The 144,179-nt window shown below is 43.8% G+C and overlaps 1 protein-coding gene and 2 long non-coding RNA genes across 3 annotated transcripts in view; 1 reads left to right on the forward strand and 2 right to left on the reverse strand.

The window, feature by feature from the left end:
- Positions 1-7,722: 7,722 nt before the first annotated feature.
- LOC115470177 lies at positions 7,723-28,731 on the forward strand. Its single transcript, XR_003942137.1, has 3 exons — positions 7,723-7,807; positions 26,039-26,048; positions 28,719-28,731. It is a non-coding gene; the product is annotated as an uncharacterized LOC115470177 (long non-coding RNA).
- ARHGDIB (Rho GDP dissociation inhibitor beta) lies at positions 14,523-96,996 on the reverse strand. The gene is made up of 6 exons (XM_030203124.1): positions 96,885-96,996; positions 44,804-44,987; positions 43,528-43,611; positions 33,257-33,333; positions 30,254-30,317; positions 14,523-15,086 (listed from the first exon to the last, which is right to left on the reverse strand). The coding sequence occupies exons 2-6, from the start codon at positions 44,979-44,981 to the stop codon at positions 14,887-14,889; spliced, it is 603 nt and encodes a 200-aa protein (XP_030058984.1). The 5' UTR covers positions 44,982-44,987; positions 96,885-96,996; the 3' UTR covers positions 14,523-14,886.
- Positions 96,997-134,167: 37,171 nt separating this feature from the next.
- Positions 134,168-144,179, reverse strand: part of LOC115470188 — a 10,467-nt gene continuing 455 nt past the window's right edge. Inside the window, exon 2 of the long non-coding RNA XR_003942139.1 lies at positions 134,168-134,350. This is a non-coding gene — a long non-coding RNA (uncharacterized LOC115470188). The remainder of the gene's footprint in view (positions 134,351-144,179) is intronic.

A 144,179-nucleotide genomic window follows, 5' to 3' on the forward strand; every position in this document is an offset into this window, starting at 1 on the left:
CCATATATCGGAAAGACAATTTCAAAAGTTGTTCCTATCTAATCAAAGATGAAAGTCACTAATAATAAAACTCTATTTATAACTTCTGAATTTTCCAAAATGTCAGTTAAACACATCTCTTTTCTCTGAAAGAAGATTTTAAAGGAAATATAATTTTAGTCACCAAAAGATGGCTATCAGAAGGTATTAGCAAAGTATCAGAGAAATATTTCTTCAAGAATTCAGTAGCTAATATATAGGATATTATAGGTAAATTTATCATTCTCAAGTTATTTTCCCTTAATTGGTTCTCCAGAAATTCCAGTTTATACAAGAAAAATAACTATTCTTCATTACCAAATTATCTAATTTTCATAGAGAAGCCATTTCCGTAATCAAAGTCTCTTTTTATATCTTGGACTTCCACTTTGTTAGATAAGTATTAATATAAATTCTTTAACTCACATAGTGAAAAATTTTAAACATCTGAAGAAGACAGTTATTCACATTCTGCTGCAGTTCCTATAGTATGTCCTTTATGACATTATTGGCTTCACCAAGTCCAATTTCTCCACAGAAACCGCTCCAGATATCTTCGGGGGGAAGAGCTCACTCTCCAATCCCCCAGTTGGTTTATTATCCGGAGTCGATGCTGCGCCAGGACCTCCTCAGGTCACATGAAAATCCTAACCCACTTTGGGCGTTTCCATTATTGACCTCCATAGCGAAGCATTACTATTTCCGGGTCTTGGAGGGGTCATGCCAACAGGGGGACTCAAAGTCACTCCCTCTACTGAGATTCGGCAATAAAGCCTTGCTGTTCCCCGAAGCAAGAACCGATATCCCCGACGTTGTGACCCCGAATCTCTCCAAAATAGACTGAGAAGTGGTGGGAACCCCAGCCGTGTTCGAGGAGGACAACACCACGGCTTTGCCTTTTCTCTTCCCCATTCTCTGGGGAGCGCGCCTTCTTCTTCAGGCATTCTGGTGTAAAACGGGAACTCAACTAGTGTACGTCCTCCCTCAACGCCATCTTGGATCCTCCAGGTTGGGACACTCTTTGTCTGGTTTCTCCTCAGAGGCCTGTCTGATATGGGTAACCCTACAGCATAGCCCTCTGAGTCATTGAAACACGGAAGCCCCTCCACCACTTGCAAGGTGGTGTCCCTTCGGAGGGGTAAAGCAGAGGCTTCCTAATGTTTTCATTTTTCTTTCTTTTCAACCTAATTGTTATCCTTGAAAGTCTGCCCATTCAGTATTTTACTGTACCTAATCAGGACCTGCCATGTGATAGTAGCAGTATTGGGGGAGGGGGGCATGAGGTAGGCGAAGGGGGAGTGTGACACTTACCATGATATAGTCGAACCCTAGTTTCACTCCCATGTAGCCTCACTTTCACACAAAGAGAGGTGTAGCCTGATGGTGAGAGCAACAGCTGTACTACTACTACTACTTAACATTTCTATATCACTACTAGACTAGACGTACACTGTAGAACCAGGGAAGTTGGAGTTCAAATCCCATTGATACTTCTAGGTTTTCATGTATCCCTTAATTACTTCTCATACAAAATTACCCATTGCTAACAGCTATGAGTGTTTTTTAAAATGCTCACCGCTGCCAGTGTAACCCAAGTCTCACATGGGTTGACTCTGGATCTGCAGCATACAAGAACACTTTCATGTACACCCAATTTTCTCTCTCTCAGATGAACAGGACTGGGCACCAGTCTGGACAGTAGCTGGGGTCTTTATGGTAGACACTGCTTACAGTCCGATTCCCTGAAGCTCCTCAGTCCAGGAACCACATAACACTCCAGGAGGTTTAAGGATAACTGGAACTTTATTTGAAACTGTATCAAATAGCATCTCTGTATCAATAATCTTTCTTTAGCACAGTCAGCAAAAAAAAAAGAGCTCAAGTAACTCAAAATCAACCTCAGTCATCAATGAGCACTTATTCTTTGCACCCAGTGGGAGTCTTTGTAAACAGCGATTTCCCTTACAAGGCCATCCACTCAGGCACAACCCTGCGATGCCTATCCTGCAGCCAGATGGAACACCAGGGCTAATTCCTCTTCCCTACAAACTCCTTATAATCGCCGGGTTGGGACCCCTTATGTGGCTATCTTCATCCATGGGTATTGCCATATGGTTAACATCTGGCTGTGGGCAGAGAGGGTCATGCCCTGAGCCCCGGTACAGACTGGACTCCCCAATCCGCCCAAGGTTTGGCTCCTGTACCAGCTTCTACGAACTTGCTCGCCACTGTTCCCCTCTTGAATCAGCTTAACTGGAGTTGGCAATTCAGGATCCCCCCTTAATCTTCTGAGGGGTTACTTGGCAGGGGGCTTGCAACAGTTCAGAATCTAAGCAACCAAGGATAATTTTCCACATTTACTCTATTACTTACCAAACTCCTCCCCACTCTATGACTCGGCAAATCAGGGCACTCCCTTATTGAAATGATTTCATAACCCTCCCTGGGCTGGGTTCCTTCCCACCCAGGGCCTCTGCTAAAGATTCCAATTCTAACCAAGGTTTACACCAGCTAAGTTAGACCTAGATATCCAATGCTGGCCCATGTCCGTGCAACTGGTATTGAATATCTAAGACAGCTACAATACCCAGACATTATGTGGGTACAGCTGATATGAGGTAGCCTCATAGAGGAACCAGTTTTGCTTGGCCAGGGAGCTATGTGGGTACTGATATTGAATTTTGATGGTGCTTGTATAACTTCCAAGAACCCCCCCCCCCCCCACTTCGACTGCCCTGGTACTACCTACACAGTGCTGCAACAGTCAGAGAGGATAGTCAGTGGCTCCAATTAAGTGCACCAAATTCCCCTCCTAAGCTGGTCAGCATGATGTAACCGGGCAGGAGCCTCTCCTGCCTGGTTAAATCATTTTGAATCTTGGGCCCTTAGGACAGCAAAGTAGCTACTGTACCTGAGTGTAACTTGCCTTGAATTGCTACTGAAAAGGCCTGAGGTTAATCCAAAATAATTATCAAACTGCATGCTACGGTTTCTATTTTTCAGTGAGTGTTCCCTCCCCTTATGCATTTGGAATGCTTCAACCAAAGCTGATCTAGGGAGAGGTTATTGTTTTAATTTTCAGTGTTGTGAGAGAAGGCACAGAAGGGGGTGTGGGGGGGGGGGGGGGGCAACATTGCAATACTTGCCATAAGGGAAAATTGTGGGACCAGAATTAGTGATAAATAGAATGATGTTCCTACTCGTTTCACTGAAAGATCACTTGGCAAGCATAAGTTTACACAAGAAGAGATGCAGTGCCTTCTAAAGTTTTCATATTCTGCTGTCTAAAAAATAATGGGCCCAATATTGAGCCAGCACAACAACTATATTAATTAAATGCATGAATTAAACTCTGGCACTGGTGCTTGAATGAATACATATATTAAGCATCGCTACGGCACTCATTTTCAATCAGATGGACATCTCAAAATGGCCAAAAAAGTCCTTTGGTCAAAAACATCCAAATTGTGATTTTTGAAAAGGCAGAATTTGGCTGTTTTTTTCACTGAGTTCATCCAAATAGCAAGAATGCGTGTTGGAGGCATGTTTTGGGTGGGACTAGGGCGGGCCCAAAATTAGGATGTCTTTCAGCGATAATGGATTAGGAAGACTTTTTTTTCCTAGACCTATTTCAATGACATCCAGGTACAAAATGGTGCCCTGATTTGGACAGTTGACCACTTGAGAGATGAAGGCACGGCCCCGCCTTAAATCTCCCAGTGGCCACTGAACCTCTCCCACCCTCCTAAGAAGTGACAGTGACAGTGGATGTCAGGCTGTATGACAGCTTCAGGTATTTATGTCCATTCCTAATAGAGGGGGTCTTTTACAAAGGCACGTTAGCATTTTTAGCCGCAGTCCAGCCCGCCCGCCCTCCGTCTCTCCCTGGCATTGAACTTAAGCGCCTCACCTTCGAAAGCGCAGCAAGCAGTGGCAGACCACTCCTTCCTTCCGTGTCCCGCCCTTGCCTGACGTAACTTCCGCGAGGTTGGGTCACGGAAGGAAGGAGTGGTCTGCCGCTGCTTGTTGCTGTGCTTTTGAAGGTGAGGCGCTTAAGGTCAGTGCAGAGGGCCCGGGGGTGGAGAGAGGGCCTGGTGGCGGGTGGAGGGGGGCCCGGCGGCCTTGTCCCGGGCCTGGCCCAGTCTCTCAGCGGCCCTGACTGGGTCAGACTGAAGGTCCATCAAGCCCAGTATTCTGTTTCCAACAGTGGCCATTCCAGGCTTTTTAACATATTTATAAATGATCAACAGGATCAAGGTGTAACTCACACTTATTTCTGTAGAAATAAGTGAGTCCTCCTAGAACACCGAAATACCTATGGTACCTGAATTTATAAGACACCCGCAAGTGTAATAGCTATTGTAGTAGTTAGGTACAGTAGGTTTTCTTTCCTGTGCCCAGAGGGCTCACAATAATATAGGAGTTAAGATAGGATTTCTTCCTGGGTGCCATTTGTTAAAGTCCACTGCACTGACCACTATGCTGTCCCCTCTGCAGGGACCTCTGTGTAGCTATTTCTGTACAAATGATGCCAGACAGATGTTTTTGTGCCTGCTTTTTTTGGCGTTCATATTTTGTATGTTTCAGTTTGTAAAATAGCTGTTCTTTTTGGATGTTTTTAACGCAAGAACGCCCTTCTCACATATTTTCAAACAGAAAATCCCCATGTTTTTCCTGTTTGAAAAATAGCTGTGAGATGGATGCTTTTTTTTTGGGGGGGGGGGGGGGCGTAATGAAAGGGCTGTCTCATTTCTGACTTGGACGTTTTTTCAAAAATGCCCCACCCAGGGAGGAGAGCTGTGGATCAGGATAGAAACCCCTGATTTGTTTAGTCTTTTTGGGAACAGGCCTCTCAATATGCACCAGGGTTCTGCACCAGATTGGCAACCCCTGTGCTTTTGAGCATGTGCCAGCTGCCCATCCTCATTCTGCCCACCCACTTCCTCCCCAGTTTTGTTTCTTCCACCCTGCCTAATGGATGGAAAATTGTCCTTTCTCTCCATGACCAACATGACAAAACCTGGATTCAAAAAATGTCTTCGGTGCTGTAAAAAGATGTATCTTCACAGACTCTCGTCAGCAAGGCCCAGGCTGCTTCCAGTTGTGCCTGTGCAATGACAGCCTCTCCTGCGACCCAAGGTGTGCCCAGCCTGGGCTCTAACCACATACCTGCTCCAGGGGCGTATCTGCGTGGGGCCTCAGGGGCCTGGGCCCCCGCAGATTTTGCCCTGGACCCCCCTACCGCCATCAACCCTCCCCCGCTGCCATTGCTTACCTTTGCTGGCGGGGGGCCCCAACCCCCGCCAGCCGAGGTCCGCTTCCACCTGCCGCTGCCTTAAAAACTACTTCTTCAGCCGGCGGGGGACCCCAAACCCCCACCAGCCGCCCCGAGGTGTTTAAAGTTCATCTTCGGCCTCCGTGGCCGTGCTGCTGTTGATAGGAGCTGTTGAATCCCCTTCGGAGTCTGACGTCGCAGCACGTACAACGACGTCAGACTCCGAAGTGGATTCAACAGCTCCTATCAACAGCAGCACGGCCACGGAGGCCGAAGATGAACTTTAAACACCTCGGGGCGGCTGGCGGGGGTTTGGGGTTCCCCGCCGGCTGAAGAAGTAGTTTTTAAGGCAGCGGCAGGTGGAAGCGGACCTCGGCTGGCGGGGGTTGGGGCCCCCCGCCAGCAAAGGTAAGCAACGACAGAGGGGGAGGGTTGGCGGCGGGAGGGGGGTGGAGAGAGTCATTGGTGGCGGTGGGGGCTCTGACAATGGCGGGGGGGGGGGGCTAAAATGTGCCCCCTCCCTCTGGCTCTGGCCCCCCCTACTGCCGGAGTCCAGATACACCCCTGAGTCCTGCTCTCAATACCAACTGCACTGGCTCCCTCATGTCGGCTTTCCATGGCACAGTCTCAGACTTTCTGGCTCCTCTCCTGGTCTTGACTTGACATCTCTATGAAGGACATCTGCAAGGCTGCAATATGGTCCTCTATACACACTTTCACTAAACACTATTACCTCAACCAACAGACTCTTGCTGACAGTGCCTTTGGGTAGTTTTGTAGTGTAGTTTCCATCCTTGATCCTCTGGCAGCCTACCATGGGCACCACTCCGAACGTTAGCCTTCTGGCACAAACACTTTGTTCATTTGTTCCAAGTTTAAATTACTTCCTCCTTTTCTCATTCACCTACATGATTTATTCACTTATTCTCATTCAATTGGCTGGGCCACTATATTCTATGCTCCCTCATTTGAGAAATGACCATCTCTGTCTGTTGGTTCTGAAATAAAGTTCTGTCATCCTATTGGGACCCTGGAAATGCTATCTCCTTGTGGTCTCTTCCTTCTCTGCCTTATGTGGGCCCATCCTATCACTGTACTTGGTACAGGCTGTGAAAGGTGAATGCACAAACTCTTCCACACATCTGCTTGGGAGTCACCTTTGTGCAGATGACTCATTTTTCTTGTCCAGGGAGAAACTGAGGTTACTTACCTGTGGACAGAAGGATAAATCAGCCTCACAAACCCACCCAGCTCCCATTTAGTATGAACCTGCTTACAACTCTGGGAAATAGTAAGTGGGTGGGCTGGGTGAGGAGAAGCTGCTGGTGCATGCTCAGAATGGCTGTCTTCAAAGCTTTTTTGAGCTTTAGTAGAGCTATTCCATCTGTGGTGCCTTTGAATGACATCACCAATATGTGGCTGACATATCCTGTTGTCCACAGGGAATCTTCTTTACAAATAAGTAACCTCATTTTCATACTACAGGAGGAGTGGCCTAGTGGTTAGGGTGGTGGACTTTGGTCCTGAGGAACTGAGTTCAGTTCCCACTTCAGGCACAAGCAAGTCACATTGCCCCATGTAAGCCACATTGAGCCTGCCATGAGTGGGAAAGTGCAGGGTACAAATATAATAAAAATAAAGCCATTTCTCATTGAATGGAAATAAATAGAAATACAGCAAAACATATAAAATGGTACATTTTTTATTGGACTAACTTAATATAATTTTGATTAGCTTTCAAAGATAACCCTTCTTCCTTTTTTTTTTCTTTTTCCTTTTTTCTTTGACTGAAAAAAATGGGTTTCTTGGGGCAAGGATTAAGCCCTGTGGTGCTCTTTATCTGTCTCTCTTTTGGTGGATGGCAATAGGTTTTCTGTGCTCTTAACCCTTTTGTGAGGCTCTCTTTACTGTTTTCTGAGTCCTGAAAACTTTGAACCCTTAAGAATAAGTTCCTTGGCAGGTATATTATCCCCTGCAACTAAAAGTGATAGGTACTCACCAGCAGAACTGTCTCCAGCTTCAAGTCCCTTCCCTGTTTGGGACTCTCAGAAGTCAATAGCTTCAGTCTGCGATAGTAATGTGGAGGGGAATTTTTGAAAGGACGTTCAAGTCAGAATGCCCCAAATGGATGTCCATCTCACATGCATTTTCGAGTAGGATACAACCCGTTAGAAAATATGTGAGATGGACGCCCATGTGCTGGTAACGTCCAGCATGAGCATCCATTTTACAACCTGAAATGTCCAAATTTTGAACAGGGGAAAAGAAGGGACATAGACATCTGTATAGCAGCAGTCTTAGAAAATGGCCCTATAGACATTCATGCATAGCAGAGGGTTAGCCCAGTGGTTAGTGCACTGAACTGTAATCCAAGGGACCCAGGTTCACTTCTCACCTTAAGTCTTTGTTTTTGTAATTGTGAGCCCTTCAGGAACATTAAAATACCTATTGTACCTGAATATATACCACTTTGATAGCCTTCAAGCATGCAGGTGTATTATATATTTAGGTACAGTAGGTATTTTTCTGTTTCTGGAGGTTTACAATTAAAAAAAAAAGTGAAGAAGGCTTTGAACCCAGGCCCCTTGGTTTACAGTCCACTGTATTAACCACTAGGCTACTCTTCAGACCTGTGTAACTACTCTATTAAGAATGATCATAATACCTAAAACTGTCATAGAGCCCTGTATCCCCTTCTGGTTCTCCTTTCGAGGAGAGGAGGGGGACAGCAACCACTGGGGGATTAAGGAGGTGTTATGCCTTAATCCCTCCAGTGGATAGCTGCTCAATCAGAGCACCTTTCTGTAACCTGGACGCTCCTGAAACAGATCTAAAGAAGGACATCCTTCTTTTTAGACGTGAACGTTTCTTCCCTTTCTGCAATTGCTGTTGGACATCCAGATTTCAGGCCCTCCCTAGTCCTGCCCAAAATGTGCCCAGAACACACCCTCTTGCTATTTGAATTCCATTATTGTTTTCATTTTCACCATCTCCCACAGGAGGGCATTCCAGGCATTCACCAGCCTCTCATGAAAAAGTACTTCTAACATTACTCCTAAGTAAACTCCTCTGTAATCTCAGTTCATGTCCTCTAGTTCTACCACTTATTCTCTGGAAAAGGTCAGTTTGCATATTAATACTTTTCAAATATTTAAACATCTGTATCATATCACCCCTATTCCTCCTTTCCTCTAGTGTACACACATTCAGGCCCTCAGCTCTGTTCTCTGTAGATCTTGTGATGCAAAGACATTACCATTTTTGGCTGATTAATGATTTGAGTCCAGCTTCCCTGTGTCTAGACATTTTGCCTCAGGGCACACTGTGCCTCAGAGTAGGCTGATCTCTCTGATCAGTTCACTTAATATGGGAAACACTCTGCTCTGATTCTGCCTCCAGAGGACATCAGATTAGGAGGCTGACAGGCCATGTGCTTTTTATGTCTTGTTTTTTTTTATCCCAAGGCCAGGGAGCTATTAGGCTGTTGGGTGGGGTTCCCTAAAAACTGTTGTTCTACATAGTTCCTGGTTGGCCATCTTTGGGAAGAAGACTCTCTTAGCTGGACCCCTTCAGGAGGAAGAAGTGGTCAGATTCCTTCCCTGATCACAGGATTTATTCTTCCCTCCAAAAGCTCAACATCTGTTTATTGGGCTATATTTTTTTTCAGAATAGTTCATCTATATTATACTCTGATTGTCACTTCTTCTGGAGCAGGGATCCAGAATGTTCTTCCTGCAACTGCAATTAGAAGGGACATTTGGCATCTTTCTACACCTGCATTAGGAGTAAAAACATGTAAAGATTATATAAAGTGTCAAATCCATAAAAATATCAACTAATGAACACTGTGCCCTTTAACAAGCTGTGTCAAAATTGTGATATATTGCATTCAATTGGTAGGTTTAGAATTTATACTGTCATCAACAATTGCTTAGCACTGAAAAGCATACACCATCTTAAAGGAACAAGATGGTGGCACTTCAGATATATCTACAGCCTTACTCACCTGTGCCTTTTATTACTCACCCACTATTATAAGCCATCCTGGTGTTGCCACTATTTACTTTTAGAGATTTGCTTTGGAATAAACTTCACTCTGATGTACAAGAGGGGCGGACTGACCATTCGGGCAACCAGACAGTGCCCAAGGGCCCAGAGACTCTAGGGGGCCCAGAGGCTTTGCCCAGTTGCCCGCCACCATACAATACAGCCTCCCCACTGTGTTTATAAAATGGCTGCTGAGACTGGAAATCTCAGCAGCCATTTTATAAACATGGCGCCGCACCAGGCAGAGTAAAGGCAGCAGGTGGGCAGGAAAGAGGGGATTTATTTCCTGTCTCCAAAGAAGCCACAGCCATTAGACCACCAGGGCCCTTCAAAGTAGGGGGGGGACAACGGCAACATGGTGGGAGAGAGGCAACATGGCAGGGTGGGGCACTGGTAACGGCAGCAGCATGGTGGGGGCAGCAGCATCAGCATGGAGGGAGGGGGAACGGGGGCAGCAGCATGGCTGGGGGTGGACCCAGAGTAGTCTCATTGCCCAGGGGCCTACAGTACTCTCAGTCCGCCCCCACAAGACACTGTCCCCATTTCACTCTAAACTAAAAACTTATCTATCATGGTTTATCTTCTACTTCTTAAGTATACCCATCTCCTCTCTGTCTCTCCTCAATTCCTATCACTCATTATACCATTCATTGTAATTATTTGCCATATAAACAGAGGAAAAAGAAAAATTGCCTTATCTATGGTGTGCTGTGTACAGCTGCATGGAAAGTCCCCAGCTCAATTCATGAGTCGGGTCTTCTGCACCCTGGATCAACAGGGGCTAAGGATACTGTGCAGCCAATAGTCACAACCTCTAGTTGGGGGGATGGGACTGGAACTTCCAGTCTGGAAGGGAGTCATGACCATTGCTTAAGGGTGACACCTGGTGGCCTTATTCAAAGCCCATGAATGCAGAGTTCTGGAAGAATTACAGGTGCATGGCCCCCAGCTCAGGACTCTTAGTGCAATGACCATGGAGAGGGGAGATACATAACAGAGGAAACATCTCCAGATGGTTGCAAATGAAGACTCAGCGTCAGATTCTAGCCCTGTCTCCAATTTAGTTGGAAGTTCAAAGGAGCAGGAGAAAATTAATACAGGACAGCTTCATGTTATCAGGATATAAACAGTTAACACTAGGCAGAGGTTATAGATTAGCTATTAAAATTAACAGACATCATTCTAACACCACTATAATGAAGTCTGTTAGCAAGGTATCAGAGCTGCCACGTTGCCCAGTTCCACAAAGGACATTTCTTACAATTCCATCATGATGTATTATGCTAGAATCAGGGACCACAAATACCATGCTGCTTTGGGATACAAGTTCAAAACCAGAACTGCCCAAATGCCTCCTTCCTGGAACTGGGCAACATAAAAGCTTTGAGAAGTCTGTAAGAGATTTGGAATGAAGGCCAGGGTTGACTCCATGTTTTCAGGAGACGCACATCCAGTCCTGTTTTTACAATACTGCATGTAGTGCTGCTTTTCCCTGAGGAAGGAACAAGGCCCAGCGGCATAGCCAGAACCAAGGAAGTTTTATGACAGGAGACTGCATGACATCAAAAAGTTGAAACCATCTCTCTCTCATAGTAACCATAATTGTATGACCCCAAACATTTGCAAATGCTATTGAAAACAATAGCAAACGTGAGGTTTATGACTGCCTATCAGGCTTATTTTCGAAAGTGATTGCCGGCGATCTTCCAACATAAATCAGGAGATGGCCGACGATCTCTCAAAAGCGGCAAAATCGGTATAATCGAAAGCTGCTTTTTTGACACCATGGCCGCTTTCCCGTCGCTGAGCCGGCAAAAGTTCAAGGGGGCGTGTGGGCGGTGTAGCTAAGGCGGGACATGGGCGGGCATGGGCGTGGCTACCAGATGGCCTGCTTTCGCGGATAATGGAAAAAAAAAAGCGGCGTTAATGAGTATTTCGCCAGGTTTACTTGGTCCTTTTATTTTCACGACCAAGCCTCAAAAAGGTGCCCCAACCGGGCAGTGACCAAGGCCCAGGGCAGTGGGGGGGCCCAGTAGTTCCCTCCCAAATGCCCAATATCCCTCTTTCCTCTCCATCCCCAGGTTCGGGATACCCCCTCTCTCTTCCCCTCCTGCGCTCCATCTCCAACCTCCCCTAGCCCCCACCTGGAGTGAGAAAAGAGCTTCCAATCTAAGCAATAAGAAGAAGCCGAGTCCACCCTTACTATCCTGAGGCCTGGTCCTCTGATGCTGGAACTTCTTTCTGCCACGGTCCACCCCTTCTGATGCAACTTCCTTCTTTCACAGGGGTGTGCTACAGCGGAGGGAAGTTCCAGCATCAGCGGACCAGGCATCAGGATAGTAAGTGCGGACTCAGCTTCTTCTTCACCTTTCTTCTTAGCACTTGGATTGGAAGCTCTTTGTTTTTTGCTCTAGGTGGGGTTACCTGTACTGTTCTGCATTAAATAATGATTTATAGGTGGATGGCAGTGAGCAGAAAGGGGCAGAAAAAGCACAAGTGATCTGAGTGGGATGAGATGGCATGGGATGTATGAGGGGGCAGGGGGCCCACTGATCCTTATTGTCTGTGAGCCCACAGCACTGTTAGTCCACCCCTGCAGGTCAGTGTTGGGAATCAGTGTGCTAGACGCTTCAAGAAGTTTGGTTCCATCATGAGTTTCTCCCTTAATGTGTTGTGATTGAGCATAAAATCATCTCCTTTAGCTTTGCTAAAACTGCTTTGTGTGTCCCTTTAAGTGGTTATGATGCACAGTTTCTGCTGTTCCCCCAATTTATCTCAAATGGAGGAAAGTGGTGTGAGAGCAGCACACATCTCCCTCCAGAGCCTTTCCCAGTGGTGCTGAAAAAGCAGCCCCTAGGCATGTTCCTCTTGGGGATGTTAGCACTATTTCAGCAGCGCCTCCAGCCCGTGGCGTCATCCTCATGTGGATCAGGGCAGAACCGCAGCACCTGCTGCTGCTGCCACAAGGATCAGGGTTAGAAATACAGAGATGCATCTCATGTGTATGAGTTTGAGCAAGTTCAGACATGGAAGATTCTAGTAAAAATTTGGATATTGTGGTCTATAACATAACACCAAGCGCGTAGAAACAAGACACTCAGATCTCCAAAAGAATATTTTATTTATTTATTTAATACATTTATATCCCACATTTTCCCACCAGTTGCAGGCTCAATGTGGCTTACACATATCTGTAGAAAAGGGACTAGTCTCAGTGGGCTAGTCCTATGTACAGCAGGTTTAGCAAGATAATGGAGAAAGCCGGGACACCAGGTATCTCTGATAAAGACATGCAGACTCTATGAGCAATAGCAACCTTTGACCTTTCTAGATGTTTCTGAATTCCAAAATAAAAGAATTTAGACTTTTAAAATCGTTCTTTATCAATTATTTAACTTCAAGCTGAAATTCTATTGCTGCCTTTGTTTTCCTGTTCTTTTCTAGAGTCACCAATGGTATATATACAATATAATTTTAACTTAAATTGAAGTGCACAGTTCAATTTAAGTTTTCCAACTTTTTTGCTCGTTCTAGTGGATGTCAACAGTATAATAAAGCAGAAAAAGTGTTTTTGATCCACTAAACGTTATTTTTTGGGGGAGGTTTTTCTGGCCTGTGATTATAGATGGACCAAACACATTTATAGAATGCTTGAATTCGAGTCAGCAAAGAGTGTGGATTTGGGTCATTATGAAGTCTTTTTCTCCCCATTTTTGGTAAATTGTAATTTTGAAATCATACTTGGTTCCTGCAATTGTGTAACAAGATTATATTGTATATTTACCATTGGTGAGTCTAGATTTCTACTGAATTTATGGTATTTTTCATCCTGAAGATTGCTGTTCCTGTTCTTTTCACCATATTTTCACTTTGGGTAGAATATGAAAATGCATATTTAGTACAGGCTTGCCTCAAATGGAAAGGTAACAAAGCATTCCCATTTAAACCCTCCTCTCTCTGCCCAGCGTCGATGGCGAGTACCGATGTGGATCAACGCCCTACCGGAAGTGTATCGGGTGAGATCCACGGTGAGGGTCGGGAAGTTCCACAGAAGACGCTGGGAGCAGAGGTCGTAGGAACCTCAAAGAGAACGCAGGAGGTAAATCTTGAAATGATTTGGGTAAAGCTGAACAGGATGGATATGACATTACAACAAACATCGGGAGAAGTTAGTAACTTTAATAAGAGATTTGGTGAGTTAAATGCAAAGGTAGACCTGATAAAAGAAGAAATAGCTGAAAAAATGACTGTTATTCAAAAGAATGTAGATTCTTTACAAGAATTTAAAATAAATGTGGTGAAAGATAATGTTGAACTTCGGAGACGAATGGAACAAGTTGAAAACTTCAATAGAAGGTTAAATTTACGTTTATTGAACTTTCCCAAACTCCTAGGGATTACTCCCCTAGATCTATTCAAGAGTTATTTGAATGAGGTGTTGAAAATGCCTCTGGAAGCTATGCCGCCTGTTAATAAGGTATATTATATTCCTATTCCTAAAGGAGAGATTGGGAAAAATCAAGAAGCTCAACCTACGAATATAGACCCTGGAAATATTTCAGCTATACTTGAACAAACACTTGACGAGACAACAGAAAGGTCTACATTGATAGTGTCCTTAATATTTGAACAGGACTTAAACAACATAATGAAACAGTACTTTAAGAATTTAAAAACCTGTTTTGGGGGTATTAAAGTACAGATTTTTCCTGATGTTACAAAATCGACTCAGCAGAGAAGGAAAGCCTTTTTGGCATTGAAATCAAGAACTATTGAGATAGGAGGGATGTTTTTCCTGGCCTATCCATGCAAGTGCCTTGTAAGACTGGGTCAGGTTAAATATTCATTTTTTTCACCTGATGCCCTTAAATCTTTTCTGGATTCTAAACAATTGTAATATTAAGGGAATATTACGCCACCTTATTATTTTTGTGAATTATTGTTATATGTTCCCCATAACTCTTTTCGTCTCCTCCAATAATGAGGTCTAAGGAAGCAAAAATTACTATATTAATTAAGAATTCAGAATATTTTTTTTTTTTTGAAGTAGGTTTTACTTTTGTAAGATGTTTTCTTTAAGGAATGTTATTATTTCTGTATAAATTGTACTATGGCTGTATTTCAATAACAAGTATATTCTTGTTAAATGTTTAAAAATTTAATAAACAAATTGAAAGTAAACCCTCCTCTCTCAAATCTTTCTGAGATATCCATAGATTGCACAGAAGACATCATATGGTGAAGGGTTAAGGCCTGATGTCTGATTGGACCTTACAGAGATATGCATAGGAGGAGACTATTAAGGTTTGCCCTGATATTGGGATAAAGGAACCAGGGAGGAGGGAGGATGGAGTTGGGTTGGGTTGTGTCACTCTGCCTTCAGGAACTCCTGGCAACGCCTGAAATTACCCCTATTGGAAGTATATTTTTCACATCAGGAGGCACATGTAAAGGGAGGGACATTCAAGGATGCTGAAGACCTTGAAAGTGTACAAGAGGGAAGGAAGGAAGGATGTAAGATTTGTCTTGATAACGAAGATGAGCATTTACTCTGTCCATTCCTTGCGGATAGCGAGGTTCCACTCCCAGGACAGGTGGTCATGCTTGTCATCGTCGGTAAAGATGGATTTGATGTGATAGGTGCCACGTGCCAGGATGCCCTTGGGTGCTTCCTCTGCAGGTGTCAGGAAATCATACTCCTCTGCTCGTGGCCCATAGCTGCCAACCATGAACTCTGCTTTATCCACTGTGGGGAAGAATCAGAGAGAAGCAGGGTATCAGCAATAGGACCAGAAGCAGTCAGGCACTGGACACAAACCGCCCGATATTCAGCGCTATTTAACTGGCCAGGAATGGCTCTTGGCTGCTTAAATAGCGCTCAACCGGCTATCCTCAAATATTCGACTGTTTTTCAACCCGTTGAATATTCGTGGGCAGCGCTGAGCAGTTAACCGGTTATATTGCGTGATATAACCGGCTATCTGCTAATATTCAGCGCATTGCCGGCTAACTTTGGCAGCTAAATTGGGCCGCCCCTGTGTACATTGAGTATTATTTGTTTTGTTTTAAGTTTATTTGTGGGCTATAATTTTCCTACATAAACTGTTAAGAATCACCTGGATCACATTTCCAGATTGGTGAGAGATAAATATAGCTAAGTAAATACTACATACTCTATTGTTAGTCATTTTGGGTCAGATTCTAAATTTGGTGCCTAAAAAATCTGTGTGGATTTAAGCATATTCTATAAGATTTAGGCGTGGTGTATAGAATATGCTTAGTCGATTCTGTAGTGCGTAAATCTACACGTGCCCATTTACACCAATAAAAACCTGGTGTAAATCCATGCATATATATTTAGGGGCACTGACCTGTATTCTGTAATTATGTGCGGACATTTTGCTATGACCACGAAATGACCATAAACATGCTCCTTTTAAACTATGCACATTTATTTTGAACTGTGTGCTTTTCAATTTAGGCCAGTGGCGTAGCCAGACCTGACATTTTGGGTGGGCCCAGAGCTAGTATGGGTGGGCACTATGTATATAGGTGCAGGGCCGGTCTTAGGGTGAGGCGACCGAGGCGGCCGCATAGCCCGCGCTCAAGGAGGCCCCGCGCGGCGCGCCTGGGGTCGCCCTGCCCACCGCTCCCCCCCCCCGACGATCAATGTTAAATAGTAGTAGTAGTAGTAGAAGCGCCGAGTAGCAGGCAGCGCCTCGCGTCTGCCTTGCTAGTAAAAATCTCCTGCACGTCGTCAGGCTGGCCTTCCCGCATTAAGTCCCGCCCTCCTCCGAGGTAATAGGCTCTTCCCGCATTAAGTCCTGCCCTCCTGTGAGGTAATAGGCTATTACCTCAGAGGAGGGTGGGACTTAATGCGGGAAGAGCCTATTACCTCAGAGGAGGGCGGGACTTAATGCGAGAAGGCCGGCCCGATGACGTGCAGGAGATTTTTACTAGCAGGGCAGACGCGAGGCGCTGCCTGCTGCTCAGCAATTTTCAATTTTTTTTTTTTAAGTTAGTGGGTGCAGCAGGAGTTGGTAGGTAGGTGGGTCGGGTCGGGTCGGGGGGGGGACTCAGATGGGAGAAGGGTGTGGGATGGGGGTTCTCAGTTGGGGGGAGGGGGTAAGGGGGACTCAGATGGGAGAAGGGTGTGGGATGGGGGTTCTCAGTTGGGGGAAGGGGGTAAGGGGGACTCAGATGGGAGAAGGGTGTGGGATGGGGGTTCTCAGTTGGGGGGAGGGGGTAAGGGGGACTCGGGAGAAGGTTGCAGGGTGGGGGTTCTCAGATGTGGGGAGGGGTAAGGGGGACTCAGATGGGAGAAGGGTGTGGGATGGGGGTTCTCAGATGGGAGAAGGGGGCTGGAACTGGGGTTTGAGAAGGGGCCATATGGGAAATGGGGGCCATGCATGGGGCTGGTGGGAAAATAGGGCATGCGTGGGTCAGGTGGGAGAATGGTTCTGGGGATGAAAAGGGGGGCTCTAATACAAGGCATGTGGATGAAGGGGGCTGGAACTGGGGGTTGAAAAGGAGGGTAGGTGGGATAAGGGGGCTAGTACTGGGACTGGAGGCTGAAAAGGGGCAGGGGCTGAAACTGTGGGTACTGGGGGCTGAAAAGGAGATAGGGAGAAGTGGCTGGGGCTGAAGCTTGGGACTGGTGAGAGTAAAGGGCTGGGGACTGGGGTTGAAACTGGGGGCTGAAAAGGGGACAGGGAGGAGTGGCTGGGGGCTGAAGCTCGGGACTGGTGGGAGAAAAGGGCTGGGGCTGAAACGGGGGACTGGTGGGATAGTGGGGTTGGAACTGGGGGCTGAAAAAAAGGGGCAGAGAGAGGGGCAGAACCTGGATGGAAGGGGGAGCGAGAGGGAGGGCAGACCCGGATGGATGGGAGAGGGAGGGCAAATGGTGGATTGAAGGGGCAGAGAGAAAGGGCAGACAGTGGATGGAAGGGATAGAAAGGGCAGACAGTGAATGGAAGGGGCAGAGATAGAGGGCAGATGTGCACGAAAGGGGCAGGGAGAGAGGGCAGACATTGGATGGAGGGGACAGCAGAGAGGGCAGACACTGGATGGCAGAGAGAAAGAGCGAAGACAGATGCTGGATGGAAAGAAGACAGTGAAAAGAAGATGAGGAAAGCAGAAACCAGAGACGACAAACTGTAAATAAAATATATATTTTTATTTTTTTGCTTTAGGATATAGTATTGTAGCTGTGTTAATAAATGTTTATAATAGAACATGTAAATAAGGTAATCTTTTTATTGGACTAATTTTAATACATTTTGACAAACTTTCGGAGAACAAAGCCCCCTTCCTCAGGTCAGGATAGGATACTGTAACAGCTCTATACTGTATTGACCTGAGGACGGAGGTTTGGCCTCTGAAAGCTAAATGTATTAGTCCAATAAATGGTATTATTTTATTTTCTATATTTGTTTTATTTCTATTTGTTAATTTGTAAAGTGGTGATTGGTATTTGTTAGTTTTTTTTCAAATTTACATCTGTTGTCTTTATATTTTGCACAGTACTAGGGGACATTTTCTGTTTCTGTGGTGTTGTATTGTATGCAGAGTCTGGCATCTTGGGGGTTCAGTTTAATTTTTGTCTAAATAGAAAGTTTAAATATTACTACTTATTCTATAGTGGATTAGGGTGTATCTGTGTTTGTGAAAAAAGACATGGTTTTCAGTTGGCATTGACTGTGCAGGATCGACAAGCCCTGGAGCTGGGGGCCTTGGAGCTCGGAGGGAGGGGTGGCCGGCTCTGGAGCTAGGGTGGGGGCAGAGCTAGAGTGGGGTGGAGAGGGTGGGGCGGGGCTAGGGTGGGCGGGGCTAGGGTGGGGCCCCGTCAAATTGGTCCGCATAGGGCCCCGCACTTGCTAAGACCGGCTCTGTATAGGTGTGAGTAGTATTTCTTGGGATACTCCTAAATAATGCCTTAGAGTGCACTTGATGAAGGATTTCTAATGAACAGTCTGCCCAACAAGTGTCTTGCATCAACATAAACCACATAAATACTTGGAGCCTATGTTGCAAACCTTAACACCACCAATTCTGAACACACAAATATCAATAACAGCAGCTTGAAAAAGGCAGCGGTGAATATACACAACAGCAATACGTGTCCCATTGGAAAAGCCAAACAAGTCAGACTGATATAGATCCCCTCACAAGCCACATGCCAGAAGAATCTTTCACCTCGGTCACATGCAGAACACAGACCAACCCTCATCAATTACAGAATAAAGGACCAAAACTTTTAAATTGTCCTGTAACTCAGGTAACAGACAGAACAACTAAAGGGTAAGGGGAATTAAAGAGGAGGGGATAAACATCTCAAAAAAGATATAGTGGAATTAGAATATATCTGCCTGCAAAACATAAATACAAACTTTTCAAGGCATGCAAAGTTCTATATGCCACATCTGACAATTGAATTTTAAGTATAGCAAGGACAACCCTATTTAAACACACAGCACTCATCCTTTTAGGATTGTCCCTGGAAAAAGTAGTTTACCTTTAAAAAAAAAAATGGGAAAACCCCCCCCAGCAATACCATCTCTGCACAATATTATGTAAAACTGTAGGGAAGAGTTATACAAACTGAAGCAGCTTAGTTTCATGGGATTTTCGGAAGCACTTGCTGGAAAAAGTCATATAATCTACAGGTGTAGATTATATGACTTTTTCCAGCAAGTGCTTCCGAAAATCCCATGAAACTAAGCTGCTTCAGTTTGTATAACTAAGAAACTGACTCTCTTCCAAAGAGGTTTAAGGCTTAAAGCAAGTTTTAGCTTTAAACTATAGAGTTTTTATCATATTTTAATTAAATCTGCAGGCGCTTGATGAGAATAGCAACTATTTAAGATGACATTTATGCTTACATCTGTTAATTAAACAAGAATCATTAATAGAATCTCATCACTTGTGTAGACTTTTTGTACAGAATAGTGTTAAATCAAATTTGTATTACTGAGTAACACTGTTCGAATGCCTGAAGTTTTGACACTTTGGTAACCTGCAACTACAGTTCTAGAAAAGCCAGGTAAAAATTAAGCAGGCTTTCAAAACAAATTAGGGTGTGTAATGGGGGGGAGAAGGTGTATGTGTGTGTGTGTGTGTGTACACATACACACACACCAATTTACTGTTGTGTATTTTGAGAATTCAGGTTGGAAACCTCAATAAAAGATTAAGAATTAAAAGTTTCAGGTACTCCGGCTGTTCTACCCATATTTCACGATAATACACAGTCAATTAAACAAAAAAAAAAACAAAGGATTCATTGATAAATGATTTTTCCTACTAGCATAAAACAGGAGAAAGCCCCCAAATAGGGCCCAAAGGTAATGAGCCATTAACAGGATGATGTTAGCAAATTCCTAAGGTTTTACAATTGGAGAATGCATTCTGATTCAATTAGTGCAGCTACAGTGGAAACCACAGCCTGCAAATTCACTTCTCAGGCTGTGTTTATAGCAGAGGAACTGCCTGTTGTAAACTTAATTACCGCTCCAGTTCTTTTTGTTCCCTTGCTTACCTTGAGCTCGATCTGCTCGGGACCTCGGGTCGATTTAGCAGGTTTAGGATCGGTCAGTGAGTCGCTCCACAAATTTGTCCATAGGTTCAGCAAGCTTTGTTGAGAGAAATCCGTGCTCAAGACAAAATGCTGATAAATATGAAGGGGAGCCCAGGAGCTGGGCAGGCACATGTCCTCCCACTAATATAACTACTACTGACACGTGCGAGGGGTGGAGCAGGAAGAAACGAGGGGGAAGCCTGTCCAGGAGCTGAGGGCAGGAAGAGCTGCCTACAGCGTTGCTCCAGCCATGCGTTTGGGGGGGGAGGCAATGCCCCCCTCGCCCCTCCAAACTATGCCAGAGCTTCCGGAGGACTAAAATCTGGTGAGCTGCTGTTTTTTTCTGACAGCTTTAGACATTGCTGCTGTAGCTGCTCAGATGGGGCAGAAGACTGTTCACTCTCTCTCCCGCTGCAGCCTAATCGGCGCCTAGAGGACCGGCACCGATTGGTGGAGCAGGACAAACTGGGTGGGCCTGAGCTGAGATTGGGTGGGCCTGGGTCCACCCAGGCCCACCCGTAGCTACGCCCCTGATTTAGGCGCATTTCTTTATAGAATACACGTAGCGATTTCCACGCATAAATTCTGACAATTGCCAATTAGTGCTCATTATTGCTTTTGAAGTGCTGTTACAAAACACTGATTGGCTTATTACACCAATTAAGTTATGCTTCTATTTCCTCATGGAAATCTAGGCACCAAAATATAGAATCTGGCCCTTTTTGTGCAGTGATTCAGCATACAATAACCTCTTGAGCACCTTTATTTGCTGCCTTGGTTTCTACTTTATTTTATGTTTGAACATGCTTTGGAGGATTAGTGACACGAAATGAACACCACACTCTAAATATTCCTCTCACAGTGTAAGGATGACACTCATGCTCTTTGCTTGCACTCCCTGTTCAGTATATGTCAACATTTAACCATGTTTGCTTCCTGCAGCTTGGCTGACCTTTTCAATGCTTCTCTAGAGTCAGGAGTGGTCCTGGAGGACTAGAGAAGAGCAGGTGTAGTTTCTCTCCACAAAAGCAGAAGTAAGGAAGTACCATTATTATCATGACCTTCAAAAAGATATAAACAGTAATTCAGAAGGCAGCTACTAAAATAGTTATGGTCTTCGTCATAAAGCATATAGGGATAGACTTAAAGATCTCAAAATATATACTTTGGAAGAAAGGCAGGAGAAGGGAGATAGAGACATTTAAATACCTACATGGCATAAATGCACAGAGGTGAGTCTCTTTCAATTGGAAGGAAGCTCTGGAGCGAGGGGGCATAGGATGAAGATGAAAGGGGATAGGCTCGGAAATAACCTGAGGAAATACTTCTTCATGGAAATGGTGGTGAATTTGTGGAATGGCCACCTGGTGAAGTGGTTGAGTTGAAAACAGTATCTGAATTCAAGAGTGCTTGGGACAAGTGCATAGGATCTCTAAGGGAATGACAAGGAGAGTAGATGGCATGGATGGGCAGACTGGATATGGTCTTTATCTGCCTACATTTGTCTCTGTTTCTATGTTGATCCCAGTTTATCATCAACTAATCTGCTGAGGATATTTTCCTGGTCAATGTAGTCAACATTTTCCCTCTTTAAAGCACATAACATTGGTGCCTCTCATTTTTTTTTTTGGACTAAAACGATGCGCCCTACAAAATCTGCAGCTATTTCCCAATCATCCTTTTTATCATGCATCAAGCTTACTGGACTCCTACACGTCTGGCAAAAATCACCAAGAAACCCTCTTCTTCAAACTGTTGGTCATGTCATGATAATAATGGTACTTTATCTCATATGATTTTTTACTGTAAAAATGTGAAAGCATATTGGAATCTAATATGGTCTCATATGCTTCTAATTTTTCACCTTCCTGTAAATCAAAGCATCACCTTTAAACTTATAATTTTAAGCTCCTCTCATCCGGACATCATCCTCTCACCTTCTGATCAGAAATTATTTGATACGATGTTAGCAGTTGCCACCCATCTTATAATTTCTAATTGGAAAAATAATTCTAAATTATGCTTTAATGAATGGTGGAGCTATATATGTGTCATTAGGAAATATGAAACTCTCCTGGCCTATAAACAGCTTACCACTAACATAGTTTCCAAGATATGGGCTTGTCTATATTCCTTTTGTCTTAGTACACAAACATAATAATACTTTGCCCTTACCCTGTGTAATTGCTTGTCCATGGTAATGTACATTTATATTTATAATTTATTTGCTTACCAACTGAAGCCATTGTTAACTTGTTGCACCTTTTGTTTGTTTTTGTTTTTACATAATCTGTAAAATCTTCAATAAAAATATTTTTAAAAAGAAATAATTCCTTCTGTTATTCCTCAGTTTACCCCTGCACAGCCTCAAATGTCACACTTTTGTGTTTTAGAACTTGCCTCTCATTTTATCCTTAGAGTATCTGCATATCTCTATAATTTCTTTTCTCTTTTCACACTTCAGGGCATGTTTACTAAGGACTGCTAAGCTGTTAGCGTGGGCTTTAGCATGCCCTAATCATTAGTGCTAGCATGTGCTAACAGCTAGCGCACGCTAAAACAGCCAGGGGCCCATTTACTGAGCCACGGCAAAATGTGGCCTGCGGTAACGTGAGCGTGACTTTTGGGCATGCACCGGGCCAGTTTTTACTGCGTCCTGGAAAAAGGGAATTTTTTTAAAAGGGATCGGAAATGGACATGCAGCAAAACAAAAACCAGTGCGTGTCCATATTTGGCCTGAGAACTTACCGCCACCCATTGACTTAGTCGTAAGGTCTTATGTGCTACCTGGGCAGTAGGCATGCAGTGCACGCCCACTGCCGTTTACCGCTGGGTAAGCGCCACACGGTACAAGATAGAAAATATTTTCTACTGCGTATTTTCGGCGCATGCCAAATTCAGAATTACAGCCTGGGGCACGCGGTTATGATGATTTGGCGCATGCTGGACACACATAGGCCCTTACACACCTTTATAAAAAGGCCCCCCCCCAGTAAGCTAAAAGTCTGGCTTAGTGCGAGATGGGGTGAGGACTGGGCAGAGATTGGGTATGTTCAGCACATTGCAGTCAGTGCACAGTGGGTAGAATGCGCCGACACATATTTACTTAACGCTGGTTCATTTGTCACCACCTCAAGGCATTAGGTCCATCCGGGTTCATATCACCTGAAAGTAAGGCGCATTAGGGAGCATGTCCTTGAGAAAACTGCGGGAGGAATGCTTATCCTTCAGCTGCTTCTACAACTTTATCTAATTACTATTTTTATCTGATATGTTTTACTCTGGGCACTGCATTTGAAAACTGTAAAAATTCTGATAAGAGCTTTTTAATTTGTTAAGGTGTTTTAGAATTCCTCTTCCCTCCCCCCACCCGGTTTCTTATAGATAGGTGTGGCTATAACCTCCAGTAATAAGGAAGTTCAGGGCCAGCACATGGTCTGTTGAATTCTGCCTTTGTGGTGAAACCTCACAGAGATAAGACATGTTTTGGAATTCCCTCTCCTCATGCCTGGCTAATCTTTTTTTACCTCTGAGCTGTGTTTTTGAGTACTCCCTTCCTTTAATCTTTATCTGTTCGCCCAAACAACTGTGTAGTTAAGTGGTTTTCTTCAGCTTTGGAGATAGGTTTCACAGCTAACATATTCTCATCTTCCCTGTTGAGGGTAAAGGCTGAATGAGAGATGCTCGCATCCTGGAGGTAAATGTCTGGCTGTGTGGATGGTGCCTGATGGTGTCCATCTATCAAGGAAGGGATGAAGTGTCTTCAGCAACAGACTGGCTATAGTACTAAAGAGGATTTCAAACTAAACTTGCTGGGGATGGGTAAAAATGGCCCCAAAGCCATAAATAACCCTCAGGAAGGTAGGTCATCGAATGCCCCTATAGAAGAGGGAAAAAAGAGTAACATCTGGAGAGCTTTGTATACCAATGCCCGCAGTATGGGAAACAAACTTCTAGATCTAGAGTATACAATGATAGAAGGTGACTTGGATTTAGTGGCGGTCACGGAGACGTGGTTCACAGAGAACCATGACTGGGATATAGCTATAATCTACTCAGGAAGGACAAGGTAGGAAAAAAGGGTGTAGGAGTGGTATTATATTCTAAGAATAATATTAAAGTGACAGAACTGCAGGACACGTGGGGTACAGAAGAAGCACTGTGGGTTAAACTGGAAAGAGGGAAAGGAAAATGTATTTACATTGGAGTATTATACAGGTCACCTTCACAGTCAGAAGAAGTGGACAGACTTAATTGAAGACATCCACAAAGTAACTAAGAAAGGGGAAGTACTACTGATAGGTGATTTGAATATGCCAGTTGTTGATTGGGGCGTCCCTGCTGCGGGGTTGTCCAGAACCAAAGGGATCTTGGATTCCCTACAGGGAGAGTTGTTTCAGCAGTGGGTAATGGAACCGACGCGAGATGGAGCTATTCTGGACCTGGTACTTACAAATGGAGAGAATGTTTCTGATGTAACGGTGGGAGACCATTTGGCATCTAGTGATTACCGAATGGTGTGGTTCAAAATTAAGGCAGAGGAGAGGGTTTATTCTAGAAAAGGTCCTGGATTTCAAAAGAACTAACTTTGCTGAGATGGGGGAATTTCTAAATAAAGAGTTAGTAGGATGGGAACAGCTGAAGGAAGTAGAATGACAGTGGACAAGACTGAAAAGGAGCTATTTATAAAGGCACTTAATCTTTATGTTAATAAATTACATAAAAAGAAAGAGGAAAAGAAGGCTTCTCTGCATAGGCGTAGACTGGGGGGGGCGAGGGGGGGCAATGTCCCCCCAAACTACGACGAGGCGCCGCCGCGCCATTAGTTTAAAAAGCAAAACAAAACACATGCAGGCACGCGCTCCTCTCCATCCGCTTGGCTTCCCTGCCCTCTCTGTCTGCGTCCCGCCTTCCTCTGACATCAGAGGAAGGCGGGACGCAGACAGAGAGGGCAGGGAAGCCAAGCGGACAGAGAGGAGCGTGTCCGTCTACCCCTCTCTCTTCCTCCCTCCCTCCGGCGCAGGCAGCAGTCTTTTCCAGCGTTCCTGGCAGCGGTAGCGATGTACACGCTGCCTTCGGCTCTGCCCCAAAGCCTTCTCTTCAAGTTCCTGTTCCCGCATAGGTGGGAACAGGAACTTGAAGAGAAGGCTTCAGGGGCAGACCGAAGGCAGCGTGTACATCGCTACCGCTGCCAGGAACGCTGAAAAAGCTGAAGACTGTTGCCTGCGCCGGAGGGAGGGAGGAAGAGAGGGGGTAAATGGAGTCACGATCTTGGACCTCGCGGTGGGGGCAGTAGAAGGAAGATGGATGGTACTGGGAGGGGTGGGGAGCAGAGGGAAGGAGCAAGAGATGGATGGGACTGGGAGAGGTCAGGCACAGCAGAGGGAAGGAGCAGAAGATGGATGGGACGGAGGGATGGTGAGCAGAGGAAAGGAACAGAAGATGGATGGGACTGGTAGGGGTGGGGAGCAGAGGGAAGGAGCAAGAGATGGTTGGGACTGGGAGGGGTGGGGAGCAGAGGGAAGGAGCAAGAGATGGTTGGGACTGGGAGGGTGGGGAGCAGAGGGAAGGACCAGGAGAAGGATGGGACTGGGAGCGTTGGGAGCAGAGGGAAGGACCAGGAGATGGATGGGATTGGTAGAGGTCAGGCACAGCAGAGGGAAGGAGCAGAAGATGAATGGGATGGAGGGATGGTGAGCAGAGGGATGGAACAGAAGATGGATGGGACTGGGAGGGGTGGGGAGCAGAGGGAAGGAGCAAGAGATGGATGGGACTGGGATGGTGGGGAGCAGAGGGAAGCCTACTTGAAAGAAGACACTGCATAAAACAAGACACTGGGACCAAAGCGAATAGAAAAACTAAATGATCAGACAACAAAGGTAGATAAAAGTATTTTATTCAGAATTTATTAATTGAAATGTGTCAGCTTTTTGAAATGTGCATCTGTGATATTTTGCCTGTAAATTTCAATTCCTTCCTCCATATTAGCATATTCATTTGCATATGTATATATGCAAATGATATACTAATATGCTCCGCCCATTCTTTGCCCCCCCCAAATGAAACAGTCAAACTACGCCTATGCTTCTCTGGTTCTCGAATGTAGTAGCTGAAAAGGTAAGGGAAAAAGAGGTTAGCCTTCATATGTTATAAGACGACTCAGAAAGAAGAGGTCAGGCGAGAATACCTGGATAGCTAAGAGAAGCTGGAAAAGCTGTCAGGAAAGCGAAGAGGCAAATGGAAGAAAAGATAGCTAATATGGTAAAATTGGGTGATAAGACATTTTTGAGATATGTAAGCAACAGGAGGAAGAGCCATAATAGCATTGTGAGGTTCAAAGCTGAGGGAGAGGAATATGTGGAAGCTGATAAGGATAAAGCTGAACTGCTTAATAACTGTTTCTGTTCTGTCTTCATGGACGAAAGGCCAGGGGTAGGACTGCAGAAAACAAATGCAAATGGGAATGGATGTATCACAAACCAAGATCCATTCTCAGATGACTGTGTTCATGAGGAGCTGGCAAAAATAAAAGTAGACAAAGCGATGGGGCCTGATGGGATACATCCAAAGGTGCTCAAGGAACTCGGAGAAGTTCCGGCGGCTCCGCTGACGAACCTCTTCAATGCTTCCTTAGAGTCTGGAGTGGTTCCAGAGGACTGGAGAAGGACGGATGTGGTCCCTTTGCATAAGAGTGGAAGTAAGGAGGAGATTGGGAAGTACAGTTTGACCTCGGTGGTGAGTAAACTAATGGAAATGCTTTTAAAGCAGAGGATTGTGAGGTTTCTGGAACTGAATGGAATGCAGGATCTGAGGCAGCATGGCTTCACTAGAGGCAGGTCATGTCAGATGAATCTGACTGATTTCCTCGACTGGGTGACCAAACGGTTGGACGTGGGAGGGGTGCTAGATGTGGTGTACTTAGAATTCAGCAAAGCTTTTGACATGGTTCCACACAGGCGACTCATAAATAAACTGAGTACCTTTGGTATGGGACCTAGACTAACTGACTGGAGTAAAAATTGGTTGAATGGAAGAAGATAGAGGGTAGTGGTAAATGGAGCTTGCTCTGAAGATAGGGATGTTATCTGTGGAGTACCGCAGGGATCGGTCCATGGGCCGGCTCTTTTTAACATCTTTGTGAGTGACATTGCAGAAGGACTGTCTGGTAAGGTTTGTCTCTTTGCAGATGATACCAAACTCTGTAATAGGGTGGACACCCCGGTGGGTGTGAATAACATGAGGAAGGATCTAGTGAAGCTTGAAGAATGATTCAATAATTGGCAACTAAGATGCTAAAAAATGCAGTCATGCACTTGTGTTACAAAAATCTAAGGGAACAGGACAGTATAGGGGGTGAAGTACTTCTTTATATGAAAGAAGAGCGGGACTTGGGATAGATTGTATCTGATGATCTTAAGGTGGCCAAACAGAAGATGGCTGCCGCACCAGACGGTCTTTGAGCAGAAATGATTATTCATCATTAGAAAATGCCACATACAAAGCGTAAGGGAGTGTTGAGAGTAGTGCCTCCACCTACCTCAACCTCCTCACCTGCCCAAGCGTCATTGGAGCGTTTCTTTCCAGGTGTATCCAGGCTCCCACGGGGGGAGGAACCCATTGCGGAGGGGCCCGGAGGAGCGGACTCCCCGCCGGGAGAGGAAGTCTCCCTATTTCCACCATCCACTTCGTTGATTCCTCCCAGCCCGACGTCGAGAACGCCCCTGGTGGGAAACCCCATCGACACGGATGATGCGTCGAAGGGGAAGACTGGTGAGGACCCAGGTATGCAATCGACGACTCGGGGCACTGCAGGAAGTTTGTCCTCTGCAGCGCAGACCTCGGAGGTGACCCTACAAACTCTAAAGGTGATGCTAGACCGGATTACAACTACACTAATGCAGACGTCAGGTGATGTGCTCAATTTAAATACTAAGTTTGAAGAGTTGAAAAATATTGTAGACTCTGTTAAAACTGATTTAACAACTCAAGTTCAAGCTATACAAAAAGAGGTGGCAACTTTAAATACCTTTAAAAATGTGGCTATTAAAGATTCTAAAGACATCAGATGCAAAATAGAGCAAATTGAGAACTATAACCGGCACCTAAACCTCCGTTTTTTGAACTTTCCAATAATAGTGGGGGTAATATATGGCTGAAATACTGAAAATTCCTGCAGAGGCAGTGCCCCCGCTAAATAAGATTTATCATATTCCTAAAGTTAGAACTGGAGTGCAAGGTCCGGAAAAAGATTCTTTGGATTTACAGAATATTTCTGATATTTTGGAACAATCCTCTGATACTATATTGAACAGAACTACAATGATCGTATCAATGGTATTTGAGCAAGATTACAACAATATTTTAAGACTTTACTTTAAAAATTCTAAAGCTCTATTCTATGGTTCCAAGGTTTGGATATAGCCAGACGTCACAAAATCAACTCAACAAAAAAGGAAGTTATTTCTTGCCTTAAAACAAAATACAATAGATATAGGAGCTTCCTTTTTCTTAGCATATCCATGCAAGTGTGTAGTTAAACACGGTCTAACTAAACATACATTCTTTTCACCGGAACATCCAAAGGAGTTTATAGAATTGAAACGAGTGAAATGAAATGTAACCTGGATAAGACAGCCTATTCCCCTTGATTGAATATTGTTGATAACTTCTCTAACTCTTTTTCTCTCTCTCCTAATTTGGGGTCTAAGGAAGGTATCATGATTATTATAGCAATGTCAAAACATTAAGTGTAGAATTCCTTTATATAGTGCTTACACTGTTATAAGTGGATGTTTTGAAGAGTATTATTATTATTATAATTTGTATCTACCTGTATTTCTGTACAAAGATTAACCTTGAGTATTGTATTTAAAATGCATAAATAAATAAATAAATTTTAAAAAAGGTGGCCAAACAGGTTGGAAAGGCAACAGTTAAAGCCAGAAGGATGCACGGATGCAAAGGGAGAGGAATGGCCATCAGGAATAAAGAGGTGATACTGCCTTTGTATAATTCTGGAGACCGCACCTACAGAAGGATATAAACAGGATGGAGTCGATCCAGAGGGCGGCCACGAAATTGGTAAGTGGTCTTGTACATAAAACATATAGGGACAGGCTTATGAACTTCAACATGTATACGCTGGAAGAGAGGAAGAACACAGGAGATATGGTAGAGATGTTTAAATATCTCAGGGGCATTAATGTACAAGAAGTGAGCCTTTTTCAAGTGAAGGAAAACTCTGGAATGAGGAGGTGTACGATGAAGCTAAGAGGAAATAGGCATAGGAGGCTAATAGGAGGAAGGTATTCATACAAGGAAAGGGTGGTGGAAGCGTGGAATGGCCTCCCGGTTGAGGTCGTGGAGATGAGGACTGTGTCAGAATTTAAGAATGCGTGGGACAGACATGTGGGATCCCTTAGGAAAAGAAATAGTTAGTGGTTACAGAGGATGGGCAGACTGGATGGGCCATTTGGCCTTTATCTGCTGTCATGTTTCTCTGTTTCTATGTAAATGTTACCACAGAGCCACTGAACTTATGGTGAGTTTATTATAGCTGTTACCCTGCCTTAAGGGAAAAACTTATCGTTGTCTGGTAAACATGCCCTTAGATCCTTCAAAGGATTTATGGCACATTGCATCTAATGCAGATTATTAAAACTTGCTCATCTTTATGTGTTTAATATTCCCCCAAATATGTTCAAAGTTGTTTTCAATGAATGTTATGGGTTATTTATTACCTTTCAAGCAAAGCATCTCACAGGCGAGGATGTAGCAGAACTGGAGAGGGTTCAAAGGGGGGTGACCATGGTGATGGGGAAAGATGGAGCTCCTTCCTTGTGGGGAGAGGCTAGAGAGGTTTGGGCTCTTCAGCTTGGAAAAGGGATGGCTGGATATGATTGAGGTCTATAAAATTCTGAGCGGTGTAGAACGGGTAAAAGTGAATTGATTTTTCACTCTTTCAAAAAGTACAAAGACCAGGGGGCACTCAATGAAATTACATGGACATACTTTTAAAGCATTTTAAAGCTCAGCAGGGTTTAAAAAAGGTTTGGATAACTTCCTAAAAGAAAAGTCCATAAGGCATTATTAAGATGGACTTGGGGAAAATCCACTGCTTATTTCTAGGATAAGCAGCATAAAATGTATTGTACTGTTTTGGGATCTTGCCAGGTACTTTTGACCTGGATTGGCCACTAATGGAAATGGGATACTGAGCTTGATGGACCTTCGATCTGTCCCTGTAAGGCAACAATTCTTATGGAGGATGCAATGGGAACGCCAAAAGTTGAGTCAGTAGGTTTTACTCAAGTTCTTTGTGATTGCTTTATACTCACCTTTCAGTGCAGTCCGGTATGTGTGTTGAATATACTTTAGCCCAGAAACAATCTCCTTATTGACCTATAATAAGAGAAGAGCAGGCAGTTACTGTTAAGATGTGAATTCACTTTTCAGCAGAAATGGAAGGAGGCAAATTCGCAATTCTTGAACCCACAAATTCTCCTAAACCCCCCACTGACTAATGTCAGTTCCCTCTTTGACCTGCAATTATGGTTACTGGATGATGGAGGCAATTTTATTATTAAAAGACTGTTTTACATACAGAAAAAAGGCTTTTATAATAGAATGCAACCATAGATGGGCATATTTTATTCAAGCTGTCCAGTGGGCATAATTGGGGCACAGCAGGTGTGGATTTGCAATATATACACACACTAGTAAAAAGGGCCCGTTTCTGAAAGAAATGAAACAGGCGCTAGCAAGGTTTTCCTCGGAGTGTGTATGTTTGAGAGAGTGTGTGTGAGAGTGACTGTGTTAGAGAGAGAGAGTGAATGTGTAAGTGTGTGTGTGTGACAGAGAGAGAGTGAGACTGGGTGCGAGTGTGTCTGTGAGAGAGAGTGTGTGCGTGTGAGATTGAGAGTGTGTGCCAGAGGTCCCCCTCCCTCCGTGTTCCAGGGTCGTCGTCCCCCCTCCCTCCCTCCGAGTTCCAGGGTCATCCCCCCTCCCTCCCTCCGAATTCCAGGGTCCCCCCTCCCTCTGAGTTTCAGGTATGTAGCAGAACTCCTGTAAAATGCTAATGGACAGCGGTTGTCCGTTGGCGTTTTACAGGAGTTCTGCTAGATACTTTGGCTGTCTTTACAGACCGGTGGCATTTTACAGAAGTCTCTTTTATATATATATTTCTCCAGTGAGGAATTGTGTATTTTGATACTAGACCTAGACTCCTGAGGCAGGCATTATTGGCGCCGAAACATGGCCCATGTCGGGTCTGATTTCAATAAAGGACTCCTGTTGTCTCAGTCTTGAAGGTCCAGTTGTGCTTTTGTTCTTTGCATGCTTTCTGTGTATACTGTCTAGCTTGTTTTCAAAAGGGAAGGACACCCATCTTCCGACACAAATCGGGAGATGGGCATCCTTCTCTCGAGGTCGCCCAAATCGGCATAATCGAAAGCAAATTTTTTGCGTCCTCAACTGCTTTCCGTCGCGGGGATGACCAAAGTTCACGGGGGCGTGTCGGCAGTGTACCGAAGGCAGGACGGGGGCGTGGTTAAGAGATGGGCGTCCTTGGCCGATAATGGAAAAGGGAAAGGTAAAATGACTGGTTAGCGCTTACAGTGAAACCGACTATTTTGGGGGCAGAGTCAGCACTTGTTCAGTTAAGGGCCAATATTCAGCTCTTAACTGGCCAAAGTCATCCTAGAAACAGGACTGCATAAAGATCAGTCCTACCTGTACGGTGCCCCATAGCCGTTTAAGGGGCCCTTTTACTAAACCGCGCAAGCATCTACGCATGCCCGAATGGAGTTACCGCCCGGTTACTGCGTGGCTCTTGCAGTAATTTCATTTTTGGTGCGCATCCGATATGGGTGGCTGAAAAATCATTTTTATTTTTTAAATGCGCGTATCGGACGTGCGCCAAGTGGCATTTGACGCGCGTAGGTCATTACTGCCCGGTTACTGCATGAGACTTTACCGCTAGGTGAATGGCTGGCGGTAAGGTCTCAGACCCAAAATGGATGCGCGGCAATTTTGATTTTGCCACATGTCCATTTTTGGCAAAAATTTAAAAAAGGCCTTTTTTATAGGCTCGCTGAAAAATGGATCGGCGTATGCCCTAAACCCTTGCCTACACTGCCGCAAGTCATTTTTCAGCGAACCTTAGTAAAAGGACCCCTAAGTGTTGAATATCGTAACTTAACTGGCTAGGATGTAGCTGGCTCTGAAAACCTAGAAGTTCAATGCTGAAGCCTGGATATGGCCTGGTATTGAATTTCCAGGGAAAACGCCGGTGGTGGTCAGCAAAACACTGGCTGAATATCAACTCCATAGATTTTTGACCCATCCAGGCCAGAACCTAACCATACCCCCTTGCAATTTCTACGTATAGGGCTAGATTCTATGTATAGCGACTAAAAAATTGGGCTGAAAAAAAATGCGCTTAGTGCTATTCTATAAACCTTGTCTAACTTTAGGTGTGGTTTATGGAAAACATGTAGCGGCCATCCTGCAAATAAAGTTTAGGTGCATGCATTTATGCCAACTAAAACCTTGTGTAAATGCCCATGTCTTATTTAGGCGCAGATCGGGCATATTCTGTAACAGTGCGTGTAAATTTTCAGAATGCCCACGACCTGACCATAGCAATGCCCCCTTTTGAGATCCGCACGGTCCAATTTATGCGCCTCACTTTATAGAATACGCTTAGCGAGTTAGTCACAATTAGTGCTGATAATTGCTTGTAAATATCCAACTATCGGTACGGATTGGCTTGTTAACCAATTAAGTGCTGCGTGCAAATCAGCTACACGTGCTGATTTGCGTGGGGAGCTTTAGTTGTCATGTACAGAATCTGGGCAATTAAGGGCCTCCACATGAAAATTAAGCCCTATTTATGATATTTATGTGTGTAAATACTATAATTTGCATGTATACACTGTGAATAAGGCTTCTAAATTAGTGGCCTTTATCTTGATGGATTTCTTCACCTTCCCTCTAATCTCATAAGCTTTCACCTCCTCCTTTCATAGGATTTTTCTGGACGTCCCACATCATTGAAATTTGTTTTTCTCAATGAAATGTTAACCCCCCCCCCCCCATGTTTACTTAGCTGCACTAGTGGCTGCCATGCGTTAATGCTGACACAGCCCCGCATTGCTGCACGACAGCCACTAGCGTGGCTTAATAAACAGAGGGGGGGGGGGGGGGGGGGAGGAATTGTTGTTACTTTAATTGTTGTTACTTTAATTCTTGCCAAATGCTCAGTAGAAGAGAGGGAGAGACAGAGAGAGAGAGAGAGAGAGAGAGAGAGAGAGAGAGAGACAGAGAGAGAGAAAACTTACCCTGAAGTGTATTTTGACCCTGTAAGTGACAGCTTCCTTCAGCACAAAAGTCTCCTTCTTCAGGGCTTCCAGGTCCCCTAGCAGAAAAGATTGATTGATTTATTTATTTAAAAGTTGTAAAGCCTGCCTTTACAGAACAAAAAAATAAAATTCTAAATCATAGAAACACAGAAACATGACAGCCCATCCAGTCGGCCCATCCTCAGTAACCACTAGCTCTTCCTTTCCTAAGGGATCCTATGTGCCTGTCTCACGCTTTCTCAAATTCTGACACAGTCCTCGTCTCCATGACCTCCACCAGGAGACCATTCCAAGCTCCCACCACTCTTTCCGTGAAAGAGTATTTTCTTAGATTCCTACAAGCCAATTTCCATTTAACTTCATCCTATGCCCTCTCATTCTAGAGGTTTCCTTCATTTCATACGTGAACATGCTGCTGGTGGACCGGCTCTCTGCCTTTGCTCCCAGATCAGTGAAACTGTGTAATGACTGGGACAGGCATGTTTTTAAGGGAGATTAAAATACATGTTCTATTCTATTCTATTCTATTCTATTCTATCAAGATCTTCTATACTGCTAAAATCCAATTGAATTCAAAGTGTAGTACTACAAAAATAATGAAGGAAAAAACAAATATAAAAACAATTATTAAAACAATTCAAATCACTGTTCAAACAGGTAAGTTATTAACATTTTCCTAAAATGGAGATAGGAAGGTGCTTGCCTTATATTATGAGGAAACTTATTCCATAATCTGACTCCTGAAAAAGGAAAAGAGTCTTCTAAGAGAGATTTAAGCCAAACATTTCACAAAGAGCCAAAACCTAGGCTCCAAGTCCTAAGAAAACCTAAGATCCTACCCATCGAAGGGAAAAATCAATAACTCAGTTAGACCCTCAGGATTTAAACCAAATAATGATTAAAAAATTGAAACAAAGAGCCTTAAAGTTAATCAGATTATTCACTGTCAACCAATGAAAAGCACGATCTATGTTAGTAACACTATTGAATTGTCCAGCCCTACTAATCAGCTTGATAGCTGTATTTTACTTCAACGTCAGCTATCTCAATTGTTTTACCGAAATACACATATCTAGTGAGTTACATGTAAATAATTTGTGTCCCTCCTTCAAGCAGGTGCATTAAATCTTAATAATGTCCTATCTATGTTTGTTTTTCTTTTGCAAAGGAAGTAAATGCTAGATTTTCAAAAACCATGTTAGCCTAAACCATTTTCCCAGTCCTTTGTGCATCTAGGTAAATCGGGAAAGTGATCCAGCACAGACATCTTTGCTTCTGTCACCCTCATACAGTATGTGGAAATGCTATAAATGGCTGCCAGAAAAGATTGGCGCTAAGCATTATTCTATAAAGGGCAGTTAAGAAACTGCTTTTGATAGTAAAATGGGTTATGAAAAAAGTTTTCTATATAAAAAAAGTGATTGGAGCGACGACGAATGAACTGAGATTACAGAAAAAGATGATGGTGTATCACGTACGCCAAGTTTTCTGAGGGTCCACATAAAAAAATGTTGGGGGCCGATATTCAGACCGCGGGAGTTAGACCAGTTAACTCTAGCGGTTGGCTTTGAGCCCGATATTCAATGCCAGGCTGTTTCCGGTGACCGGCATTGAATATCTGGTTTATTTTTGGCCAGTTGAAAGATAACCGGCTAAGGGGTCCTTTTACTAAGGTGCGCTGAAAAAAGGTCTGCATTAGCGTAGGCACGGGTTTAGGGTGCACGCAGATCCATTTTTCAGCGCACCTGCAAAAAAAATGCCTTTTTTTAAAATTTTGGCCGAAAATGGACATGCGGCACAATAAAAATTGAAATGCATCCATTGTGGGTCTGAGATATTACCACCAGCCATTGACTTAGCGGTAAGGTCTCGCGTTAACCGTGTGTCAAGTCGGAGTTACCACCTGATTTTCGCCACGTGCCATAAAATAAAAAAGGTTTTCCGGTTCATGTAGCAGACAAACTTAAAAAATGAAATTACCGCACGGGCCATAAGGTAACTCCAAATTAGCGCATGTTGGGAGCACATAGGCACTTACGCGGCTTAGTAAAAGGGCCCCTAAGTCAATATTCAGACTTAAGACAGTTATATTTAAACCGGCCAATGATATCCCACATTTTGACGTGGCCAAATATGACCACTAAACTGCCTTAAAACATTGGTGGATAGCTGGTTATATCAGGTGATGTAACTAGCTATCTGCTAGCTGCTAACTGGGGATTCCTACACTCATTTTCGTAAAGCTTTAAAAACGTATCTTTTTTGAGAGTCAATTGAAACAAATGTTTAGAATATAAAATAATAATAAAAAAGGGCATATATATATAGATGTATGTTTTTTTTTTAGTTACATTTGTACCCCATGCTTTCCCACTCATGGCAGGCTCAATGCAGCTTAGATATTGTACTTATTTGTACCTGGGGAAATGGAGGGTTAAGTGACTTGGCCAGAGTCACAAGGAGCTACCTGTGCCTGAAGTGGGAATGGAACTCAGCTCCTCAGGACCAAAGTCCACCACCCTAACCACTAGGCCACTCCTCCATAATAGCTATAGTAGTAATCAATTTTTTTAGCTTTATGTTTTATTAATGTTTTATAGCTATTGCCGCAAAATCTGTATGTACTTTTGCAGTGCTTTCCTATCACAAATGGATTTCAGTGTGTTGTTCATTCTCTATTTTAATGTGATTTTATATTGTAAACCGTTCTGATTTACTTCTGTAATAAGCGACAGTCTAGTAAATGAATAAATGATAAACGATATTCCAGGGGTGATAGCCGGTTATCCTCCGCTGAACATCAGCGGATAGCCGGTTAAGCACTATTTAACCGGTCAGCAGCCATTCTGGCTGGTTAAATAGCGCTGAATATTGGGAGGATGGGGGAGGGGGTTATGTTTATGCAGTGACATATTTAGAAATATTTCAACTACATAAAGTGCTGGGAGTGCTTTTTGATTGTCAATTCCAATTTATGCACCCTTTCTAAAATGCCGCCTGACAAGTGAACACTTTTCTACTTTTTCTATTTGCTTTACAAGGTCTATCTCTGTCATTTTGGCCACAAAGCTAGCTTCATCTACTCATTTCCCACTCATCTGCAACAGGATCAGGTAGGACTCAGTGAATGTGGCATGAAACCAGCTTTGCTGGTGTGAGAGAGAATACTAGACAACGAGGGCAGAAGGGAGATGGAAACCAGCAGACAGAAATGGAAGGAGTTACTTATACTGAAGGAGTTTAAAATAGGAGAGGAAGAACAGTAACCTATCACCCGTGGATTTCTAGGGTGGCAATTCATCCTGTATTTGGAGCAAAAGTCCCTCATTTTAATATTTATATTATTATGCATTAATCTGAAAAAAAAATCCAGTAGTCCAACGCATTTCCATGGGTCTTTATAATATAGCCCCCATCTTCCAATGTCCCTCAAAATATAAAGCTTGGCCACCTTTTAGTGCTGTGCCTGGATGAACCATTGTAAGTATTCTGAAAACCTGCACAAGGGCACACAGGATGCACTCACATGCCTATCACGTGCCGAAAGATAATGAACTTCAGACATGATTCTGAATTCAGAACTAATAGCTAGGATTGGAGATACTGTAGGCAATGTGGTTGTGCCAAACCCCAAACCACAAAGTCAGTGATTCCCAAACCTGGTCCTGGAGGCACCCCAGCCAGTCAGATTTTCAGGATATCCACAATGAATATTCATGAGAGATTTGCATGCACTGCCTCCACTGCATGTTCATAGTGGATATCATGAAAACCTGACTGGCTGGGGTGCCTCCAGATTGAGAACCACTGCACTAAAAGTGAAGTTTACTCCATCCCTCTCACATGAATCATTGGTTGCATTAGCTGCAGAGCTAGACTTAAGATGCTACACCTAGAGGCAGGACAGGGAGTCGGGGCCGGCCTTAGTAATTGTGGGTCCTGGGCGGATCAGTTTGGTGGCCCCCCTTCCCCCCAGGACATGTGTGAGACGGTGAAGGCGAAAAGGCAATATAATGGTGCTACCCTCTGAGAAGCGTGGCCAGGGGGAGTTAGAAGGAGGAGCTGTAAGAGCTGGCTGGTGGTGAAGTGGGAGGAGTATAGAGCATCAGTACTGAAATCAGGATTACCAAGGGGAAGGGGAGAGAAGGAGACAGAGAGGGAGATGGATATGGAAAGGGAAAAGAAGTTTTAACTTTAGGTCAGCTGCCAGTTGCAAAGCTGACTTAGTTAAGCACAGGGCCCCTAGGAGGCTGCCCCTGCCGCCTCTGCCTAAGGCCGGCCCTGCAGAGAGTGGTGGGGAGGTTTCTCCCCAGAGATCGTAGTCTTAAAATAAGCACGTATTTGGTGCTTTTAAAATCTGACATCCTAGGAGTTGTCTATGCTTTGTCAAAATACAGTCCTGATTAGCTACAGTAAGCATAACTATTTGCTCTGGTTACACACATGATATATAGCTAGGGTTACGATATGTCCTCTTTTAAGAGGACATGTCCTCTTTTTGGACATCTTCAGATATGTCCTACAGGATTTTTAATTTTTAGGGAAATGTCCTCTTTTTCTTTTATGTGCCTATGATCAACACACCTACCCACATAATGAGAGAAACCATCTCTATCTTATTAGTCAGTCTGGACACATGGGGATGCTAAAGACAGAAAAAGGCATTGCTGATCCCCTCTCTGCACCCCTGCTGGTTGAATCTATCAAAGGAATTTTGTTCATGGGGCACCGATTTTAAGCATTTGTCATGTAAAGACTTTCACACGTACTACAGAAGCCAGACAAAGGGATATGTGCTCTTATGATAAGTATGCTTAGGCTCAAACTCAGTCGAACTGAAATCCAGAAGTTCTTGAAATGTAGAATGTCTTAAGGCAGAATTGTGGTCTAACTAATTGTATAGCTTGCTCTTTGTCTTATTGAAAGTATTGTAAGTTTAATGTTATAATTACCTTTGTTTTTGAACAAGCTGTGCAGTGTATTACATATTGCATGTTCCGCATGTAAAAACTTTAAATGATAAATAAATAAAAAAAAAATAAAAAAAAGAAATGTAGAATGTCTACTGCTGTACTGCAAGTCACTTTCTACTTTCTTTAGCAAAGGTAGCAACCGTTTTTATTTTTTCTGTCCTCTTTTGTGTCTCTGCAAATATAGTAACCCTATAAATAGAGAGTGCACCAGTCAGGAAAAGAGAGTAAAGGAGGGACAGAAAAAGCTTAGGCAGTCAATGCCAAGGGGAAGCAGTGAGCATGCTGTTTAAGAAAACCTTTTTCAAGCTCATTTGGAAGATGTGCACATGACAGGTTTCCCCACTGAGGTGGTTGCAAGAAATCGAAGCTTGTGTGTTTGGCAGTCCTCTCAGATTGCTAGGAAGTGGTGAACAGAAAACAGGAAATGTTCTCTCTTCTGAACCAGCTCTGCTTTTCTCCTAGCCAGAGGCAGCACCATATAAGGTTAAAATGTAAAGTGACTCAGTCTCTCACAACCCAAACTGCACTGGCACCCCTGGAATCGAAATGCAACAGCATTTGCCAAAGTCAGACTCAGTTTCTTAAAGAATTTTGGAGAAGTCAGGGCAAGGACCCGCTCCTAGTAATCTGGCCGTAGACTTCACTGTCACCTTGGCTTGGTATCACTGGAATTTGGGTGAGATCCAACCAGAACAACAGAAACAGTGCACAAAACCAGTCACAAAGCTGCAGATAAACTGGCCCTTTGACACTGGACTAATATTTAACCTTCAGGCATCTTCATAGAGATTGATCTAGCCTGTTCAATGTGTACTAGAGAGTTGCACGGGGACAGAAATCCTACCCATCCCCGCCCGTCCCTGCTGGAATCTTACCCATCCCCACCCATCCCCGCTGGAATCTTACCCGTCCCCACCCATCCCCGCAAAAATTAAAACCATCCCAACCCGTCCCCACCCGTCCCCGCAAGAATTTAACCCATCCCCACCCATCCCCGTAAGAATTTAATAGTACATAAAAGAAAGTTCCAGTCAGCTCCCTTTCTGGATTTGAGCCACAGCACTGTAGGCAAGGAAGGAATGGAACTTGGAACTTGGAACACTCTGGTGCGCACATGTAAGATTTGTCTCTGATTCACTGGCAGTGTGTGCTGAGAGGCCGCCACATGCACGCGCCAGTAGGTCAGGTGACATCTGATTCTCGTGCCTGTGTCAGAGCTGAGGTCTGTGCACCAGCCTGGGAGCAAAGAGGATTAACAGTAACATAGTAAGTGACAGCAAATAGACCTGAACGGTCCATCCACTCTGCCCAATAGTCACACTCATGATCAATTCATCATTAAATCAACGAGTGTGATATTATATACTTGATTATGGTCTTTCTTTCGTGTTTCTGGAACAAAGACCACAGGAGTCTATCTGGCCCCATCCTTATGTTCCAACTGCTGGAGTTGCCATCGAAGCCCACTCCAGCCTATTCATGTTCTCATTTGTGGGACACAGACCGTAAAAGTCTGTCCAGCACTGTCCTTATGTTCCAGCCACTGAAGTTGCTGTCTAAGCCCTTTCCAGCCCATCCTACACCAGATTGCCATGTATGAGACACAGACCATACAAGTCTGCCAGGTATCAGCTCTAGTTCATCACAGCCAGAGTCGCCATCTAAGTGTCACTTGACATATCCACACACATGCAGCCATTTAAGGTTAGTTTTTATATAACTTCCATTTTCTAATTAGAGATCCTCTGTGTTCATCCCATGCCTTTTTGAATTCCGTCATCATTTGTGACTCTACCACCTCCTTAATGGAAGACTTTCTACATTTATGCTGTTAAAGCAAGGAAGAAGAGGAGGAAGAGACAGCACTCAAATAAATTGGTATTCGGTAGATGAGAGGCTGGTGCAGGTGCAGCTTACACTTCCACGGGAAGCCCACAGAACTGGTTCCATCCCCGCGGGAACCCCTGCAGGAACTGCCTCCGTCCCCACGGGAACCCCGCAGAACTGCTTCCATCCCCGCGGGAACCCCGCAGGAACTGCCTCCGTCCCCGCGGGAATCCCGCGGGTTCCGCGGGATTCCCGCGGGGACGGAAGCCGTGCAGCTCTCTAATGTGTACTTAGCCAAGAAGATTACATTGGGTGAAAACTGTGTGACTAAAATCACACACAGATCAAAAAGAAACATTTCCTAGGTGCAGGTGTTTAGGTCTGGGAAGTAAACAGACTATGTAAATTTGCATTTTCAAAACTATCTGCACTATTCTATAGCAGGAGCAATGCACGCAGCTACTTTATATAGGTTCACACTTGCAATTGGTTTTCTAAAGAAAACTGTCTCACAGGCTGATGGAAATGCTGCGGTAAAGCCAACAGCGCAGAACCCATACTGCTGGAACAGCACAGAAAACTAGCTCGGCAATGCTCAGACGAACTGGTATTCAAATTATATGCGTGCTGTAAAAGGGAAAGCAAGGGAGGAACGTGCTTGGCGCATGCGCAGAAGAGTTTTGCACTAAGCTCATTTCTTGTGCACGTGCGCCAGGCAAACCTGAAAGTGAAGCACACCTTAGCGACTGTTGTCTGCGCATTTACATATAAGCTTTTCAATTTTTTCTTATTTGGAAGGCTTATATTTAAGTGCAGGAAACAGGCTTGCATGGGCTTCCTTCCACTTCTCAAAAAAATCAAAACCGGCAGACTTTAAAGAAAGAATCGTGATAAATCCTCTCTTCAAACATCCCAACGCCTGCCTCGAGCTGGCATTAGGTTATCAGTGGTAAGAGTGGCTTTTTTTGTGTGAGGGAATAGGAAATGACCTCATTAACATCCATTTGACATTTGCATACTATTTGGCGTGCACATTGGTCTCCTGTGCTACGTCCCTCTGAGCATTCTGCATTCTCTAATACCGGCACTAGTCTGACGCTAATTGAGTCTAGCGCCGGCATTACGTTTTGAGCATCAGCCTATTGGTGAGGTAGCTTCCCTAGGAAAATAGGCGGCAAGGTATATGGATTCTAAAGCATGTGTGTATGTTGCAGTTATGAGATTCTGGAACATTGTGGGCCTGATAGTTAAAGGCTTTATGCTCCTGACTTTGAGGCTTTTTACTAAGCTGCATTAGGTGCTAATGTGCGTCTAATGCAGCTTAAAAGTGTATGGCTGCTGAGACTTCAATTGGTGCCCTGAAGGGGCCACTAGAGCACCAGGGTGCACTACAGTAGGCTGGGGGGGGGGGGGGGGGGAGGGAGAAGGCAAGAACATCCACCTGCACGCCAACCAAACCACCAGCCAGTCAGCACATCAGCCCAGAAACCAGGACAAGCAGGCTGGCTTTAAAAAAAAAAGTCAGGCCTCCTGACAGTCCCCTGAAAAGGAGGACATGTCCAGGGAAATCCGGACACATGTCCTCCTTTTCAGGGGACTGTCGGGAGGCCTGGCTTTTTTTTTTTTTAAAGCCAGCCTGTTACCATGTGTCTGGGGAAATCTGGACACATGCCATTGTAACCCTACTATCAACAGGACTTGAGACTCAGACATTCCTATTAAGAGAGAGAATCTGTATACATAGGGCTAGTTGACTGGTTATCTTGTCTTTAATATGCACACAATGTCATATCTGGCTTGGCATGCATATTCACTGTGGTAGAAAATACGGAAGGAAAGACAAATTATGTGTTTACTATTTGACTAAACTTCATCTGGCCTAAATTGGGCACGGCGTATATATACTAGCACCGTGCAAGTTAGGATTGAGGTCAGGAGGCCTTGAGCTCAAACTTGTGCTCAAGGCCCTGCACCAGCTGCACAGACTGCTTCAGGACCGGGCATGGTGCTGACAGTTACAGCAACGGTGAGAGGCAGAGGGATGGAAGGGGGAAGAAGCTGGACATGGGGGGTGGAAGGAGGGTAAGGGGAGACCAGATACTCTGGGAGGGAGGGAAGATCTGATACTGGCCACCATGGGGGGCGGGGTGGCAGGCAGTGGAAAGGAAGATGCTAGACACCATTTGTGGGGGCAGGGAAGGGATCAGGAGAAGCTGGATATGGGAGGGGTGTAGGGAAGAGGAGATGCTGGACATGGGAAAGGGTGCACATCTAAAGGTTTGCCTAGGGTGTTGGATACTTTTGGACCAGCCCTGACCGAGATGCATTGGCAGAGCTGTTTGTGTGGGGTCTCGGTACTGGAATAGTGGGTGGTGCTGAAGGGCAAGATTGAGTGGCAGAGCTGTGTGGAGGAGGGGGAGGGGTATCCTAGTACTGAAATAGTTGGGGCTATACAGAGAAGGACTGTATGAATAAGATTCAAGGTTTGGCATTTTATAATAAGTTGAAGCTTAATTCTAACAAAACAAAGGTTTTATGGTTTTTAAAAATCCAAGTGTTACTACTCCTCTTTTCGTCCGCTTGTCTGAGGATACAGTTTTGCCTGTAGAATCAGAATCCAGAGTATAGGGCATGGTTCTTGATTAATTTTTGACATATGGTTCTCAAATTAATCAGCTATGGCGCAAAACATTTTTTTAGACTGAAACAATTGTGTCTAATAAGATCTTATTTTGATTAGAATGCATTTTTCCTTATTGGTTCAAATGTCAATTCTTCCACATTTGGACTATTGTAATGCTCTTTATCTTCACTTATTTTTCCAGTATTTAATGAAGTTACTTCAGCCAGATTGATTTTTCGTCTTACTATGTTCAGTAATATATATCTTTATATATAGCCAAACTTCATTGGCTCCCAATACACAAATGAATCCTCTTTAAGTTATCTTCTTTGTTTTTTCAAATTCTGAATGGTTACACCTCGGAATTATTGATAAATACAGTATCCGTTTCTTTGTTTAGTCTTTCACCTCATCTACCTAACTAATTGATACTTCATCCTCGTTTTTTCGGAAATGTACATTTTCTAAAGTGGCTAGTACTATTATTTCAGTTAAGGGGGTGTCCTTGTGGAATTCTCTTCCTTTTCCTGTCAGAATTGAGCAAACCTATATGATAGTTATGATATGTGTGGGTAGCAGATAATTTTTAAGCCTATTTTATAATATTTTGTTTTCTTAGAAGACATTTTTCTAATTTGTTGCTTATTCTTGCTGTCATTTTTTATTTATTTTATTATAATTTTCAGTTGGATTTCCTGCACCATTGTACACCACACTGAACCCTATTTAGGGGAAACTAGTGGTTAATAAGAGTCATATTGACATTGACTTAAAATATAATCAAATGAGGGCATTGTTGTTTCTAAATGAGAGAAGTTGCTATTTACCAGTAAGGTCCATGGTGATTGGTCCAGGAGCAGAGTCACAAACCAGGGTCAGCCGGGTGACTACCACATTTGGCCCTGTTGGATCTGATGGAAAGAATGATAATAGAGCAATTGTAAAAGTCAATATCAAGGCTTATTTTCAAAAGAGAAGGGTGCCCATTTTTCTACACAAATCGGGAGATGGGCATCCTTCTCCCAGGGTCACCCAAATTGGCATAATCGAAAGCCGATTTTGGGCGTCCCCAACTGCTTTCCATCGCGAGGACGACCAAGTTCCTGGGGCGTGTCGGAAGCATAGCGAAGGCGGAACTGGGGTGTGCTTAACACATGGGCGTTCTCGGCCGATAATGGAAAAAAGAAGGGCGACCCTGACGAGCATTTGGCCGACTTTACTTGGTCCATTTTTTCTTGCGACCAAGCCTCAAAAAGGTGACCGATCTGACCAGATGACCACTGGAGGGAATCGGAGATGACCTCCCCTTACTCCCCCAGTGGTCACTAACCCCTCCCACACTAAAAAAAAACTTTAAAAATATTTTGTGCCAGCCTCTATGCCAGCCTCAAATGTCATACCCAGCTCCATCACAGCACTATGCAGGTCCCTGGAGCAGTTTTAGTAGGTGCAGTGCACTTCAGGCAGGCAGACCCAGGCCCATCCCCCCTACCTGTTACACTTGTGGTGGTAAATGTGAGCCCTTCAAAACCCACCAGAAACCCACTGTACCCACATGTAGGTGCCCCCCTTCATCCCTTAGGGCTATGGTAGTGGTGTGCAGTTGTGGGGAGTGGGTTTTGGGGGGCTCAGCACACAAGGTAAGGGAGCTATGCACCTGGGAGCAATTTCTGAAGTCCACTGCAGTGCCCCCTAGGGTGCCTGGTTGGTGTCCTGGCATGTCAGGGGGACCAATGCACTACGAATGCTGGCTCCTCCCACGACCAAAGGGCTTGCGTTTGGTCATTTTTGAGATGGGCATCCTCGGTTTCCATTATCGCCGAAAACCGGGGGTGACCATCTCTAAGGACGACCATCTCTAGGGTCGACCTAAATGTTAAGATTTGGGCATCCCCTACTGTATTATCGAAATGAAAGATGGCTGCCCATCTTGTTTCGATAATACAGGTTTCCCCGCCCCTTCACTGGGACGTCCTGTGAGGACGTCCTCAGGAAAACTTGGGCACCCCGTTCGATTATGCCCCTCCACGTATCCCAAAATCAAAGAGATGATTAGGGAAAGGGTTGGGGATAAGGGCATGCTGATACCTCCTTTCCGTATACCTTGTGCTATGGTTAGATCTCCAAGGAGGGACTTCTTGTACTTGGCCAAACTCTCATCATCTTTGTCCAGTTCTTGGATTTCTTGCAGGGATTTCTGGGGTGGGGGCTTGTAGTTCAGTTTGCTGTCCAAATCATCATCTTCCTCCACAGCATGGGCTTCTGGTTCATTCTCTGACATACTGACCTGTACCAGGGAGAGAGAGATGATGGATGGACTTAAAGAGCTTTTGCCAAAATCATGATTTGATCAAACAAAAAATGGAGGGAAAGAAAATTAAGGAGGGAAGAAAGAGAGGAATGGATAGAATGAGAGAAAAGGAAGAAAACCAAGGAGAGGAAGAAAGATGGAAGTGGACAAAGGACAAAAGGGAGTAAATGGAGAGCATAGAAGGAGGGCTCTCAGTACTAGCCCTAGAAATTGTGGGTGAGTGCTGTCAGATAGGATAGGAAAATAGAATAATTCCTTAAACAATAGGCATCCTTATATGCAATTTAACATAAAGGGACAGTTATTACTTAAAATGATGTTTTATAGTATATGATATTCCTGCTACCAAACTTCTCTGAAAAAACACTTGTCTTTTTTATTCTTTTCAACCTAACAGAATGTTGTAAATAAATTATACTAAAGGGGTCAAAAATATCTGCCATCTGTTAGGGAGGCAAATAAACTCTCAGAATAGGACCAAATTTGTCTTGGAAGAAAAGACACACTGAGCTCAAAAATTGGCCAGATCATGTTAGGAATTTCAATTTCTCTCCCTCCCTCCCCCAGCAGCAACAATATAAAAACATGTCATACATAGAATATACTATCACAGTAATAATTAGGCATACATACAATTTAGATAGTGAAGGAAGGGAGTTATCAATCAATCAATCAATCAATCAATCAATCTCACTATACTCAGCTTCACATGAAACACTTCCTTGTTATATCACGACGGTCTAGATAATCAAAGCGCTTTAATAGGATCATCAGATCAGCGTACTTGCCTGTATAGTGGCTAGTGATTATTATGAGCCAAGCATATTTAAAGAGGCAGTACCGCAATCCTCATCAATCCAAATTTTTAGATTTTTACTTATTTTTTCTTTATAATGTTCAGTTTCTTTATAATATTCAGTTACATCATTTATCTTAGTTTTTCCACATTTGTAAGCTCTTTTGAGCAGGGACTGTCTCTCTTCATGTTTGACTGTAAAGCACTGTGTAAGTCTGGTAGCGCTTTAGAAATGTTTAGTAGTAGTAAACTCCAAATTAATACTTAGCTTTTCAGCCACAGTAAACAATGCATAATGGAGACCCAATGTCACCGACATAGATCCATGTTTCGCTAAATTGCTGTTTCAAGGCAGTCTAAATGACCAGACAAAGGTAAAGAATTATATTTTTAATTTAGGGTGAAGTAGTGTTGTAATAGTTATTCCATTTTAAAGATTAATAAATTAAAATAAAACAAAATTAGAAAATAAGGTGATGCTTTTTCATTGGATTAATTCAATGCATTCTTGACTAGCTTTCAGAGGCCAAAATGTGACCTGAAGAAGATATCACCTTATTTTCCAAGTTTTAATTTTTGTTTGCTAATTTGTAATGTAGTGATTTGAATGTGTCAGTTTTGAAAAGTTATATATATATATATATATATTTTTTTTTTTTAAATTGGAATTTATGAACTGCCTTTATGATGAGATTCACCCAAGCTGGTGTTCAGTAGGTACAGTTTAACATAAAACACAATTATGTTAACTGCATAACAAAAGTAAAATAACCAAGAATAAGCATAAATACAATAAATGAGGTAAACTTGAAAACAGTAAATTAAAACCTAATAATAGAACTATTGTGAAACAGTATCAAAAATATACACATTTAACAGTACTGGAATTTAAATAACAGAGATATAATACAATGTTAGCATAATAATAATGAGACACCTAATAAGCATGAATTAGAACATTCAACTAACATAGATATGATGCTAAAGATTTTCTACAATATGGCTTACACTACAGCTGAGGGACCAAAAGCAGCTGTATGATGGGATTCAGATGTGTGGTACAGAGTCACTTAGGATAATTCGATGGTTAACTAAATTCAAGGCATGTTCTTTGTATAGTTAAGCAAGAGATAAGGACCTGATTTGACAGTGGAGTGGAGGAGTTGCCTAACGGTTAGCGTGGTGGACTTTGGTCCTAGGGAACTGGGTTCAATTACCACTGCAGGCACAGGCAGCTCCTTATAACTCTGGGCAAGTCACTTAACCCTCCAATGCACCAGGTACAAATAAGTACCTGTATATAATATGTAAGCCACATTGAACCTGCTATGAGTGGGAAAGCACAGGGTACAAATGTAACAATAAAATAAATAGTCAGTCACCCTATGTGTTAAAGGTTTGGGAGAAGAGCTTTATGTTATCTTTATATTTTGCACAGTACAGGGGGACATGCATCATTGCTTCTATTTTTCTGGTGTTGCATTGCATGCAGAGCCTGGCTTCCTGGGGGGGGGGGGGGTTCAGTTTAATTTTATTTATTTATTTATTTATTTTATTGCATTTGTATCCCACATTTTCCCACCTATTTGCGGGCTCAGTGTGGCTTACAATACATTGTATTAATGGCAGTACAATTTGTTACAACTCGATTGTGGTTACATTGTTAGGCATTGAGTTTAAAACAGATTCTACGTATCGTTAAGAGAATAGTACAATGGAACAAAACAATGGAACAAAGGAAGAACAACGGATACTGATAGGACTATAGAACAATAGCGCGAACAACGTTCGGGTATTGCATTTTACCTGTAGATTAAGGTTTAAGTTTGTTAAAATGAGAGTACAGATGAGAATGTATTGATGTATTACTAATTTTCATTTTGGCGTTACTTGTTTTATATTTGGTGAGGGTCTATCTTTATTCTGTCTATGTGAAACAGGCTTTGAATGATCTGTACTAATCCAGTTTATTTAGTTTTCCCAGTAAGTGTATTGATATTCTGCTGTCCACTGCAATGTTTACAGTGCTGCCTTTCTCCTACGGTAGGCAGACCTTGTGTGACTCCTGGAAATTAGTATTATATGGTATGGTGGAGTTGCCTTATAGGTCTCGAGTGTCTTTTGTAGGGTTTTGTATTGATTCACGTTATGCCTGGTAGTGGGGTTTGGATTTATCTTATGCCTTTCTCAGTAGTAGGTCGAGTTACATTCAGGTACAATAGAAATTTTCTTGTCCCTGAAGATCTTACAGTCTAAGTTTGTACCTGAGGCAATGGAAAGTTAAATGACTTGTCCAAGTGGCAGTAGAATTTGAGCCCTGGTTTCCCTTGTTCTCACTCTGCTTTTCTAACCATTAGTTAAAGCTAATACATAAAGCTAATGCATATTCTAAACATGTTTGGTAACTTAATAAACTAAATGCCAGCAGATCTGAAGCCTGCTGCTCATTTGGGGGTGCGTTTACTAAGCCGTGGCAAAAAAATGGCCTGTGATAGTGTAGGCATGTGTTTTTGGTGAGCGCCGGGCCAGTTTTTACCGTGTCTGGGAAAAAGGGCTTTTTTTTCAGTGGGCCGGGAAAAGGGCCTTCAGTAAAATTGAAACCAGCGAGTGCCTATTTACGGCCTGAGCCTTTAATGCCACCCATTGATCTAGCAGTAAGGTCTCATGTGCTACACACGCGGTGACTGGTTGGCACGCGGCAACTGCTGATTAATGGTGGAAACGCCGCGCACGGTAGGAAATAAAAAAATTATTTATCCAGGCAGTATGGGCGCACATCAAATCTGAAATTACTGCCACAGGGCGTGCTAGTCTGGTGGTAGTCTTGTTTTGAAAAGTGCTGTATGCGCATAAAGCCTACTGCGCCTTTGTAAAATGGCCCCTTGGTAACCTACCAAAAACACTGATAGGCAACATTCTTTTAATGGTTGCCAGTAACTACAGGATTTCTGTTACACTGCTGCTAGGGCTGGCTGGGAGCTAAGTGTTACTGTACCTATACATAATACTGCAAATACTATTTTGTTTAATAAGATGTATTATGTTGATGCATTTTGAATATTATTACTATCAATAACAGAGGAACTGTGGTGGGGGCAGCTGGTGTAGCTGCACCACAGTGACACAGTGGAAGGATCCTTCCCTGCTGGGCTTATTCATTTATTGGGATTTATTAACCACCTTTAAGAAGAGATTCACCCAAGGCAATGCACAGCTTAAAAGTGAACTGCTGTGGATTCACCCTCCCTCCTCAAGGATTTTAAAAAGCCCCACCCCATATCCCCCTAGCTCCGCCCCAGCTCCTCCCCTCTTTAGTTTCTCCAAACATCTGAGTCATCAACCACCTATGCATAGCAGTTAGAGAATTTGCTCATTTCCCCCTTCTCTTTTCTTCAAGTCAGTGACACTCAAACAGCCAATGCACAAACACACATACAGATATGTGCAAATAGATAAATACACACACACACACACACACACACACACACACACACACACACACACACACACAGACAAACAAACATATAGACAAATTCTGACAGACTCCCTTCTCTCACTCTCTCTCTCTCTCTCTCACACACACACACACACACACACACACACACACATACAGACTCATATGTTCACACATACACAGATACATACACATATGTAGAGGAGCTGGAAATTACTCCATAAGGCATGGTCTGCAGTTTCCCCACCATGCACTCCCCTGCTGCCACACTCCTTTCCCTGATAGGCTGGCTGTTAGTAATTCTGATGCAAATTTGATTTTCTTTATTGCTAACGCTACTAAAAAACCTTTGTGACTGAATTGTAAAGCTTTAATGATTGCTTTATATGGTGACATCTATTTATAGAACCATATAGTATGCCCCTGGTTACTATCCAGCTTATAATCAAAAGAGAAAAACACCTACATTGCGACCCAAATCGGGAGATGGGCGTCTTTCTCCGGTGGGCGCCCAAATCGGTATAATCGAAAGCCGATTTTTGGCGTTTCCAACTGCAATCTGTCGCGGAAACGGGTAAAGTTGATGGGGGCGTGTTGGAGGCGTGGTGAAGGCGGAACTGGGGCGTGGTTATTGGCCGAGGAGAGATGGGCGTCTTTAGCTGATAATCGAAAAAAAAGGCGTTTTTACTGCGATTTTGGGTCACTTTTTTTGGAACCTTTTTTTTCACGAACAGGTCCCAAAAAAGTGCCCCAACTGACCAGATGACCACTGGAGGGAATCAGGGATGACCTCCCTGGACTCCCCCAGTGGTCACTAACCCCCTCCCACCAAAAAAACCCCACTTTACAAACTTTTTTCCAGCCTCTATGCCAGCCTCAAATGCCGTACCCACCTCTATGACAGCAGAATGTGTTCTATCCTGTGACAGCCTTTCCCTGGTTCTGATGTGGCTCTCGGGTGAGTGTGACACCTTTTCTGTTATGCGCACTGCAGAGTCACATCAGCAATGCATTGTGGTGGGTGTAGGGTATTGGGCTCCGTGATTCCACTAGCTTGTGGCAAATGCTCTCGATGTTGGTAGTTGGTAGGCTCTACTCCCATGGTGCTTTTCCCCCTGCTTACTGGGTCAGAGTGTGCCCTGTTTTGTTTCCGGTAGTCCATGAGATAGTGGCCATTTTTGTAAGCCAGTTTTAGATCCCTTTCACGTGTTAGCCACGTTACAGAACTTAGTTCTTCCCTTGAATGTGGCTGAAAGAGGGCATTGTACAGCATTCTGCCAGCTCTGACCTACTGCTCATCTCAGTACCAGGGAGACTCGTTGCCAGTGGGGCACAACCTCTGATCTGCAGTTAACTGTGACTCACAGAGCGTGCTTATTCCAATGAAGGACGTTTTCAGAGAGATTAGTCTTCAGGTGTCAACTGGTGTGCCAATGTTATATAGCAGCAACCAGTCCTAGAGGCCTGCATGTATGCAGGTCCCTGGAGCACTTTTAGTGGGTACCGCAGTGCACTTCAGTCAGGTGGACCCAGGCTCATCCCCCCCCCACCTGTAACACTTGTGCTGGTAATTGGGAGGTCTCCAAAACCCACTGTACCCACATGTAGGTGCCCCCTTCACCCCTAAGAGCTATGGTAGTGTTGTACATTTGTGGGTAGTGGGTTTTGGGGGAGGGGGGTTGGGTGCTCAGCACCCGTGGTAAGGGAGCTATGCATGTGGAAGCGTTGTCTGAAGTCCACCGCACTGACCTCTAGGGTGCCCATTTGGTGTCCTGGCATGTCAGGGGGGGCGAGTGTACTACGAATTGTGGCCCCTCCCATGACCAAATGGCTCAGATTAGGACGTTTTTGAGCTGGGCATTTTTAGTTTCCATTATTGCTAAAAAAAACAAACGCCCAGCTGAAAAACGTCCATTTTTTTCGAAAATACAGTTTGTCCCGCCTCTTCACGTACCCGTTTTCGGACATAGACGCCCATGGAGATAGACGCTCGCGTTTGATTATGCCCCTCCACGTGTACTGCCACCTAGTGGTGAAGAAGTATGGTACAGTAGCATACTATGATTAAATTTTAAAATCAATCCTTTGAAGCCTATTAACAGTGACCTATAATGGGTAATATATTATTACACCTGTTTTTATTTTATTATTCTTTCCACAGTAATGGACTGTTTTTGCACTGCCCTGTTCAAAGTACCTTTTCCCCTTCCTCTCTAGATGGGAGACGTGGAGCGACAGCACAGATACATAAACAAACATACATAGAGAAATAAACATACACAGACACACACAGACCCTGAAAAAATTCCATGAGTCATCCATTTCATGCTTTTTCAGTAATAGGTTTGGTAACAAGGTTGGTGCTGTACAAATGTTCACAGGCTACACTGGTCATTTGTGGGGCTCTTGAAAGACTGCTAACAGAAAAAAATGCCATAAGTTGCCTTTTGTTTGTTTTCTTGCTGGGTGTCACCACAGGACAGAATAAGGGATATGTGATGCCTGTCACAAACAAAAAAAACAAACAAACAAAAAAAAAAACACACTGTTGTCCTCGTCATTAAAATATCTTCTGGCAAAGCACAGGAACCAAATCTTTTATTTTCTTGGCTTTGATGTCGAAATTTTCATGGTCGTAATCCAAAAGTGCTCTCCTGTGTAACTATTTAATTATGAGGCTTAAAGTCACAATGCAAACAATATATTTTGAAATTTATACTAGTTGAGTAATTGTTTACTCAGGAGTTCCTTGCAATAAATAATTTTCTATTTTACCCTCTATTTTTAAATGTATTTGGGAACCTATTAAAGGCTTGTTCTCTTTAGCCCAGTGCCCATAAGTAACTCAAAGCTTATTTTGAGAGACTGAAGTGTACTGTATAGCACAGGGAGAAACGTTTTTCCACTTTGTCAAGGACAAAGTCACAGAGTAGCATAAGGGAGGACACTGTTCATGTCATGGGAAGAACAGTGTACTGCCTTTTCTCAATACTTGAAAGGGAGATGATAAAACAGGAATGCATGGTAATTAGTTGAAGCCCATAAAAACCTTATTGTGTAAAACTGCTATAAAACTGAACTCCATTCCTTTATCTAACCAGATTCCAGCAGAACCGCTGAGAGGGAGGAGGGGCAGGGGGGCAAGATTCCCCGGGCCCAGCCTCCAAGGGGGGGCCCGGTGCCAGAAGGTTTTGCTCCCTCAGTCTGTCTCTCTCCTGCTCCTGTGTGTCAGGACCCAGGTGATTCTGTTAACGTGATAACCCAGGTCCTGGCACACAAGAGTAGGAGAGTGACAGACTAAGAGGTCCTTTTACAAAAGGCGTGCTGAAAAATGACTTGCAGTAGTGTAGGCACGGGTTTTGGGCGCGCGCAGAATCATTTTTCAGCACACCTGTAAAAAAAGGCCTCTTTTTTCCCCCCCTGAAAATGGACGTGTGGCAAACTCAAAATTGCCGCGCGTCCATTTTGGGTCTTAGACCTTACCCCCATTCATAGACCTAGTGGTAAAGAATTTGGGCGGTAATGACCTGCACGCATCCACTATCAGGCTTATTTTCAAAAGAGAAGGGCGCCCATCTTTCGACACAAAACGGGAGATGGGCGTCCTTCTCCCAGAGTCGCTCAAATCGGCATAATCGAAAGCCGATTTTGGGCGTCCTCAACTGCTTTCCATCGTGGGGATGACCAAAGTTCCCAGGGGCGTGTCAGAAGCATAGCGAAGGCGGGACTAGGGCATGCTTAACACATGGGCGTCCTCAGTCGATAATGGAAAAAGAAGGGCGTCCTTGATGAAAACTTGGCCGACTTTACTTGGTCCTTTGTTTTTATGACCAAGCCACAAAAATGTGCCCTAATGACCAGATGACCACCGGAGGGAATCGGGGATGACCTCCCCATACTCCCCCAGTGGTCACTAACCCCCTCCCACCCTAAAAAAAATGTTTAATATTTTTTTCCAGCCTCTATGCCAGCCTCAAATATCATATCCAGCTCCATGACAGCAGTATGCAGATCCCTGGAGCAGTTTTAGTGGGTACTGCAGTGCACTTCAGGCAGGTGGACCCAGGCCCATCCCCCCCACCTGTTAAACTTGTGGTGGTAAATGTGAGCCCTCCAAAACCCATCACAAACCTACTGTACCCACATCTAGGTGCAAGTCGGTTCGAGTTCCAACCTGACTAAGCTGAGAAAGTTGAGTTATATTTGGCATTTTTAAAGGTATGTGGTTTTTTGATAAATTTATTGAATAAGCATGATTAGATAGTAAGCAGACTGTTATCTGAGGATCATTCACAATGTCTCTCTTGGTTATAGTCATCGCCCCTGAAGATGCTTAGAGCGAATCACAATTGTGTTGAATTGGAACTTGTATTACACATGCGTGGCATCTTAGAAGGGTTCAAGCGCCATGATGAGGCAAGTCGGTTCGAGTTCCAACCTGACTAAGCTGAGAAAGTTGAGTTGTATTTGGTATTTTTAAAGTCATCGCCCCTGAAGACGCTTAGAGCGAAACACAATTGTGTTGGGCTTTGATACAGCCGGAAAGGAATGGCATAAGGTGCACAGTGTAATTGGTGGACATATTGGTGAAAAAAGGTGTAGGAGGAAAAGATTGTACAGTTCAGCGAAGACAAGATTGTGAAGGAGAGGTGAGAGTAGCGGCAGCTCTCCAGAGAACACTAGAAGGAAGTATTTGCAGCAATCGTAGCACTCCAGAGGTTGTAAGTGGTGCAAAATGACCGAGCAAGTGGCCTTACAACTGACTCTCCCATCATTATTATATGGGATACACGTTGAAGATACTGTACATGTTGTATGAACTCCTCAGTCTTAAAAACAGCATTATTCTTCTGCTTTTGTTTTAAGAATGTTTGTTCAGACAACTTCACTGTGGTGTGGGGTAGAAGGCATGAGTAGAGTATGAGTGGAGGTGAGAGGATAGGATAGTGTTAGATTAATAAATTGTTTATTGAACCCAAGTATGCACATATAAATAAAAACAGTGCTATACGTAGTAAAAGTGTACGATAAGTTACTGGGGAAATTAATGAATATGCATGAGATTGATTGTTTATTGTTTACAACTTGCTTGATATACTGCCTTATGAGGGCATGCTCAAAGCAGTTTACAGTCTAATGGAGTGGAAAGGAACACCATTGATCTGCATGGATATTACCTCCACTGTATTCAGATCAATCTCATGCATATTCATTAGAAGTATCCTGAAAATCTAGCCTATTTGCAGCATTCAAGGCCTGAACTCCTGCATCCCTGATCTATATAATATTTTTTTTAATTGTATGAATTGCCAAGGAGTTAGTTTTGCCTACAGCAGAACAATTTAACTGCAGTTCTGCTCTCCATACTTACACAACAGAAGGAGGCATGTCAGTCAAGTACACTGTTCTCTCTAAGCTGAGCAGGAGTCTGCCAACTGCATTACTGCCAGTAGGGGCAGTGCTTCAATACTGGGTTTTCAGTTAATAGGGACAGGCAGGTTCCCTGGAGTCCTTCAGAGTTTGCCTGTTCCTCACTAGTGAAAATGTGATAGTGAAACAGCACCACCCACTGGGAGGACTGTACGTAGAGGACTTCTGCTCAGCTTAGAGGAACAGTGATCAAGTATAGAATCCAGTTTTGCTGAGAAGTTGTTGGTGATCTATAATAGTAAGAAGAAAACCAATAAAATAGTTGGGTAGTGATGATCCCTTTATACAACAAACCCAAGGTCCCTTCCCGAGATCTGAATATATAAAAGGGTAATGAATCTTACTAGGCAGTGAAAACTATTACTGGCCCAACAGAATAATATTTTATTTAATTATTTGGATTTAGCTAACACTTTTTTCAATAGTAGTTCAAAGTGAAATACATTCTGGTATAAAATGTGCTTCTTAGAATTTAGCGCGTGTTAAATCTATTAGCGCACCTCAGTAAAAGGACCCTACATTTGTAACTGAGGCAATGGAAGGTATGAGGGCTATTTATTAAAAATGTCACAAAGATCAACTAAAACATTTTTTTTATAGATCCCTATGGATTGTATGGGTTTTTTAGTTGATCTTTGTGACATTTTTAATAAATATCCCTTGGTTGGCCCTTTTTTAGTATTTCCTCTTTTCGTTTTGCTTATCCTCATTTGGCCCAATTATATGTACCACAACCTGCAAATACTTCATTCTTCTCAAGGATTGGTAGTCATAGAACCACGGATCTGGGCACAATATGACTCGATCATATTTATATTTTACACTAGCACATGGAGCCACATAAAATTGTTGGATTTGTGACTGCATGCTCGTTCTTAGACTCACGCTATTTCAACCAGTGTATGCACTGCAGTATGCTAATATGTCTGAGTATTTACTTTCTGTGCAAGAGCAGAGGCAGGCTGATAATCTGTGGCCCAGATAACAAGCAGATCAAATATCTAATCTCCCTTTGAAGGCCCATTCTGTGAAACAGGGTGCAATTCAGTGTATGGAAAATCTTTAGCAAACATGACTGTGATGCTGGGCAGGTCATGGGGTTTGTGCCCATGTATATTGTATGCCGGGAAGTGCAGATCTGTGCTGAAATGTTTCTTAACAGTGAGATGTAGTCAGAAGAACCTCCCACAGGAAGCAGCAGGGCAGCTCAGCTGTGTTCAGTTTATCAGTGAAAACAGGCTAGTTTCTCTAATTTCTATGCCTTCTATGCTTTCCTCTCAATCCTTATCTTCTCTTCTGTTTTCTAATCTAATTTAATTTTAATCTTTACATTTATAACTTGCATACTACCAACACGGTGCAGGGTGGATTACCAAGTAAAGAAAACTAGAACAAATATTACTGGGAGAATATATTACTACTACTTAACATTTCTAAAGCGCTACTAGGGTTACGCAGCGCTGTACAATTTAACATGGAAGGACAGTCCCTGCTCAAGGAGCTTACAATCTAAAAGACAGGTGTACAATCTAAAGACAATCTAAACAATCTAAAGACAAGTGTAGAGTCCGTCTGATAGGGCATACTGTATTTCACCAAAGGTTAGGTGCTGAAAGCAGCATTGAAGAGGTGAGTTTTAAGCAGAGATTTGAAGATGGGTAGGGAGGGGGCTTGGCTTAGGGGTTGAGGAAGATTGTTCCAAGCATAGGGTGAGGCAAGGCAGAATGAGCGGAGCCTGGAGTTGGCAGTGGTGGAGAAGGGAACTGAAAGGAGGGATTTGTCCTGTGAGCGAAGGTTGCGGGCGGGAACATAGGGGGAGATGAGGGTAGAGAGGTAGTGAGGAGCCGCAGACCGGGTGCATTTGTAGGTAAGGAGGAGAATCTTGAATTGTATGCGGTATCTGATTGGAAGCCAGTGAAGTGACTTGAGGAGAGGGGTGATATGAGTATATCGGTTCTAGCGGAATATAAGACGTGCGGCAGAGTTCTGAACGGATTGAAGGGGGGATAGATGGCTAAGTGGGAGGCCGGTGAGGAGTAAGTTGCAGTAGTCAAGGCGAGAGGTAATGAGAGCGTGGACGAGAGTTCGTGTGGTGTGCTCAGATAGGAAAGGGCAAATTTTGCTGATGTTGAAGAGGAAGAAGCGACAGGTCTTGGCAGTCTGTTGGATATGCGCAGAGAAGGAGAGGGAGGAATCGAAGATGACTCCGAGGTTGCGGGCAGATGGGACGGGGTGGATGAGGGTGTTATCAACTGAGATAGAGAGTGCAGGAAGAGGAGAGGTGGGTTTAGGTGGAAAGACGAGGAGCTCGGTTTTGGACATGTTCAGCTTCAGGTGGCGGCTGGACATCCAGGCAGCAATGTTGGATAAGCAGGCCGAAACCTTGGCCTGGGTCTGCGCGGTGATGTCTGGTGTGGAGAGATATAGCTGGGTGTCATCAGCATAAAGATGATACTGAAAACCATGAGATGAGATCAGTGAGTCTAGGGAAGAGGTGTAGATTGAGAAGAGAAGGGGTCCAAGGACAGATCCCTGGGGAACTCCAACAGATAGTGGGATGGGAGTGGAGAAAGATCCATGAGAGTGTACTCTGAAGGTGCGGTGGGAGAGATAAGAGGAGAACCAGGAAAGGACAGAGCCCTGGAACCCAAAAGAGGACAGTGTGGCAAGAAGTAAATCATGATTGACAGTGTCAAATGCAGCGGATAGATCGAGGAGGATGAGGATAGAATAGTGGCCTCTGGATTTGGCGAGGAGTAGGTCGTTGCAGACTTTAGAGAGTGCTGTTTATGTCGAGTGTAGAGGGCGAAAACCAGATTGAAGTGGATCTAGGATGGCATGAGAGGAGAGAAAAACAAGGCAGCGACTGTGAACGGCGCGCTCAAGTATTTTGGAGAGGAAGGGGAGGAGAGAGATGGGGCGGTAGTTGGAGGGGCAGGTAGGGTCAAGTGATGGTTTTTTTAGGAGAGGTGTGACTTCCAGCGTGCTTGAAGGTGTCAGGGACAGTTGCAGTGGAGAGGGAAAGGTTAAGGATGCGACAGATGGAGGGGGTAACAGTATGGGAGATGGTGTTAAGTAGGTTGGTGGGGATGGGATCGGAGGAACAGGTGGTGCATTTCAAGGAGGAAAGAAGGCGGGAGTTTCATCCTCGGTGATCTCAGGAAAGGACGAGAATGAGGCCATGGTTGGTTGGTTATTGGATAGGGCTACAAGCTGAAGAGGAGGTGGTAACTCGGTAGTGAACTCAAGGTTGATCTTTTGTACCTTGTCACGGAAGTAGTCAGCCAGCGATTAAGGAGAGAATGAAGGGGGAGTGGGAGCGGGGGGCACTTTGAGGAGGGAGTTAAGGGTGGTGAAGAGACGATGAGGGTTGGAGCTGAGAGAGTTGGTCAATTGGGTGTAATAGTCCTGTTTTGCAAGGAATAGGGAGGAATGGAAGGAGGATAGCATGAATTTGTAGTGAAGGAAGTCTGAATGGGTACGAGATTTCCTCCAGAGGCATTTAGCAAATCGGGTGCAGGAGCAAAGGTAACGGATGCAAGGGGTCAGCCAGGGCTGGGGATTAGTACGCTTTGTGGGACGGGAGGTGGATGGAGCGAGGGTATCCAAAGCAGAGGAGAGAACAGCATTGTAAGCGGAGACCACTTTGTCTACAGTCTCGGAGGACATGATGGACGGGAGGAGATTAGAGATACTAGAGGATAAAGTGGGGGAGTCAATAGCCTGGAGATTCCTGGAGGAGGTGGTTAAAGTTGGACGGGGCAGAGGGGGGGGGGGGGTGGTGAAGAAGTGTGAATGTGATCAGGTGATGATCAGAGAGAGGGAGAGCAGAAGCGTGGAAGTTGGAGGGTGAGCCGGAGGAGGAGAGGACTAGGTCAAGACAGTGGCCATCACGGTGAGTGGGGGTGGTGGAGCACAGCTGGAGGTTGAAGGAGGATGTTAGGGTGAGGAACTTAGAAGCGTTAGGGTCGGATGGGTCATCAACGTGTATGTTAAAGTCTCCGAGAATGAGGGACGGAGATGAGGGTTCAAGAAAGACGGACAGCCAGGCATCAAAGTCGGTGAGGAAGGAAGAGACGGATTTATCAGGGGGGCGGTAGATGACTGCGACTCTGAGTGGCAGCGGGTAGAATAGTCGGATAGAGTGGGCTTCAAAGGATGAGAAGCAGTGAGACTGCGGTAGGGGGAGGGGTTGGAAACTACAGGAGGGCGAGAGTAGTAGCCCAATGCCTCCACCGTGGCCAGCTGGGTGGGGAGTGTGGGAGAAGAGATAACCTCCATGGCAGAGGGCCGCAACTGAGGCCGAGTCTTCCAGGGAGATCCAGGTTTCGGTTAGGGCGAGCAGTTGAAGGGAGCGAGAGATGAAGAGATCGTGGGTGAAGGGCAATTTGTTACAGACTGAGTGGGCATTCCACAAGGCGCATGAGAAGGGGAGGGAAGAGGGGGGGAGGAGGGGAATAGAGACGAGATTGGAGACATCTCGGAATCGTTTGCATGGATAGGACGGGGACAGGTGAGGGGGACCTGGATTAGGGTTAATGTCTCCCGCGGATAGCAGGAGGAGGAGCAGGAGAATGCGGAGGAGGGTGGGGGAGGTTGGGTGGCGAAGGCGACGAAGACAAGGTGTACTTAGGAGGAATGGGGATGGGTTAATGGCAGGAAGGAAGTGGTGAAGGTTAAGAGCTAGGAAGGAGGCGGGGGACAGGAGGGATGGTGAGGTGGAGGTGGAGGGGGATGAGGGTGAATGGGGTATTGCCGTGGCGGGCAGGGTGGGAGGGCAGCGAGTTCTAGTGATAGACAGTGGGAGTGGGGGGGGAAAGAAGATTAGGAAGGGACAGGGCAAGGAAGAGAACATGGACAGGGGCCATAAGTAGTGACTGAGGTGTGGCAGGTGATTTAAAAAGTCTACCCCATTGTATAAAACCTATCAGCATAAATATACCAGATATACAATCTTAATACTCATTTTGTTCTATCAACTACGTAAAAAATAAAAAGGTTTTCAATCGAGTGCAAAAAGAATGATAAGATTACAATTTGAACTGCAATGGCAAGCCAAGCCAAACACTGCTTGCTAGAAAAGAAAACGAACTATCCAAGAAAATGCTTATAATCAGGGCCGCCAAGAGGGGGGGACAGGGGGGACAAAATTCCCCAGGCCCGGGCCTCTGGGGGGGGGGGGGGGGCCCCGGCGCCGCCGCCGCAGTCCGGCCCGCCCTCTGTCACTCCCTGGCATTGAACTTAAGCGCCTGACGTAACTTCCGCGAGCGCGGGACACGGAAGGAAGGAGTGGTCTGCCGCTGCTTGCTGCGCTTTCGAAGGTGAGGCGCTTAAGGTCAGTGCAGAGGGCCCGGGAGTGGAGAGAGGGCCCGGTGGCAGGTGGAGGGGGGGGGCCCCGGGGGCGGCCTTGTCCCAGGCCTGACCCAGTCTGTCATCGGCCCTGCTTATAATGAATACCCTTTGCCGAAAAGAAGCTAAGCAATGAGCACCATATTTCTCCATCTTAGTCCAAAACCACGCTCCAGGGTCTGGGCTTCCTCCCACCCAGGGACCTCCCAGTCACTCCCCTCCAGTGACTCTCTAAGGACTTACTCCTCTAGTAATCCCTACCTAACAGGGCACTACATGTACAATTGTGATCCGCCAAAAAATAGGAGATGTCCCAAGCATGGAAAAATAACTAATGATGAAGGTTCGGGAACAGAGCTTTTACAGACCATGTAAGCTATTTTGAAGGTGATATGTGATTGGACCGGTAACCAATGCAGCTGAATCAATAAAGGGGAAGCCCTATCACATTTGCAGGTGTTGAATAATAATCTAGCAGTGGTATTTTGCAAATGCTGAAGTTTTTTTTAGTAGTTTTACAGAAACCCCAGAGTGTAATAAGTTACAATACTCTAGCTGCGAAAAACCTAAAGCTTAAATAAGTTATCCAAAGTGAACCTCATGAAAATAAGACCTAATTGACCTCAACTCTTAGATTAAAGAAGATTGTCTTGAATAATACAGTCACTTGAAATTCCATAGATAAAGTAGAATTACCCCTAATACTGAGAATAATCAGGAACATGAATGAATCCAAAGGAGAGTTGAATACTCTTATCTTTATGCAGGCGTATGATAGGGTGGAAGACTGAAAGAAGAGGGTGTGGGTCTTCAGACTGTGAAATCTATTTTTGATTATTGTCTGTTTGTTGTAGAATATGTTGGTTTATATATTATGTATGTATGTAACCTGGGTCTCACCCTTGTGCCAGCTCTGGCCCCAGGCCACAAAAACTCACACACTTCTACCACTTCTCGGTCTGTCTCAAGGTTCATATCCCCCTCTTACCTACCAATTCCCACCCTCATCATTCCTAGCAACTCAGTTCCACCCTAATATCCATTTCCTCCTCCAGTCACCCTTAAGTTCTAAGCCTCCTGGTCACCTGGAGCTCCCGATTCTCTCTCCCATCTCTCCCTCATTAGTGGTCTGTTACTTTCTCTGCACTGCATTGTTCTCAGTACAGAAACTCCCATGCTGGTCTTGGGGTCTGAAGTCTCATAAGAACAGTACAGGAATTCCTGCACCATGCAGCTGAAACTCACAGAAAGGCATGCGGTGCAAATAGAAATACTGTTACCATTTCAGCAGCAATAGTGGCACAAAAATCGCAAACACTGGAGGAAAGTTCTAGTTCCATGCTGACCTGGTACTCAGGATTTGTCAACCCTTACTCTACCATCTCTTAGATTTGCATTACAGCAGTGCTATTTACTGGTTGTCCTTCAAGGCCTCTAATGAACATGCATGATATAGATTTGTACATGTAGGGAACCTGGAATCTTACAGGGTGGTGTCTGGATAGACATCAGTGCTTCTCTTAGAAACAGTGTGACTTTACCTGATGCCTGACATCGGTGGTTGCCAGGCAGAGCACTTTGCGACTTTTGGACATTCTAGACTCTTCTAGAAAGAGGGAGTATCTGGTAAACCTCTACTCTAGCTGGTATATTAAAGTCTGAAAGATCCAGGAGTATACAGGTGACAGATGCCGCTTAAACATCTGCCCTGTGTTGCATGCCTGAGGGAACAGAGAAATCTCTTCATCCCTTCTGAGAATTTGGGGAGAAAGGAGAGACTGGGCTACATGCATATTTACTAGCAAGGTGACCTAGATTTTCACCCATTCATTGGTGGTCTAGGCTGAGGGAAATGTTACCATATAAAGCTACAGGGTTCCTGAGAATCCAAGTATACCTCAGCCAATCCTGATTGAAAGAACCTACATCTGAGTCTCAGAGTCCCTGAGCCTTATTGTAGCTAAAATAGTAAAAAAATTTTTTAGGTATATTAAAAGCAAGAAGCCAGCCAAAGAATCAGTTGGACCACTAGATGACCGAGAGGTAAAAGGGGCAATCAGGGAAGACAAAGCCATAGTGGAGAGATTAAATTAATTCTTTGCTTCGGTCTTCACTGAGGAAGATTTGGAAGAGATACCGGTGCCAGAAATGGTATTCAAAGCTGACGAGTCTGAGAAACTGAATGAAATCTCTATAAACCTGGAGGATGTATAGGGGCAATTTGACAAATTGAAGAGTAGCAAGTCTCCTGGACCGGATGGTATTCATCCCAGAGTATTGATAGAATTGAAAAATGAACTTGTGGAACTATTGTTAGTAATATATAATTTACCTTTAAAATCGAGCATGGTACCGGAAGATTGGAGGGTGGCCAATGTAACGCCGATTTTTAAAAAGGTTCCAGAGGAGATCTGTGAAATTATAGACTGGTGAGCCTGATGTCGGTGCCAGGCAAAATGGTAGAGACTATTATAAAGAATAAAATTACAGAGCATATTCAAAAGCATGTATTAATGAGACAAAGCCAACATGGATTCAGTGAAGGGAAATCTTGCCTCACCAATCTATTACATTTCTTTGAAGGGGTAAACAAACATGTGGATAAAGGGGAGCCGGTTGATATTGTGTATCTGGATTTTCAAAAGGTTTTGAAGTACCTCATAGAAGACTCCAGAGGAAATTGGAGAATCATAGGTTAGCAGGTAGTGTGGATTAAAAACTGGTTAAAAGATAGAAAACAGAGAGTAGGGTTAAATGGTCAGTATTCTTAATGGAGAAGGGTAGATAGTGGGGTTCCCCAGGGATCTGTGCTGGGACCGCTGCTTTTTAAAATTAAAGAAGTCTTTAATAAATAATTAGAGACAATACAAAGAGACAATTTCAACAGCAAATGCAGATAATAATAAACAGCAGAAATATATCATAAACCCCTAAATAATATTAAATAGAACACAATCCAGCTCATTTTCGAAAGTGATCACCGACCATCTTCCGACACAAATCGGGAGATGGCCGGCGATCTCCTGAACCCGGCTAAATCGGTATAATCGAAAGCCGATTTTGGCCGGGTTCAACTACTTTCCGTTGCGGAGCCGGCAAAACATCAAGGGGGCGTGTCGGTAGGGTAGTGAAGGTGGGACGGGGCGGGACAGGGCATGCTCACGAGATGGCCGGCTTTGCCCAATAATGAAATAAAAAAAGCCAGGCTTGTAGAGCATTTCGCTGGCTGTACTTGGTCCCTTTTTTTTTCACAACCAAGCTTCAAAAAGGAGCCCCAACGCACCAAATGACCACCGGAGGGAATTGGGGATGACCTCCCCTTACTCCTCCAGTGGTCACCAACCCCCTCCCACTCAAAAAAAAATTAAAAAACAATTTTTTGCCAGCCTCTATGCCAGCCTGAAATGTCATACCCAGCTCCATAACAGCAGTATGCAGGTCCCTGGAGCAGTTTTTAGTGGGTGCAGTGCACCTCAGACAGGTGGACCCAGGCCCATCCCCCCTACCTGTTATGCTTGTGGTGGTAAATGGGAGCCCTCCAAAACCCCTCAAAACCCACTGTACCCACATGTAGGTGCCCCCTTCACCCATAAGGGCTATGGTAATGGTGTAGAGTTGTGGGGAGTGGGTTTTGGGGGGGATTTGGGGGGCTCAGCACCCAAGTTAAGGGAGCTATGCACCTGGGAGCTATTTTTATTTTTTAGAAGTGCCCCCTAGGGTGTCCGGTTGGTGTCCTGGCATGTCAGGGGGACCAGTGCACTACAAATGCTGGCTCCTCCCACAACCAAATGCCTTGGATTTGGCCGGGTTTGAGATCGCCAATATTATTTTCCATTATGGCTGAAAACCGATACCGGCCTTCTCAAACCCGGCGATCTCTGACATTTGGCCGGGCCCAACCGTATTAGCGAAGAAAAAGATGGCCGGCCATTTTTTTTCAAAAATACGGTTGGCTCCGCCCACTTGCGGCACCGGCTCCGGAGATGGCCACCCATAGAGATGGCTGGTGCTGTTCGATTATGCCCCATCCACATAACAACTTCTATATTTTATAACAATTTTCTTGAAATAAAACCCACAAACTCAATTACATTTAGAAGGAAGGGAAAAAAAAAAAAACAAAAAAACCCCCATACGTCCATAAAATACTGTGCTTAAAAGGAACAATGTGAAATAAAAGGCTCCCAAATCACCTCCCATTTAGATAAAGTTTTACAACGAATATCTCTCAATCTTTCCATTTTACAAATATACCACAACTTATTCAATCACTTAATCAAAGAAGGGACCTGAGGGGTCTTCCAATAGGTAGCTAGTGTAACCCTAGCTGCTGACATAGCATGGCAATCAAGCAGTGACTGAGATGTGGTCAGACCTGGAGGCTTACCCGGAAATAGAAAATATTCAGGAGACCACCTAACAGGTCTTGAAAGCCAACACTGGAGCCTAGACTGAATCGCTTTCCAGAAAGCTCGCACCTTTACACAAGACCACCATATATGCCCCATAGTACCCCTCTGACCACACCCCCTCCAACATAAAGGCGATAGCACAGGAAATATATGATGCAAACGAGCAGGGGTCAAATACCACCTGTACATAACTTTTACAGCATTTTCTGCTCTTTAACATATTTATAAATGATGTAGAGATGGGAGTTACGAGTGAGGTAATTAAATTTGCTGACGACACAAAGTTATTCAAAATTGTTAAATCGCGATTAGATTGTGAAAAATTACAAGAGGACCTTACGAGACTGGGAAACTGGGTGTCTAAATGGCAGATGATGTTTAATGTGAGCAAGTGCAAAATGATGCATGTGGGAAAGAGGAACCTGAATTATAGCTATGTAATACAAGGTTTCACTTTAGGAGTCACCAACCAAGAAAGGCATCTAGGTGTTGTTGTTGATGATACGTTGAAACTCTCTGCTCAGTGTGCTGCAGCGGCTAAGAAAGCAAATAGAATGTTAGGTATTATTAGGAAAAGAATGGAAAACAAAAATGAGGACATTATAATGCCTTTGTATCGCTCCATTGTGCGACCGCACCTCAAATATTGTGTTCAATTCTGCTCACCGTATCTCAAAAAAGATACAGTATAATTAGAAAAGGTACAGAGAAGGGCGATGAAAATGATAAAGGGGATGGGATGACTTCCCTAAGAGGAAAGGCTGAAGTGGAAAGGACTCTTCAGCTTGGAGAAAAGATGGCCGAGGGGAGATATGATAGAGGTCTATAAAATAATGAGTGGAGTGGAATGGGTAGACGTGAATCGTTTGTTTACGCTTTCCAAAAATACTAAAACTAGGGGGCATGCAATGAAGTTACAAAGTAGTAAATTTAAAACGAATCGGAGAAAATGTTTCTTCACTCATCATGTAATTAAACTCTGGAATTCATTGCCAGAGAATGTGGTAAAGGTGGTTAGCTTAGTAGAGTTTAAAAAAAAGGTTTGGACGGCTTGCTAAAGGATAAGTCCATAGACCATTATTAAAGTGGACTTGGGGAAAATTCACTGCTTATTTCTGGGATACCGTAGTAGTGGCCTCACTCAGGTATAGACTTATATCACAAAAAAATGACACTGAATGTATATAGATGTGTAAAAATAAGAGCTGTTGAAATAATTAGGTGGATTAGAGTCTCATACCTTGCACATGATTATTCATGTCTCACCCAATGGTGGATCACTTGTACGTGCCCATTTGCTAATCATTGACTCAACCTCCGCCGCCCTACAGTTACCATTACATTCAGCCCCATTAGTTCACAATTATTACGGCTGAATGGTATAAGAAACCTGTGACTTTAAAGCACTCAATGCAAAATATAACATATAATCAGCACTTAGCTTGTGCCGGCTGGCGAACTCTTGCACCCCGACAGGTCCCCGTTTCGTTAATCTTTTTCAAGGGGGAGTAACGCCGCATCTGACAACAGCTGTCTAATAGTTCCTTAAGATTTTTAGATTTTTAGGGGCACCCTTAGTCCAACACTGGGTGTCTCATGAGCATACCACCGATGAATTGAAATGCATGGTAATTGAGAAAGTGGTCCCGTCCATTAGGGGCGGTGACTACAACAGAAGAGTTTTGCAAAGTGAAACTTTTTGGACTTTCACTTTAAATACTATTGAACCCTATGGTTTGAACACTTACTCACATTGGGGCTGTTTCTTCTGATGGTTTGACAGACTGTTAACACAATTTGTGACGTACCATGGGGGGGGGGGGGGGCGGGTTAATAGACAGCTGTTTCCGGTTGAAAACATTAATAAGAACGCTGAGCGCCATTTTTATTGTGAGAAGCGGTTGAGGACATACAGCTAAGATATGCTGAAATTCGGTAAGCCAGGAGCATGCTAATAGCGTAGAAAATTTGAGTATAAGTGGTTAAGTGAGTATTGTTGAAGTTTGTAGATGTGACTGTACTCTTTCTGTTGTCAGATGCGGCGTTACTCCCCCTTGAAAAAGATTAACGAAAAGGGGACCTGTCGGGGTGCAAGAGTTCGCCAGCCGGCACAAGCTAAGTGCTGATTATATGTTATATTTTGCATTGAGTGCTTTAAAGTCACAGGTTTCTTATACCATTCAGCCGTAATAATTGTGAACTAACGGGGCTGAATATAATGGTAACTGTAGGGCGGTGGAGGTTGAGTCAATGATTAGCAAATGGGCACGTACAAGTGATCCACCATTGGGTGAGACGTGAATAATCATGTGCAAGGTATGAGACTCTAATCCACCTAATTATTTCAACAGCTCTTATTTTAAGGTTACTCATCTATATACACTCAGTGTCATTTTTTTGTGTGATATATTTCTGGGATAAGCAGCATAAAATGTATTGAACATTTTTGGGAACTTGCCAGGTATTTGTGACCTGGATTGGCCATTGTTGGAAACAGGATGCTGGACTTGATGGACCTTTCGTCTGTCCCAGTGTATTTACTTATGTACTTGACAGCAGAACTGCAAGTGAATATTTATTTATTTATTTATTTATTTATTTGTTACTTATATCCCACATTTTCCCACACATGCAGGCGCAATGTGGCTTACAGAGAATTACATAAGAGTACAAACTTAACAGCTTAGGCAAGCATAAAGAAGTAAACATGGGGGAAGAAACTAACAAAGTGAACTAAGTAGGGTAAGGGACAAGGGATGTTTTAATCAACATGGTAAATTGAGGGATAAGTCTTAGCAAAGAGGAATGTCTTTAACAACTTCTTAAAAAGGGCATGGTCCACTTGAGTTTTAAGGTGGCGAGGTAACGTGTTCCAGTATTTGGGACTCCAGTAACGGAAAGACGAGGCGAAGATTTTCTTATACTTGACTCCCTTACAATTCGGGAAATGGAGGTGAAGATAGGACCGAGCAGCAGGGTTGGCATTTCTAGGCGGAAGGTCAATCAAGGGGAACATGTATTCCGGGGCATCCCCATAGATGATTTTATGTGTTAGGGAGCAGATCTTAAAAGCAATGCGCTCCTGTACAGGTAGCCAATGAAGTTTAAAGCGTAGGGGGTCAGCGTGTGCAAAACGCCGCTCGTTTAGGATGAGCCTCGCCGCGGTGTTCTGAGCCGTTTGGAAAGTTTTCAGTAAGGAGGCCTGGCAACCCACATAAATACCACTACAATAGTCCAGGTGGGATAGGACAAGCCAGTGGACAAGGGTACGGAACAAGTCCCTGGGAAGGAGGTATCTGATACGTCGAAGCCTCCACATGGCCTGGAACATTTTTTTGGAGACCAAGTGTACATGATCAACCAGCTGGAGATGTGAATCCAGGTGCACTCCCAAAAGTCTCAGGCTGTTGTCAATCGGGAGGGCAGAGCCCAGTACTGGAAGCATTGTGTCTGTTACATGTGCGTGCTTGGACGAGAGGATGAGACAATGAGTTTTTTCCCTGTTTAGCCTGAAGCGAAACACCCTGGCCCATTGTTCTAAAGTGGAGAAGCAGGCATCTATGAGGTTAGCAACTTCTGATACTGTGGATTGAAAAGGGATGTAGACTGTAATATCATCCGCATAGATGAAAGGGTTGAGGTCCAGATTTGCAAGTGCTGTGGCTAGAGGCATCATCATTATATTGAATAGGGTAGGTGAGAGGGGAGAGCCCTGAGGGACCCCACAAGAAGCATTCCACGGTTCAGAGGTGTGGGAATTCACCATGACCTGATAGGACCTTGAGGTCAAGAAACCCTTGAACCAATGCAAAACTGGTCCTCCTATACCAAAAGTATCCAGTAGATGGAGCAGGAGTTCATGATCCACCATGTCAAAAGCACTAGACATGTCAAATTGTAGCAGGAGAATCTTTCGTCCAACAGATAGTTCTTGTCGAAAGTTGGATAAGAGGGTAACCAGGACAGTCTCCGTGCTGTAATGAGCTCGAAAACCTGATTGCGAATGATGGAGGATATCAAAATTAGTTAGAAATTCGTTGAGCTGAACATTGACCAGGCTCTCCATCAGCTTGATAACTAGAGGTATTGAAGCCACTGGGCGATAGTTAGAGATGACATCTGGCTTGATCTTTGAATTTTTTGGGATTGGAGTGAGAAGGATGTTTCCATGACCTGGCGGGAAAAATCCTGCGCTTAACATATTGTTAAGGTAACAAGTCAGTTCTTCAATGTAACAATTTGGTGCGACTTTTAGGAGATGAGTCGGACATACATCTAATTTGCAGCATTTATTTATGAATTTACGTAGAGCAGCAGTCACGTTATCGGGTAACAGACGATTGAATTTGGTCCAAAAGCGGTCAGCGGGGCAAGCACCCGAAGGCACGTCCAAGGATGCCAGAAAGTCATCCACGTCAGAGAGACAGCTGACGGTTGAAGACCGCAGGGTAAGAATTTTTTCCTTGAAGTAAGATCCAAGTTGTGTAGCTGAGGGAGGATCAACACTGGAGCGTTCTAGCTTGCGAGTATCTAGAAAGGTGTTTAGTAGTTGATATATCTGTCGGATGTCCCGGCCAGCCACCTGCATCTTAGATGAAAAGTAGGTGCGCTTTGCAAATCGGATGGCATGTTTATATTTGCGGTGACTACTTTTCCAGGCCTCCCGAGCCTGATCAGATTTACCTTTTCGCCAGGTTCTTTCCATACGTCGTACCTCACGTTTCAAAGCTCTCAGGTCTATTGAGAACCAGGGTGATAATCTACGAATGTGCGAGGATTTGTGACGCAGGGGTGCAATTGTATTCAGCACTGCGTTACAAGTGTGGTCCCAGTCAGTGAGATAAGTGGGCGAGGATGGTTGCAGATCCGAGCCATGACTATAAAGAGAAATATTGAAAGGAAGCGTATTGATTTCCTGCTACCCACAGTAGTAGGCTTAAAGGAAGGAGAGCTGGACATTCAAACCTTCTTTCCCATGAATCCCCTGCTTTGTGATGGAAGATGCATACTTACATTATGGGATTGCATAGCATGTTTGTAAGAGGCACATTTAGCCTCTACCTAGTTCATTGCAATACCTATTGCAAAATAAGTCAACTTTCCTATAAACTGTGAAACAAATGCCATGGCTTTTTTCAGGGTATACTTGATGATACTTAATACTGGAACCTTTTCCATTGCCTCCTAAAATGGGTACATGGTCCCCAGGTTTTAATGAAAGAGCCCAGACTCTGCACACCCCAAACACACACACACATCGAGAGTGTCTTCTGCCAGTCTCCCTGTGGGAGAATGTGGAGGCACATGCTACGCCCAGCATATAACAGCTCAACCCCTGCAAAACTTGGGAGACAAAGATCACAGAGGCTGACTCATCCAGACCATATGGACAGAAAAACATTTTTTTAGTTTTGGTTTAGTGATCTGAATATGTCAGCTTTGGGTATCTAATGCGCATCTTTGTATTTTGTACACTACAGGAGGAAATGCATTTCTGTTTCTATTTCTCCACTGCTGTACTGCAGGCAGGTCCCAGCTTCATGGGGGTTTCCAGTTCTGCTTCTGTCTGCCCATTTCCGTTTCTAATTTATGATCATTTAGTTCTGCTTTTGTTAAGGCTCTATCTATATTTTGCATACCTGACCAAGATGAAGTATCCTGTGAGCATTTTTAAGTCTGTGTAGGGATTTGTAGCAGTTGTGGTTTGTTCTCTTGTCCCAACTAGAGGTGTGGTCCAAAACTGGTAAAATATTTGCAATGCTACCTTTGCACAGAGTGACTCTGTGGCCAGCTGCAGGGGCATGACTATTGTGGAGGAGGGTCCTTTAGTGGTCACCATGCCTTTTACAGATGGTTCACTATCAGGCTTATTTTCAAAAGAGAAGGACGCCCATCTTTCGACACAAATCGGAAGATGGGCGTCCTTGTCAAAGGGTCGCCCAAATCGGCATAATCGAAAGCCGATTTTGGTTGTCCCCAACTGCTTTCCGTCATGGGGACAACCAAAGTTCCTGGGGGCGTGTCGGAGGCGTAGCGAAGGCGGTACTTGGGCGTGCCTAACACATGGGTGTCCTCGACCCATAATGGAAAAAAAAAGGGACAACTTTACTTGGTTCTTTTTTTCTTACGACCAAGCCACAAAAAGGTGCCAGAACTGACTAGATGGCCACTGGAGGGAACTGGGGATGACCTCCCTTTACTCCCCCAGTGGTCACTAACCCCCTCCCACCCTCAAAAAAAATTTTAAAAATATTTTTTGCCAGCCTCTATGCCAGCCTCAAATATCATACCCAGCTCCATGACAGCAGTATGTAGATCCCTGGAGCGATTTTAATGGGTGCAGTGCACTTTAGGCAGGCAGACCCAGGCCCATCCCCTCCTACCTGTTACACTTGTGGTGGTAAATGTGAGCCCTTCAAAACCCACAAGAAACCCACTGTACCAACATCTAGGTGCCCTCCATCACCCATAAGGGCTATGGTAGTGGTGTACAGTTGTGGGGAGTAAGTTTTGGGGGGCTCAGCACACAAGGTAAGGGAGCTATGTACCTGGGAGCTTTTTCTGAAGTCCACTGCAGTGCCCCCTAGGGTGCCCTGTTTGTGTCCTGGCATGTCAGGGTGACCAGTGGACTACGAATGCTGGCTCCTCCCATGACCAAAGGGCTTGCATTTGGTTATTTCTGAAATGGGCGTCCTTTGTTTGCATTATCGCCGAAAATCAGAAACGACCAAGTCTAAGATCGACCATCTCTAGGTATGACCTAAATGTCAAGATTTGCGCGTCCCCGACCGTATTATCGAAACGAGAGATGGATGCCCATCTTGTTTCGATAATACAGGTTTCTCTTGTCCCATCTTGTTTCGATAATACGGGTTTCCCCACCTCTTCACTGGGACATCCTGCGAGGACGTCCTCAGGAAAACTTGGGCACCCCTTTCGATTATGCCCCTCTATGGGGTCCTTTTACAAAGGTGTGCTGAAAAATGGCTTATGGTAGTGTAGGCACGGGTTTTGGGCGTGTGCCGATCCATTTTTTAGCACACCTGTAAAAAAGGCCTTTTTATTCCCGAAAATGGACGTGCGGCAAAATCAGACTTGCCGCGACTCCATTTTGGGTCTGAGACCTTACCACCAGCCATTGACCTAGCGGTAAAGAATCCAGGCGGTAATGACCTATGCGTGTCAAATTCCACTTGGCGCGCTCCCGTATGCGTGCCCAAAAATAAAAAATAATTTTCAGACATGCGTATTGGACGCACGCCAAAAATGAAGTTACCGCAACAGTCATGCGGTAGTCGGGCGGTAACTCCATTTTGGCACGCATTGGGTGTGCGTAGATACTTATGTGGCTTAGTAAAAGGGCCCCTATGTGAGTACCAGTCCCTTTTTATGCTAGGAAAAAACCCATTGCCTATAGAGGCAGTGCTAAGCTGCCATGTATATCATAAGACAGAGCCAGCATTAGTGTACAAGAACTTGCACACTAATGCTGGCTCTGTCTTATGATATGGATTGGCTGCTCAGCACTGCCTCTACAGGAGTGGATGGATAAGGCCACCGACAGTCACCTTGAGATAACAGTGCTTTGTCCTGCAGTGTTTGTGGGGCAGAAGAAAAGCCTTTCTCACCTGAAGAAAAAAAAAAAAGAAATTGCATTGAGTGAATCTCTGTAGGAGGCCTACAAATGGTTCTCGGATTTTAAACCCATTTTTCTGGTATCTTGGACTGGCAGCTGTTTATTTTTGGGTCAACATTCAGCTGCCAGCCATAGGTGCCAGCTCTGTGGGTGCTTCAGCACCCCCAATATTGAGCAAATCCATTTACTTTGTGCAAGGAGGGGTAACTTATAATGGGTTTAGCACCCCCAATCATTTTGAAAAGTTGTTTTCTATGCTGCCAGTCAACATTTTTTAAAAAAACTCCAGCTGGGGCAATCAAAACATAGCTGTATATTCAGCACCACTATTCAGGTAGTAGCCAGGATTGAGAATCCAGATAAGGCAGTCAGTGCTGGAACTGATCTGGATAGTGGCAATATTTAGGCTTCTATCTAGTTTACTTACCTGGATAGCCTAGGACAGCCTTCTATGGGTCAAAAGTTAAGCTATTTATCTTGCACCTGCTACCCGAATACCCAGCATTCACTTCAACAGGCCCAGTCAGAGATATTCAGTGGCACTATCCAGGTAGTGCCGGGGAGTCTGCGAGTGGATTTATCTGGGTAGCTTTAAACTTCATGGGCCAGTACCTTCATAACTATCCAGATGAGCTAAGACATCAAAAGAGCTGAGTTATCATGTCCAGATAGCTATCCCGGACTTGCACTGAATACTGGTGGTGCTCAGATAACATTTGGAAATTCAGCGCTGGTATCCAGGTACAGCTCGGTGTTAATTATTTGGGTATAAAATACCATGCTGTGGACAGCATTTTAAAAAGCACTGATTGAATAGTGTCCCCTATCTGTCATAAGTTATCCAGATAAGTACCTGGTTGGCACACTGAATATTGCCACTATCCGGATAAATTCCAGGACCCCCCCCCCCCCTGGCTTCACCCATCCTCTACCCTGATACTATCCACATAGGGGGCAATTCTTAACTAAATATCACAAATTTAGGCACTCACTTTTACACAGACTGTAAGCCTATTTTATAGCAGTGTATAATTCAGTGGTGTAGCCAAGGGGAGAGGGGCATTAGGGGGCCTGTGCCCCCCACTTTGGGTTCAGGGCCTGCAGTACCCTGAATGGCTGGCGGGGATGCACAAGCCCCGCCAGTCGAAGAGCTGCGTGGCCCAAACCTCCCCTGGTGTGAGGAAGTCAGTGGCATGCTTTCCAGCCACCAACACCAACACTCCTTACAGATGCTTAATTCGTGCGCATAAACTAAGCAGGTGCAAGGAATGCTGGCGTCGGTGACTGGAGAGCACGTTGCTGACTTCTTCATACTAGGGGAAGTTCAAACTGTAGAGCTTTTTAACTTTTGGGGCTTGGGCTTCATAAGAACATAGGAACGTAAGAATAGCCATACTGGGTCAGACCAATGGTCCATCTAGCCCAGTATCCTGCTTTCAACAGTGGCCAATCCGGGTCACAAGTATCTGGCAGAAACCCAAATAGTAGCAACATTCCATGCTACCAATCCCAGGGTGAGCAGTGGCTTCCCCCTGTCTGTCTCAATAGTTGACTATAGACTTTTTCTCCAGGAACTTGTCCAAATCTTTTTTAAACCCAGATACGCTAACTGCTGTTACTACATCCTCCGGTAAAGAGTTCCAGAGCTTAATTATTTTTTGAGTGAAAAAATATTTCCTCTTATTTGTTTTAAAGGTATTTCCATGTAACTTCCTTGAGTGTCCCCCTAGTCTTTGTAATTTTTGAAAAAGTAAAAAAATCGATTTACTTCTACCGTTCTACTCTACTCAGTATTTTGTAGACCTGAATCATATCCTCCCTCAGCTGTCTCTTTTCCAAGCTGAAGAGCCCTAACCTCTTTAGCCTTTCCTCATATGAGAGGACTTCCATCCCCTTTATCATTTTGGTTGTTCTTCTTTTGAACCTTTTCTAATTCCGCTATTTCTTTTTTGAGGGTAACCTTTTTAATGAAGGGGGAGAAGAGAGAGCAGTGAGGAATGGGTGGCCCCCCTGTCCATTCTGGGGCCTCCAAAAAATGGGCTGCTGGCTACACCGCTGATGTAATTTACAATATTCTGTAAACGTTAAGCACATAAATGTTTGCCCTGCTTATGTGCCACCCATGCCCCTCCCCAATGAATGCCCCCTTGTGCTAAGCCATTTTAGCGCATAATTCAGAATACTGGCCAGGCACTTGCCTGCAATGGCAGTATTCTATACATTTAGGCACACCCATTGCACTTTAATTTAGGTGACCTATTACTGAATGAGGAGAATAATGCAAAGGGAGTCTGTAAGCTTATTGAGAGATATTCTAGTCAGCAGCACTTATTCAGACAGCAGGTGCTGTTATCCAGATTAAGTGCTTTTGAATATTGATTCGGATTTAGTGCTTTGGAGTATTCAATTCTTTTCCACATTCCTTTTAGTTTTCCTAAGGTTGCCAGATGGCTCCAGGTCTTCAGTGTCAGGCAGAGTCCCTTCTGGTTTTACTTCCCATGGCTGGTAGAGCTTACAATGGAAATAAAACCAGGAGTGGTTCAGCCCATCCTTGCTGACCTGGAGCCATCTGAGAGCCTTACTTTTGCACAGTGAATGAGGGGATTCTGAACCTGACAAACTAGGTATCATAAATGTTTCAGTTTGATTCCCTGCATCTGAAATGCATCTCTTTCAGAACAGATGAAATGCAACAGAAAAAGTAGTATCTTGAGCTAAACTTAGCATTTAACCAAATGCAAATAATCTCTTTGCTTCCCTTTTTTGGTACAGTGCAATCCGCTTAAGTGCAAGGGTCTGGGACCAAAGAAATACACGTAGCTAACCGGAGCGTGCACTTAACTGTTGTGACCCAAAGAAGCTTGACATCTGATAAACATATGTACAGTACTGTTTATTATACGTACAGTATACAGTCTCTGTTAACTGACGTTTGGCTTACTTGAAGTAATCAGTCATAGTCCTCTGTACACTATTGTGTCTGTGAGTTAGATAGACTATGTCTGCCAGACGATAAAAACTGTCATAGCACTGATATCCAGTGGCCTCCAGATAGGCCCGCAAGGTGTTGAGACTTTCCAGCGCTCTTGCAAAAGTGACAGGAGGTTGTTGAATTTCATCAGCATGTGCCTCGCTGCTCATTTCATCATCTGTTTCATCATCAGCCGTTGCCTGCGTGTAGGCGCATATCTCAACATCAGTGCTGTCGTCAGCTGTTTGTAGATCGTAATCAACAGCTACGTAGTGATGAAACTCTTCTTCAGTAACACCGGCTGGGATGTCAATAGCCTGTTCATCTGACGCATTTGCAACAGCTGCATCTGTTTTGTCCCTCTCCACATCCTTAACAAAGCTTGCTCACTTGTAGCAGTTCACAATGGTTGCCTGTGTAACATGATTCCAGGCTTCTTTCTGCATATGTAGGGAATCCAACAGTGATAGATTACGAGCCAGTTCAACAGCACGTTTATGCTTGCCAGTCTGGTCATCCATAACGCTCATCAGACGACGTAGCACAAGAGCTCAATAATGTTGTTTGAAATTGGCTATTATGCCCTGATCCAGAGGTTGGATCAGAGAGGTAGTGTTTGGTGGGAGGAAGACCACCTTGTCATTAGACAGCCTGACATCATCACTGTGTGCAGCACAATTATCACAAAGCAACAAAATCTGACGCTTTTGTGCCCGCATTCTAGTGTCTAACTTCTTTAGCCACTGCTTCCAAATTTCCCCAGTCATCCATGAATTTGCGTTAGCCTCGTACAACACAGGAAGTCGCTTAACATTCTTGAAGCAATGGGGCTGTTTGCTCTTTCCAATGACAAGTGGTTCCAACTTCTCAGTCCCATCCATATTGCAGCAAAGGAGGTTCGTCAGTCGGTTCTTCGACGTTTTACTTCCTGTAGTTTTGGCTTGCTTGAATGCAAGTGTTCCATCAGGAATCGCTCACCAGTAGAGCCCGTTTTTGTCAGCATTGAAAATATGACAAGGTGCAAACTCGTTCAAGATGGTAGGAAGAACTGAAACAACCCAGTTTTCAGCACCAAACTCATCAGCGTCTTCTTTTTCACCATGCTGTTTCTTGAATTTTTTGTTGTTCCTCTCCTTCCATCTTTCCAACCATCCAACAGTGGCTTTGAATTCAGTTAGTCCAAGACTTTCAGCTAGCTGATTAGCTTTCTCCATAAGCAGTGGACCACTGACAGGAAACTGTCTGCTCCTGACTTGAGAAAACCACCGAAGAAGAGCATCTTCTACATCCTCAGCTTTTCCCGCCCGTTTAGGTTTCCTGTGTGGATTTGTATTGTTTTGCCAGTATTCCAGAAGCTGATCTTTCTGCTTCAAGATACGTGAAATTTGACTGGGATTGACACCATATTCTTTAGCAATAGATGCTTGACTTTGTTTGTTTTCTAATTTTTTAAGAACTTCTATTCGTTCAGCCAGTGTTAAAGTCTTACAGTTGCATGATGACGATGATGACTCCAGTGTATACTCTAACAACTTTGTTTCGCTTATTCTGCCTGTGGCAGTTGACCAATGAGATTTCAAATTTATCGCCCCTTTGTCACGTGCCAATCGGCTTCCATATTCCGTACATGTGCTTATGCGGAGTCTTTCCTGCAGAGGAGCGGTGTTAAACCATGCATATAAGCGAATCTTGCACTTATCAGTGGTGCGCTAAACCGAAGTTTGTCCCCATAGAAATTGATGGCGCCAAAAACGGGACCGAAGTATGGCATGCAGTTAAACAGAGCATGCACTTATCCGACGTGCACTTAAATGGAGTGCACTGTATTTACAACTACCAGGTTTTATTTTTTTAATGCATTTTCTAAGGCCATCTGAGAATATAGCTTAAAACAGCTTCAGCAAGACTGATAAAATGAAAAGCTTGTGTTTTCCCCATATCTTTAATTTATAAGGTCACAAGGAGATGAAGTGAGATACACAGTCACATGGTACTGGCTGGTGATGTGGTGGGACTGGCACCAGGGTCTTCCAGGCTTTGTAGCTGTGTGTTAAGCACTGGACTGTGCAGCCAGCTCAAATGAGAGGCACAGCCCAGCTATAGAAAGTAGATACTAGACTTTATCACTAGATTAGCACCACAGGTATAATATTTGACCATGAAATTTGTTTGTACTTTTTAATCTTTCTTGCGTGACCTTGCAAATATTTCTCTTTATTTCGATATTGTTGACTTGGCTCTGCCACTGCCCATGATAAGGTGGCCCTGCTAAGGAATTTGGAGCCAGAGAACTTAATAAACAGTCTGGGTTTGCTAAAAGCCAGTAAAAGCCAAAACTGTTCAGTAAGAGTATCAGAAAGGGCTTGGAGGAAAGCAGTCTGTTGATGATAGGGTCCTTTGAAAGCAGCAGGTTCATACTTTTAAGTCAGCAGTAGCTGATGCCAAGAAAAGCTATCTTGCAAAAGGAATTTTGTTCCAGATTGTGAAAGATATAACAACTGCTCCATTAAACTAAGGGTGTTGGTGGTTTGCTGTTGTCTCAGATATTGGCTGATTACTTTCAGTCTAAGGTTCTGTTGCTGAGGAGTGGTATCGTTGAGTAACCTTGACCACAGCCTATAAGAAGTTGAGGATGAAGACAGGGAATAGGAACTGATTCATGTTACTGATAATGAGTCCCTCAGCTCATCTAAATGATCAGTTTGGACACATTTTTCAGAAGTATCTGAGCAAACTATCTGTAGATAGTTGTTCAAGTTTGCAAAGGGTACCTGTGTTCTTGAACCCTGTTCAGCATATCTCTTGAGAAGTGTTATGGATGAGATGGTTAGCTGACTAACAATTCTACTAAATGATGCCTTGGCTCAGGGAAGTTCTCCTTTACAGTGGTGCCCTGTGCTATTGAAACCTATTTTGAAACATTCACCTATGGATAGTTCTTTATCCTCTAATATTAAACCTATTGCAAATATTCAAGAATTGGCTAAACTTATGGATGCAGTTGTGGCAGAGCAGAAGGGTTGGTGTGTGGAAGATCATTTGGTTTGACTTGAGTGTCAATCGGGCTTCAGAGAGTCCTTTAGCACTGAAATGGTTATGGTGGCCCTACTGGAGCAATTGCAATTTTGGTTCAAGGGTGGAAAAGTTTAGTTATACAGCTGAGTTGGTTGGCAGCTTATGACTTGGTGAACTATTCTGTTTTGTTATAGAAATTAAATGATGTAGGTAGGGATGGCCAAGTTTTAACTTGGTTTAAGGCCTTTTTGTCATCTAGATCCACTAAAGTTTGTTTTATTAGAGAAGAATCTTTAAAGTGGATACCTCTGTGTGGAGTTCCTTAGGGTTCCCCTTTATGATTCAGTGTTTATGCTCATGATTTAGGAACTCTGATTTAAGGACAGGTGGTGGTTCACTTCTCTTATGCTGATGATTTCCAGGTTGAGTTTTAAAGATTGGAAAAAGAAGATTGATTTTTAATATGAACATTATTTTCAATATGAAGTTGTTGATAAGGGCCAGTCACGATATTGGGTGGTATTGTATGGTAAAGAATTATTAACTGTCCGATCCCCACAGTGAGGTCCATAAAAATTCATTCATCATTATTGTATATGCAAGCCTGTCTTTTGAAATTGCATCAAGCTTGTGAATCAACTTCTATAGTTTGCCAATTATATGATGATTTCCAGCTGGCATTTCCAATTATAGATTCTATGGACATGATATGTACTCGGTTATCAAGTTAACAAGGTCTATTACGCTATGGATGGAAAAGCATAGGCTAAAATTGAATTTGGATAAAACAGTGGTTTTATGGGTGGGTAAGTGTCTTGATTTGATGCCATTAACTATAGTAGGTATTGAGGGATTCAGGTACAACTAGAGTCCCAAATAAACACTAGGCATCTTGATTGATCTATGTTATTGTTTGAAGCTGAAATATCTCATCTCTTTAAGAAGGCATTTGTGAAATTACAAATGCAGAGAATTATATAATAGCATAATGTGTGGCTGCTCTGCACTGGCTTCCCCTCCTTAGGAAGGAAATTGTGTGCAAATGAGCTAACAGTGAGCAGCTCATTTGCATGCGATTTCCTTCATGCATGCCCATTCCTTTTCGAATCGCTAAGCGATCGGTAAGGGAAGGGCTTTTTCCGTTCAGTTAGTGCATCAGTTAGTCCACTGCAGTGCCCCCTAGGGTGCCTGGTTGTTGTCCTGGCATGTCAGGGGGACCAGTGCACTATGAATGCTGGCTCCTCCCACTACCAAATGAGTTGGATTTGGTCATTTTTGAGATGGGTGTCCTCGGTTTCCATTATCGCCAAAAACCGGGGACAACCATCTCTAAGGTCGACCTAAATGTTGAGATTTGGGCATCCCCGACCGTATCATCGAAACGAAAGATGGACGCCCATCTTGTTTTGATAATACGGGTTTCCCCGCCCCTTCGCGGGGACGTTCTGCGAGGACGTCCTCAAGAAAACTTGGGCGCCCCGTTCGATTATGCTCCTCCACATGGCTTCTAGGGAGACATCAGTTGTTACAGAGTACAGCTGCTAAAAATGATAAGCAAGGATAAGAGATATGATCATGCCACTCTTTTTTGATATCTTTACACTGACTGACCTTGGACCTGCAGATCATATTTAAGCTGTTTATTTTTGTATCTAAGATTCTTCAAAATATTGGTCTTAAGTATCTAAATAGTTATGTTGAGGGTCCTTTTACTAAGGCGCACTAATGGATTTAGTGCATGCTAACGAATTAGTGTGCGTTAAGTGCTAGGCAGTTCATAGGTATACAATGGGCTGTGTAGCATTTAGCGCATGCTAATCATTAGCACCTAATACATCTGTTAGCACACCTTAGTAAAAGGACCCCTTAGAAAATAGAAACCAACTTGCCCTGATACTCAGAATCAAATGTGGGCACTAGAGGCCGTTAGTGCTGGAGTTGCACCTGCATTACTGAGTGCAGAATGCTCAGAGGCTCTGGCACAGGAGACAACGAGCGCACCAAAGATTAGAGCTAGAATGCTAATTCAGTCAAATGGATGTTAATGAAGTCATTTCCTACTCCGTCCCAATGCTCAGAGAATAGCACACAAAATAAAGCCATCTTACCCCTGAAAAAAATAATGCCAGCTCGGAGCAGGCGTTACGGTGTTTGAAGAGAGGATTTCTCATGATTCTTTCTTTAAAATGTGCCAGTTTTTATATAATTTGGAAGCAAAAGGAAGCCCGTGCAAGTCCTTAAGCACTGGTAGTGAGAAAACAAATGTGTGCGAGTCAGAGTAAATCCAAAAGTGAAAGCACACATTGGCACCTGTTTCCTGCATTTAAATGTAAAGTCAAACTAAACAGAGACAAAACCAAATCCCTAGTACTATTCATCCCACACAACCCCACATCCTACCAAAACTGAGAATAAGAGAATATTTCCCTAGACAATCTTTCTGAATATTGGTCCAATCAACGATATTATCGCAACTAGACTACTGCAATGCAGGATATGTAGGGTGCAAGGAAAACACACTAAAATTGATACAAATAATCCAAAACACGGCAGTAAGACTGATTTTCAAGAAATCAAAATATGAAAAAGCAACCCCACTGCTTGAAACAGTACATTGGCTACCAGTCAAGGCAAGAATATTTTTCAAAGTGAGCACCCTAATTTTCAAGATACTATTCGGAATGGCACTCAAATATATGCTTAACGTGATTGAACTATTCTCAAAAAATGCCAGCCCAGAAAACAGAAACTACATACTCCAACATCTACCGTTACAAAAACATCATCTACTACACAGCAGGATTTAACTACCTGGGTTCCAAATGGTGGAATTCCATACCAAAAACCATAAGAAGCATCATAAATCTCCTCCAATTCAGAAAAAAAAAAGAAAACCTACCTCTTCAAAAGTTTCTACAGCTAATCCCAAAGATATCATTGCCTTCCTTCCAAATCTACCTCTTCAAAAACTATATGAATAAATATCACCAAAACTCTACAACTGAACACAAAAGCTACCACTAGGTTTTTCCACAAATCTATCTCTTCAAAAACTCTATGAATAACCACACGAACTATAGATGCCCTCTCAACATTGCACAACACTATTGTAACTCCACCAAATTGTAAGCCACTTTGAACCGAAACTTGTTTTTGGATAATAGTGGGATACAAGAATGCATAAATAAATAAGTAAATAAATAAAGTGTTCCAAGTTTTAAAAAAATTGAAACGCTTATATTTAAAGGCACAGAAAACAGATGCAAATGGGGGTTTCAATTTCGAGTTTGCCAGGTGCATGCGCACAGGAGCTGGGCTTACCGTGAAACTCTTCTGCGCATGTACCAAGCACGTCCTCCTCTTGCTTAGGCTATTACAGCGTGCATATAATTTAAATATCATTTCCTTTGAGAATTGGCAAGCTAGGTTTCAGGACTGTTCCGGCGATATTGGTTTCTGTGCTGTTGGCTTATCGCGGTAGTTCTGAGCATAAGAACATAACCATTGCTATACTGGGACAGACTGAAGGTCCGTCAGGCCCAGTACCCTTTTTCCAACAGTGGCCAATCGAGGTCACAAGTACCTGGCAAGATCCCAGAACAGTAAAACAGATTTTATGCTGCTTATCCTAGAATATGCAATGGATTTTCCCAAGTCCAAGTTAGCCCTCTATACACTTTTGACACCTCTAAGATCCTCTCAAGGAGCATCATTATCTGTCCCCTTATCAAAAGAATTTGTACAGTGTGATACCCACCAGTGAGCTGTCTCAGGAGTAACCCCCACACTCTGGAATTTACTCCCAGAGGGGCTACGTATAACTCATGACTACATCTATTTCAGGAAGCAGATAAAAGCCTGGCTCTTCTCCCAAGCCTCTAATACATAGTGTGACTGACAATACACTCTTTATGCACCTGGACTAGCTTGCTACACACACTGTAACTTAGACTAGTTCCTTATATCTTGTTTAACTGTACAAAGAACTTACCTTGATTTTAGCTAATCATCAAATTATTCCCAACTGACTCTATACCATGCATCTTGTTCCCATCTATATATCTGCACTTGGCCCCCTTAGCTACATAGTAAGCTGTATTGTAGAAAAGCATTAGCATCATGTCTATGTTATTTGAATGTTCTATTGTGTTGCTTATTAGATGTTTCATTGGTATTATGCTGACATTATATTATATCTCTGTTATTTGAATTCCGGTGCTGTTAAATGTGTATATTTTTTAATCCTGTTTCATAGTAGCCCTATTTTTAAGTTTCAATTTGCTGTTTTCAAGTTTACGTCATTTTTTTTATATTTATGTTTATATTTGGTCATTTTACTATTGCTATGCTGTTAACAAAATTGTAAGTTTTATGCTAAACTGTACCTGCTGTACACCGCTTATTAAAGCAGTTAAAAAATCTCAACTAATAAATAAAACCCACGCATTCATTAGCTGGCTTAAAAAAAACCTAGATATTCAGTGCTGGCAATTGGATATGGTCCAGCATTGAATATCCAGGTTCAATACTGGTGGCAGATATTAACAGCGTTGCTGGCTGCCAACTGAATATTGGGGGGGGGGGGGGGGGGGGGGTGTCCAGAGGAGAAAAAAGGAGAGCTCGCAGGGGAAGATTCCATCCAAAGAGTGGAGAGCCGCAGCTAGTTCAACATCTAAAACTGAGAGAATGATTGGAACCCAGAAGAAGTGAGGCTTCATGTTGGAGATGTGGAGGGGCATAATCGAATGGGGCACCCAAGTTTTCCTGAGGGCACCCTCGCAGGACATCCCCGCGAAGGGGCGGGGAAGCCCGTATGATCAAAACAAGATGGGCGGCCATCTTTCGTTTCAATAATACAGTCATAGACGCCCAAATCTCAACATTTAGGTCAACCTTAGAGATGGTCGTCCCCGATTTTCGGCGATAATGGAAACCGAGGATGCCCATCTCAGAAACGACCAAATCCAAGCCATTTGGTCGTGGGAGGAGCCAGCATTCGTAGTACACTGGTCCCCCTGACATGCCAGGACACCAAGCGAGCACCCTAGGGGGCACTGCAGTGGACTTCAGAAAAAGCTCTCAGGTGCATAGCTCCCTTACCTTGTGTGCTGAGCCCCCCAAAACCCACTCCCCACAACTGTACACCACTACCATAGCCCTTAGGGATGAAGGGGGCACCTAGATGTGGGTACAGTGGGTTTGTGGTGGGTTTTGGAGGGCTCATATTTACTACCACATGTTTAACAGGTAGGGGGGGATGGGCCTACGTCCACCTGCCTGAAGTGCACTGCGGTATCCACTAAAAGTGCTCCAGGGACCTGCATACTGCTGTCATGGAGCTGGGTATGATATTTGAGGCTGGCATAGAGGCTGGAAAAATATTTAAAATTTTTGTTTTAGGGTGGGAGGGGGTTAGTGACCACTGGGGGAGTAGGGGGAGGTCATCCCCGATTCCCTCCAGTGGTCATCTGGTCATTTCGGGCACATTTCTGTGGCTTGGTCGTAAAAAAAAAAAGGACCAAGTAAAGTTGGCCAAGTGTTTGTCAGGGACGCCCTTCTTTTTTCCATTATCGGCCGAGGATGCCCATGTGTTAAGCACGCCCTGTCCCGCCTTCACTATACTTCTGACACGCCCCTGTGAACTTTGGTCATCCCCGTTACGGAAAGCAGTTGAGGACGCCCAAAATCGGCTTTCGATTATGCCAATTTGGGTGACCCTGGGAGAAGGATGCCCATCTCCCGATTTGTGTCGAAAGATGGGCGTCCTTCTCTTTCGAAAATAAGCCTGCTGGTGTAACAGGAGGTAAGTAGTCACTACCGTTCAAAAAAGATCCCCATCAAAAAAGAGTAGAAAAATATATATTTATTCCTTCTTTAAATTGTTTGGTCCTCCGCTCAGACATTACAGAGCATTCTGTTGTAAATTCAAAAATCTCAGACTTAGAACTTCACGGAAAACATCCAAAATGATGTAACATAATGATTACACAATTTCACAGAATTCCTGTATCAGTATTTGAGCCTTAAAGTGTCTTCAATTTGTTTGCCTCGCTATTTAAGCAGCAATCCCTGGACCAATGGGAGTCTGAACGGTGGTCAGATGCAGAAATAGGCTAGACCATCTTATCCCTGATGACCCTGATGAAGCCATATCCTATGGTGAAATGGGTTTATTTAGTGCCTTTTTGAAGGAATTCACTCAAGGCGGTGTACAACAAGAACAACTCAAATATAAGCTATAGACAATTACAGCAGCGTGAAAGCTCAATATACAAGGAGGCCGACAGGGCATTCCATAGCGATGGAGCAGTGCAGTAATAGCCAGAGTGTCTTGAAGAATCTAATCTAGCAACATAAATCGATGGTATATGGAGATGACAATCATTAATGGAACAAAGCAGTCTGGGAAGAGAATAGGGGACCACTGATAATGAAAGGGAAGGATGGATGCCTGTATACATGACCTTGTGAGTGAGAATGAGAATCTTATACTAAATATGGTAAAGTACAGGCAATCAATGATGTTGAATGAGAAGAGTATAATATGATCTGATTTACAAGCATGAGTGAAAATCTTTATTGTTGTACTTTGGACCGATTGGATACAATGAAGAAGTGACTGTGTGAGACCAGAATAAATGACATTGCAATAATCCAAGCGGGAAAGGAGAAGATCATATAATAGTGTCATCTGTGACAACTGATCTAGAAAAGGATGTCCCTCACAGAATTATCTAAGGGCAAATAGGTGGGAAAATGTGGGATACAAATAAACTTCACTAATGCCACCTGCAGTTCGAAAGTAAGTTTTGATCAATATTGTCACCCGAGTATTTAAAAAGTGGGATTAGTTTTACCAGCATCCCATGAATCAGTGGAGACAGAGACAGGGATTGAGTACTACCTGTGATCCAGCAAGCTGTCGAGTTAAAAATTAAACGATCTTTATGAAGCCATACAGAGATTGCGTTAAGAGATATTTGGGAGAAGGAATTCAGACCAATCAACCAGCATCATCATCAGCATAGTAAAATGCACTGATGCCATGGTCCTGGCTAAGTGTTAGGGGACTACGAGGGTCTTTTAATAAGGTGCGCTCACGTTTTTGGCGCGAGCTAAAATTGTGGGCATGCTAAACGTTAGAGACGCCAATGCATTCCTAAAAATGTGAGCACGCCTTAGTAAAAGACTCCCATAGAAAAATGTTAAACAATAAAGTACAGAGTGACTGCACAGACTGAGAGGAGAAAGAGCATGAGAGGAGGAGAGGGTGAATCTTTCCTACACGTAAACAAAGCTGAGAGTATCTGAGAAGGAGGGGAATGGGGCCTGCCAGGAGTCCCTTGTACTTGAGAGACACTTACAGAGAAGTGCAAAGGGTGTAAAACCCATCCACTGGCAAAAGAAGTCCAAGAGAGCAGAAGCAACAGCACACTGGGAAGCAGGGGCAGACTGGGCCCCCGAAGACAAAGGGTCATGGACCTCGAACCGCCTTTCAAAAATGATTAAACTAGATGAACGCTAGGGGAGAATGGGCCCCCTACTTCTATGGACTCTTGGGCACTACCCTATTGTCCCAATGGTCAGTTCACCACCCCCCCCCCATCACAAAGGAAACCAAGGGACATTAATACCTTGCTTTTATGGACTATATGCTTTCTTTTCATTGCTCTGCTTTTGTATATTTTTATTTGCTTGGGAAGGGCACAATAAATGGGCATTTTTATACAAATGCCTTCTAGCCACCTCTAGTAATGTTTCCAATGTGGGCTGCATGTGCTTGTCCAGAGACAGTGCAGAGAATATTCAGTTAACCCTGATATACTAGTTCTATGTGCTTGTGAAGAGAATGGGGGAGGAGATTTTGATATTTTTGCCACAGACTCCAAAAGTAAATGTACATATGCACCCCAAGGGTCACCCTCATCCCCAACTAATCAGAAGACCAGCTATAAAAATGGTGTCTTGAACAGGGGGCGAACCCCAGTCACTCCTGCCCGGGGGGGGGGGGGGGGGGCTGTAAGAAGTATGAGAAATCATACTGATAGTGGATGAGTCAAGAGTGATAGTAATTGGGATTCATTATTTTTTATTTTTAGTTTTGGTTTGTTCTTTTGAAAATGCTATTCTGGCGAAACATGGTTCCATGCCGGGAACAGGAAAGGAGATGATGATGGTTTGATTACTGCACTTTTGCACTCGCTAGTGCCATCATTGGGACAGACACTGTTTTAAAGAAGTACACCACCTGCATTAAATATCAGCCATGCAATGTAAGTGACTTTTAGCTCTGATTGCCAGCACTTTTTTGAACAGCTTTTCAGAACTGGGTAAGCAGGCAGGGTGGTGCTATGATGTGTAGTAAGGAGTGTCTGATTTGTTGCTGAGGGTTCATCCTTTATCATGAGGCATGGCATCACTTATATACTGAGCACATATAATATATTAATTATATAAGTTTGATTATGTGGGATATCAGAGTTTAAGGAAAAGTTTTCAAGATTATCTTGATTATAAGCCCTTAGTTATTAGGATTACTCAGAATTGGTATTTTGTAGAAAAATAAAATGGCAAGATAATTTTTTTCTTTTTTATCTTTGTTATTTTACATTTTTAGGAACTGAAATTTCTTTTTTGGGGGAAAGCACATATTTTAATTTTTGTATATTGTAGCCTAAAGAAGGAAATGCATTTCTGTTTCTCATTTACTGGCACTGCGCTGCTTATAGAGTCTGGCTTTCTTAGATGATTCCATTTCAGTTTTTGTCTTTCTAATTTATAGCTCCTTATTCTGTAGTAGAAAAGAGTCTGTCCATGTTCTGCATATGTGACAGAAGCAAAGAATTCTGTTAGCATGTAGTTCCTATGTACAGCTTGTTCTAGTTTCCCAATAATAGCTGTACTGGTGCTCTAGTGCCCTGAGTAATATTTATTGTGTTATGGTACATCCTAAGACAGGAAAATGACTGATAGGGAAGCTAAGTTACAAGAAGAGTTGTGAGATGAGACAAGAAAAAGGGGAAATGTTTACCTGTTGTTCTTATCCATTCCTGTTGTCATCGGTGCTTTCTGGAATGACCATGGGGTTGAGGTGTGGCAGGTGTGGAGCTAGAAGGTGGAGTAGGTAGGATCAAGGTGGAGTGGGTGGGGCCAGAGAGGGTGCATTGAGTTTCTACACAAAATTTGAATTATTGTTTTGGAACACCATCTGTGGGTCTGTGAGAGTTTTTGTGAAGAGTGACTCACGTCTATGACCTTGAAGAGGTTATTTCTTTCTCTGGTCAGAGAATCTATGCCAGCTTTTCCAAGGTGAAGAAGGGATTGAAACTTGAAACCATGAACCAATCTCCACCCCCCCATTTCCAAAGGAAGTACCTGGCAGGGGCATGGGACTACCCCTACAATGAATATTCATAAGATACTTCTTCTAGGAAACTTGAATACTCTCAGAATCAGACCTGACTTCAGCCCGAGTACAAGAGTTTTGCAACCCTGGCCTGGAATTTCCAACATGCTTGATGTCACATGGCATGGGTCAGGCTGAAGTAGTCTTGGACTTTATCCTATTGGCATCTAAGAATTTGTTTCCCCTTTTCATTTATGATTTACAGTCACATAAGAATTGTTTTTTCTTGATTTTTCTTCAGATCAGTTTTTCTTAGTGTATTTTTGAAGGGAAACTAAGCTTACATTGATAACTCATCCTGTTGGTATGTAGGAAGAATTTGAACTGGGTTAAGATAGACCTGCCTGTCCTAAAGAAATTGGAATTGCAAGTTGGCTGCACAGACCAGGTCGGTCTCAGCCCATCCCATGTCAAGGGTGCACAGCTGTTTTGACAATGAAACCTACAAGACTACATTCCACGTCTGAAGGCCCCCACTGGAGTCTGTTCCTTACATCTCTCTCAGACATGGGCAGACCACTGATAAGGAAAGAGAAACAAAATGGACAGAAATCTTGACTGTAATAAGTTTCCAGTACAAATTCGTCATGCCACCTAGGTTTTCTGTGGTATGAATTGGACATTTAAATAGTACATAGGATGATGACTATTTCCTCTTTGATATTTCCTTTATTATCCTCCTAAAAATTCTGAGGTCCCTAAACTGAGGGCTACTAGAGTACTAATAATCATCTTTTTCTTTTATTGTAACAATTTTTTCCTCTTTTTTTGATTAGTTTATTTCTGTATCAAGTTTTTGCTTGTTTGTTGTATGATATAATTTCTATAAATAAAAGTAAAACAAAAAAAAGAAGAATCTTGTCTGTGGCACCTACCTGCAAGGAAGGGGTTTTGATGTCTGATCTGCTATTTCTGGCTCTATCTGATGCACCAAGTAATATCCCCCTTCTTTTACCTCCATTGGGTCTGCTTGTGCATCTCTCCCTTCCTCCTGTTCCGTCCCCAGCAGCCTTATACTAGTTTTTTTTTGTTACATTTGTACCCTGCGCTTTCCCACTCATGGCAGGCTCAATGCGGCTTACATGGGGCAATGGAGGGTTAAGCGACTTGCCCAGAGTCACAAGGAGCTGCCTGTGCCTGAAGTGGGAATCAAACTCATTTCCTCAGTTCCCCAGGACCAGAGTCCACCACCCTAACCACTAGGCCACTCCCTGAAATGTGTTTAATGCCTTTACTGTTATGCTCACTTCTAAGGATATTACTCCCCGCTAAGACATACAAGCAATGCATTGTGTGAAGTGTAGTCTCACATGTACTGCAGCCACCCTTGCTTGTTGTATAAAGTTTGTTACTAGTGGTTTATTCTTCTGTAAAGGCCTCCTACCTTTCTCAGCCAAGCTTGATTCCTTTGTGTACTTACTGTTATTTCCTGACCATTCCTACTATCTCTGTCCTGATGGGTCAGCTAGGGTATGGCCTTTCTCCCCAATCGAGAACTGCCCTCTGGGACCACCTTTGCTACCTGGTGGCAGGTTCTGTCCCTATTGGTCCCTTTACCTCCCCTCCCTGGGCTTGTGTGGGCCTTCTCTTGACCTCCCTGTCTCCACCTGACATTCTCCATCTTGCCTCAGACAGCACGTGTCCTCCTGCTCCCCTGAAGGAAAACTCATCTTTTTACCGTGTTCATTCTTTCTCTCAAGATATCACACAAATCCAGGACCTCATCTCTGAACTGCTTTCATCTACCTGACTAATCTCCCACCTCTGCAACAAGCTTCCTTTTCTTCAAATTTCCACCTCCACCCACCGATTCAGCTTTCAGAACTAGGAATATTGCCTTGGGGAGCACTTCTGAGATTCTACTAACTGTGAGTAAATCAGTTACATTTATTCAATAAAGTAAAAATCTGAAAATAAAGAGACTTCAGGTGTGCTGAGGTTATATTTCTTGGGTATTAAAGCTTTAAGGATATTATGCTTTAAGAGGCCTTGGCACCCTCCTCTACAAAATACCACAGCTTGCCCTCTCAATAGTAGCTCTGCTGTACCTCACCAGTCCCCTCCTTCCTTTACTCTTCCTCCCTTCCTCACCACCAGCGGTACTGAAAAAGTGAGCATAGGGAAGGCATGAGTAGGAAGAACTTCTCTCCCACCTCCTTCCATTGCCCATTAATCCTCTGAACTGCTCTATAACTGTATATGGGCACTAGTCATTAATTAATAAACAGAGTTTTAAAAGCGTCCTCTGAAATTAAAGGAACTGGTTTTGTTAGATCAGGAGCTTTTCTGACATAAGTTTGGTCAGCTTAGATATAAGAAAGTAAAAAAAAAACCTGAATTTACTGTCAGAATCAAAAGGGGCCCCATTCTCAGAGGAGAATACAGTTGGGCTGAAAAGAGTAAGGTTGGATGTTTGCATGTGTGAGACTCTGTTTGTTTTGATTCAAAAATTGTTTTAAGGTTATGCACTGTTTCTCTTTGTGCAGTCCCATTGAATAAAGACTTCTTTTAAAAAAAACTGTCATATTTAGTTAATATTTGAGAGAAATATTAAGATCAAGGGAGGAGTGATACTAGCATTATGTAAGGAATATTTTCTAAGCTGAGGTTAATGTAGAAGCTGAAATTTGAGTCAGGACTTGTCAATGTTGTGACAGAAAAGGAAATTAGCTATTATTAAACTTTTGAATTCCTTAAAGTGACTTTCAGAGAATTGACCTGAGTCAATTTGTAAATTTGGGGACAATTCCTGAGTTCTGATTCTATCTGAAAGCGATTTGAGGGACTTAGAAGAGTATATTGACTTTACAATATGCCGCCTGTGCTCAAGTTCCCCTGCTGCATTTACAGCAGCAACTCTGTGGCTTCCTGTTCATTTCCTCCCAGTGAAGTAGATAAAAGCCACCTTTTGTGCCTACTGCTGCCCAGGAAAATTGGAGTGTGAAGGCTGTAAATATGAATTTACAGGGGCTAGATTTACTAAAATTAATACTGTTAGCACAGACTAATGCTATTTATAACATGCACGCCTAAATTTCATAGTGCCGTTATAGAATTCACGACTTAGCACAGATCATTCCGGAACCTAACTTTGGGTGATCTATACAGAATTCCTCCATTAGTGCTGACTTTTGGCACTAGCTCTTAAAGCTAGGTAAATGAATGCAGTCCTACATTTATAAGCATCTAAATTAAGATGAATTTTCAGCTGAAAACATGGAGGGGCATTTTTGATATGACATCTAAGTTGGACTTTGGATGTTTTGCGCTATTCATCCCAAATCTGAATAGGAAATGTAACCATTTTCGAAAAAGCAAAACGTCTATTTTGTTTTTCAAAAATACCATTTGTAAGAAGGTTTTGTGCTCTGTGTGTTTATCTTTTCAGGCCATTTGGGGGGGGGGGGGGGGGGAAGAAACCCATACAAGTGCAAAACATAGAAAATCAAGCCATTTGGATATAGTAGGGGCTACCATTTTTAGTAGACTGGTCACACAGACATCTCAGGAGAGTAATGGGGCACCCTAAGGGCCAGGGCCAGTCTTAGCAAGTGCGGGGCCCTATGCAGACCAATTTGATGGGGCCCCACCCTAGCCCTGCCCCCATCCTAACTCTGCCCCATCCTAGCTCCACCCCCACCCTAGCTCCACCCCCACCCTAGCTCCACCCCCACCCTAGCTCCAGGGCTGCCCACCCCTCCCTCCGAGCTCCAAGGCCCCCAGCTCCAGGGCTTCCTCCCCTAGGGCTCCCAGCTCCAAGGCCCCCTCCCTCCCTCCCGGTCATTTTTTAACACCCCCCTCCAAAATCCAGTACTAGGTATGCTGAGAATACAAAACACTCAGGACCTATTGAGCAATTCTACCATACCATAAGCAGTCATTTCTACGAATCACACAAAGAAAAGGAAAACATCTTAAAACACTACAGTGAGCACTAGAACATCAATTCACCTATTGTAAAACGAAACCAGACAGAATAGTACAGATCGTCGATCCTGCACAGTCAATGCCAATTGAAAGCCATGTCTTTTTCACAAACACAGATACACCCTAATCCACTATAGAATAAGTAGTAATATTTAAACTTTCTATTTAGACAAAAATTAAACTGAACCCCCAAGATGCCAGACTCTGCATACAATGCAACACCACAGAAACAGAAAATGTCCCCTAGTACTGTGCAAAATATAAAGACAGCAGATGTAAATTTGAAAAAAACTAACAAATACCAATCACCACTTTACAAATTAACAAACAGATATAAAACAAATATAGAACATAAAATAATACCATTTTATTGGACTAATAGATTTAGCTTTCAGAGGCCAAAACATCCTTCCTCAGGTCAATACAGTATAGTACTGACCTGAGGAAGGGGGTTTTGTTCTCCGAAAGTTAGCCAAAATGTATTAAAATTAGTCCAATAAAAAGATTACCTTGTTTACATGTTCTATTATATACATTTATTAACACATCTACAATACTACTTTATCCTAAAGCACAAAAAATTAAAATATATATTTTATTTACAGTTTGTTGTCTCTGGTTTCTGCTTGCCTCATCTTCTTTTCACTGTCTTGCTTCCATCCAGCATCTGTCTTTGGTCTCTCTCTGCCATCCAGTGTCTGCCCTCTCTGCTGTCTCCTCCATCCAATGTCTGCCCTCTCTCCCTGCTCCTTCCATCCACATCTGCCCTCTATCTCTGCCCCTTCCATGATCCAACCACCATCTGCCCCTGTCTGCCCTCTCTTTCTCCCCCATCCATTCACTGTCTGCCCTTTCTATCCCTTCCATCCACTGTCTGCCCTTTCTCTCTGCCCCTTCAATCCACAATTTGTCCTCCCTCTCCCATCCATCCAGGGTTTGCCCTCCCTCTCGCTCCCCCATCCAGGATCTGCCCCTCTCTCCGCCCCTTTTTTCAGCCCCCAGTTCCAGCCCTTTTCTCCCACCAGTCCCGAGCTTCAGCCCCCCAGCCACTTCTCCCTGTCCCCTTTTCAGCCCCCTGTCCCCAGTTTCAGCCCCTGCCCCTTTTCAGCCTCCAGTCCCAGTACTAGCCCCCTTATCCCACCTACCCTCCTTTTCAGCCCCCTGTTCCAGCCCCCTTCATCCACATGCCTTGTATTAGGGCCCCCCTTTTCAGAACCATTCTCCCACCTGACCCACGCATGCCCCATTTTCCCACCAGCCCCAGGCATGGCCCCCATTTTCCCATATGGCCCCTTCTCAGACCCCAGTGCCAGTCCCCTTCTCCCATCCGAGAACCCCCTCCCTAGTCCCCTTCTCCCATCCAAGAACCCCAGTCCCTTCCCCACCCGTCCCCTTCAACCATCCAAGAACCTCCTCCCCACCCCCTTCTCCCATCCGAGAACCCCCTCCCCAGTCCCCTTCTCTCATCCAAGAACCCCAGTCCCCTCCCCACCCCGTCCCCTTCAACCATCCAAGAACCTCCTCCCCACCCCCTTCTCCCATCCGTGAACCCCCTCCCCACTTGTCCCCTTCTCCCATCCAAGAACCCCCTCCCCACCCCTTCTCCCATCCGTGAACCCCCTCCCCACCTCAGTCCCCTTCTCCCATCCAAGAATCCTAGTCCCCTCCCCACCCGTCCCCTTCAACCATCCAAGAACCCCCTCCCCACCCCCTTCTCCCATCTGTGAACCCCCTCCCCACCTCAGCTTTAGAAATGTTGAGTGGAGGAGTGGCCTAGTGGTTAGGGTGGTGGACTTTGGTCCTGGGGAACTGAGGAACTGAGTTTGATTCCCGGCCCAGGCAGCTCCTTGTGACTTTGGGCAAGTCACTTAACCCTCCATTGCCTGCCGTATTGAGCCTGCCATGAGTGGGAAAAAGTGCGGGGTACAAAAAAAAAAAAAAAAAAAAAAAGTAGTAGTAGTCTCCTTCCCATTTGAGAACCCCCTCCCCACCCTTCCCCCACCTGAGAACTCTCACCCCACACACCCTTCTCCCATCTGAGTCTCCCCCTGACCCACCTACCAGCTCTGTTCTCCTTCTCCTGCCGCCCACCACCCTCACTGCCTTTAAAAAAAGAATTTGGAAGTGCCAGAGGGCCAGGCAGCGCCTCGTGTCTGCCCTGCAACTAAAAATCTCTTCTTCAATGTCGTTGGGCCTTCTCACATTGAGTCCCGCCCTCCTCTGAGGTAACTTCCAATTACCGCGAGGGCGGGCGGAACTCAATGTGAAAAGGCCCAACGACGTTGAAGAAGAGATTTTTAGTTGCAGGGAAGACACGAGGCGCTGCCTGGCCCTCTGGCGCTTCCAAATTCTTTTTTTAACGGTAGGACAAGTTGGGAGCAGCGGGAGCGGGACACCCCCCCCACCCGCCGACATCCGGGGCGGACCGCCCCCACCACGCCGCCGTCACGCGTCGTCCGAGGGAGGGAGAACTGAGGCTCGGGAGGTCGGGGCGGGGCGACCTCAGGTGCGCCGCGCGGGGCCCCCCTGAGCGCGAGGCCCTATGCGGCCGCCTCGGTCGCCTCGCCTTAAGATCGGCCCTGCTAAGGGCACTGTTGTGGACTTTATATAAATGCTCCCAGGTACACATCTCATATCACCGTTGCTCCCTTATCTTGTCTGTTGAGCCCTCCAAAACTCACCAAAAACCCACTACCCCCAACTGTCCAGCAATTCTCCTCTATCTCCTGCTCTCCTCTCCATCCATTTCCAGCATTTCTCCTCTCTCCCCTGCCCTCCCCTCCATCCATGTCCAGCATGTCTCTTCTCTCCCGTTCCCTCTCCTCTCATCCATGTCCAATGATTCTCCTCTCTCCCCTGCCCTCCCCTTTCATCCATGTCCAGCGAATCTCTCTTCGCTGACCTACCCTCACATCCATGTCCAGTATGTCTCCTCTCTCCCCTGCCCTCCCCTCTCATCCATGTGCAGCGATTCTCCTCTGCCCCATCCTCCCCTGCCATCCATGTCCAGCGATTCTCCTTTCTCCCCTGCCCTCCCCTGTCCATGTCCAGCAATTCTCTATTCCCTGCCCTCCTCTCCCATCCATGTCCAGCATGTCTCCTCTCTCCCCTGTCCTCCCCTCTCATCCATGGCCAGCAAGTCTCTCTCCCCTCCCCTCCATGTCCAGCATGTCTCCTCTCTCCCCTGCCCTCCCCTCTTATCCATGCCCAGCGATTCTCCACTCTCCCCTGCCTTCCCCTTCCATGTCCAGCAATTCTCTCTTCCTTGCCCTCCTCTTCCCTCCATGTCCAGCTTGTCTCTTCTCCCCCCGCCCTCCCCTCCATGTCCAGCAATTCTCTCTCCCCTGCCCTTCCCCCTCCATGTCCAGCATGTCTCCTCTCTCCCCTGCCCTCCCCTCATCCATGCCCAGCAATTCTCCTCTCCCCCTGCCCTCCCCTCCATGTCCAGCGATTCTCCTCTCTCCCCTGCCCTCCCCTCTATGTCCAGCAATTTTCTTTCCCCTCTCCTGCCCTCCATGTCCAGCATGTCGCCTCTCTCCCCTGCCCTCCCCTCTCATCCAAGTTGCGGCGAACCGGCAGTGAAGGCAGCAGTGCTCACTGAGGCAGGCACGCAGGCAGGTTCGTCTCCTCTCGCGTCACTTCCCTCTCAATGCGTCCCGCCCTCGAAATGCCCATAGACAAAGAACTGGAGAAAAGCACTTCAAAGAATCAGGCTATTGAATCAGGACTGCCCGTCTTGGATGCCCAACCACTGGATCTAATGCTACTTTTCTATATATTGATTTTATGATTTTAATTTCTTTTTATTTTCTTATTGCTTAATAATTATACTTGGAAACTGTGGTATAATAAGAATTAAATAAACTTGAAACAATTAGACATTTTGGATTAGATTCTATATCTGGCGCCTGAAAAATCCTTCAGGAAAAAAATACACCTAGGCGTATTCTATAAATGCCTAAATCTAGACGTACTTTATAGAATAAGCCTAAATTTCCACATGCAACTAAATTTAGTCACGGGCAATTGCGCCAAGTAAACCTTGGCGTAAATGATGACACCTAAATTAGGCATGGATCAGGTGTATTCTATAACAACATGCATAGAATTGTGAAACGCCCAAGACCTGCCCATTTCACGCCCCTTTTCAACTATGCAACTTAGAATTTATGCACATCATGTTATAGAATACACTTAGTTCTGTTTGTAAATTCTAATTAATGCCAATTAGTGTCAATAATTGCTTGTTAATTTTGCAATTATCAGCGCTGATTGGCTTGTTAACTAATTAAGTTGCATGCGCAAATCCAGAATACGACTGGATTTGCATGTGCAACTTAAGTCACACTATATAGAATCCGGGGGCTTAGGGCTTGTTTTAAATGCCAGGCAGAGGAAATTGCAAACAGCCTGCACAACTTCTTAACAGCATGACAAAGGTTTTAACTTCCTCTACCTTGTACAAGAGAAAAAATGAATGCCATAGGAAAAAAAGTTAAAGCAAGCCAAAGTTTGTAGGAAAAGCCCTTGAATGTGCTAAATTTAAAGAAGACAAACTCCACTCCCCTCCCAAAAATCTTACTGTGCATTTGTGCCCAAGTTTTTCAATGACATTTTTCCCCATCCCAGAATTTACAGGAGTGGCAAACCCAGGCTTAATAATGCACTGTTTGAAGCTGTACAAGCAAGCTGTTGGGGGGGGGGGGGGGGAGGAGGCGCTTTGTGCTTTTCTTTTGTTTCATTCTGAAATTTTGATCCACACATGATGTGATAAAGGACTTAGACCATCACTTCAATCTCCTTGCTACCAAGCGCTCCTTTTCACTCCCTTTTCCCTCTTCGTAGTCTCCCCCTCCTCCCTAGACAGTGTGCCCAGGCAGTTCCAGGAATTTTGGCTTGCCCATGGTCCAGAGGAACCCCTACTCAGTACTGCTTATGCCCTGCAGCAGAACCTTCAAGCCATCTTCCCTACTTCCCCAGTCCTGAGCATGCCACCTCAGCAGCATTCACTGGCCCATCTAACTCCAGTGAACAGAAGTCTGGTCCCTGGATTCCCTACACCAGAGCCTGAGCCTTGTGGCCATCTCGAGCCACTTTTATTTCTGCAAGGACTATGACAGCTGATACTAGCTGCTTTCACACACACACATTTCAAAAATGTATTCCGTCCCCTCCTTGGTAGTCCTTGTTGGAGCCACAAGTCCATGCTGCTCCTCCTTCTGGAATTTACATTTCCCACTTTTCATTTTCTGGCCCTGACATACAAATGATCTCTCCAAGCTGCTGCTTAAGGGTTGTAACCTTTAAGCTGAATAGGTCTGAACCGGAGACTTCAGAGTGACCACATGCTTACATAGGATAAAGCCACATCTGTGTAGAGGGATTTGACTAAAAACTCTAGCTTTTGGAACTGTGTGGTGAGAAATTCTGGGGTCCTTGGTGTTTTTGCCACAGTTTGGCATTCCCATAGTACTCACCCTCTGACGGACCTGGGACTGGGTTTCTGTCTTGTGTACTTGCCTCCCTCGGATGTTTCTGAGGTGGTGCCTGGGTCACTGACTGCCTTGTTCTTTTGCTGGTTGCTGCTCTGGCAGTTGAAGGGGAAGGAAGTTGGTAACAAAAAAAAAAAAGATGGCTTGAAAAATACAAGCTTAAACAGGAAATTCCTTGCAACTGCTTTGTACTTTCAGCTGTAAAGCAGAAGTTGCCTTGGTTAGGGCCCTTTGTGTGAGAGGCTCTGGGATTTTTTTTTTTTTTTTTACTGAATTTATTTGTGTCCTTGGAGTAGAGAGGAGGAAGAGGATGAGGAATTTAATCTTGGTCCTTTCTGGTTATTCCCATCACTAAGTGAAAAAATTGTTGTTCATACCAATCTGTAAACAGTGTGCTCACTCTTAAATCTGAGCACCGTTGTTTATGAAGGAGAGTTTTCAACTGTGTTATCTTTGGAAGCAGGTATTAAGGGATCTCCCACTCACATCAGCAATGTTCATCAGGAAACATCTTTGTCATGCTTTAGTGGAAAGAGCCACAGGACTTTGGTCTCCATGCACAGTCAGTCCCCAAGATTCAACTCATTCACCCAGTAGAGTTTCACTAATCTACATCAGTACTGCGCTGAAGATGTTTCCTGGCAGATACAGTATTTCTATCAAGTTTCTGCTGCTTTATGCACGTGAAAGTGTTTCATGCTTATCTGGGAAAACCTAGAGCAAAGGTTATTTTTAAAGTATTCAGATAAGCCAAGGGTGGATCATCCAAAAGAAAGAGATTGAATGCCAAAGACAGAATTTTCAGACAGTGTGACCAGGGTATAAATCTAGAAAGAAGATTTAAGTGTCATATGATTTTGGAAATGCTTAAAATGAAAGTTCCTTTTCTTTGGTTCTTCTGAAAAGGACAAAGACAGATAGGAGGTAATATGAGACAATTTTTAAAGAAATTTCACAAGGTACTTAAATGGTTATCTGTGTAAGTTTTCCAGACTGAAAAATACCCTTCCACTGTGCCAGTGGCTAAACATATATGCATAGGTTTCAGAGTGCATGAACTTGTACGTACAGGGAAAAGGGATATAACAGTGGAAGACAAAGTACACAGTACACAGGAAGGTGTGCTCAGATTTCTTCCTATTGGTTGGCCCACTTGGCCCACTTCTCTTAGGCTTGCCTCTCATGAAAGTAGTGATCAGAATCAGGGCCTTGAGGGTATAATAAGTGAGAGATGGGGCACAAAGAGTGTGAGAGTGAAAGAGGCTTCAAAGGAGTGTGACACACAGGGCCGGCTGAACCTACAGACCAGGTGAGGCACTGATGATAAAGAGCACCAAACGCTCGAGCCTCTGACATCATTGGCCTCATAGATTAAACTGTCTCAGGGCTTAACTGCATGCTGCCATTATGTCCACCATAAGCGTAGTTTTGGGGGGTGGGGTGCAGGCATTGCTCCCCCCTGTAAGCGGTGCAGGACACAGTGCCTCTCTCTCCAGTTCCTCATGCGGTCCAGAATCTCGCCTCTCCCTCCCCCCTCTTCCCCCCTCAAGCATCACTGCATCTTACCATCCTCCCCACTAAACCTGCCCTCCTCTTGCAGCTTCTTCTCTTTGCCATGACTATCAGAGTTGAAAAAAAATGAAACAGCAGCAGGCACAGAGCCCTGGTGATTAAGTATTCAGCCAGAATGTACCGGCTCCGACCCCAAGGCTGCCTGGCTGCATTGGAGCCGACTCTGTGGGTGCTGTGGGTGCTTGAGCACCCCCAGTGTTGAGAAAATTCCTTGTATGTGTCCAGGGAGGGGTTATTTCCATTGGGCTTAGCACCCCCAATAATTTTGAAAAGTTGGCTCCTATGCCTGGCTGAATGCTTGAGCATGAATGCTCTGTTCCAGCTATTGTTTCATTTTTTTTTTAACCCTGACTTAAAATTGCAGATCTGCTGCTAGTAATCTGTAACCTGTCATTAAAATCATCCGTAGTACCTGAAGACTGGAGGGTGGCTAATGTGATGCCAAAATTTTAAAAGGGTTCCAGGGGTCATCTTGGAAATTAAAGACCGGTAAGCCTGACTTCAGTGCCAGGCAAAACAGTGGAAACTATTATAAAGAATAACATTACAGAACATGTAGACAAAAATGGTTAGAGTCAGCATGGATTCAGCCTAGGCAGGTCTTGCCTCACCATTTCTTTCTTTTCTATGAAGGCATGAATACTCATGTCGATAAAGGTGAACCGGTTGATGAAATGTATCTAGATTTTCAGAAAGCTTTTGACAAACTACGTCATAAAATTAAGGAGTCATGGGATAGGAAGCAATGTCCTTCTGTGGATTAAGAATTGGCAATTGCACAGAAAACAGAGGGTAGGATTAAATGGCCATTTTTCTCAATGCAGGAGAGTGAATAGTAGAGTGTCGCAGGGATCTGTACTGGGACCGGTGCTATTTAACATATTTATAAATGATCTGGATATCGGAATGATGAGTGAGGTGATTAAATTTGCAGATAACATGAAACTATTCAAAGTTGTCAAAATGCATGCGGATTGTGAACAATTGCAGGAAGACCTTAGGAAACTGGAAGACTGGGTATCCAAATGGCAGGTGAAATTTAATGTAGACAAATGCAAAGTGATACACATTGGGAAGAATAATCCGAATCATAGTTCTGATGCTAGGGTCCACTTTAGGAGTCAGCACTCAAGAAAAAGACCTATGTGTCATTGTAGACAATACACTGAAATCTTTTGCTCAGTGTGTGGCGGCAGCCAAAAAAGCAAACAGGATACTAGGAACTATTAGGAGAGGGATGCAAATTAAAGACCAAAAATATTATAATGCCTCTGTATCACTCCATGGTGTGACTTCACCTTGAGTATTGTGTTCAACTCTGGTCGCTGTATCTCAAAAAAGATATAGCGGAATTATAAAAGGTTCAAAGAAGAGGGATCAAGATGATAGAGGGGATGGAACTGCTCCCGTATGAGGAAAGGCTAAAGAGGTTAGGGCTCTTCAGCTTGGAAAAGAGACAGCTGAGGGGGGATATGACTGAGGTTTACAAAATCCTGAGTCGTATGGAACAGGTCGAGGTAAATTGATTTTTCACTCATTCAACAAGTACAAAGACCAGGGGACACTCAATGAAATTGCATGGAATTACTTTTACAACAAATAGGAGGAAATATTTTTTCACTCAAAGAATAGTTAAGCACTGGAACTTGCTGCCAGAGGATGCGGTAATGGCAGTTAGCATACCTGGCTTTAAAAAAGGTTTGGACAAGTTCCTGGAGGAAAAGTACATAGTCTGTTATTGAGAAGGACATGGGGGAAGCCATTGCTTGCCCTGGGATTAGTAACATGGAATGGGTACTTGTGACCTGCATTGGCCACTGCTAGAAGCAGGATACTGGGCTAGATAAATGTTTATTGCATTTATACCCCACATTTTCCTGCCTAGTGGAAGGTTCAAAGTGGCTTATAGTTAGTGTTGAAGAAACCGGTTACATATTAGGAGCTATGTGCAGTCGATGGAGTTGTTCAATCAAAGAAATCCACTGAGATCCGTTCGGTTTGGTGATATGAAGTGGTGGTCGTTATGCTGTTGTGTTAGGTGGTGTCTCCAGGGAGAAATGTTTTGTATAGGTGAATTTTCAGGTGTTTTCTGAATTGTAGATAGTTGGTTATGAATTTTATGTCCTTTGATAAGGAATTACAGATTTTGGTGGAGATGTAGGAGAAACCCGCAGTGTGAATACTTTTGTATTTCAGTCCTTGACATTTGGGGAAGTGAAGTGTAGGATCTCGTGTTCTTATTTACATTGAGTGGTGATAGGGTAATTAGGTCTCACATATATGCCAGGGAGAGGCCGAAGATTATTATGAAGACCAGTATGCAGATCTTGAAGGATATGTGCGCTTTGACAGGTAACCAGTGTAGGTTTTGGAGTAGAAGTCTTGCACTTTTGAAGCAGTTTTTGCCAAAGATAAGTCTAGAGGCTGTATTTTGTGCAGTTTGTAGATTCTTTAAAGTATGTTCCTTGTATCCTGCGTAGATTCCATTACAAGGACCAAGGATTGGACTAGGGAGCAAAAGACTTCCTGTGAGAAATACTTTTTTATTCATTTGAGCTTCCACAATGTTTAAAACATTTTTTTTGTAGTGTTAGATGCTTGTTTATTGAAGGATAATTTGCGATCAATGGTGATTCCTAGCATCTTTAGGTTGTCTTCTGTTTGAAGATTTGTACCCATAGCATTGATGGATGTAAAGCAGTCATTGTTGTATGGTGATGTGAGTATCAAGCAATGAGTTTTCTCCCTATTTAATTTCAGTTTGAAGTTTGATGCCCAATGTTCCATGATATTTATGCTGTTAGTGATTTTGGTAGTGATTTCAGATATGTATTTTTTGACTGTGATATAGATGGAGACGTTGTATGCATAGATAAAGGGATTGAGTCCTTGGTTGGATAGGGATCGTGCTAGGGGGACCATCATTAGGTTGAATAGAATTGGAGATAATGGGGAACCCTGGGGTACTCTGAATTCCACCTTCAAGGGGTTAGAGATAGTGGAGTTTGATTTCACTTGGTATGATTGAGTGGTTAGGAATTCCTGGAACCATTTTAGTACTTTCCCCCAGTTTCTATTTTGTTGAGGATTCTTTGTAGAATGGTATGGTCAACCATGTCGAATGCAGTGGACATGTCAAATTGTAGTAGAAGGATATTATTCCCTACGGAGATTTCTTGTTTGAATTTTGCTAATAGTGTGATTAATACTGTTTCTGTGCTGTGTTGGGACCTAAATCCTGATTGGGTTCGTGTAGTACAGAAAACTTGTTGAGGTATTTGGTTAGCTGTTTGCTTGCGATGCCTTCCATTATTTTTGTCGTTAGGTATGGATGCTATTGGTCTATAATTTGAGGTGTCCTTATTGCTTTTTTTTGTGTCTTATGGGATTGGTGTGAGAGTATATTGCCTTTATCATTTGGGAAATTGCCTTCTTGGAACATGAAGTTTAGGTATGATGTTAGTTGACCAATGTAGCGGTCTGGGTGGGGCGTTCATGATATAATTGGGGCAGTTGTCTAGTGCGTAGTGTGCATTCAAAAATTTTCTTATTGCCTGTGTGACCATCTTATTGGAAAGATGGACAAAGGTAGTCCAAGTTCTGTCTTTTGGTGTTTCCTCTGGGAGGTGATCAAGTTCGTCTATTAGGTTTTCAAGGTCAGTGTTGATTTGTCGTAGGCTCTTCCTTAGATTGATGATTTTCTCTTGATATCCAGCCATTTCTTGTGCTGGTGCTGAGTCATCGTTGAGAGGTTTGGTGTTTAGTAGGTTATTTATACGTTTGTGGAGTTTATTTGAGACTTTGAAGTCTTGACCCACTTGTTCTTTGTAGAATTTCTTCTTAGCCAAATTAATTTTGTTTTTGTACTTTTTTTGTGCCACCCTTCATGCAGATATGGTGATTTCGGTTTTGTTTTTCTTCCAGATTTGTTCTTGTTTTCTGCATTGGGTTTTTAGTTCTTTGAGAGTATCGTCGAACCATGGAGCCGTTTTTTTGTCACTTATGCTTTTGGGTTTTAGGGGGGCTATATCTTTTAGTATGGTGGTGCATCTTTTATCCCATTCTGTTGAGAAGTCTGTCAAATCTGTTTCTGGTGACCAATGGTCATCGTAGATGGCGGCCCAGAATTTAGTTGCATCAATCTTACTTCGGGAATTATGAATGGTTTGTGTTTGTGTTGGGGGGGGGGTACTTAGTTCTTTCTAGTAGAAGTTTAGGTTTGATTTGAAGTGGTTGGACCAGGGAACTTCTGTCCAGCTTTGGTTTTCTATTATAAGTTCTTGGGTGGGTGAGAATCTCTGTGTTATTATGTCTAGGGCATGACATTTTTTATGAGTTGTTGACACTGGGGACCAGTGGAAGTCCCAAAGCTGCAAGAATTCAACACATTCCTTGGTTCTGTCGATGTGGTGATTTTCTAGATGTAGATTAATGTCTCCTAATATCAGTATGTTGGAATTGGTTGTGCAAGTGTTGGAGATGAAGTCCATAAAGATTGTTTGGGCCGATGTTCAGCTTCCTGGAGGCCTGTAGAAAAGTACACAACTTAGATGGTTGAGTAAGGCTTTGTCTTTTATTCTGACTGAGACAGTTTCTGGTTGTGGAGATATAGATTCTATGATGGGTTTCACTGTGAAGGTGGATTTGTAGATGAGTGCGAATCCTCCTCCTTTTTTTCTAGTTCTGGTCCAGTTTGAAATTTTTGTATCTGGGGGGACCTAGGTCCAGGATTATGGGATTGTCTTTATTGTGGATCCATGTTTCATTTAGGAAGATTAGTCCTAGGTTTTCATCCTGAATCCCGTCTTTGATTGTTTCTGTTTTGTTAACCACTGATCTTGAATTGACATATCCTACTGATATTGGGGTATAATTGTCTTCAGTTGTCAGGGCTTTGGGAATTTTCACTAGTTGGCGTCCATTTGGGTTTTGAGTTAGGGTAGTTTTTCTGGTCGATTGATTACTTTGTATCGTTGTGGTTTGTGGGGTCTTAGCTTTTCTTATGTTGGTGTGAGGACTTCCTTGGTGGAAGGCGGTGTGACTAGTTGGGTGATGCGGGTTCCTGAATGTAGGTATTATGGTATTACTGCTTTGTGTGAAGGCTACTGTGGTGGGTAGTAGCGTTAGGATAAATATGCTTAGTAGGAGTCGGGTGATGTGCATTTTGCCTTATTTTATGTTGACCTACATGTGAGCACATCTGTATCCAACTGTTGGAGGTTAGTTCTTTTTAGTTGCATTGTGTTTAAAGATTGTTGGCTCTCTTTAAATGTGGGTGGTTTTGGTATTGCTCAGTGGTAATGCGTATGGAACACTTTATAGGTTGTGCAGCGATTTTTTTGTGTGTGTGGTAATTATAACAGTAGTATCATTTGGTGATTAGTTCAAGGTCTGAACGAGTGCAACGGTGGTATCTCATCAGATGGATGTAGTAAAGTGTGTGTTGGTTGAAAACGCAAAGTATTTGGCAGTAAGCTTCTTGGTGCACAGTATTAATTAGTTACCTTTAGTCTGGTCTCGGCGTTCACCTTCAAGTCCAAGGCCTACCTGCCTGCAGGCCACCTCTGCATCTTTATCATCCCACTGGTCATCAGAGACTGTGCCCCTCTCGACACCGTGATAAACTTAAACCCTTCCCTCAGGCAGTGCTGTCACTGACCAGCCGAGTAGGAATAAAGGCAGGGCTGCGATCTGTGCAGCTTTTTTTGTTTTCTCTGTCTCTCTGTCCTGGTTTGCTGTTTGCATTCATTTGTGACCTTTTCCACCGTGCTGCTGGGTTACTCATTGTCTGTTGTGAAGGGTCCTGAAGATGGCTGTTCTCTATTCATTAGTTTATGCTCTGGATGACATCTGGTACAGTCTGTGTCCTCTGGGAACACACCACAAAGTCTCCCATTGAGTAAACCCTGCAGTCTTCGTTCTGTGGAGTTGCTGTCTTATTCTGTCTCACGTGCCAGCTGCTCCACTTGTTCCCCGAGTCCGATGGTCTCGGGGCTGCGGCCCCACGGACTCCTCAATCACCTGGTGGATCGGTTTAGCTGGCTCAGCCCGTTTCCTTGGCTAGGTGCATCCAAATTTGCAGGGTCACGGCCCTCATCGGTATCGTAGGTCTGAGCATTGGGGTTCCATCTCCTGCAGCTGCCTGCATGTTCAGTCATGCTTACCTTTGCTTTGGTTTGGCACAAGTGAACTTGGCTGCTGTTTCTCAGTCCAGCAGCTGCCTGGGGGGTCTCCCGGTGTGTGGCAATCTTCCGCTGACTCTGTTAGCTCCGCTCAGGTCACCCATTCACAGCTGGGGTGTGGGTCATTTGTGCCATGGGTCTGAGCTCGGAGGTCCCATTGCCAGTAGCCACATGCATTTGCAGCTGTGCGCCTCATGCTCCGGGTTGTGAAGAGAGATTTCGGCTTCTATTTGTTTGACCAGCTGTTGTCTGGAGGAGCCTCATGGCCTGTGTCGAGTTCCCACTGGTCTGACGCAGTATGGCTATGCTTATGTTCTTATTTTGGGGTCGGAGAGGGTTGATGCTGGATACTAGAAAGGGAGGACTAGGGAGAGAGAGGCCCTTGGAAAAGACAAGGAGTCTGATACTGACAAATAATAGAATGGGAGAAGGGTCTGATGTGGAGGCAGGAAGGAGGCTGACTTGACAGATCATGGGGATGAGAAAATAGAGCAGATGATGGGGTTGGGGTTTCAGTTAGGAGCAGTGGTGTGCTGGAGCCGGCTCGCACCGGCTCTGCAGAGCCCATTGTTAATTTTTTAACAATTTAGCGAGCCGGTTGTTCTGCTCTCAGCTGCGACTTGGTTTTTTTTTTCACAAATTGCAGCAGGAGGCTGGAGGCACGCATGCCCAAACACACCAGCTGTCATCTGATATTGGTGCATGCGTGGTGTGTGGCAACCCTGCCTCCTCGTGCTGCACTGCAGGCAAGAGGTTCGTCGGAGTTCCTGATTCTCTCTTCCCTGCTGCTGCCCTTCCCACTGCCCCATGCATTGAACTTTGTTTCTTCCCTCCCGTATCCGCTCCCTCTCCCTGACTCCCTCCTTCAACCTTTCCCCCCCCCCCCCCCGCCGCAGTTCGGACCGGATCGTTACTTACTTGCAGACAGTAGGCAGGACGCGGCAGGCAAAGGACACTGTCGGGACCAAGGAGGTTTGACGTGATGAGCTGCAGGCAGGGTAAGCAAGGAAACCAATTTGTTTAATCTTTGTTTTCACTCCCCACCACAGCTAGAACACTCAAACCAAACAAAGCAATCAAACCTATGTGCTGCTGCATCCACATTCTCGTTTTTTTTTTTTTTTTTTAAATTCTTGGGCCATCTGTAACAAGTCTAAAGCTGTTAGGCAGTGCCTTAAAAGGTGGAGGACAAATGTTTTTTTTTTTTTTTTACTTATTGGACAGATTTTTTATTTATTTGAAAGCTTCCCATATAATATAAATATCATGAAGTAACAATTGAATATCACTAAAGCATCTTTAAAAATTATTTTAGCTGGTAGAAACAGCAATCTTAAACTCTGTATTTTGTGCTCATTTTTCTACACTAAAAATAAATAAATAAATAAATAAATACACTGTCTGTATACAATACAGATGGCCAAATTTCAGTGAGGATGTCCTGTTTCCCGATGAGTTCACCTTAACTGTTGTTGTAGTCTACCTTGGGAAGCCTTGTATTATAAAGATGATGATGGAATATATTGAAATTAAATGGAAGTAGAATTAAACTCTCCTTTCATTGGGGCACATGGAATCAGATCTTAATCTGTTTTGAAGAAGTTTACCTTTTAGATACACAAATGGATTATTCTGTTTTGAACATGTTTCAGGGGCAAGTGGTTTTATTAGTCAAAATAAAAATATTTTGTTTCTTGCAGATTTCTTTTGTTGAAACATAAATGGGCCATAAACCCCTAATGCAGCCCATTGGGTTTCTTATATTTTGTTCTTTTGATAAATTATACTGTGTCAAAACTGAAAACTCTTGTCTCTATCTGGTCAATAATAAAAGGAGCTCATTGTGAACACTATCCACCCTAAAAGGTTGTTTTGTGGCTGTACATGAAGAATTATGATATTGACTAAATACGTGTATGTGTGTGTCCCTAGTTCTGCATCCTAAGTTTATATAATCCTTTCAAGAAATTCAGTTAATCTTTTAATTTATTAGTGGAGCATAACCGCAGAGTCATCGTATGGTCACATCTTCAATATCGTAATACTAGTGCCCATCTAAGGAACAGCCAGGTTATTTTGAGTTAGTCTTCACTTGCTTTCCTTGTGCCATCACTATCCAGCAGGTAGGCAGTGTCTTAAAAGATGGAGGATAAAGGATTTTTTTTTTTACATTAAAAGAAGGTAAATTTGGATGTAAGGATTGTTTGAAAGCACACTCTCTCCCCGGGTATAGCCAGCTCTGGAAATGTTTTTTTTTTTTTTTGCGGGGGGCGCAGAGGTGGACCAGGGAGAGAGCCTGTTGTTAAAAATTTACCAGCACACCACTGGTTAGGAGAAAAAGGTTGAGGGCTAATGATGGGATTCAGGGTTGAATTGGGAGAAAGGGGCTGATATAGGGAGAGGGGTCTGATGCTAGTTCTGGGAGAAGGCTGCTGAAGGCTGACACAGGGGCTGGGGGTTGAGTTGACCCTTCTCCCACCCTATTATTTGTCAGTGCCATACTCCTTGTCTCTTCCAAGGCTCTCTCTCTCCCTCCCTATTCCTCCCTTCCCACTATCCAGCATCAACCCTCTCCCAACTCAAAATAAGAACACAAGAACTTAAGAATAGCCATACTAGGTCTGACTAATGGTCCATCTAGCCCAGTATCCTGCTTCCAGCAGTGGGTCAATCCAGGCCCCAGATATCTGGCAGAAACCCAATTAGTAGCAACATTTCTTGTATGGCACACTATTTTACTCTAGTGGTTTGCACTTCCACGCTCTTTGGTGTTTTGGTTCACCAGCATTTTTGGCTCCGTATTAGAGGATGTATTCTTTGCCATATTAGTCTACACTTACCAACTTTCGCTGAGACTGTACAATTGACTCCCGAAGCATGTAGTGCTGAAACACAGTTCTGCATTGTCATTTTTTAGCCAATAAACCACTTGTTTTAGAACCACATTGGTCTACCCCCTTCTTGTTTTTGTTCACCTATATTTAGGACAGATTTTTCACTAGATATCCTTTTTGCAGTTTTGAATATCCAGTTTAAATTGTGTCAGTTAAAATCGCCATTTAAAAAATGTTTTTCATTGTTAGCCTGCTATTTTTCACATCCCTGATTTGCATTAATAGCCTGCTATTTTTGTTATACCTGGTTTGCATTATCAGTCATGCTTTTTCCCTGGTGGCAGTATAACCAGCTACACCAGAAGGCAAGGGTGGCAGAGCAGAGGAGACAGCAGCTATTCCTGACAGCTCTCCAGGTACAGCTCCAAGGACAAGCCCCAGCACAGGTCCAAGGACAAACCCCAGCACAGGTCCATGGACAAGCCCCAGATCAACCCCAGCATTGGAGATGTAGGTTCAAGGCTTACAGGGTGTATGGGCTCAGAGTGGGTTACCTTCAGCTTACAGAGAAAGAGGAATTTCAGAGAACAAGATTCAATAGAGCCACTATTGCTGACCTCTGTGAGCTGTTGAGAAATGTGCTTGAGGCCCCCACTATGCCTTGCTAGTGGCTGTGAATGTCACCACAGCCTTGTCCTACCTGGCTACTGGCAGTTTCTAGCACGTCATTGGAGTTACTGCAGGTATCACACAGTCTGCCTGGACAGGGGCGTAGCCAGACACCCAATTTTGGGTGGGCCTGGGTCCATGATAGGTGGGCAGAACTCCACCCTGTCCCACGAGTGATTTGGTCTCTCCCTCTCTCACCTGCATGCAATATGGTCTCTCAAACATCCCCCCTTCCTTGCATACCTTTTAAATAGCAGATTTTCACTGGCAGTGAACAGCAACTAATACGCACTGTTCATGTTGGCTCCACAGCCTTTTCTCTGATGCAACTTCCTGTTTCCACATAGGCAGGAATACATCAAAGGGAAGACTGTGGGGCTGATGTAAACAGTATGTGTCAGTCGCTGCAGGCCAAGATCTTCTATTGACAAGGTATGCAGGAGGGACAGTTGTTGGGAGTTTTTGGCTGGTGGGGCTAGGGGATCCCTGCCAGCCACATCATAGGTGTGCTGCTACTGGCTGGGCCTCAGCTCAAAGTGGGTGGGCCTGGGCCTACCCAGGCCCACCCTTGGCTACGCCACTGGTCTGCCACCTGCCATTGTATGGACTCCTTCTTGCAAGCTCTGCTTAGGCACCTGTGTGACTATTTCACCTTTCTACGCACCCCTGAGCAGAGGCAGCAGACCATGGTTTCCCTTAGTGTTGGGGGTGATAGACTGCACATGCATTGCCCTTAAACCACCTGAGCAGCAGGAGAGAGCTTACAGGAACAGAAAAATGTCCCATTGTATGAATGTGTAGGTAGTCTGCAACACTAGGCTCCTCATAACAGATGTGTGCTAGATTTCCCGGTTCATGCTACGATGCCTTCATTCTGGACCAGTCCAGGCTGGGGCAGGACTGTGCCAATGGTCTGCTGGGGGATGCTTGGTTGTTAGGTAAGTACTAGCTACAATGTTCATCAACCCGGTATTGAGACCGTATGCAGACACACACATACACTAGTATAGCAGAACTGATGTTTGCACCACATCTGTGCATGTACTGTAACTCATATCCCTCCATCCCTAACAATTTTTGCAGTGGCACGCATATGGGCTCAGGGTCACAAGTGCATGATTGTGAGAACTGTCACGTATGCTTCCCAGCATTGGTCCATATTACAACATTAATGCCCACTGTCCAAACATATGTATGCAGTGCACCACAGACCCTAATCCTGCTCTGAATCATTACCATGTTCCATTGTCTCATTTCTACACTCTAGGTGATAAGGAGTAACCCCTGAAAAGGTGGCTGCTAACACCTGTGCGGTGCCCTCAGATGCTCCAGGAGAATGCTACAATGCTGCCTACCAGCATCTTGTCAACAAGGGGTGGGGGCTAAGTGGGACAGGGCTAAACTGTTCCTTAACTATACTAAAGTAATGTCTGGTGTGGAATTTTTTTAACAGAAAGTTAAAAATGACTCATATTTTTGGTAGATTTTTGTAATGCTTGGAAAGAGCTTTCACTGGTGTTATATTACTTGGCCTTGAGATACTGGGAACATGACAAATAACATATTATTTTATGATGTAACTCACTATTTTGGTGATGCATGTCCTTAATTTGAAGTAAATAAAAATAAATGATTAAGCAGGTATCTACTTGCAACCAATGTCCTTTGACATACAACCTCAGATCTTCTACATGATTCCCCAGGTCATAGGGTTCAATGTAACAACCTGTATTTAAGGGCCATCCCTGAATGCTATAAAAATTGTGTGTGCAAATCTTTGCACGTTGAATTTACACATGCAATTTAATTACACAATGAGCCAATTAGTGCAACAATTGGCTTTTTAACAAGCAATTATTGGCATTAATTCAATTTAATTAGAACTTACATGTGTAAATTTAGGCGTGGGACCGGCACTTCCATTTTATGTGTGGCCCACGAAAGGGAGTGCAGAAATGGGAGGGTCATGGGCATTTTGGGGTGGATCAGGGGAGTGATGTGAGTTACGCATGTAATTATGGAATATGGGACTCTGTGCGTAACTTTAGATGTGTCACAGCAAAAAAAAAAAAAAAAACCAGCGCCTGAACAAACTTTGTACTGAACTATAAATGCAACAATTTTCAATAAAGAAATTTCCTGTGGAACAGTTCTCTATATATGTTAACAAATATATATATTTTTTCTAAGATGGACCTCAGCAGCACTAAGGCCTCAAAGCTCCAAAGCTGACTTAACTCCAGACTCCAGTTAGAGTCTCAGTGTCTAAATGTGCCTTACAATGTGTACAATTGATAATATTCTATAAGTTGTGTGCGTTGCTTGGTGACCTGCTCATAGCTTACATATAAGAACATAAGAATAGCCAGATATACTAACTGCTGTTACCACATCCTCCGGCAATGAGTTCCAGAGCTTAATTATTCTTTCAGTGAAAAAAAATATTTCCTCCTATTTGTTTTAAAAGTATTTCCATGTAATTTCATTGAGTGTCTCCTGGTCTTTGTAGTTTTTGAAAGAATGAAAATCAATTCACTTCTACCTGTTCTATACCTCTCAGGGTTTTATTAACCTCATAAGTACATAAGTAATGCCACACTGGGAAAAGACCAAGGGTCAATCGAGCCTAGCATCCTGTCCACGACAGCGGCCAATCCAGGCCAAGGGCACCTGGCAAGCTTCCCAAACGTACAAACATTCTATACATGTTATTCCTGGAATTGTGGATTTTTCCCACGTCCATTTGGTAGTGGTTTACGGACTTGTCCTTTAGGAAACCGTCTAACCCCTTTTAAAACTCTGCCAAGCTAACTGCCTTCACCACGTTCTCTGGCAACAAATTCCAGAGTTTAATTATGCGTTGGGTGAAGAAACATTTTCTCCGATTTGTTTTAAATTTACTACACTGTAGTTTCATCGCATGCCCCCTAGTCCTAGTATTTCTGGAAAGCGTAAACAGACGCTTCACATCCACCTGTTCCACTCCACTCATTATTTTATATACCTCTATCATGTCTCCCCTCAGCCGTCTCTTCTCCAAGCTGAAAAGCCCTAGCCTCCTTAATCTTTCTTCATAGGGAAGCTGTCCCATCCCTCTATCATTTTAGTCGCCCTTCGCTGCACCTTTTTCGATTCTACAATATCTTTCTTGAGATGCGGTGACCAGAATTGAACACAATACTCAAGGTGCGGTCGCACCATGGAGCAATACAACGGCATTATAACATCCTCACACCTGTTTTCCATACATTTCCTCAATTATATCCTCCCCTCAGCGCTCTAGCTGTGAAGACTGGATAAACACAGCAGATAACTTTTCTGGATTTAACCCAAGATTATGTTGAGTCAACTACTCTGACACCTTCTTCACCTTCAGATTAGAAATCCCCTCTCCTTGATGATCAGATTATAGACTAGCAATGATAAGTCATCTGCACATATAAAAACTTCACAACATTTAACTGCTCAAAAACAGATCCAAAGAGCTAAATAAAATTGAGGACAAATGTGATGGTTGTGTGACATCCTGGTTTAACAGCCAAACATTTGACAGAACATTTCCTCAATAAAGAACCTGAGATATATCTCAACATTCACTTTTGATTGCCCAAATTCCACAAAGAAGACAGGACCTGGTCATAGGGAGCTATGTCAAAGGCAGCCAAAAAGAGCCCTTTATGTGATCACAAGGAGCACTCTGTAGGGGAGCTGAAGGGAGTCTTGTCCATTTCATGCAGCTGAGACAGGTGACAACACAAAATCTCCACAAAAATACTCTTTGGTAAACACAACCAACTGAACTACAAAACCAAAGATCTGAACTCAATGCCTGCAAATAGCAGTACCTTTTACTTTCTCTCTTTAAGCATTGTTTATATATATACATATTCCTGGTATAATTTGTTCTTTATTTATATAAGAGAACCCTCGGAAGACACCACTTATAAAGGCAATATCATTGGTTATTTTGCCTAGTGGCATAGCATCTCTTCATCGGGCTTTCCCTTAATTATACATTTTTTAGAAATGCTATTGCAAACACAAAAGAGTGCTCAAACTGAATGTGCTCAATAAAAAATAAACTTATCTTTAAGCCATGTCCATGTCTCTGAATTCTGTAATCCACATAGGCTTCCCCTGGTTGCGCCCGACACCGCGGGTTTCAATTAACCCGAGTCCCTGAGGAAAGCATTGAAACCCGCGGTGTCGGGCGCAACCAGGGGAAGCCTATGTGGATTACAGAATTCAGAGACATGGACATGGCTTAAGATAAGATAAGTTTATTTTTTATTGAGCACATTCAGTTTGAGCACTCTTTTGTGTTTGCAATAGCATTTCTAAAAATGTATAATTAAGGGAAAGCCCGATGAAGAGATGCTATGCCACTAGGCAAAATAACCAATGATATTGCCTTATAAGTGGTGTCTTCCGAGGGTTCTCTTATATAAATAAAGAACAAATTATACCAGGAATTTGTATATATATAAACAATGCTTAAAGCGAGAAAGTAAAAGGTACTGCTATTTGCAGGCATTGAGCTCAGATCTTTGGTTTTGTAGTTCAGCTGAGACAGGTGACAGCAGTGGCGTAACTATGGATGGGCACAGGCCCACCCTTTCTTGGCTCAAGCCCAACCTGAATGGCCCACCAAAAACATTCAGTAGCAGCCACCTCACTTTCCTCTCTCCCACCCCTGGATCTGACATTCCACTCCTGTGGCCCAGCAACTCTCCCCTGCCCTCTCTGATCTACCTCAGCATCTTCTGGTGCAGCAGCGATGCACATCTTCTGCCTGTGTTGCTCCCACAGGCTTCCCTCTGCTTTGATCTGCCCTTGCTGGTCACTTCCTGTTTCCTGGATGTGGAAGAGGGAAGCCTGCGAGGCTGATACAGGTAATGGAGGTGCATCACTGCAGTGTCAGCAAAGATGCTGGGGTACATGGGGGGGTGCAGTGCTAATGGTAGATGCAGAGTCAGAGGAAAGGGAGAGAAATGCAAGACAAAGGGAGATATGGGGGGGGGAGGGGTAGTTTTGGTAGGCCCACGCATCCTAATTGTGATAGGACTGGCTCTGCCATTTTAAATATAAACAAGCTGATATTCATAGGGAATTAGAAATTGACTGCATGTAACCAACACATCTCCCTTATTCATATATTTCCAGAAAATGTATGGATATTGGTCCATTTAGATTGCTGAACAGCCCAATACTATCCATGTAATTATGGGCCACGTTTGGGGTATAGCAAGGGCAGGCCTAAAATGATTCAGCTAGCAGTGATATGATTCAGATAATGACCCAGACTAAACAGATAGTGTGGTCACTGTACCAATGTTGTCTCTGTATGAGGCACTGAATATACTGATTAAGTTAAACACTAGTGCTGTTTTTCCAAAGATGAGAAGGGGATTAGAATTGGGACTAGTGAGCCTCTTGCCTGTCTGAGGGATTGTCTGGCAAGGGCACCACAGCCATAGGTTTAGCAGCTAAATTTTGCCTTCTGACAGTTAAGGGTTTTATTTTCACCCTCACTCACTCATAGGTGCCAACTTTTCAAAATGATTAAGGGTGTTAACCCCATGGAAATTACCCCTCCCTGGACACAATCAAGGAGTTTGCTCAGTACTGAGGGTGCATACTCTGTCTGAAACCATGCCCCTTTTAAAAATGTATACCTTTGGCCATTTTGTTTTTCAGGAAAGTACCTATGTGTTTGGTGCTGCCACTGACTTCCTTAATGCTTCTCACATCACCGTCAGAATAAATAAGAACATTATGAATACAGAATACCAGTGCTATAAAATGCGCATTATTTCCCAGCAAGCTGAAACTTTGATACCTTATCAATGAATGTTATCAGCAGAACAAAGCCATACAATATACACTGCTATCATATCTGGAAATTTAGTTCGTTGAATAATGTGTTATACAAGACAATTCCCAACACGTGGGGGTTAGGAAAGCAGTAGGAACAGATTGCAGAAGGAAATATTTACCCTGCTTCGGGCTGAGGATGTCATGAAGGGTATAAAAAGGAGCAGTGAGAGACAGAGGAACAGAGACGCAAAGAACTGAAACACAAGAAGAAACATTCAGAATGAAGACTGCCGTAATTCTCCTCATCCTGGGGCCTTCGTCCTCCACAGTGAGTAAAATCTTTCTGGGCTTAGAAATGTTGGGGTCAATATTCAGTGGCATTTATCTGGGTAGGAGTGGTTCATTGGGGCCATCCATGGATTTTCCATGGCATTATTCAGATAAACTAGATAAACTAAATAAAAATGATAAATTTGCTCAAAGGTTGACTTAGACCCGGACCACAGAAAAGAATTTATTTTAAACAAAGGAAACCTCAACTGCCTGGGGTGCCTACATAGATGGTTTACCCCAATTAACCGGCTACTATCATTGGTTTCAAGAAACTTTTGAAAACCAACTGTAAGGAAAACTCCCTAATGGAGAAAAAGCCTTTGCAGCAAACAAACAGAGGAAATAATTATAAAGCATAGTATCAGGGAAAAGTCAACACCAAGCTGAAAAAAATTGAAAAATTAACAAAATATGGGGATTTAAATACATGTGCATAGAGCAGATTATTATTCACTTAGCTTATCCACCGGGATGGGACGATCAACTTACCATCCAACTAGGGTCAGCATCCAATCTGTCAATTATAGCACCATGTCCAAATCTTCAATAAGTCCTCAACAAAGGGCCCCTTGTTTCATCTCTGCATCAGGAGGAATCCGTTGGAATGGAAATTTTTCAGCAATATAGAATATACATGAATGAGATTTGCATATAATGGAGGCAGTGCATGCAAATCAAGTTCATGCATATTCAGTGTGGATATCCTGAAAACCTGACTGGCATGGGGTACTCCAGGACTGGACTTGAGAAACACTGACCTAACCCTCCAATACCCCAGGTACAAAATCACACCTCGAATATTGTGTTCAATTCTTGTTGCCGCATCTCAAAAAAAGATATAGTGGAATTAGAAAATGTACAGTGATGAAAATGATAAAGGGGATGGGATGACTTCCCTATGAGGAAAGACTGAAGCGGCTAGGGCTCTTCAGCTTGGAGAAGAGACTGCTGAGGGGAGATATGATAGAGGTCTATAAAATAATGAGTGGAGTGGAATTGGTAGACGTGAATCATTTGTTTAGTCTTTCCAAAAATACTAGGACTAGGGGGCATGTGATAAATTTAAAATGAATCAGAGAAAAGTTTTCTTCACTGAACTTGTAATTAAATTCTGGAATTCGTTGCCAGAGAATGTGGTAAAGGCAGTTAGCTTAGTGGGGTTTAAAAAAGGTTTGGACGGCTTCCTAAAGGAAAAGTCCATAGACCATTATTAAAATGACTTGGGGAAAATCCACTGCTTAGTTCTGAGATAAGCAGCATAAAATGTATTGAACTTTTTGGGGGATCTTGCCAGATATTTGTGACCTGGATTGGCCACTGTTGGAAACAGGACGCTGGGCTTGATGGACCTTTGGTCTGTCCCAGTGTGGCAATACTTATGTACTTATGTAATATGTAAACTCCTTTGATTGTAATCACAGAAAACTGGTATATTTATTTATTTATTGCATTTGTATCCCACATTTTCCTACCTATTTGCAGGCTCAATTTGGCTTACAGAGTTTTGTTATGACATTGTCATTCCAGGATATCAGATACAATTAGTAGTGTACAAAGATTGAGTAAGGGAAGAAAGAAGGAAAGTGTTAGGTGGGTAAGTATAGTTTTCAGGGCTGTAGGTACTGCATTCCACAACTGCGTGCTCATGTAAGAGAAGGTAGTGGCATGTATCAGCTTGTATTTTAGTCCTTTACAGCTGGGGAAGTGTAAATTGAGAAATTTGCGGGATGATCTTATGGCATTTCTGGGAGGCAGGTCCACGAGGTTTAGCATGTAGGTTGGGGCGTCTGCGTGAATGATTTTGTGTACAATCAATATCAAATCCCATCCCCTTTCACTTAATTTTATTTGGTCAGTTATCCAGGAACTGACTTGAATATTGCCAGTACCGAATATGGGCTGCTTTTCACCTGGATAATAAAATCAAAACCTGTAGTAGTTGTCATTTAAAAACACTCACTACTGCAGGCTGAAGCTTGGAGCGAGGGTGGGGTTCGTTTTCTTATCATGTAACATTAATACTCATGAAAACCCTACCATGTAATTACAGAAATACACCAGCATTTTCTCTGTATTTTGAGTGTACATGGCAGGTTTTCGTTTCCTCTATGTCACTCAGATTTAGGAAACTTTATTGTTGTGACACTTTGTAAGTGTGTTGCCTTCTATCAAGCCCTGCGAAAAAGTGGTCAACACTGTTGTCAGCACATGTGGCCACTATTAGCACGGTGATAAAATGACCACCTTTCCATATGTTTCTTTAATGGCCATGTGCTAGTTTCCCAATTAGCACATCACCATTACTGTGGGAGCCCTTACCGACACCTATATTGTTGGTGCTAAAGGGCTCCCGCACTAACCCTGTGGTAATTGGGCAGCATGCAGCAATGTGCTTGTGTTACCCGATTAGGGCATGCCTTTTTTCTCTGCCCATAGCCACGCCTCCTGTGCTGAAAAATAAAAAACAGGTTAGTGCTAGTTGATGGGCACACTATCACGGGACACCTCAGCATGTCCCATGGCAGTGCTTTTTGCACTGCAGTAGGAACACTGACGGTAGTTCCGCCTCAAGCACGCACCATTTCTGTAACTTCTAGCACAGTGTTAACCTGGTGGTAATCGCTGCCCGATTATCGCCAGGTTACCGCAGGAGCCCGTAGCACCACCTCTCCCCCCCCCCCCCCCCACATGGCCAAGCTGTAAGAATAATCTTACCACATGGCCATGTCTTTTTTAGGGGCTTTTTACCTGGGCTGTGGCATGCAGCAAAAACGGCCCCCACCGCTACCACAGGGCCCTTTTTATCGCAGCATGGTAAAAGGACCCTTTACATAGCTAGTAAAAACTGATACTTAAATTTAGGTAGGATTTTTGGATGTTTAACGCAATTGTACTTCCTGAGAAAAAGAGTAGAGCAGAAGGGGAATTTAGATCTGAGAGCAGTAACCCAGACTTTTTATAGGGTATAATGCCATTTTTTGGACCAATCAACAAATCATTCATCAACAGTGTTGTAGCATAGTTTTCAGGATCACATGCAGCCCTCTCTTTGTGATCTACACAGTTACTCAAGGGCTGCACTAGAGCACATTAAACTAAGAACAAGCAATCTTTGCACTGATGTTACATAGAGAAGGCCATTTTCGAAAGAAACATCTAAGTTGGAATTTGGATGTCTTTGTAAAATGTCCAAATTTGGAGGCAGGGAAAAGGTCATTTTCAAAAAAAGATGGACGCTCATCTTTGTTTTTGAAAATAGCATGGACGTCCTTGGATTTTCGAACGCAAACACGTCCAAGTCTAAAAAGTCCAAATTCAAGCCATTTGGACGTAGGAGGAGCCAGCACTTGTAGAACACTGGTCCCCCTGACATGCCAGGACAGCAATCGGGCACCCTAGGGGGCACTGTAGTGGACTTCATAAAATGCTCCAAGGTAGACAGCTCCTTTACCTTGTGTGCTAAGCCCCCCCCCAAGCCACCCCAAAATCCACTACCCATAACTATGCACCACTACCATAGACCTTACTGGTGAAGGGGGGCACCTATATGTGGGTACAGAGGGTTTCTGGTAGGTTTTGGAGGGCTCGCTGTTTCCTTCACAAATGTAGGGGGTATGGGCCTGGGTCCACCTGTCTGAAGTGCACTGCACCCACTAAAACTGCTCCAAGGACCTGCATGCGCTGTCATAGACCTGAGTATAACATCTGAGGCTGGCATAGAGGCTGGCAAGTAATATTTTTAATGATGTTTTTTGAGGGTGGGAGGAGGTTAGTGACCACTGAGGGAGTAAGGGGAGGTCATTCCCAATTCCCTCCAGTGGTCATCTGGTCATTTCAGGCACCTTTTTGTGCCTTATTCTTAATAAAAACAGGTGTGGGCGAAAACGTCCAAATTTTAGTGCTGGACGTCTTTGCTTTTTTCCATTATCACTCAAAGACGTCCAAGTCTTAGGAACGCCCAAGTCCCACCTCGACCACGCCCTGATACACCTCCTTGAGAGTTGTCTTTGAGAGTGATTGTTAGGCTTGATCTGTTTAAGAAAGCTTCAAAAATCTATTTATATCAGTGTGCTTTGTAACTTGAAGGGTTAAAGTGAGTGAAGGAGTGGAGAGTAACAGGTCTTGTGTGATGTCTAGATGATGGTTCAATGTAAAATGTGTTTGGTAATGTAATTGTTGTCATTTTGTGGATATTTTATATGTACATTGTTAACTGTTTAGAACTGTAGATGAAGCTGTCGATATATTTTTAGAAATAAATAATTAAATTCCAACCAACTACAGAGGTGAATTAACATGCACAAAATTGTGTTTATTAGTAGATAAAAAAGCAATGATGGCAAAATTCTTCTAAAACCAATAAAATATATAAAAGGATTGCCTGATTTAGTTACATACAGAAAGGAGTTTGTGCTTCTATTGTGTTAGAATTGTATTATTGTTGTTCATCACCTTGGTCATTTCTCTTTGGAAATGGGTAGGTGGTATATAATTATAAGTAAGTAAGTAAGTAAGTAATTAAATAATAAAAAAACTTAGATGCATTCAAGTGGACTAACATGACAACACCTTGCCCATGATTTGCTATGAATAAATGTAATGTATCCCTGATTTCTGATTGGTGTTAATAAATGTTTGTTGAGGATAGACTTGAACTACCAAAAAACCTTTTTTTTTTTTTCAGTTTCGATGATGCGGGGATGTGTGACGCCCGCAAACTGTGAGAACATGAAGGCTTTTGATGCATTAGGTTCTAAAACTGTGTGTTGCTCTTCTAATTTGTGTAACTAATTCTGCTGGTACACTTCTGGACAAAATCTGCATTATTCACACTGTATGAAAATAAATTACTTACTGTTTTTGTATAGTGATTTGTGTCTAGAAAACTCTGTTCATGAAAGATTAGGTAAGGAAAGTGCAATGGTCAAAAACTGTTTTTTACAAACCAATTATGTAAAGTTTGAAGGGTTTTATCTAAAGTCTTAACAGACAAAAACTTTGAGGTCTATGATCTAAAGTGTTTCAATACTATCACAAGAGTTAACATGTACAATATGCTTTACCATGGGGTAAACCATTGTGTTAAGACATTTTAGTGCTAATGCTGACTCAATATAGCCTAATACTAAAAAAAAAATTGTTTTAAAGGAAAAGAAAAAGTGGTGAGCTGCCTCATAGGCAAATACATGGAAAACAGCTCATTAATATTAATAAGTGGATTACTGCAAATTGTCATAAGCCACCTGATTTGTGGTAATCCATTGGGTAATTAAAAACATAAATAAAGCATTAGCAGTATTCTCAGCCTTTGCTAGTTCAATAAGCAGAAGATGGGTTCAGGTAGTGTGGTAGCTAGTTATGTGAGGATGGGGTGGCCTCACGGGGTGCAAAGAGGCAAGGGTGGTAAAACTGAACCCTGTCCACTGCCTTCCTTTCTTTTGACAGGATGGGTGGGGTGGGAGCACTTAGGGGCTTTCCACACAAGAGTGTATTTACGGGTTGCTACGCTCCTGGGTCCAGGAACTGAATCTGCATTCTCAGTTCTGCTAATGCACCTCAATTAGCACTAGCACAGACAAGAATGGTATTGCACATTTCAGTAGGTTCTTACAATGGTGAAAATCACACTACTGCTTGCTACTTGATCTGCTACCACAACAAAATACATTATTCCATGTGTGCCCTTCTCTCTAACTCATTGGTCTATCAACCACTTTCTCATTCTAGTCACCAAATTGAAACAATTACCTTCCCTACCACATTTTATAATATTTATCTATAAGGGAGATTATGGTGGTAATTTTAGACTAAGGTGCGTAAAAATGTGAATAAGGCACGTATTTTATTCTTATATAAAGGCAACATATGTGTGGACTCACTCTGCAACTGCTGATCAAGCACGGTTGTCCATCATGTCACAGTTAGGATATGGATGCAGCAGCTGCATGGGTGAGCCCAGGTGGTCTGGCTTAGCTGACATAGGCAGTGAGGGTGTGTTTTGAAGGGACATACCTCCCACTGTTGCAGGTGATGTCTAATGCACAGCAGGAGGAAGATGTACTATTTTGGGATCTTGCCAGGTACTTGAGACCTGGATTGGCCACCACTGGAAACAGGGTACTGGGCTTGATGGACCTTCGGTCTGTCCCAGTATGGCAATACCTATGTACTAATATGTACTTATGTTGGTCCTCTGGATGGCCTCAACATCCCTGGTGATGCCGAATATCCTGCAAGGTAGGAGGGAGATGATACATGCATTATTTGAATGCACCTGCAGATGTCTGTGCAAAGCCACCACTAGCACAATATCAAGATCTCACTGTACAGGGACCAGAGCAACAGTTGGGCTATGTCACAGATAAAAGTGAGGTTGGTAGTTGTTAGGCCAGGCCTGTGTGCATTATTGGATGATGCTCCCTTGTAACACTGTAATTGTTTGAGGGGGGGGGGGGGGGCAGGATAATGGAAATGTGGCGAGGTGGCCTGTACATTGGGGGTGGGCCAGTCAGAAATAGATGAGGTTAGTCTATCATGAGGTATGGTGGCACCTTTGTTCCCATGGGTGTCACTGTGCATATGGCAGCTGCATAGCATTATACATGTGCACTGTTAATGTGTATTGGCCACCCTGCCACTGTGCTGTGGCCTCAGAGGTCTGCAGCAGTGTGCATGTCTTGCTAGCTGTGTGACATGACAGAATATCACATAGATGGGGTGGGAATGGGAGCTTGTTCCCAGTGTGGGCCCTTACCTTGCAAGGGTTTTCCGGATATCCTCCCAGGCAAGGATAGGCACAACTGGACAAAGCAGACAGGCAAGACAGATGCTAGATCCAGATGAGGCAAGGAGAACAAGGCAGCAGGGCTAGAACTGAACCCAGACAGGAACAAGACAAAGGAAGGAAACAAGGCTAGAATTGGGTTCAGACAAGACAAGGCTAAGCAGGGCTAAGCAGGGCAAAAGCTGGATCCAGACAGGAGAAAGAGCAGCACAAGACACAGTAGACAAAGCAGGGCTGGAGCAACGCAACAGGTACAAACAGAAGCAAGACTAAAGACAAGGTAGACACCAGTAGCAGGGCTTGGCTGTAGAAGGAACCAGCAATGGGGCTTAGCTGTAGCAGAAACCACCAATGGGGCCTGGCTATAGGAGCCAAGAGCAGGGTTTGGCTGTAACAGGAGACAAGAGAAGGGTTTGACTGTAGCAGAAGTCAGAAGCAGGGTTTAGACTGCAACAGAAACCAGGAGCAGGGTTTAGCTACATCAGGAACCTGGAGAAAGGTTTGGCTATAGCAGGAGCCAGGAACAGAGCTAGAGCATTGCAAGAACTAAGAGCAAGGTTTGACTGTAGCCAGGGCCAGGAGCAGGATTAGATTATAACAAGAGCCAGGAGCAGGGTCAAACTGTAACAGAAACCAAGAGCAGGGTTTGGCTATAGCAAGAGCCAGGCTTTCAGGAACAAAGATTGCAGAAGCAAGGCATTCAGGTACAAGACTCACAGAAACACTGTAAGGCAGAAACATGGAGCAAGGCTTCATGAACAAGGCTTTCATGAACAAGGTTTGTAGGAGCAAGACTTTCAGAAACAAGACACACAGAAACAAGGATTAAGGGAAAAGACTCACCGGAACAAAGCTAGGCAGAAAAAAAGGCATACAGGAACTGGACTTCAGGGACAAGACACAAAGGAACAAAGCCAAGAAGGAACTGGATCCAAACAGGAAACACAAAGACAAGGCTAAGAAACCTCTTGCTAAAACAAAGCATGAAAGTTACAGAGTTCCTTATAAACTTCCTCACTGATTATGTCAGAACCTCTGGTGCCCTGGAAAGACTTGGACGCAAGAACACCAGAGCAAGGCTTGGATAGATTCTGAAGTGAGGCTTGCATGCAGGAACACCAGAATAAGGCTTGGATAGACTTGAATGAGGCTTCAATGCAGGAACACCAGAGTGAGGCTTGGATAGACTAGAGTGGGGTTTGGATGAGGGAACACTAGAGTGAGGCTTAGATAGACTGAAGTGGGGTTTGGATGCAGGAACACCAGAGTGAGGCTTGGATAAACTGGAATGAGGCTTGAATACAGGAACACCAGAGTGAGGCTTGGATAGATTGGAGTGGGGTTTGAATACAGGACCACAAGAGTGAGGCTTGAATAGACTAGAGTGGGGCTTGGATGCAGGAACACCAGAGTGAGGCTTGGATAATAGGGAAACAGGTAGCAGACGCATCAATGCAGGAACAAGGCAGTCTGGAGAAGCTGCAGAGCCCAATCACTGGGAAAAAAGGTGAGTCTAGGCACGGGGCACAGCCATGGCTGTCGCGTTCTCGAGGACCTTGGCATTTTGTCAGGCTTCTTCCCCGGGAGCACTGGGTTCGTGAGTCCTTGGGCCACTACCGTGGAGCGGCAGTGGCAGGCAAGGTCACCTTCAAGGTAGAGACGAGGCAAGACTGGACTGGAACCCCGGACTGGAGTTCTGCACAGGAATACACAGGACTGGAACGCACTGGACGGGTGCGCACTGGAGTGTAGCCTGCTGGACTGGAACACACTGGAGTGGAGCCCACTGGACTGGAACCCACGGGACCAGAACCTGCTGGACAGGAACACACTGGACTTAGGCTTCACCTACACTTAGCCATCGTTCCCCGAGGGTTGAGCCCTCAGGTTCGGGCGGCCGGCAGGGCTTACAGGAAAATCGGAACTGGAACTAGCAGGCAGGAACAACAGGAGTCAGGATACAGAAGTGCCCCCAGGCACCTAGGTGAAAGCAAGGCAGACAGGCAGGGAATGTCAGGGTTCCGGCAATAGTCAGGACTGACCGCAGGCAGAGAATATCTGGGTCCAGGCAGTAGGCAGGTCAGACAGTGGGCAGAGAGTAGTCAGATTCAGGCAATGGTCAGGTCAAGGAGCAAGCAGAGAATATCTGGGTACAGGCAGTGGTCAGGTCAAGAAGCAAGACTATGGCTGGAGCTCCAGTAACAAGGAGTACTGGCAACAGACAGAACTAGGGCTGAAGCTCTAGAAGCAAAAGAAAACACACATGGGAAAACCAGAAAGCTAAACACAAGAAGACTAGAAGCTGTACACAAGCTAACAGGAAAGCAGTGCCCAAGCTAACCAGTCATACGCTAGAAACTCACTCTAAGCAAACGCAGGAGAACTAGTAAAGCTGTACACAGGCTAACAAGCAAAGCTGTGCCCAAGCTAACTAGTCATACGCTAGGAACTCACACTAAGCAAACACAGGAGAACTAGTAAAGCTGTACACAGGCTAACAAGCAAAGCTGTGCCCAAGCTAACTAGTCATACGCTAGGAACTCACAATGAGCAAACACAGGAGAACTAGTAAAGCTGTACACAGGCTAACAAGCAAAACTGTGCCCAAGCTAACTAGTTATACGCTAGGAACTCACACTGAACTGGACAATGTAGCAGTGCACAGAGCACTCTAACATACCAGGGACCTTAGACGACGCAAAGGCAAAGGCTGCAGTCTCTAAGTGCTTAATAAAGCCCTTCAACACCAGAGGCGCAGCTGCAGCAATCTCTAAGTAACTATGGAGGCTGTTCAGGCACAAACCACAGAGCAGGCAGAAAGCACAGTGAAACACAGAGAGGCTTCCCACACCCAGGTGTAGTGTAGTGAAGCAATTAGAGTCAGTCTGGAAGCAGCCAGCACACACAGAGAGAGAGAGAGAGAGAGCTAACCCAGGCAACACCCACAGGTGCAGTATAGTGAGGCAATTAGTGTCATGCTGCTGGATGCAGCCAGCACAGAGAGCCAGAGCTAGCTCAGAAAGGACAGACGGAAGAAACAGGAGCCAGCTAGGAAGCTGACCCCCAGGAACAAGGTAAGTCTGAGGGTGGTCACGGCCACAGATGTGACAATGGCCATGGCACACTGCTACATGTACATAGTCTTCCCTTCAGCCTCCAGTGGCAACAATAAACATTGAGAACTGCTGTCTTAAGTGCCATGTCAGGCTGCACATACATGGTTTTTCAAAGGGCAACCATAAAGCAGTGGCCAGAGCCATGTGCATATGGTCCAAGCACTACCATATATATACTGCCCGCTATTGGTACCTGCCACATGCACCTGCAAGATGAAGGAGACAAGGAAGTGGGAAACAGAAGCAGGCAATGGGACTTGCAATGACACAATACTTTATTGACACAAAAAGTCCTTAAGCTGTACAAAAAAGACTCGACACAACAACATGTTTCGGCTAGTGCCTGCCTTAGGAGTCTACAGGAAAATATATACACTGTTGGAAACAATAAACACTACAAATGTGTTTAACCATAAAATAGAATAGACCATAAACATGCCTAAACCATGTATAATCTCTAATATATGATAAATGAATAATGAAGAATAAAAACACCAATGGTGAACAAATATATTGAAGACATGTAAAATAAAATAGCAAAGATAAAAACATCAGTTATTATACATCAAGAAAGAATAAAACAAAATACTGACCTTACAGTAATAGATACAAGCAGAAACACTAGATAGCTACCCAATAGGTAGACTGCATTGGAGCCGACTCAGAGGGTGCTGTGGGTGCTTGAGCACCCCAATAATAAGAAAATTTCTTATATGTGTCCAGGGAGAGGTTATTTCCATTGGGCTTAGCAACCCAATAATTTTAAAAAGTTGGTTCCAATGGTGGACTGGAGGCCTGAGCAAAAGATTAAAAGAATATGAAAATGGGCTTTTGAGATCCAAGATGGCCGCACGCGTTTGCGACTAGCTGCAGAACTCACTTACCTAACAATGCCAAAAAGACGTGGGAGGGCTGCTGCTCGAGCCCCCCAGCCTCCTTCCACTATCCCTGGACCGATGGATCGGTTCTTGAGCCTGCAGGGGGCCGGAAATGAAGCCGGGAGCGGTTCCATACGAGACGCTGGCGAAATAGAGGAGCTTTCGGCGTCTCTTGGACCTGACACCACTCTGAGCCCTGAAGCTAGAGCGCCACCCCCGCAACCATCGATAACAAGTTCTCCACATCAAGGAGCAGCGGTACTATCGCCAACGGTTGGATTAGTGCCTAAGTTGCTGGGGGCTCACTCTCAACTCTCTGAACCGGAGGGAAAGAGGTCGTGTTTACCTCTAGAAGAAACTTGTTTGACCAACGTAGCGGTAGGGAATTTAGACACGGACGAAGAGAGGACTGCTGAAAAGAAAATTGTATTTCCTTCAGGACTTATTACCAAACTCTCTGAGGTAACTCTTGATTCATTATGGGATTTAATGTCCCAATTGGGACAAATGTTTCTTAGTCAAACATCTTACTACGACGAATAGGCATTAAGCTCCTTACGACTTGGTACTGAATGGTGCTCTTGGTGTCATTACTTTCTTGTTTCTTCCTCTTTTGTGTATTTATAATTTAAAATTATTAATGCCAGTTTTACATCTACACTCATTATGGCAAACTTTTATTTACAGTTTATGTATTCTGACAAAAGCTGTTTTATGGTGTCACAATTCTTTTAGGCATGTGCAGGTGTTTTACCCAAAAACTGTTAGAGTGGCTGTCTATTATGCCACAGTTTTTTCTTTCTAATACATTTTATTTTGACATTACAGAGAGGGGCATAATCGAACGCGAACGCCCATGTGTAAAAACGTCTATCTCCGGAGACGGCTCCGCGAAGAGGCGGAGCGAACCATAAAATCGAAACGAGATGGCCGTCCATCTTCGGTTTCGATTATAAGGTTCGGCCTGCTAAAATCCCATCATTTGTGTCGACTCTAGAGATAGACAACACAAATGGTGAGATCGCTGGACCTAGAGATGGCCGTCCGTGGTTTTCAGCGATAATCGAAACCGCTGCCGGCCATCTCAAAAACGGACCTAATCCAAGCCATTTGGTTGTGGGAGGGGCCAGCATTCATAGTGAACTGGTCCCCCTGAGATGCCTCTATGCCAGCCTCAAATATCATACCTAGCTCCATGACAGCAGTATGCAGGTCCCCAGAGCAATTTTAGTTTAGTTGGTGCTGCGCGGGACCCATGCAGAGAGCAAAAATCGGAAGAAAAGAAAAACATGCACGTGCAGTCAGGGACGTCCAAATTAAAACAATAGTAATAGGGGGATTTGAACCAACCACCTTCTGATTACAAGACAGGTGCTCTAATCACTGTACCATTTATTCAGTTGGTTAGAAGTTCCTTCCCTTTCCATTAAGTACCTCCAAGTTTCTGTCAGCCACTCACAGCTCGTTTAGCTGACACCGTTGTCAATGAGCACTTGCATGTTTTTTTTTCTTCCAATTTTTGCTCTCTGCATGGGTCCCGTGCAGCACCAACTAAGCTAAAATACTGCTGTCATGGAGCTAGGTATGGTATTTGAGGCTGACATAGAGGCTGGAAAAAATATTTAAACAGTTTGTTTTTTAGGGTGGGAGGGGGTTAGTGACCACTGGGGGAGACAGGGGAGATCATCCCCGATTCCCTCCGGTGGTCATCTGGTCAATTTGGGCACTTTTTGGAAGCTTGGTCGTGAAAAAACCAGGACCAACTTTGTGTGGACTAAATGCTCGTCGGGGACGTCTTGCTTCTTTCCATTATCAGGCGCGGAGGTCCATCTGTTAACCACGCCCCGGAACGCCCCTGTCCCGCCTTCGCTACCATTCGGCCATGCCCCCGAGAATTTCGCCTGTCCCCGTGACGGAAAGCAGTTGGGGCCGTCCAAATTCAGCTTTCGATTATACCTGTTTTTGAGGCGGACGTCCATCTCCCGATTTGTGTCGGAAGATGGGCGTCCGTCTCTTTCGAAAATAAGCTGGAGAGTGTTACTTATTTCCATTTGAAAATGGTTTTTCTAAAGGTACATTTTTTACAGTACTTATTCACACTTTTTGCCACACTCTTCTTATATAGTTATGTTATTTCAGTTTTCCAATTAACCCTCAATTTTTCACTTTTCACTTAATTTTCATGTTAATTATGTTCATCATCAATTTATTCCACATCTTTAATATGTAAGCTCTCATCTCTAAGGTTTCATATATTGTTCACATATCATTTTATATTATATACTTTACATTTTCATATTCATTTTATCTTTTGCTCAGAACTCCGGTATACCAGTAGTGTTGCTATCCTAGTGTTTATGCTTGTAGCTATTACCGTAAGGTCAGTATTTTGTTTTATTCTTTCATGATGTATAATAACTGATATTTTTATCTTTGCCATTTTATTTTACATTTCTTCAATATATCTGTTCACCATTCTTCTTTTTATTCTTTTGTATTCTTCATTATTCATTTATCATACATTAGAGATATACTTATTTATTATTTATATATATATACATGGTTTAGGCATGTTTATAGTCTATTCTATTTTATGGTTAAACACATTTGTAGTGTTTATTTTAAGTGTTTATTGTTTACAAGAGTGTATATATTTTCTTGTAGTTTCCTGAGGCAGGCACTAGCCGAAACACGTTGTCATGTCAAGACTTTTATAAAAGAAGAATTTGTACAGCTGAAGGATGTTTTGTGTCAATAAAGTATTGTGTCATCGCAAGTGCCATTGCTTGCTGAGCATACTTCTGTTTCCCACTTCCTTGTCTCCTATTGTTTTCTCTGTGGGACTTTTGTGTTCAGCATTTACTTGACTTCTCACCTGAAAAATGGAGGCCATAAAGGAGCACAATTTATCTGACAAATAAAGCAATCTTATGACACTCCTAGTTGTGCAAAATAAGGAGTGTCTCTTCAGAGAGGATAGGTACATGGTTTCACAGACAGCAGCATGAAGAGTCTGGGAGGATATCCGAAAGAGCCTTGCAAGGTAAGGGTCCACATTGGCAACAAGCTCCCATACCCACCCCATCTATGTGATCAGAGTGTCTTCTTGGAATTGTCTTCCTTTTCATATCAGGATTGAACAAAAATACCTAAAATTCAGGAAAAAATTAAAGAACTTTTTTGATCGATCATAACCATTATGTTGCTGACCTTGATTGATGAGGTTGATTGTTTTTAAAATTTTCCCTTGTATTTTATACTTTTATTGATTTATTTTTATTGTTGCTTTCTGATGTGTCTCCATTCGTGTACACCACTTTTGAACTCCTTTCTAGAGGAAATAGTGGTCATGAAAAACCACATTGATATTGATGTTATAAGTAGACAAGTTATTGGCCTGTAAATTTTGGGAACATTACTTAGATTTCCCTGTTATCAGCCATTGTGATGTTAAATTGGATTATATGATCAACTGATTTTTGCAGTTTGTCATGTCTTGGTGAAGGGATGTTAATGTTTGAACCAAAGTTGATCCTGGACCTGGGCTTTTCCACTATGGGGCTTTTTTTTAAGTCTCAGTATTTTTATTGATTTTGTTATAAAGAGAGGAATTAATAACAACAACAGGGAGTGAATCATCAAAGAACAAGGGTGCAGGGGGCATGGCCCCAAGGGGACTAGGGTCCATAGGTGACAAATCCACTATTCTCTTAATCTGGACTCTGGTGGGGTCAGAAAACTTAATAGGGTCATGCGTGACAGTGATAGAGACCTCCTCGGATGTTTCAGGGGAAGCACCCTCATGCTTACGTGCGGGGGCTAATTCTGTATAGCCTACAACAGTACCACATGCCATTACTTTAGTAGGGCAGGGTCTGTCATATGGTGGAGGGGCAAATGGGGCAGTAGCCTCCAATGGTGGAGGCGCATGAATCCGAATCCCTGAGATAGGCAGGGAGTTAGCCTCGACCTCGCGATCAGAAATAAGGATGAATTTGTTTATTGCCTGAAGATGCTTACAATGAGATTTTCCAGTTTTATGGTTCTCATTAACTATAATCTTTATAAGGCATCTGAGTCAAAGGACCCATTTAAAGGCCAGTGGAGATTAGGTTCAACATTATTCCACCGCTTATACCATTTTTGACAAATTGCTGTCAATTCTTTTTTCTCTTCGGGGAAAAATCTTAACACAGTATCTAGGGCTTGGCCATTCTAAACAAGGTAATACAGTTCAACCAATAAAAAGTCAGTACTTACCCACCTTCGTGCACTCTCTGCACAATTGCGATCAGAACCAAATGGCTACCCGGATCTCCTGCAAAAATGTCTGGTAGCTAGATGTCTGTGCATGTAGCCCTGTGCAGGACGTAAGGCATCGAAACAGCTGATCGCACCAGGAACTTTGTTGAACGAAGGCGCTACTCCGGCGCTGAAGAAGACTCTCTTCGGCTGGCGGGTTTTGGGGACCCCCACCAGCAAACAAGGTATCTGATGCAGCGGCGGGGCGGGCGGCGATGGCGAGGGAGGGTTGGTGGCGGGAAGGGGGGTTCAAGGGGGTCGTCAGCAGGCTGGCAGGGGGTCCAATGTGGCAGTGGCTCTGGGGGGCAGCTAAACAGTGCTCCCCACCTTGGGCTCTGGCCCCCCCCTCTTGGCGAGGTCTGGCTACGCCCCTGCTTTCAGGACTTTGGTTCAGAGAGAAGGCCCAAACAGGCCCTTGTCCTCTCGGAGTTTGAGCACATAAAACCACTATCAAACCCTGATAGTTTCGGTGGCAGAGCCGGTGGTGGGAGGCGGGGCTGGTGGTTTGGAGGCGGGGATAGTGCTGGGCAGACTTATACGGTCTGTGCCAGAGCTGGTGGTGGGAGGCGGGACTGGTAGTTGGGAGGCGGGGATAGTGCTGGCCAGACTTATACGGTCTGTGCCCTGAAGAGGACAGGTACAAAAAAGTAGCACATATGAATTTATCTTGTTGGGCAGACTGGATGGATCGTGCAGGTCTTTTTCTGCCGTCATCTACTATGTTACTATGTTACTATGAATTGTTTGAACAATTGCAGTCTTTTGCCACCCAAGCTGAACTAAAGAGCTGGCGCTTAGCAGGCTGCTCCCTCAGCCCTGACGGTCTGTGGGTGCACCCTGCTGACCAATTATGTGTAGCACATCATGACCTGTTTCTCCTAATTCATTCATTGCATTTTCCATTACATCTCAATGCAGCAACATTGTATGATCAGCTTTCTGCCACACTGTGGGCACCACAAATGCTCTCTCTTTGTCATTCTGTAGTTAGGGGATGTTACAAATGTTTTCTGAATACGCCAAAACGGGGAAATTCTGTACCAGTTGGCTCTCTGTCTAATGTCCAAGGCCCAGGCCTTCACTGGTATTGCGATTTCACAGATATGCTTACAACAGTCAAAGGAAAAAGATATTTACTTGTTTGTGTGGACAGTTTCTCAAAATGGATCGAAGCAATCCCCTGAATCCGTGAGATGGGCCAGGTGATGGCTCAGGTACTCTGTAATGAACTAATCCCCAGGTTTGGGATACCATGTAGAATTACTACTGACAATGGTGCCCACTTTGTCAATGAACTAGTTCACACGCTGACTACTAAATTGGGAGTTACTCACCGGATGGTGAGCATCTATAAACCCACTAGCAATGGTCTTGTTGAGAGGTACAATGGATTGTTGAAAACAAAACTGCACCAGCTTATGGCTAATGGAATTAAAAACTGGCTGGATGCACTGCCACTGGCGCTTCTCACTTTGCGCGCCACTCCTTCCGCCTCTCTCAACCAAACCTACATTCCGTCCCTTGATACCAGGAGTAGATCCTAAGAACCCCTTGGTGCCCAAGGCCCCTGAAGAGGCTAAAATCCTCATTAAATTATTAAACATCACTGACCTCAGCGAAACATTTGCCATAGAGACAGGATACAGCGACACAAATATGTGGTTAGATTGGGTATGATTCACCACAAATAGTTTAAATGTTACTAATTGTTATGTATGTGCTTCTGCTCACCCGGAACCGATAGTTGTCCCTTTTCCTTTGAATTTTATTAATGACTATAATGACTATGCATGTTGAAATTACTTCACGGTACCAAGATTACTGACCAATCTTGTCTATCCCTCAATTTTTTGTTTCCAGAGATACCCATAGGCAGCCAAAGGGTACCCCAAAAATTCAAACCACCTATACCAGGAGCCACATTCCAAAACTGCATTCGCAGAAAGAAGGTTAACAACCTCTATTTGGTGGGAGACCTATTGTGCAATACCTCCATTGCTTCCAGTGGCAATCTAGATTTCTCTGAGTTCACACGCCCTCGAGCAGATGTTTGGTGTTATTGCGGGAATAGAACTCACCTGACCTTGCCACGAAGATGGCAAGGACAGTGTGCCCTAGTTCAATTGATAATTCCCATTGCCATTGCATTACAACATGGTGACAAACCTATCTTGAGTCAACCTATCCCTAGCTGAAACAAACCTAGGTGAAAGAAAGAAGAGATTCCTGGTTCATTCGATGAAGCAGTCTACCTGGACTCTATAGGTGTGCCAAGGGGGGTACCTGATGAGCATAAGGCCCACAACCAAATTGCAGCTAGATTTGAGTCTATTTTTTGGTGGGTGACCATTAATAAAAATGTGGATTGGATTAATTTTATTTATTACAACCAGCAGTGCTTCATCAACCATACTCGAGATGCGGTCAAAGGAATCGCTGAACAGCTAGGTGCCACAAGCCGGATAGCTTGGGAGAATCAGATAGTCCTTGATATGATGCTGGCAGAGAAAGGGGGGGTCTGTGCCTTGATTGGCCCCCACTGTTGTACTTTCATTCCCAACAATACAGCACCTGATGGAACCATTGCTAGGGCCTTAGAAGGTCTCACCGCCCTTGCCAATGAATTAGCAGAAAATTCTGGCATTGACACATCTTGGACAGGATGGCTGGAAAGTACTTTTGGAAAAACTTTCTATCTGCTGCCACGACCATACTCATTGTTGTTGCTGTTTTTGTACATGTAGGTTACTGCATCATACCCTGTGTCAGGAGGCTTGTTGAACGTCTAATTGAAACAGCTCTTAGTAGAAGAGATCCAGTTGGACAGTATGTTATGTATGAAAGACTGATATGCAACGCTCCCACTTCTGACACTAATGCAGAGCCTGGCCTGTATGTCAACATAGACCCCAATGTCAGCGATGGGCGTAATGTTAGCGAGACAAATGAACACATGGACTGTGTTAGGGAAAACAGATTTTAGACTTGGTTTCACTCTGCTGTTTCACATGTAATCATTTATAGCTTGCTAACAGTATATGAATGAAACTGCTAGTAGTAAGCAATAAGGCCTGTAGGACAATCTTTTTGTTCTGTATGAAATACTATTTACCAATACAATATTTTCTTTGCTAGATGACATATTATTTTTTAGGATAAGTTTATTATAGGACATGTTTATTTTAGGCCTCTAATAAGATGTATTAGTTTTAGGTTTAGTTTAGTATAAGACACATAGATTTTAAGTTTGTTATCAGATATATATTGTTTAGACTTACTATGCTTCACTAATTTTAGGTTTTTATTACTTCATTTCTGGAATATGCCATATTCTTCTTCTTGCTATTCCGTTTTTTTTCCTTAGCAACCACGGGAATATTGAGAGATATAATTAATATAAGGCCCAAGGGGGGAGGTACGGTTCCCAACTATCTATTTGAAACACATTCTGACAATGTGCCCTGGGCCTACATATACATCTTAGTGCCTTGGAGGTCGTGTGGCCAGGACGGGTAATATGAGTGCCTATCTCCCACTTACAACCTAAGACAGCCTATGATCGGGGTACTAACATATTGCACCTGGAGATAGGTCACGGTTCCAGCCCCCAGGACTGGACTGTTATACTGGGACATTTCCCAACACCATCAAACTTCTATATTCCTGTTTGTGAAGCCCTTCCTTACACAGGCCTTCAAGGGGGGATATGATAATAATGAACCTGTTTGGGCCTTCTCTCTGAACCAAAGTCCTGAAAGCCTGTCTGAAGTTAACAGCCAATATTAAAGGCATTACCTCTGTGTGACACAGAGATTGTATTTTGTGATAAGCTGGCTCTGCAAACTTACAGAGGATTTTGCAGCTGGGCAGGAAAAGAAGAATTTGGAGCTGAACTGCTCCAAGCCAGAGGCGTAAAGACAGAATGTGAAAAGGGGCTTTTTAACAGTTGGCTGGACCTGCAGACATAAGATAAAAGGTTGGTGGTGAAATGGACCATGAAGCAAGAAGTAAACATTGTAATCAGTGATATGTTTCTGTAGCCCACCCAAATTAATCTTGATCAGTTTTTGGCGAATAGAGGAACTTAGAAAAGGTGGAGTTAGTGACATGTCTGCCATAGCCACAATGTTAAGCATTCTGTATTTAAGTTAAGGTGTACCCTATATCTGTGGAGAAGTTACCTTGAGACTGTACTTGTATGCAGCCGGTACTCTCCCATATGAGAAAGAACCTTATTGACTGTACCAATATTGCCTGTCTGTTTTTTCTAAACCTGGTAAGTGAATAAAAGGAAAATTTTATTTGACCCCATTTCTCATATCTAGTGGCGTCTATTTTGTTCTTCTCTAATAATAGGACTGCGTGGAGCACTCCTCTGGGTTAGATAGGGCAAATAAGTAAATAATTACTTAAACAATTATTTAAATTGAATTAAAAAAAATAAAATAAACACCTTAAAGTATGTAAGCAAAATATAATCCATGCATGTAACATAGATGGTAATGATCAAGAATAATATACATGAAAAAGAAAAGTACAATAAACACTTCTCAATTCACATCTTCAAAATAAGATATCAATGAGCCCATTTTTCTTTATTCAAAGCATATCGAGATGTTTTTTTTAGCAAAATATGTTTCATATTTATAAGTTTGAAACAATAAATTCCACCATTCTTGATAAGTAGCTTGATGCAGAGCTTTCCAGTGTGTAAAGACTACTTTCAAAGCTAGATTCAACATGGTATTAACTTGTTTTCCAACTCTTTTATTGTTACTTCAGGCCATTCCAAAGCTTTGATGTTTGTCTGTTCCAATGTCTTCTGTATTCAGGATAGTTCTTTTGCTTCTTGACTGTACTATATAGAGATCTCGTACAAGTATCGCCACCCTATTGCCATCAGGGATCTGCTGTGTTCAAGCCATGCTTTTTTACCATTTTGTCTCTAGCAGGAATCCATTGACCTGTGCATGAAAAACATATTTTCTGACACTGTTTTTGAGTGTACCCCCTTCAGTACTATATATTTTGATCCTACTGTGAAGGCTGGATAAAGACAGCAGATAACTTTTCTGGATTTATTTATTTTATTTATTTTTAACACATTTATACCCCACATTTTCCCACTAGTTGCAGGCTCAATGTGGCTTACACACTATCATGGGTAGGCAACAGTTCAGTATAATATCATTAAACAATGTCATAGTAAAATATTAATCGTATCGTCTAAAACAACAAAAATAATAGAAGATAAAAGAAAAACATTAGGGTCCATAAATTTTGCTGTAACAGATAAGAAGTAATCTAAGTAACATCTGGATTTAACCCAAGATTATATTGAGTCAACTACTCTGACACCTTCTTCACCTTCAGATTAGAAATCCCCTCTCCTTGATGATCAGATTATAGACTAGCAATGATAAGTCATCTGCACATATAAAAACTTCACAACATTAAACTGCTCAAAAACAGATCCAAAGAGCTAAATAAAATTGAGGACAAATGTGATGGTTGTGTGACATCCTGGTTTAACAGCCAAACATTTGACAGAACATTTCCTCAATAAAGAACCTGAGATATATCTCAACATTCACTTTTGATTGCCGAAATTCCACAAAGAAGACAGGAACTGGTCATAGGGAGCTATGTCAAAGGCAGCCAAAAAGAGCCCTATATGTGACCACAAGGAGCACTCTGCAGGGGAGCTGAAAGAAGTCTTGTCCATTTCATGCAGCTGAGACAGGTGACAGCAGTGGCGTAGCTATGGGTGGGCACAGGCCCACCCTTTCTTGGCTCAAGCCCACCCTGAATGGCCCACCAAAAACATTCAGTAGCAGCCACCTCACTTTCCTCTCTCCCACCCCTGGATTTGACATTCCACTCTTGTGGCCCAGCAACTCTCCCCTGCCCTCTCTGATCTACCTCAGCATCTTCTGGTGCAGCAGCAATGCACATCTGCTGCTTGTGTCGCTCCCACAGACTTCCCTCTGCTGTGATCTGCCCTTGCTGGTCACTTCCTGTCTCCTGGATATGGAAGAGGGAAGCCTGTGAGGCTGATACAGGCAACGGAGGTGCATCACTGCAGTGCCAGCAAAGATGCTGGGGTACATGGGGGGAGGTGCTGTGCTAATGGTAGATCCAGAGTCAGAGGAGAGGGAGAGAGATGCAAGGCAAAAGGAGAAATGGAGGGGGAGGTGGAGTTTTGGAAGGCCCACACATCCTAATTGTGATAGGTCTAGCTCTGCCATTTTAAATATAAACTAGCTGATAGGGAATTAGGAATTGACTGCAAGGTGGCCAACACATCTCCCTTATTCATGTATTTCCAGAAAATGTATGGATATCGGTCCATTTAAATTGCTGAACAGCCCAATACTATCCATGTATTTATTGGCCAGGTTTGGGCAGGCCTAAAATGATTCAGCTAGCAGTGATATGATTCAGATAATGACCCAGACTAAACAGATAGTGTGGTCACTGTACCAATGCTGTCTCTGTTTTTCCAGAGATGAGAAGGGGATTAGAATTTGGACTAGTGAGCCTCTTGCCTGTCTGAGGGATTGTCTGGCAAGGGCACCACAGCCATAGGTTAAGCAGCTGAATTTTGCCTTCTGACATTTAAGGTATGTTTTTTTTTTCACCCTTACTCCCAGGTGCCAAATTTTCAAAATGATTGGGGGTGCTAAAGCCAATGGGAATTACCCCTCCCTGGACATAATCAAGCAGTTTGCTCAATATTGAGGGTGCTTATTCTGTCCGAAACCATGCCCCTTTTAAAAATGCATACCTGCTTTGCATGGGCGTAGACTGGGGGGGCAATGCCTCCCCAAACGACGACGCCGTGAGACTGGCGCCGCCGCGCCAGTAGTTAAAAAAAAAAAACAAGCAGGCACACGCTCCTCTCTGTCCGCTTGGCTTCCCTGCCCTCTCTGTCTGCTTCCCGCCTTCCTCTGACGTCATTTCCTTTCGGGCGGGACGCAGACAGAGAGGGCAGGGAAGCCAAGCGGACGGAGAGTAGCATGTCCGTCTGCCCCCCCCCTCTTCCTCCCTCCCTCCGGCGCAGGCAGCAAACATGCTTCTTCAGTTTTTCTGTGTTCCTGGCAGCGGTAGCGATGTACACGCTGCCTTCGGCTCTGCCCCAAAGCCTTCTCTTCAAGTTCCTGTTCCCGCATAGGTGGGAACAGGAACTTGAAGAGAAGGCTTCCGCGGCAGACCGAAGGCAGCGTGTACATCGCTACCGCTGCCAGGAACACAGAAAAGCTGAAGTTGTTGCCTGCGCCGGAGGGAGGAAGAGAGGGGGTAAACGGAGTCACGATCTTGGACCTCGCGGGGGGGGGGGGGGGCAGCAGAAAGAATATGGATAGAACTGGGAGGGGTGAGGAGCAGAGGGAAGGATCAGGAGATGGATGGGACTGGGAGAGGAGGTGAGCAGAGGGAAGGAGCAGGAGATGGATGGGACTGGGAGAGGAGGTGAGCAGAGGGAAGGAGCAGGAGATGGATGGGACTGGGAGGGGGGGGGAGCAGAGGGAAGCCTACTGGAAAGAAGACACTGCATAAAACAAGACACTGGGACCAAAGCGAATAGAAAAACTAAATGATCAGACAACAAAGGTAGAAAAAAGTATTTTATTCAGAATTTATTAATTGAAATATGTCAGCTTTTTGAAATGTGCATCTGTGATATTTTGCCTGTAAATTTCAATTCCTTCCGCCATATTAGCATATTCATTTGCATATGTATATATGCAAATGATATGCTAATATGCTCCGCCCATCCTTTGCCCCCCCCCCCCCCCCCCCAAATGGAACAGTCAAACTACGCCTTTGCTGCTTTGGTCATTTTTTTTCCAGAAAAGTACCTATGTGGTTGATGCTGCCACTGACTGCTTTAGGGGCCCTTTTACTAAGCTGCGTAAGCATCTATGTGTGCCCAATGTGCGCCAAAATGGAGTTACTGCCTGACCACCGCTTGGCTCTTGTGGTAATTTCATTTTTGCCGTGCATCCAAAAATAATTTTTATTTTTAGATGCGCACCAAGTGGCATTTGACATGCGTAGGTGATTACCGCCCAGTTACTGCATGAGACTTTACAGCTAGGTCAATGGTTGGCTGTAAGGTCTCAGACACAAAATAGACGCGTGGCAATTTTCATTTTGCCACATGTCCATCTTTAGCAAAAAGTTTAAAAAGGTATTTTTTACAGGTGTGCTGAAAAATGATTCTGCATGCACCCCAAACATGTGCCTACACTACTGCAGGCCATTTTCAGCACACCTTAGTAAAAGGACCCCTCAGTGCTTTTGAACATCACTGTCAGAATAAATAAGAACATTATGAATACAGAATACCAGTGTTATAAAATGCACATTGTTTACCAGCAAGCTGAAACCTTGACATTACCTTATCAGTGAATGTTATCAGCAGAACAAAACCATACAATATACGCTGCTATGGTACCAGGAAATTTAGTTTGTTAAGTAATGTATTACACAAGATAATTCCCAGCACATGTGGGGGTTAGGAAAGCAGTAGGAACAGATTGCAGAAGGAAATATTTACCCTGCTTCGGGCTGAGGATGTCATGAAGGGTATAAAAAGGAGCAGTGAGAGACAGAGGAACAGAGACGCAAAGAACTGAAACACAAGAAGAAATATTCAAAATGAAGACTGCCATAATTCTCCTCATCCTGGGGGCCTTCGTCCTCCACAGTGAGTAAAATCTTTCTGGGCTTTGAAACGTTTGGGTCAATATTCAGTGGCATTTATCTGGGCTGGAGTGGTTCATCTGGGCCAGGCATGGATTTTCCATGGCATTATTCAGATAAAGTCACTGAAAATTACCACTGACATCCTCAGTGCTATCCAGGTAATGCTGGGCAGTCTAGGTGAGGAGCTAAGATGGAGCCAGGGTTATTGGGTTAGTAGGGATATTCAGTCCACTGATTAGATAACTATCTGATAAATTTAGGAAAACAGAGAGAGACTATTATTTTGTGTAGCTTAATAGTTAGTGCAGTGAGCTACGAATCAAGAGAACTGGGTTCAATTCCCCCTATAGCTCCTTATGACTCTGGGCAAGTAACCTAACCCAGTGATTCCCAAGTTCAGTCCTGGAGTAGCCCTTGCAAGTCAGGTTTTCAGGATATCCACAATGACTATACATGAAAGATTTGCATATAATGTAGGCTATGCATGCAAATCAAGTTCATGCATATTCAGTGTGGATATCCTGAAAACCTGACTGGCAAGGGGTACTCTAGGACTGGACTTGGGAAACACTGACCTGTATATAATATGTAAATGCATTTGACTGTAATCACAGAAAGCTGGTATATCAAATCCTATCTCCTTTCACTTAATTTTATCTGGTCAGTTATCAGGAACTGGTTTTAACATGGCCAGTACCAAATAAGGAGTGCTTTTTACCTGGATAATAAAATAAAAACCTATAGTAGTTGTCATTTAAAAACACTCACTACTGCAGGCTGAAGCTTGGAGTGAGGGTGGGGCTTGTTTTCTTATCATATACTACTACTACTTATCATTTCTATAGTGCTACAAAGCATACACAGCGCTGTACACCATACACAGAAAGATAGTCCCTGCTCAAAGAGCTTACAATCTAGAGAAGACAGGTAAACAAACAGAACAATAAGGGTAAGGGAATAAAGAGGTGAGGATAGAAGGACAGGGCAGGTGAGTGGCGGTTAGGAGTCAAAAACAGTGATAAAGAGGTGGGCTTTAAGTTTGGACTTGAAAATGGCCAAAGACGGGGCTAGACGTACAGGCTCAGAAATGCACCAACATTTTCTCTGTATTTTGAGTGTACATGGCAGGTTTTATTTGCCTCTATATCACTCAGATTTAGGAAACTTTATAGTTGTGACAATTTGTAAATGTGCTGCCAAAGTAACTATATATATATGTCATTTTTTAAAGAAATCCGAGTGTCAGACATAGACATCTAAAGTTAAGAAGATTTTTAGGAAGATTTTTAATTAAGCTTTGGCATCTAGATATTGATACTGAAAAGATTTGTCCAGTTAATATTGGGAATTACCCTGACAAATAGGGAGTTTTAAAAATTTCTGCTACCGCTCAGTGGCAAAATTTATTTGGTCAGCTCATTGACTGCTGAAAAATGTAGTTGGTTAAGAGGAGGTGCTGGGGGTGTTCGCAGGGTGCAATGAAGCTTTTTCAGGGAACTGCTTATATTCACTGCTGTCTGGACAAAATTATCTGGCTAACTCAGGCCACCGAAACAGGAGGTCTAATGTTATCTGGGTAACTTGAGGTGGATATGTTCAGCAACAGATGTGTCTGGATAAGTTCTGCTCAATAGCATATTAAAAAGTATCCAAATAATTTTATGCAGATAAATTTACCACTTGCTGAATATTACCCCACCCCTAAGTTTTCAGATGAAAATTCATGTAATGTAGGGACCCTTTTACTAAACCAGGTTAATGCGCGCTTAATGAGGGAAGAAAGGCTTATTGCAAAATGCTTTAAAGCATTTTACAGTAATTTGCCTGTCAGTGTGTACTAATTGTGCTATCTTTTCATTTTTCGTGGGGGGGAGGGGGGGGTCATGGGCAGCAAATTGGCATGGAGTATTATATAGCTAGCATGGTCACATTAACATGCGCTTACTAGATAATGCAGGGTTAACGCGGGAGCACCTAGATCCTCCTAAATGTGAGGCAGTAGGTGCTCCCATGTTAACTTTTGTCAGGTAATGTGCGCTAATGTGAACATTAACACACTGTCTTAAATACTGCTGCGTTATAAATGGGCTTAGAGCACTGGAAAGTCCTATGTTAAAATGTGCTAAGCCCATTTCCTAACACATTTTAGTAAAAGGGCCTCTTTGAGGCCTACATTTAGGACATCCTGGGGCTCATTTTCAAAGCACTTACAAAGATTTACAAAGTTCCATAGGCTACTAAGGTACTTTGTATGTCTTAGTGCTTTGAAAATGAGCCCCTATAGATTTTACTATATGCAGGTGTCTAAGGGGACCTTCTATCAAGCCGTGCTAAAAAGTGGCCAACACTGTTGTCAGCCCAAGGGGTGTCCACTTGCTGTGGCCACTATTAGCACGGTGATAAAATGGCCACCTTTCCATATATTTCTTTAATGGCCATGTGCTAGTTTCCCAATTAGCGTGTCACCAATACTGTGGGAGCCCTTACCGATACCTATATTGTTGGTGCTAAAGGGCTCTTGCACTAACCCTGAGGTAACTGGGCAGCATGCAGCAATGTGCTTGTGCTACCCGATTAGCGCAGGGCATGCCTACTCTCTCTACTCATAGCTACACCTCCTGTACTTAAAAATAAAAAAAGATTAGCGCCCACTGATGGGCACACTATCACAGGATGCCTCAGCATGTCCCAAGGCAGTGCTTTTTGCAGTGCAGTAGCAACGCGCTAGTGTCTACTGTGCCTTGGTAAAAGGGTCCGTGCCTTTGTTAGGAACTTAGAACTGGAATGCTGAGCACCTAAACTTTCCTTGGCTTGAATCATTTTTAGGTGCCCAAATTTAGGGGCCCTTTTACTAAAGGGTTGCCGCACGGCAACCCAGAACTATCGCCAGTCCAATGTGGCCGCTGGTGGTAGTTCCACCACAAGCACGCAACATTTCTGGCACTACGGAACTTTTAGCACGGTGTTAACCCACTGATAATCGCTGCCTGATTATTGCTGGGTTACCGCGGGAGCCCTTACCGCTACCTCAGTAGGTGGCGGCCAGTGCTCCCTCCACATGGCTACGCAGTAAGAATAATCTTACTACATGGCCATGTCTTTTTTAGGGGCTTTTTACCTGGGCTCTGGCATGCAGCAATAATGGCCCCCGTTGCAACCACAGGGCCCTTTTTATCGCAGCATGGTAAAAGGACCCTTTATATAGCTAGTAAAAACTGATACTTAAATTTAGGTAGGATTTTTGGATGTTTAAAGCAATTTTACTTTCCGAGAAAAAGAGTAGAGTAGAAGGGGAATTTAGATCTGAGAGCAGTAACCAGAATTTTTATGGGGTATAATGACATTTTTTGGTCCAATCAACAAATTATTCATCAACAGTGTTGTAGCATAGTTTTCAGGATCACATGCAGCCCTCTCTTCATGATCTACACAGCTACTCAAGGGCTGCACTAGAGCACATTAAACTAAGAACAAGCAATCTTTGCACTGATGTTACAAAAAGGCATTAGCATGAATTTCTGTCTCCAGTAGTGCTAAGGTAGTGTTAATCATATACCTGAGCTGGGAAATCATCAACTTTATGCATACAAAGGGTAATATAAAAGAGAATTAGGAAATGAATCATCTGCCCGTTTGGTTGAAATGTACATTGACTATGTGCTTTTCTCTCTGTTGTAGCTGAGGCTCTGAAATGCAGACAGAGTTCCTGCACGGGGACCCGGCCTTGTTCAAGCACTACCCAGACTTGCTCTGGAGATGCCACAATGTGCTTTGTTATGATAAAATCAGGCCCTCTCTGTAAGTATCTCTGGTCAGAGAACACCCTTAATAGAAATCTGCCATTTTCTCAAGGGGTCATCAGTTCGCAGCGCTGCAGGAGAATCAGCAAAATATTTTTTTTGTAACTAAATATGTTGAAATACAGGAAACGAGAGAAAGAGAAGTGCAAATGGATGAGGAAAGGCAGCTTAGAAGTTCATTGCCGAGGCATAAACTTGAGAGACTGTGACCATGGGAGTCCAGCTAAACACCATTTTTGGAGGCTTAAAAGAGAGCCTCCTTTGTCCTAGTCAGAGCAGCAGAATAGGCTCTGAACGATGTGCCCAGTTATAGAATTACCCCCCTTCATACAACTTGGTAAATCATTGGGCCCCTGAGCACAGCAAGGTTTAGCAAGGAGGGAGGTGCTGGAGAAAATTTGAGGTAAGTTACAGGGGAGAAAATTACACTATTAGTGTTCCCTGCGTCTCTGTCTACTATTCTATATATATATATATTCTAGTCTATATTTTCTTATTTCATTCCATGACTCTTCCTCTCACTTTTATACTGATAACACCCAGATTGTCATTTTCTTGCATTCTCTTTTTATATTTTCTTTCAGCATTCTTTTCCCACTTGGTGACTTCATATTAATCAGTTTTATACTACTTTTCATTTATTTATGTCTGACATTTCTAATAATGTAGGTATCATTCTAGAAATCTCCCTAACTTTGCAGCCTTATATCTTGTGCATCTGCTCCTGCCTTCATGTCCGACTTTACAATATCTATTAAATCTGCTCCTTGTTCTCACATGCCTGCTGTCTGCTTCTTCTCCATGGTCTCTCTCTCTCCTATTTGGAGAATCTGCAATTTTTGTAAGTAATTTCTCTCTATTCTTCTGTTCTCCTTCTCCATTTGCTCTTGAACTCAACAGCAAGATTGCTTTATCACTAAAGAGCACACATTTCTCATGGCTTTTCTTCTCTGGTCTAAAGAAAGGAGTGTGTGTGTGTGGGGGGGGGGGGGGCGGGGGTACCAATTTTATATATTAAAATTAGTAGGGTGTTTAAAAGAATTGCTTTCTGCGGAAAATTTTATGATGGTGATTCAGAGTATCATAATACCACATTTTGTCTACTGCAACAGTTTATTGATAGGACTGCCAAAGAAGGTGACGTGGAGGGGCATTTTCGACAGAAATGTCCAAGTTGTGATTTGGACCTCTTTGCAAAACATCGAAATCCAGGGGCGGAGAAACCCGTATTTTCGAAAAAAGGTGGACGTTCATCTTTCGCTTCGAAAATACCGTCAGAGACGTCCAAATCCTTAAATTTGGACGTCCCTAGATTTGGACGTCCTTGGATCTGGACGTTTCTGACTTTTGGCGATTTTCGAAACCAAAGATATCCATGTCAAAATCGTTCAAATGCAAGCCATTTGGATGTGGGAGGAGCCAGCATTTATACTGTACTGGTCCTCCTGACATGCCAGGACACCAATCTGGCACCCTATGGGACACTGCAGTGGACTTCATAAAATGCTCCCAGGAACATAGCTCCCTTACTTTGTGTGCTGAGCCCCCCAAAACCCACTACCCACAACTGTACACCACTACCATAGACCTTATGGGTGAAGGGGGGTCACCTATTCTGGGTACAGTGGGCTTGTGGTGGGTTTTGAAGAGCTCGCTGTTTCCTCCACAAATGTAACAGGTAGGGGAGGTATGGACCTGGGTCCGCCTGTCTGAAGTGAACTGCAGTACCCATTAAAACTGCTCCAGGGACCTTCATCCGCTGTCATGGACCTGAGTATGACATCTGAGGCTGGCACAAAATGTTTTTAAAAATATTTTTTGAGGGTGGGAGGGGGTTAGTAACCACTGGAGGAGTAACGGGAGGTCATCCCCGATTCCCCCTGATAGTCATCTGGTCATTTTGGGCACCTTTTTGTGCTGTATTTGTAATAAAAACACATCTGGGTAAAAACTGTGAAGATGAGGCTTCTCTACCCGCTCTCCAGCAAGCCTCACTGGCCTCTGGCTCCCAAGCAGAACTCCAGCCCGTCTCTTCCCACTATCCTGAACACTCCAACCTCAAGATCCTGGGCCCCTTTTTCACTCAGGGTGAGCTCCAGGGAATATGCAGATTAGATGCAAATTACTCAAGTCCAATACAGCATATTCATCAATCAGCTCTTTATTCCAGCCCCCTGGGGCACACTTCTTCCAGCTTAAAACACTTTCCTTCTTCCAACTTAAAACATTATCACAAGCTTCAAACACTTTCACAGATCTTCCCACTGAGCCTCACACCCCTAGA

The sequence above is a fragment of the Microcaecilia unicolor genome, chromosome 1 (assembly GCF_901765095.1).
Source record: "Microcaecilia unicolor chromosome 1, aMicUni1.1, whole genome shotgun sequence".
Classification (NCBI taxonomy): Eukaryota; Metazoa; Chordata; class Amphibia; order Gymnophiona; family Siphonopidae; genus Microcaecilia; species Microcaecilia unicolor.

What these genes read in the sequence shown, in the direction of transcription:
- ARHGDIB (XM_030203124.1), bottom strand. Translation starts at nt 44,981, where the DNA reads ATGTCAGAGAATGAACCAGAAGCCCATGCTGTGGAGGAAGATGATGAT. An exon ending in AGATCTAACCATAGCACAAG is followed by an intron (nt 43,612 to 44,803) that starts GTATACGGAAAG and finishes TCTTTCCATCAG; the next exon opens with ATCCAACAGGGCCAAATGTG. An exon ending in GGGTCAAAATACACTTCAGG is followed by an intron (nt 30,318 to 33,256) that starts GTAAGTTTTCTC and finishes CTCTTATTATAG; the next exon opens with GTCAATAAGGAGATTGTTTC.